This window comes from Chelmon rostratus, chromosome 14 (genome assembly GCF_017976325.1).
Source record: "Chelmon rostratus isolate fCheRos1 chromosome 14, fCheRos1.pri, whole genome shotgun sequence".
NCBI lineage: Eukaryota > Metazoa > Chordata > Actinopteri > Chaetodontiformes > Chaetodontidae > Chelmon > Chelmon rostratus.
In genome coordinates this window covers 3,508,906-3,611,192 of record NC_055671.1, presented here as the reverse complement: position 1 = coordinate 3,611,192, position 102,287 = coordinate 3,508,906, and the positions used below count along the sequence as shown (strand labels likewise).

At 41.5% G+C, this 102,287-nt stretch overlaps 1 protein-coding gene and 1 long non-coding RNA gene across 4 annotated transcripts; both read left to right on the top strand.

Annotated features, from left to right (window-relative positions):
* Positions 1 to 4,954: 4,954 nt before the first annotated feature.
* Positions 4,955 to 39,437, top strand: usp25 (ubiquitin specific peptidase 25). Of its 3 annotated transcripts, XM_041951900.1 has the most exons (26): positions 4,955 to 5,150; positions 9,802 to 9,879; positions 11,632 to 11,776; positions 12,104 to 12,227; positions 14,008 to 14,170; positions 15,515 to 15,601; positions 17,320 to 17,457; positions 19,319 to 19,395; positions 19,540 to 19,613; positions 21,011 to 21,162; positions 24,143 to 24,270; positions 24,381 to 24,476; positions 24,657 to 24,821; positions 25,108 to 25,346; positions 25,487 to 25,557; positions 25,655 to 25,883; positions 26,667 to 26,927; positions 27,590 to 27,729; positions 30,436 to 30,609; positions 31,438 to 31,533; positions 33,506 to 33,684; positions 34,398 to 34,476; positions 34,658 to 34,737; positions 35,074 to 35,197; positions 37,305 to 37,497; positions 38,875 to 39,437. In XM_041951900.1, exons 1-26 carry the CDS (start codon positions 5,109 to 5,111, stop codon positions 39,045 to 39,047), a joined length of 3,507 nt encoding a protein of 1,168 aa, XP_041807834.1. In that variant the 5' UTR covers positions 4,955 to 5,108; the 3' UTR covers positions 39,048 to 39,437. The 3 variants fall into 3 exon arrangements, with proteins under 3 accessions (XP_041807834.1, XP_041807833.1, XP_041807832.1); XM_041951899.1 differs by lacking the exons at positions 30,436 to 30,609; positions 31,438 to 31,533 and having other exon boundaries at positions 19,322 to 19,395; XM_041951898.1 differs by lacking the exons at positions 30,436 to 30,609; positions 31,438 to 31,533.
* A 14,717-nt stretch (positions 39,438 to 54,154) lies between these two features.
* Positions 54,155 to 101,434, top strand: LOC121617466. The gene is made up of 3 exons (XR_006007404.1): positions 54,155 to 54,546; positions 84,816 to 84,878; positions 99,189 to 101,434. It is a non-coding gene; the product is annotated as an uncharacterized LOC121617466 (long non-coding RNA).
* The last annotated feature ends 853 nt before the right edge of the window (positions 101,435 to 102,287 follow it).

Sequence of the window (102,287 nt, the reverse complement as noted above, 5' to 3'; positions counted from 1 at the left end):
TGCCATGAAATGTAGTTCAGACATTCACATTCCCCATATTACTTTATACACTTTCAGACCAAATACCTGCAGCACTAATGGCATTCCCAGCTTTGTGTTTAACTAGCAAATGTTAGTCTGCTAACACTCTCAATAAAGATGGTGATCATGCCAAATATGATACCCGCTGAACATCAGAATGTTCTTTTGTCATATTGTGAGCTTGCTGTCTGGCTTTCGATCGCATTTAGCTCAAACCACTGATGTGCCAAAGTACTCTCAGAGCCACTGACATGACTATAGGCTCTTAGTCATGACCTAAAAATTAGATTTTGATGTATTTTATACTTGAATTTATTGTATGTGTGATTCTAGAGCCCTTTAAATGACACAGGATCTGCATTTTGAGTGACCGTGTCGCAGATATTGCATTTCAACCTCATTTGCACTCAGCATACAGTAGGTGAGTGCATGAAAAACATCATAATTAACAGATAAGGTATGGAATCCTAAAGGAAACGTTTTCTCCCTTTCTCTTCAACCCTTAGACTCGTGTGAATAAATTCTGGTTTGGGACATTGACTTGGCTTTAAAAAAAAAGTCATAATAAATATTAAATGTATTTTATTGCTGAATGGGAATGACTAGTGGAAGTGGTGAAAGTCTATCATAATAAGAATTAGAAATCTAGAAAACGGCTGAAATCCTGAGAAACAAATATCTTGTCAGGATGTGCTACATTCAGCCACGACAGGGCTTAACTACTTCATTCTTTACGCTGTCATAAAATCAATGCTCATATTGCACTCTGGGGAAAAGAACAGCAAAGGGAAAGGACACAATCAGTGTTGTTTACAATTAAATGAACTATGTATTATTGCTGCTGTGTCTGTTTCCAACAGAAGACACTGATACTGAGTCCTGACTATAATCCTTGTTGTGCTGTGATGGCTCTCAGGCACACCGTGTCCATAGTTTCTGTATCACATATTAATATCTATGATAGACGTCCCTGTCTGTATTTGATATTAAATGTGAAGATCAGTCACTAAAATCTCTTTGTGGCGCTGTAATTTCCCCTGACCACAAAACACACCGTAGCTTATCTTGCTTATATGAAGACCAAGACCTCATATATGGTCCCATACTTTAACCTGACAAAACTTTGCTTTCAGATGACACATCAGTTTTCATGGTTTCATATTTTATGACAGATAAATATCCTGTTGGGAAACTATAAGTCAGCAGTGTTGAAAATTATTTCTGGGATTTGCTGCAAGAAAGAGTCTGAATTTGATTGATATATAGATTGTCTGGCTCCTTTTCCAGGAAAGCTACTTCTACAGATGCAATGGTTATAATCAGTGTGTGCTGTATTTGCTTTTCCTGTACAAACTAACCTCATGTTAGACAGTATGTCATTGAAATTATGTTTTCATAACTAGTATTAAGATTTACCAATTAAGCAGCCTCTCTCTCCGTGCCTTTAAAAATGATGAAAGATAATGAGTTTCAGCATGCTTGGAGAAACTGGACTCTTCAACAAGAGATCCTAACAATTATATCAAATTTCATAGTGACTGTGCCAACTCATTTGGACTTAAAGCCATTATGTGATAGACTACACTCATAAAAATTATCACAACTCAATTTCTTATAGTGAACGGCACAATGGTCTGTTCTAGAGCGTGTGGATGAAAATGGATGATGCTTTGTCAGCCATATTCAGAGACATGTAATTGCCGCAAGCCCTTAGTTAATAAAAAAAATAGCTTCAGTCACAATAACTCTACAGTATCCATCTGCAGCCTTGGAGCCTGGCCTGTCTCTAAAGCCCTTGAGTAAAACATGGACAGTGAGTAAAACCTGGCAAGTGCACAAACAGACTCAAGAGGGCAGCACAGAGGAGGTGACCATGGATGCATTTCAAGATTGTGTTTCCAAAACATTGTTGCAATGTAATGTGTATACAGAGTATCTGCACGGAGCCAACTCAACCTAGGCTGTTCAGAAAAATGTCTTATTTTAGTGACAGACTTGGTGCCACGGTTGGTGACATCGTCTAAAAACTGAGAATCCAGGGGTGAAAAACATGTTCTCAGAATAGTTTCATCCATTCATTTTCCACACCTGCGTATTCTTTTTCTGATCGCAGGAATGTGGACGTCTGTACAAAGCATGCATCGAGTGAAAAAGTAAAGTAAGTAAAGTAAAGCAATAGTCAAATGACAAGTAATAACTGAAAGGCCAAAGACATGGTAGGTTTTCCCTGTCGATGTCCTGGGGCACCAGATCATCAGGGATCTCGGAAAGCTATGCATCTGAAATTTAACATTAAATTTGAATCACATATATTACACCCCAGTTCAAGAAACATGTCGGACCTGCATGAAGTGAGTTTCATGTATACAGCAGGTTATCATCTTGGTTATCATATTAACAATGGTATTATTTTTCTCTTCCCCATAAAATTGCATGAAGTGTGCATGCTCAGAACAGTATTTTTGAAATGAATATGGTTTATTTCACTGATTTTATACATTTACATGAAAGCATATTTGTAATAAACTTGCATGTATTTGTGATGGATTACTGAATGGGGGGGACTGAATGTCCTGGTGTAAGTGAAGCTATTATCATACAGCCCTCGGGCTCACTTTCAGGTTTCGTTTTGATCTTCAACAAACAAGTCTGAGCTCTTTATAGCAGCTTGTCAGCCAAGGATCTATTCAGACTGCAGAGGCCACAGTTTGACTTTGCCAATTGATTCATCAACTTATTTTCTGATTGGTTTCCTGACAGCTTCCCAGATTCTCTGACTGATAGCTCTGTGTCCTGCCTTGAGCTCCACTGTATGATGTGTCTGCTCAGACAAGAAGGCTGTTTTAAGAGGTGTTCTGGGTGCTTAACTTAACCTTCATGCACTCTGGTGGTCGGTCAATATTTCAGCATGCTGCACATAGAAGTATAAAATATTGATTAAGGTGCAGTGCTGAAAATTGGAAACAGACTTTGTGATTTATAATGCTACTTGATTTACCAAGTGGAATCATTTTCATGATTCATCTCCTTTTGCACAGTCCTGCTGCTACTATGTGGGTCTGTCATTATGCAAGTTTGTGCTCTGAAGGAGGATGTTGCCATCTGCTGGAAGAAGGCTGAACGACAGTGTTTAACAGCTAATGTTAATGTGTACTGAATAAAGCATTAAGGCTGTGGCAAAAGATGTGCTGATATATACTATATGTTTGTGTGTCAAATGGTACTCAGCATCATTTTAATAACAATTCTTCTTGTGCATATATGTAATGTGTATATATGTAATATAACCTGCTGGAATCTCCCTTCATAATATCCCTGTTATTGTTGTTGCTAAATCCTTTCCCCAACAACACAACAAAGTTCTGACTGTTCCTATTAATATTTATATGTACTAGTTAGATGACACAGTTCATGTTAACAAAGCATGCTGACTGCTTCAGTTATAACTATTACAACAATGCTATTCCTGAACATCTAAAGGATGACCCAGTTCTGCGTGGAGGGCTGTTCTCTTCCAACTTGCACTGAATTAATCACAGCTGACAGATTTGAATGCCCAGTGTTTGGATGTTGGTGCTATTTTATCTGTCTGAATAATTAGGCAGGAAATTGGACAACTGAATTTAGTCCCTCGCTCCACAAATGACAAAACCTGTGCTGCTTAACCAATGAACCCTAATGCTGGACTCCAGCACTTGTCAGCAGAATAAACAGCCACTGTGATGATTCTGAGTTCACACACTGTGAACCTGGTAGGGGTCAAGTGTTGTGAGAAATTACAGATGAATGATCAAAGCTGTCCCTAAAATAGACACAGTTGGAATTTGGTATACTTTGTTCAATCAGGGGTTCAGATGCTGCAAATTTCAAAGTGAAGGTGCTTTTAAACTCATGATTGCAAATATCACATTATATTCAGTGTAGATATTCAAACATTTAGTGGAGTAAAAGGTACAGCATTTCACTCTGAAACAGAAATGGAAACTGCAAGTAAGTAAAGTACAAGTACCTAAAAAGTGTACATGAGTGAAGTACCTGAGCATGTGTTCAATTACTTTCAAACAATGATAAACAGTAGCCTGAAATGATCAACAGTTGTGTTGTGGAAGCTGTGGAGGTGATCTGCATCTTAATCTAAATACTTACTATGCATTTCCACGTCAAATTAAATGTATTTAAATCAGAAACCTGTTCTATAATAATGGAGTGGAAGTTCCTTAAGTTTGTGCTGTTGTTAGCAGATAGCACCTCCTGGAGGCCAAATGATTGTTCTACCCTTAAAAGAACTGAAGATAAGGAGCATTTGGTGTAGGTGCACTGAGGGGCATATGCTGTAGGGTTGTTGAAGCCTTTATCTGGCTCTAGAAAAAAACTATGTTGAACAAACAACACAAAATAAAAGATAACTGCAAGAGGGCAGAATGAAGAATTTCTAAGGCAACCAAGCATTGAAGTTTTTCACATGTGAAATTTAATGAAATGGAACTATCAACCCTGAAGCAGACACCTTTTCATGAAATGTTTTTGTACAAGAACAGGGGTCCTCAATACAGCACCATTCCCTCTGTTTTCTACCCACTGTCTACTCGCTGCCATATCGCTTATCATCATGGCTACAACTAAGTACGGACAACACCTGTCTCAGTATCACTCAGTAAGACTTATTTTCTTATGTTAAATAAAATCATCTGTCATTCTATAAATTGTGAAAGCAAAATGTAGCAAGAATCGGTTGCAACCTAACACATAACACAAATCCAGAAGGATGTGGTCATTAATAAAATCATAAATATCTCGCCAAATTTTAGTTGTCATTATTTTTTGGCCATGATTTCCTCAAGTCTGCGCCGTGACGTAAACGAGGTCCAGACAGACGTGAGTAATCGATCCCAGATCTCAGGCAAGCCAGAGCAATGTTTTCATGCCTGCTGACGACCTGTGCTAGTCACTCTGCCATGGCGCCCGTAATGTCACTGATTAAGGAGGGGACATCGTAGCATTGTGTTTTAATACGCTTCACTCAAAATTATCACGTGCGCTTTGCTTATCCTGGTTTGAATTTAATAACATTTATTTCTAAACCCGCCATGACCGTGGAGCAGAATGTCCTCCAGCAGCATTCTCAGAAGGTAAGCTTACAGAAGCTAACTTGGTGGCTAGCTAACTTTAGCCTAACTGTATAGCTACATACTTTCAGGGCTCAAAGTACTTGCACAGACGGCTAGCCAACTGCGTGGTTAGTTACGTTGACTGTTATTTGTCGTTTTATTTGGATTACGGGTCACCCGTTGGCAATAGACACAAGCGCAAGTAAATTTGTTTAAGGCCGACCGTTATGCTAGCGCAAAGCGTTATCCAGTATCTGTGTTGCTAGCTGTTAGCCAACGTTGGCTAGCAATACCACGCAAAGTTAAGTAAAACCTTGGCCTTGTGTGTGCAATATGTATACCATTAACGATAGTTTGCCGTTTATACGTGCTAATACGGACGATGTTTCCCTTGGTAACGCTAGCATCCTGGGCTAACTGTGTCGTCTATTGAAATAAACAAGGCCAAGTGACAGTGTCAGATTTAACGCTATCGTACGTGTTGTCAACTTCGTAGTAAAGAGTAAACACATTTTTTTTATATGAATAGACTGCTGAAGACATTTAATAATGTAGGTGACCACCAACGATATTGTTTAGTTATTAGTGGATACTGTGTGCTTGTGTGTGCAAATGATTCCTCGGTTAGTCATCACATAACTTATCTGATATCTTTGTTTACAAAGTATGACCAGCGGCGAAGGTAGAATCACTGCCGAGCCCTGATGCTCGGCGGGGGCTGAGTAGCCAGATAGCAAGCCAAGTGTTTGATGGTTCATAACCGAGAAGGCAGATTAGTTAGTTAGGTTATATTTGATCATGCTCGGTTCTCGGTTCATGAAAGTGTAAATTAACAAGGGTCGATTCTGTTGCTTCGGCTCCTGTATGGGATTTATTCCGTTACCATCATACCCAGCAATTACATAGCTCTGGTTAGTTATGTAACCATTTGACCGATGTTGCTAAAACGTAGGTTAGATGTTTTCTCTGCTAGTCTAAATGAAAAGAAATAATAATTTAGCATAACGGTTATGTAATCCCAGTCATGTTTCACCACGCTGCATTCAATTCAGTATCTTTGTTCTGCAGCATATACCTACTGTGGTAAACCACATCGGACATAGCTCACTTACCTAAAAAAAAAAAAAACCCACAAGCTAGTAGTGTGAGGTGACTATCTGATGCAGTTATGACAGTCTGGAGCTTAGGCTAAAATAAATACTTAGCCTCCCCTTGATGACTCAAACTTAAAAGTAGCAGTGTAACACAAACCCTATTATGCAGTCTGACCTTTTTTAGGCACTGAAATGAAACCATGATTAACAACAATGACAGTAAAGACGTGCTAAAATTCTCAAATACTTTTCGAAGCCATTTTAGTCCACTATATAGGACTTAATGTTTGTAAATGGATATGAACCTTTTCTTAGCTTTTATACTGTTTTTACAATAGTCCGTATACATAGCTGTTCAGATTTGGTTTGTTTTGACAGCACACAAGTGTGTGGTAGGATTTAGTTGTAGTCATTACAGTTATGCTCCATCATTAGAGTGCTTCATAAGAGCAGGATGTGGTGAAGTTTCCATGTAATGACCTGTACCAGTGAGATGAGGTCATGTTGAAGGACTTCTACTCCTGTCTGTGCAATTTGTTTTTGTTTTCAGCCCCTTTACATGCACTTAAAAAGCAGCAGTGAGAACCTGGTAGCAGATCCACTGGGAATGCCCTTGTCTAGAGCTTACAGTAAAGCCCCAATGTTGTTCCCTCTGTCATGCACAGAATTATGTGGTGTTATTCACAAGTTGCCTCTGAATGGCTGATGACCAGTTTGACAAGCACCCATGCCAGACATGTCACATGGAAATGAGAAGGGTGGCGTGTGTGTGTGTGTGTGTGTCTGAGTAACCGCTCTTGTGGTTGACTTGGCCCAAATCTGTCACAGGTGTAACTTCCCTCATACTTCACTGACGCTGCCATCCTCCATGCCAACAAACCTGCACCCATCATTCTCAGACAGTGACCAAAGCACACTGTCATCTTCATGTTTACCTGTCTCTGGTGATTGAAACATGGTGAAAGCCGTTGTAAGTGAATACAATTCTGTGAATGTCGTTGTAATAGAGCTCTTTAGGATCTCCACACTGCAAATACAGGAGGCCATCAGAGCAGTACTGACCTGCTCAGATTGAAGGCTGTGGGAAAAAGCTGTATTTTTCTTTGTGTCAATACATTGTTACAATTACTGATCAAAACTGTTTGAAGACCATAAAGAAAAGTGAAAATGAAGCCCTGTATTAATGTAGTCTGGTAGTTTCTCTCATACAATACATTTCCTGTAAATTAGCCCTCATCATCAAGGCTTCCACTGGAATATTTGTCATTCTCTGCCATGGAATATCAGATAAGTCATAGTAGAACCTCCTCTGTGAGGTTCATAGAGAGCAGTGTCATATTGTCAGTTACCAGCTTATTGTTGTGACCTAACATGCTACATACGTGTTAAGGTCACTGCTGAGCTGTGTATCCTTGTCTTTTAAACCATGAATGTGGTCACAGACAAATAGTGGGTTTAGTGCATTAGTTATATGCTGTTACTCCAACAAAAGCATGAACTTTCTTTTCACTGTCTCCAGTGACTCTGTGAAAACAGTTGCCCCTGGGATTTAATAAAGCACTTTTGCTTTTGAAAGCTCACAGAAAATCATGTAGCTGATAGCAGGATGGAGTCATGTCTCAAACTAGGTACAGAACATCTTCCTCAGGGCTGGAAGAATTGAGTGCCTACCCTCAGGAGTCAGACGCTACAGTAGGACAGATGCCATTCTGATGTTTTTAACTGACCTGTCAGTGCTCAGTTGTAAATTCAGGTTTTTCCATCAGTTAGTTGTGATGATGTTAAATGTTCTTCAGGAAGTTCAGTTGTTTTTTTTTTTAATTCACATTTGTGAGAGACCAGTGGGATAGTAGCCCCTCTGAGCTAGCATCTTTAATAATTAAAGGAAAATCATTGGTTTTTTTTTGGTTTTTTTTGTCCACAGTCTGTGACTATTATATTTATAATGAAGTAAGCTATGTATTTAGTCTTGTGGCATTGCACACACATTTTTAATCACAGTCAAATAGAGTGCTATTTATTTCTTAGGCACACAACGATCTGAAAGTTCCTGCCGTGCACATTGTTTTGGGTGCGTGTCTGACAACCCTGCTCTGTATAACTTCATTTTATTTACCCTTTACTGTGTTTCTGATGTGTTGTGCTGGGTGTGCCAACCTGAAACTACATGCAGTTTACTTTCTTGTCTGCTTGTATGATATAATTATGCACATGGCTTTGGTCTTCTAAAGATTGTTATTTGCTGTGACTACTGTTTTCACATCAAAACTGTAAAAACTTTATTTAAATGCTTGGTATCAAAACTTATGAGCACCAGCTGTGACTGCTCACTTTCCCAATCTGCTAGCCAGCTGGCATTTTAGTGGTTGAACCAAGAGTGTAATTTCCAAGTCACAACTCTGTTATTTTGTAATCCTGACACAAGTAATGTGTTGGACCCCTGCAGAATGTAGTTGGAGGTTATGAAGGGGATTCATTTGACATCAGTGTCAACAAAATCTTGTGTATGTGTCAATATGGTGTCAGGCCATGTTCACACTGGAGTTGACTAGAGAGTTCTTTTTTCCAGATCTGAGGCCATTTCCTTTGAGAGTTCAGTGCTTTTCTTGAATTTCAGTATCTGATGTTTAATTAAACTTCAGTCCAGATTTGTTCACCTTCGTCGTTTCACATTCGTAGTGCAGGTCCATACACAGCTGGATGAAAGCCTGCATTATTTGTGTGGTGGTGCGTTTGCTTTATGACATGGCATGCTCTCAAGCATGACTGGTTTTCTTTGCCTGTTGTAGCAACTCCATTAAAAGTGTTTAAAAATGTCTGTGACATAGATGGTCACGCAGCGTTGCCATGGATGTTTGGTGTTCAGTGTATGGTGCGTGAAAGCAATCTACAAGAGTGAGTCCTAAACCAACAAAGGCTCCTTTGAACTGATACTCTTATCTGTTGCCTGCTGCACCTGTAAACAGTCTGAAGACTTCTGTCTTGGACGCTGACATTAAGTGGACTCCCCCGTTATTTATAGTGCATTTATTGAAGCCATGCATTGCAGCTTAAGTGTGTGTGGTAAGGCCATGCAGTCCAGCTGGGTGTGACATCACCAAGCCATCAGACTTCAGCAAAGTCGTTAAAAGGGATGACAGCTGACAAGTCCGATTTGATCTAGTATCAGTTCTTTATTTAATAAATTTTAATATTGGTCATGTTCAAGTTAAAATTTATAGTGTTGTTTTTTGACATTAGGATTGTTTTGTGATTAATAAAGCAGTTGATGCTGATGCTTGATTCATGTCAGGAGTTTCCAGAGTCTGTTAAAGCAGCTTTTTTGCCTTCTTGTTTACTCTCTCAGCTCTTACCTCCAGATAATGTTGAGCCAGATGCAGTGGTGGTTCGACAGAATGTGACTTTCCTGTGACTCAGTGTTCAGTTGAACACTGTTAAGAATTTTAGGTGAACAAGAATACATCAACTGACCATTATGGTGCATTGTTTTTGAGCCTGTTCTTAATGACTTGCCCTTTCTCTTCCATCATGCTCTGCTTTGAAGTGTCTTATATCCTCCTTTCTTTTCCCTTCATTAGCACCAGCAGACGCTACTAAACCAGTTGAGAGAGGTCACGGGCACCACAGACGTTCAACTGCTTCAGCAGGCACTGCAGGTACGTCATAAAATGCGTGCTTTTACCAACCATTATTGGAGCTGATATATATACTGTTCTCTTGTTGTTGTTCTGTCTCTTTCACACTTGCACACACGTTCTAATATTGATGCAGAGACAGTTTCTCTGTTTACATGCTGTATTTACTAAATTCATCCAAGCATACATGGACAGCCCTTGCTCTCACAAAAGCATCATCACATGAGACACATGTCATGTAAAAGACAAGTGGGAGGATTTTCTACCCCAAACCCATATATGAAACTGCTGGCACAGGTTAATCTCTGGTTGTCAACAAGAGTTTACAGTTTACATATTTAAGTTTATGTTCCACACAGTCAATACGGGTTCAGATCAAACAGTTCAACTGGCATTAATTGAATCATTTGAGTAAATTACTAACACCATAGATCACAAACAGTTTGCAACTGGAATATTGATAGATCTTAAAAAAGCTTTTGATACAATTAATCATAACATATTGATCAATGAACTGGAACGGTATGGGATCAGGGGGGTGGTATTGCACTGGGTGAGGAGTTCCTTAAGAAACAGAAAACTATTTGTGAAGTTGGGACAATATTCTTCGTCATGCTTGGACATTGTCTGCGGTGTTCCCCAAGGGTTGGTACTTGGTCCAAAACTGTTTATTCTTTATATAAATGATATTTGTAAAGTGTCAAAAATACTAAGGCTGGTTTTGTTTGCAGGTGACACAAGCATTTTTGTTTGCTGCAGATTAACACTACAGAAATGTGTAAACTAAAGGGGTGGTTTGACAGAAGCAAATTATTGTTAAACTAAAACAAAAATTATGTTATTTGACTATTGCTATAGTACAGATACAGGTAGATGGTGTGGACATCGAAAGAGTTCATCAAAACAAATTTCTTGGTGTAATAATAGATGACAAAGTAAGATGGAAATCTCATGTACAACATGTACAACACAAACTGTCAAGACACATTTCAGCATTGGGTGAGGCAAAATACTTTCTGGACCACAAATCACTCCACATTCTCTACTGTTCATTGGTTCCACCATATTTAACTCACTGTTGAGAGGTTTGGGGCAACACATATAAATGTAGAACTCAATCATTGTCCGTACTGCAAAAAAGAGCCATCAGGATAATTCATAATTCAGGTTACAGACACAAATTCACTATCCCTAAAATCAAATGCATTAAAATTCACTGACCTGGTTCATTTTCAAACTGCACAAATAATTTACAAAGCAATAAACAACTTACTTCCTGGTAACATTCAGAAATTGTTTTTTTAATAGAGATGGTGGTTATAATTTGAGGGGGGGGTTGAAATGAAAGCAGAAAGCAGAAGAAGGACTTTGACAGCCACAGGGTGCTCTCACAGATTTTCCTTTGGCTTGTTTATTTACAAGTATTTAACTTGTTTGTAAATATGTACTTGTGTAAATAAGTAAGTTTATGGGTGTACAGGTATATTATATATATATATGTATGTGTATATATATATATATATATATATCCCTTTTTTGCACACACTTTGACAATCTTGCTGTCTTCTTTTTTTAATGAGCAGTTGTGTTGCTCAACTATAGTTATCTTACAGTAAATTATCCTAAACAGCAGCAAAGTCTTAGCAAGAAAATAGATTTGAAAATTGGATAGCCTGAAACTGGCGTTGAGGTCTAGTTGAGTGTTCCTGCTAATCATTTTCCTGTGTTCATACCCAACTGACAAAAGCCTGAACAAATGCATTGTTGCTTCAGGTGAGCAATGGAGACCTGGCTGAGGCTGTGGCGTTTCTGACAGAGAAGAATGCCAAGGTCCCTCAGCAAGATGAGACAACCTACTACCAGACATCGCAGGTGGCCAGTGACAGATACATCAGCGTGGGCAGCCAGGCAGACACAAGTGAGCAGCTTACTTCAACTTTTGGCAAAGAAATTCTAGAGACCTCACAGGGACAGGGATAACAAGAAAACGGACAAATATCAGCTCAGTTTCATAACAGAGGGCCTCAATCTGTGTTTCTGTATTTTTACTTTAATTTATATGAAAACAATTCTATAACCATGTTTTAGCTTTGTCAATATGGATTATTGTAGTCACCGTGATAGCACAAACATCATGCATAAACACAGTAATTCCTTGTTAGCTGAATATAAGCCTTGAAGGTAAATTCAGTGTTCATGATTGCTGTATTTCTGTGTTTGTGTGTGCATTGTTTTCTTAATGCAGATGTTATTGACCTGACTGGCGATGATAAAGATGACCTGCAGAGGGCTATCGCCCTCAGCCTCGAGGAGTCCAATCGGGCGTTCAGGGAGACAGGCATCACTGATGAGGAGCAGGCCATCAGCAGGTGGGCTCAAGATTAGTCAGCATTGCTCACTAATAGCAGATATGCTAAGAAATTCTGGACCCAACATCCGACCAAGCAGTTAAAAAACATTTTGCAACAAGACTTGGATGAATATCCACTCTTACCACCTACATTCTGTTTATTTTTGCCCAGGGTGTGATGAAAATATATCTTGCAATCATTTGTGTTGTGCAATGCTGAATTTTTGATCCGCAATGAAAAATCAGGGATGCCCCTGAGCTGATCCTGAGCATCACTCTTGAAGCAAACCCAGACATATTTTAATGAGTTGGTATCGGGTAACTCTACCGTGTTTTTTCCACCTCAGCCTGCTAGTGCTGCAGCACTGCTCTCTGTAATCATGCCCATGTTCTACACTCTGCACTCAACTTGCTCCATATGGAAGTGAAAATAAGGGTGTGTAAATGTGGAAAATGCTTTGATAGCACCAATAGTTGGCTATTCTGACACATGAGTTAAGCTCAAGAGCTGAGGAATCTGTTATTGTTCCTCTCTCTTATCAGCACAGAGCCTTGTACACAACATTCAACAGATCATATCAGCTGACGCTACTTGACATTAATTCTGTGAGGCCAACATTAAACTTGTCTGTTGTAGGCTTTGAGGGCTCTCTTCAGCCGCTGTCTGTACTCTGTGAGAAGTGTAGTTTTGAATTAGGACCTTCAGTATTATGCTGAAGTAGTCTGTGGACAATAAGGTTTGTCATATTTAGTAGCTACAGTTGTTATTTCATTGTACCAGATACATATTTAATCAACATGAAGGTGAACGTTAGTATCGGATTGGACTCGGCCAAAATTTAAGGAGTCAGACTGGGATGTTGGCCAAAAACATCCCTAATTATATTAATTACAAGTTACATAATAGTTACATGTAACAGCAAATCCTTTTTGTCAGATAAGTAAACTGTTCAACAACCTTTCTAACAGTCTTGAAAGACTTTTGGGAAATTGTGTCTTGACTATTTCCAGACTATGTTTGAGGTTTAATGTCTTTTGAACAAGGGCACATTTCAGAAGAGTAATGGTAGAATGAGTATTCGGACAAATCCCCACTTTAACTCCTATTAAAAGTCAAATCTTTTCCTTTCACCCACCACCCAAGGTATTGCTAATGGTCACCTACCTTGTAATACATATGATTAATTTATTATGCCCTGATAAGAGAGAATAAAAGCCTTATGAACATTACATTTTAACTCACAACCCTTAATATCAAGTACAATATGACCTGACTGAAGCACATTACTAAGGATCCACTATCTTGTAGTTTAATTAAGGCCCATTCTGACTGAACTGATGTGGACTGTTGAGATAAGCCCCTCTAATGGCTAACTATGTTGAAGGACATGTTGCTTTGGAGGTATGGTTTTGAGCTCTGTGTATTGAAATAGAAAGATGCAACTTCAATCAGATGAGCATTAACATGATTTTTTTTATTTTAGCACTTCAGTTTTCTGAGCTATAGAGCGGGATAAACTGCTACAGGGGAGCCAGTGAGTGAGAAGGCATCCAGGAAGACCAATCTGCAACCCCTACTGTGAAATGAAAAAATAAAACAATTTTACATAACTGTACATATGTAAAATATGTAAAATTATACAACTGTATAATATAAAGCAGATAATCCCTCTGCCCACAGTGGGTTCAGCCGGACCATTAAAATGTGGCGGTGAGATAGGTCTGGCAATGCTGAGATCATTTGGTGGAAATTATTGAAAAAAAAAAATGTTTTTCTCTCACTCTTTTTTTTTGTATAGAGTTTTGGAGGCCAGCATAGCGGAGAACAAGGCAAGTCTGAAGCGCACCCACACAGAAGTGTGGAGCGATTCACCCAACCCGCATGACAGGAAGAGAATAGACAACTGCCCTGTGGGGCTGAAAAATGTTGGCAATACCTGCTGGTTCAGTGCTGTCATACAGGTGGGCACACACACACACACACACACACACACACACACACACACACACACACACACACACACACACACTCACTTATACTAAAGGCATTGTATGAAAAAATCCAATTAAACCCATGTCTAATGAGTTTTTGGTCACACCTTTTCTGATTGTGCTCTAAAGCCCCTCTTGCTTGTCAGCTTGTTTTTTCTTTTTGTCATTTCCTTTAGTACTTTGCTCTTGCACCTACTTTGTTTTGGCAGTGGGAAACTTGTGAAAGCACTTGACTTTTGCATCTCTTCATGTGTTACTATTTCATTGCATGTAATTGTTATGATGCAGGAGTAAATGCTTTAATCTGCTGCAGTCATCCTTAGAAGTTGTAGATAAGAGAGTCATCAAATGTTTACATGCTGGAAAATACTGGAAATGCTGGAAAATGTTGCTGCAGCTGTCAGAGACTTTTTTCTCGTGTGCTGGTGGAGTCCGTGGTAGAATGTGACCTGAGCTGAAATATGCCACATGAACACTGGATACACCATCACATGGTGCCTGGCTCCTGTGTGTGCTGTAATGTAAACCCACCCTTGAGAAGAAGGCGCTGCTTGAACTTGATCCAGCTGCACTTGGTATTAGATCAGGAGTAAACAACTTTCCCTTTACTAACAGGATATCCACATCTTGACAACTTTCAAGTTCACTTTCACAAACAAAACAGACTGAAAAGTTGGATTTGTGCAGTTTTTGTTCCATGTAACAAAATCAATCCAAACTTAGTTGAATATTCTGGCACTTAAATGTAATTTTACTTGTTATGTAGTAAAATATTCCCGTGACTTTTTGCTAATTTCCTTACTCTCCTACATCACCTCCTACATCAGGTTGTTTTTCATTACTTTTATCACATGATGCAACAAGACCGTCTACATATTATTCCAAGTAATAAAGAAATGGGTTAGGCTGATGTCATGTTTGTGTATAATCTATTTTTAATTTCTGTTTAATGAAGTAGAAGCATGTGATAGATAGTCTTGCAGGGCTTTGAATTGCCAGAAGGGTGGTTGTAATGTAATTGCAGAGAACATAAGCTTTTGATTTGAAAACCTATTTTAATTTTCAGCAAAATGTAGACAATTGACACAAAGTGACAGAAAAGCAGTGTCTTGCACATATAGTTATTGCAGCTTGCTTGCTCTACAGAGTGGAACACCACACTTTTAAAAGGTCTCAAGGCATGCTATGCACTAAACAGTACATTTTTCAGTGCAATTAATCATGGGTGTTATCTTACATGAAAAATATATGTGTGCCAAGGCTTTCCTATCATTGAATGCTACTAACATGTCTTTATCCCTCATCAACCTCAAGTCTCTGTTCAACCTGCTGGAGTTCCAGAGGCTGGTGCTCAACTACTCACCACCAGCCAGAGTCCACGACCTGCCGCGCAACCAGAAGGTAAGGCACCGACCGTCCTTCCCAGCCTCTCAACAGAGGAAAATGAGGCAGCAATAACAAAATGAGTATGACGTCTTTATCATGTGTGTGCAGCCTCACATCAACTCTGTTCATGCCACAGCAGCCCTTCTATAGGTTGTCACAGCAGCTAGCAGAGCTTAAGCTCTGAGGGTTTGACCCTCTTGGAGCTGTGAGCCACCATTCAGCATGTGATCTTGCCCTTATGTCACAGCAGCTTAGCGTTTTGCCCCTTGTGCTTCACTGCTAGCAAGCTACTAGGAGTGCCAGCAGTTGTGAAATGTTTGATCTGTCTTTCTCCACCAGGGCAGAAATGAACATGTGTGTGTTTTTGGACCTGGAGCTTTTCAAATTTGACATACTTAAATTTGTCTAGCCACAGTCACCGCGACATTGGCGGAATAGTTCTCAGCATTTTTTTTTTTTTTTTTTTTAATTGGTCCATCTTTTTCCTACCGAGTGCTCACCCTAGGGTCAGCAGTCTGTCGCTAATCTGCACTAAGCCTCTGCTGTGGAAGTGTGGCTTGGGGCAGTCATCTCTTCATATCAGTTCCTCGGTCCTAATCACTGACCTTTTGCTTAGGTAGTACCAGACTGCAAGATCTTAGAATCTGACTTTTAAAACAGCATCCCTGACTCACTAGCACAGACAAATAAATATGTTGTTGTCATGTTGCCTCTGTAGCTCACTGTGATGATGTCACTATGATGACATTGCACAATTTAAAGATGGAAACTACAGAAGGAGGAGATGACAGAATGTGACATGTTTCAGTCTCTGGCCTTTACCATGGTCCTCAAATGATGCTCGAGGACCTCACTATTGTTTACTGTCAAAGACCAATGTTGAAAACATGCAGGTCATGTTAGCAGGCTTCTCATTTATATCTGGAGCTGACTGGTTCTTTTGCCATGTTAAAATGTCCACTGCCACCGGCAGTACATGAGACCAGCTGTCGCTAATTCATTTTACCTCAATAACAGCTACACAGAAACTCGTGTCTGTTGGTTAATGTGCTCTCTCCAAGCTGCTGAATGTACTCTGCCAAATATTGTTTGTGAGTGAAAAGACACGTCACTCTGTAACATCAGTCTACAGCTGTGAGTCAACAGACTGAGGACTTCTCTGGAGAAGTGATCTAGCTGATCGTGGCATGTTAAATACAGGAGAGTGCCACTTAGAATTTCCTCTGAATCAGAACCTCTATTATATGGATCAAGTAGTTAGTGAAAATCATCTATAAATGTCACTATATGACAACTGTTACTTCAGTATCAATCAACATTTCATATCCTCTGCTGCTCATCTCATTTTCAGGTTGTAGCTGATGATGGTGAAATTTAATTAGGCTTGCTTAATTAATGTTAATGTTGATTCATTCAGTATCCACCACTAAGAACTGTAGTATTTCTGACTTCGCACCAAATAGCAGGTGATCAACGTTTCAATTAAACATTAAAACAAAACACAAAAAACATTTTTTTTCTGAAATAAACTGACATTACTCCCCCCTAGCTGTTGTCTTAAAGTATAAGGCTGGTGGTATTCTGTATTTTTGTTAATATAAATTCCATGAGAAGACCTAAATCTTCAATGTGCTAGTGCATCTCTCAGTATTTTCAGTTTCCCACTGAGATGAGGAACACTCATTTGCCAGAAGTTTGATTCACTAAATTGTTGTTTGTGTTACTCTGAACAGGAACACAGGAACCTGCCCTTCATGCAGGAGCTGAGGAACCTCTTCTCCCTCATGGTGGGGTCCAAGAGGAAATATGTGGACCCGTCACGAGCTGTAGAAATTCTCAAGGACGCCTTCAAGTCCAGTGAGTCGCAGCAGGTAAGCCTCTTTCTGCCGTAACCTGCTCAGCATAATATCATTCGCCTGGCACAGACCGCGTTCAATGAAGAAGATGAGAGGAGAGAGTTTTTGTTCTTGTTACTGATGAAAGCAAAGAGATGGCAAACATTTTGCAACAGATAGCATCTGTAATGTGCAGTGGGAAACACATGGCTTCACATTACAGTTTTGACCTGGCAGATGCTGAGATGCTCAGGGAAGTAGGAACAACATTGAAGTCTTCTAATTATGTTAATTTATCACTCTGTGCAGCTGGGTGTTTTCCCGCCAGCTTTTAAGACTATGTTAGTTATGTTCGCTAGCCTCGATCTAGCAACACCCAGTTATTAAAGACCAAACTCTAATTTTCCAATTTTAAGGAGAAGTTTAGAGAAATTGTACCAATATTATGCCAGTTTTGGTTTATTTATTTATTTATTTACTTGTGCACCAAATTCTTTTTTTCTTTTTTAAAGACATATTCATATTTTTCATGTTCCCTGTTCGGTTGCTTTTCGGTGTATACTGTAATTGTACTGTCCTGTTATCAGCTTGTCAGTCATCTGTAAAGCAAAGAATAAGTCCACTATCCAGTATGAAAGGTGCTGTACAAATCCGGTTTGGTAGATATAGTGATAAGCACTACATGCTAGTAGGTGGATTTAACTTTTCTTACACGTTTGACCAGGTGAGGATTTCGGTCAGTATGCACAGGTATCTGATGTTAGCTGCTTTCCAAACCACAAAACAACTTTAAAACATACTGCAGCTTTACAGATGGAGCTTGTCAGCCTTCTCCTCTTTTCATTGTTTTTATCTGCAGGTTTTATTTGTTGTTCCATGTTGTATGTTTTTTGGTTTAATTTGCCAGTTGAATAGTTTTTTTGATTCCTTATTGCTTTGTCTTCATCTGTTTTATAAAGATTTCAAGCTCTTTTTTTTAAACAGTTTTTTTTAAATGTTGCACATAGTCTATCATACTTACTGAGAATTATGGGTTACAAACTGATTATAAAACATGTTTTGTTTTGTTTTTTTTCTTTTTGTTTTTTTTTTTTTTTTACATTTTTTCATTACTACAAGAGTGTTTTGCTCCATTTGGCAGTGTCACACTTAAGAAATGTGAATAATTCCTGTAGAAATTCATTCTTCTTTTTTCCTTAAAAACATAAGCACTTCTTTGCTGTTTGCATATAACGGAAATATTTAATATCCTTCATCCCTTTTTTGTTCCTCGTCCTTTCAATCGATGTCTTGACTGCTCAATTTCATTGTTCTACTGACTCGGCTGTACTGAACCTGAGACACTTGACCCCTCTTATCTATAGCTATTAATCCTCAAACCCACATCACACCCTCTGAACTTTGCAGAAAGTAGTATTGACTAGGAACTAGCTGGTTTGTGCATACATCCTATAATGTGACATGCACGGTTTTGTCAAATGTACAAAACTGTTGTGCTGTTGTCCTTACGTAAGCATTCGTATTAAGCCTGTGACTCTCCGGAGGTTAACTGAGGTCAGCCCTCTAGCCTCTGCACTCATCAGTCATGTCACTACTCTGTGTATTAGTCAGGTTGGAAAGGCATTGACCTGAAATATCGGCCGGCATTGATGTCTGGCAGAGTGGCCTCGTGGCATGCAGCTTACCTTTGAAGTTCACTTCCTCCACTAAGACAAGTCATCTTTTATCCAAAGCTCAGTGTATATCAGAGATGACAGTCATGGCATTGATTTGACTGATTGGAATTTCTTGCTTATAGGTGCTGTTAAGTGCTGTAGTTTGACTCTGTGACCCAAAGTGTCCCAAAGGCAGTCCGTAATTGGTCACTTTGCATGTACATCTGTGCTTTGCTCAACAGCAGGATGTGAGCGAGTTCACCCACAAGCTGCTGGACTGGCTGGAGGACGCCTTCCAGATGAAGGCTGAAGAAGACAGGTAACTACAGCTCTTTTTTATACAGAGGTTGCTGTTGAAGGTAGGTACATGCAGTATACAAATGCTTGTTGGTGTTACTGGGCAGCAAATCAGAGATAAACAATGTTGACCTGTGTTTTTGAACACCACTTCTTTTGCTTTCAGGGAGGGGGAGAAGCCAAAGAACCCCATGGTGGAGCTTTTCTATGGTCGTTTCCTTGCTGTGGGTGTCCTGGAAGGTGAGATGAGGTGTTAAATTAAACCTAATAAAGAGAAAAAGAAAAGGAGCAGCTAGAGAATCACAGAGAGATAAAGCATCACCATGGTCTGATTGCTGCAGCCAGAAATCAAGCAAGTCCTTGCCCCTAGTAATGAAAGGTGACCTTGTCTTAATGAGATGTGGTCCATGTAAAAGTGGAGAGCGGTTGCATTGATCGTGGAAGACCTTGATGGCTGATTGACATTGTGCTTATTATGCATGACAATACTGGCCCAGAGCCACCAAAAGCTGGGCCAGTGGACTCTGTAGCTCACAAAATGACCTTAATGCCTCATCTGCATGTCCGCCAGCTACTCCTCTCTTTCTCTTTTTTGGGCTTCTCATCAGTAGTTGATGCGGGGAGGTCTGTGCAGCTGTTTAATGATGAGTGAGTGACTGCTGAACAAGTGAAGATCAGCTTGAATGCAAACGAGCGTGAGATGGCTCATTATTGCTTATTCTTTCACGCTCTTTGCCTTTCCAACTCTTCTGTCCCACCTGGCACACCTCTGACCTGTGTGTGTGAAATGATGTATAAGGACACACAACTGCCTTTTAGGGTTAACCCTCACCCTGGTATTTTGTTATGCCTCTGCACCTGTGATAGCCATGACCGGAGGTACGTGTCCATCCGTCCCATTCTCTCCTGCTCTCAGGAAGACCTGGAGGGAATTTCATTACATCTGGCACAAACATTCATTTGAACTCAAGATGAGCTGATTAGAATTTTGGAATCAAAGTTTAAGGTCAGTGTGACCTGAAAAAACATGTTTTTGGTTGTAACGTTAAAGGACAAAATGAAAAAATTATGGCATTTTATAACCAAAAGGTCAAAGGTCAGCTTCACTGTGACGTTTTAATGTTTTGCAACAGTTTTCTGGCCATTATTCAACACCATAACTCAGGAGCAGACGGGGAGACTGGGACCATATTTCACATTTGGTCAGATGCTGAATTGGTGACACTAATCTTGGCAGCCACCTTGAAACTGAGCTGATTGTACAGATTTTCTATGCTGCCGGGTTGAAGATGTGTGTGAATCATCCACATTTACAGTGCTCATTGGTTCTGCTGACATTGAGCTTCAGGTGATTGTTGCTGCACCAGCTCTCTATCAGTCCTCTGCACTCTGTAAAAATAGTGTCTAGCTCTCTCTCTAACTCACTGAAATCATACATGTCAGTGTCATGATAACTTTCATTTAGCCAAAAAAATACACTCAATACCCTTTATGAAATTCCTCCACTGTCTTCAGTCTGGACTGAATGGATGTAAATGCAGATTGAGTAGTTGAGGGAGGCATACAACCATGTGCTGTTTATTGTAGTCAATAATTGATGAACAGTTTATGTCAATTGTATTTGTTGAAATCCACAGGTAAAAAATTTGAAAACACAGAGATGTTTGGACAGTACCCACTGCAGGTGAACGGCTTCAAGGATCTTCACGAGTGTCTTGAGGCAGCAATGATCGAGGGCGAGATCGAGTCCCTGCACTCAGCAGAGAACTCTGCCAGGTCTGGACAAGAGGTCGGTGCCAAACAACCATTTTGGAAATTTTGTAGTAAAGAGAAGTAAAGCCCCTGTGATTTCTGCAATGCAGAAAACACTGATGGAATAAGAAAGATGGAATAAACTGCAAAATGCGGAATATTGGTGAGATTGCCAAAATTTGTATGTAATGTGTATAAATCAGGGTTTTCCCTACCATTACATTTAGGATTTGTTTTTCCCAATTCCTGATATTTCACCCTAGTAAACAGTCTCTTTCTTAGGCCACTAAGATCGCCACTTTAAAAAAAAAAAAATCTGAAATTTCAGAATAATATTAGTGAGAAATATTTATTTACTTATTTACTTTACTTTATTTTTTTCATCACATTCCCAGTGGGTGAGACGTTTGCATGCACTTAGTATTTGGTAGCACTGCCTTTAAATTGGTGACCTTGAGTCAAACATCTTGTGCAGCCTTCCACAAGCTTCCTGCAGTAAGTAGCTGGAATTTTGTCCCGTTCCTCAGAACAGAACTTGTGTACCAGTCAGGTTTGGTGGCCTCCTTGCTCGCACACACTGATGTCCACTTCCATACATTGACTTTGTTGCTCTTACCCGTTTGGAAGACCATTTTTTGACCAAGCTTTGACTTCCTGGTTGATGTTTTGAGATGTTGCGTCAGTATATCCGGATAATTTTCCTTCCCCCTGATGCAGTCTATTTTGTGAAGTGTGCCAGTCCCTCTTGCAGTAAAGCAGCCATGCCATGATGCTGCCTCCCTGATGCTTCACAGTTGGGATGGTGTTCCTCGGCTTGCAAGCCGCTCACTTTTTCCTCCAAACAAAGCTATGGTCATTACGGCCAAATGGTCCTATTTTTGTTTTATCAGACCAGAAGACAATTCTCCAAAAAGAATTTTGTCCCCATGTGCATTTGCAAACCATAGTTTGGCTTATGGTGTTTTTGGAGCAGTGGCTTCTGCCTTCTTGCTGAGTGACGTTTCAGGTTTTGTCGATATAGGACCATTTCTTCCAGCATCTGCACAAGGTCCCTTACTGTTGTTCTGGGATTGATTTGCTCTTTTGAGCCAAAACACATTTATCTCTGGAAGACGGTTGTGCGGTCCCATGATGTTTATGCTTGCATACTATTGTTTGTACAGAAGAACAAGGTGCCTTCAGGTGTTTGGAAAATTCTCCTAAGGATGAACCAGACTTGTGGAGGTGCACATTTTTTATTTCTGAGGCTGATTTCTTTTAGATTTTGGCACTGAGTTTGAATTTAGACCTGAAAATGAGAGAAACTGCTGATACTGTGACATCATTTTCTGGAATATTCCCAACTGTTTAAAGGCACAGCCAACTTAGTGTATGGAAACTTCTGACCCACTAGAACAGTGATATAGTGAATAGTAAGTGACAGATAATCTGACTGTAAACAATAGTTGGAGTACAAGTACACGTCCTAACCGACTTAACAAAACTGCAGTTTGTTTACATGACTGTTGACTGGTTAAAAAATGAATTTTAATGACTTAAACTGAAGTGTATGTAAACTTCTGACTTAAACTGTACATTTTATTGTGGCACAGCACCAAGTCACTCTTTCACAAAACAATCAGTCATCACCCACTGGTGGCATTCTTCAAAAGAGAAGACAGTCAGGCTTAATCATTTGGGTTTATCTGGTGGATCATCTCCAAAGGGTTGACCTCCTTGCTCTTATGTGACATGTATGCTATTCTGAGTTTGACCTCTGCTTAGCTGTAGCCTTGCCTTCGCTGTCCCACAGCAGCTGGGAGCAGCTAATTATCAGGCCAGTGCACAGATGAGTATGGCACGAAGCCCTCTGGAAAAGCCCCAGCCATCAGCACAAGTGAGCACTGGAGACAGAGCAGGAGTGATGCTCCGTTCACATCACACAGGAATTCAGGCTCTCCCTTGAGAAAATGGTTAGCAGGGGTCATAAGCGTGAAATCACAAAAAGAGTTAGGTGATGATTATTATATACAGGACTCTACAGTGTGAATATTTTGCTTTGAAAATTGGAGTGTGCGAATGTGAAAAGTTATTTGGGCGCACTGGCTCCTGGAACACAGTTTTGAATTGGAACTGTTCTAAATTTGTAATAAGCCGAAAGCTTTTTATTATTACTTGGAAGAAACCAGTCCGTGGGATTAATCAATCAAGAAATGGTTTTGTTGTCACACAAGCAGCCTCTCCTGTCAGTCTTTGTCTCCTTCTGTCTGTCTGTGTTTGACTGAGGCTGAGCTCCACCACTCACACACATAAACAGAGCAGACAGCAGAGCAGAGAGACTGCAGAGGAGACAATGAATCCAGCCACAAGTAAAGAATATTACTTGTGTTAACGACCACTATGCTTGTTACTGTAAGCGCAAGTGAAAAGCCAGGCATGAAAGCTGACTGGAGCAGTTTAAACAAATTTGCCACACATCTTAAAATTAAGCAAATTCTTGCCCACTAGCAATACCTGCCGGGCAGTGAATCCACATCAGCGGTAAGAGAGAGGATGATAGAGGACAGCATGAATGACTGATGGTCACAGATTTCAGATTAGCTCTGGCCTGAGGCATTATATGTTTGTGTTATCTGTCTGTCTGATAAAATGATAAAGTGATGATGTTTTATATCCAAAAGATCAAAGGTCATGAAAGGCAGGTCAAATCTAAATCAGCAACCAAAAACAACTTCTCACATGGGATTATTACGAAGTAGATGTTATCAGGATGTGTGTCAGGTGAACAATTAAGCAACACTAGTCTAAAGGGAAAATTTCTACCAAACTGTATATTCAAGGTAAGATAAGATCAGCTTTATTAAGCCCAGCTGAGGAAACAGTGTTACAGGCAGCATCAATAAAAATAGCAAATAGCAAAGGCAATGGAAAATACAAAATAAGAAGTTGACTATGTATATGTACATTTATACAAAAGACTATAGAAAATATATTGTCGATATGATAAGAGAATTAATCAACATCCAATTTTGTTCCAGCACTGGTTCACAGAACTCCCTCCTGTGTTGACCTTTGAACTGTCAAGATTTGAATTCAACCAAGCACTGGGACGACCTGAGAAGATCCACAACAAGCTTGAGTTCCCCTCTATGCTCTACATGGACAGGTAATAGAAATATTAGCACTGGCCTTTATTGTAGAATCTACAGTGTCTCTGCAGTAAATAAGATATTTTTCCTTCAAGACTGAAGCCTCTACTGTGGTCTTCGTTGTTAGGTACATGGACAGGAACAGGGAAATAACCAGGATCAAGAGGGAAGAGATCAGGAGGCTCAAAGAGCATCTGACGCTGCTTCAACAGCGACTGGAGAGGTATTACTTGTCCACCTACACCTGTTTATTTAGCCAAGCTCAACAGAGCTCTCTAGACAGCCATCACTCTGACGGAGTGCTCTCTTCATCTGTCTTTATGTGCTCTTCTTGCTTTTTTACTCGCTCCCCGGCTTCCCTGCATCTCTTTGACACCCCCGCTTTCTCTCTGTTCTCTCTCAGGTATCTGAGTTATGGCTCAGGCCCCAAGAGGTTTCCTCTGGCAGATGTCCTCCAGTATGCCATGGAGTTTGCCTCCAGTAAGCCAGTGTGCACCTCCCCAGTGGAAGACATTGACTCATCAGCGCCCCCCGGTGGCACAACAGGACAACAGCTGCCCCAACAAAGGTAGGTTTCATAACAGATGGCCTGCTGTTTGTTGTCACTGCTTTTCTTCTTTTCCATCATTTGCTCTTAGTTTCAGGAGCAGGAAGAAGGTGGAGGTGACTGAGATGAATAAAGGGAGGGTGCAAACAGGGAAACAATGGGCCCATAAAAATGTTCTCGCATTATCTGAACCTTTATTTGAAACCCTCTTACTTTTTTGGAGGCTTCCAAGTCATATTCAGCAAGTTTTCATTATTTTAAGCTGCATTTTAAGCTTATTTTATATGCTGTCTCTCCCACCCTGCAGCATAGCCGAGCAAGATTCCTTGCCTCCCCTAGAGAGCTCAGGCCCTGCCTCAGGTCCCACTGCAGCTCCCGCTGCAGCCCAGCAGCAGAGAGTACCCATTCATAAGCCCTTTACCCAGTCCCGGCTACCTCCCGATCTCCCCATGCACCCTGCCCCGCGCCACATCACTGAAGAAGAGCTGAGGGTGCTCGAGGGCTGCTTGCATCGCTGGAGGAGTGAAGTGGAAAACGACACCCGTGGTAGGTCTACCTGTCTCCAGATGCTGGCCTTTATGATATTCATTGCTGTGGTTCCTTCAGCATGAAGGCATGTGATATTGCAGAAGTTCAGTTTAGATTGATACATACTAATGGATTGTTTGTGATGTTCTTCCCACCAGATCTGCAGGGCAGTATAACCAGAATCCACAGAACCATTGAGCTAATGTATTCTGACAAATCTATGATGCAAGTGAGCAGCACTTTTCTGTCGTCAGTCATATTTGCAATACAAAAAGCCACATCAACTGCTCCAATCAGGATTTGAAATCCTCTTTGTGTTGTTTCAGGTTCCATACCGGCTTCATGCAGTCCTGGTTCATGAAGGCCAGGCTAATGCAGGCCACTACTGGGCTTACATCTATGACCCACATCAGCGTTGCTGGATGAAGTACAACGACATCTCTGTCACCAAGTCGTCCTGGGAGGAGCTGGTCAGGGACTCGTTTGGAGGCTACCGCAATGCCAGTGCCTACTGTCTCATGTATATCAATGAGAAGAAGCCCTTTCTCATAGAAGGTACACATGGACCAAGGTGTAGGCTTCAAATATATCTTTGATGCACAATTGAAGGAACTGTCAGGATTTCATATCTTTATTAAATCAGACATTTTTTTTTTCAAAAACACATACTGTTACGTTCCGCTTACATTATCTCTTACCATCAAATGTGGCGGTAACCACAAGGAATGTAAATGACTACCAATACATTATTCAGAGATGAACTGATAGTACCCTCTGAGGAGATGTGATCAACATACAAATTATTTGTATGACATTTGTCAAATACAAATCATGCTTTTTTTATTTTAAAAATGTAAGTACATGATTCAAATATTAAGTTATTTTGTACATTGTGTGAGCAGTCTGGACAATTTCTAACTACTTCCTTTATAACCCTTCCCCTATTCTTCTATATAACGAATACAATTGTTTATGACATAAGCAGATACTGATAGTAGCTTTGTGTTGCACCCCCACTAACTAACTTCTTGTTCATGTTGGCTCAGTTGAATCAAAGAAATGAAGCTAATTCCACTCAGACTTTATATTCGCCATTTACCCTGCTGAATAGTTTGCAGTGGTTCACTCAACACAGACCTACTGTTGAATGAGAAAGGACAAAAGTATAGCTTTGAATCTTCTCAATTCATGTCGTCGGGGTGATAGCAAAAGCATTTTTCTTTTAAAATAAATAGTAATTACTGTCTGTTGAAAGAGTTTAAACACAACATACAGTAAGCTGTCATGGTTTTTAGCAGACCAGATTATGTTAATTGTCTCTTTCTGTTGTCTGTGCAGAGGAGTTTGATAAAGAAACGGGACAGATACTCAGCGGCATGGACAAACTGCCTCCAGACCTCAAGCAGTATGTGAAGGAGGACAACGAGCTGTTTGACAAGGAAATTGAGGAGTGGGACACCCTGCAGGCCCGCAAGGCCCAGCAGGAGAAGCTGGCCCTGGCCACAGCAGCTGCAGCTGCCTCAGGAGCATCCAGCACCTCCACTTCTTCCTCTTCCCCACAGCCCATGAGTATTGAATCCAGCCCTCCAGACAACGCAGGTCAGGGTCATGGCACTCAGAATACAGAGTAGAATATTTAATTGAGAATCAATACTTGGTAGGAAGATAAATGCAGAAAACCTCTTGTTCCCTAGAGAGCTATAAAGGATGAGGAAATGACCTTGAGATGTCGGCATGCAGCGTTAGAACTCTTAACTCCTATTGACATGTTGTTGTGTATAATATTGTATGCAATGTACAGAGTATATTAGAGAAAAGGTCTGGACTGTAAAGTGCTGGCTATATGAAAGTGAGCTAACATCATTCAGCTCAAAGCACTCAAATGTACTTCTGTTGAACTATGGTGGACACAAAGTATGATGATAAATTAGGCAATGAAAGGTATTTCATATTAAGTTGTTATTCAACCAACCATGCATTTATAGTTTAATATGACACACTGTAGTTACATATACTACTTTTTAATTTAGACACCTGTCAAAAATTCTTTGCTTTCTCCATGTAATGTTGGATATTGGTAAATGCTTTGGATAATTTCTGCAATCATGGCCACAATAATGCAGATACATTTGCACCCAGTCTACTGCTGTTTTGAATTTGTGTGGATGTAGAAAAACATTTGAAAGTGCTTGTGTGAAAAGAAAACGTAAATAACCATGCATTATGTGCATTTCTCTGATGGTGCCGTGGCCCTCCTGCAGTACCCCAGCAGGATCCAGAGTACATGGAGCAGCCATCACCCACGAATGACTCCAAGCACCTGCAGGAGGCCACCGAGCGCGCCATCTCCAGGGCTGCAGCTGAGCAGGACGAGAGAAGCCCTGAGACACTGTTAAATGCTGTATGTAAAACACACAGTACACCACACTCACACTGAGCCATTGTCACCCATCATGTGCTCATTTGTCTTTTTTAAATGGCCGGCAGTTTGTTAAAATTAATCAACAAACTGAGGTGTATGCATCTCTATTTTTATTTTGTCTTATTTTATTTCATCCACATTCATCTCCCCTTCAGCAACTCAAGTCAGACAACTCCATTAAGACTAATTGTTTGCATCAGGATCCTGTTTCATATATTATTATATTATGATGCTGTTCAGGGTTTCCACACATCCTGGAAAACCTGGAAAACAGTTGACCAATTTTCCAGTGATGGAGAACACTTTCTCCTGTTTTTCTTTTGCTGAGAATGAACCACAGTGTTATCTATCAGAGCTCCCCAAAACAGATAACTTTGCCATCTGAAAGGCTAAATTATGTTCAGGGTCATATTAATGTTCAAATGTTTATGGAGTATTTTGAATAGGCTACCATGTAGTGGAAACGCTGTGAACACATGCTCGAGTCATGTAATGGGGTAGCACGCACAGGTTGGATGGCATTACAACTTCAATGGTTGCAACTTCAAATACTGTTACTTACATTATCCTTGAGATTTAAATAGTAGTCACTGCTGGCTAGTAATTCTGGTTGTTTTAATCAGGATTTTAGGTCAACATAGCTTTCTTCCCAACTTGTTTATTCAATATATTGGTGTGTATAGATCCCTGTCAGTCATACCAGCGAGATCATCACCTGTGCTGGGTATCATTGAGTATTAGTTAAATACTAGTTAGATACACGTAAGCATTAAAATTTGGTAGTGAATAAATGTCAAGGCATTTTTTGACGTTGATAGTATTTAAGCCAGTCAAAGTTTAGTACCCAGCCCTAATCATCTCTGAAAATGTCCGGAGAAGTCCTGGAAAATGATTCAGCAGGAGTGGGAAGCCCGTTCAGGAGCACCTTTAGGGAATTTCTTCAAGTTTGGCACAAGCCTTCACTTGGACTCAAGGATGAGCTGATCAGACTTTGGTGATCAAAGCTCAGTGTGAACTCAAAAAACACATTTTTGACTAGAACTCAAATATTCATATGCTAAATATGACCACATTTCACACATCTCATAGGATGAAATGACATTTTGTATCCAAAAGGTCCAAGGTCAGCTTCATTGTGACATCATAATGTTCTGCAAAAACACTTTTCTGGCCATTATTCAAAACCATAAGTCAGGAGCAGAAGGGGAGATTGGGACCATATTTCACATTTGGTCAGATACTGAATCGCTGACCACCTTGAAACTGTGCTGATTGTAAAGATCTTCTGTGCTGCTGGCTTGAAGATGTGTGTGAAGCATCCAAGTTTTACAGTTTGTAGCTTCTTTGCAGTAACTTCCATATCTGAAGCGTTGTAGTCACCACAAGCTCATTGGTTCTGCTGATTCTGAGCTCCAGGTGATTGTTGTTGCACCATGTGATCAAGCTCATTATCAGTCCTTCTCTAAGAGAAGACAACATGTTTCTCACTGGAAATTATTCACTGAAATCATACATGTCAATATAGTGATAACTTCCATTTCACCAAAAAACTTCATACATTTTATTAAATTCTTTCTAAGTCTTCACTGCATGTACTATATGACAGACATGGATATAAAACTACAACTTGATCAGTTGGATGAGGCATTGAACTGCAAAGAATCCTAATTATTTTAACAGTGGATCACTTGTATGTGAAAGATGTCACTCTGTGATGATTTCACAGATAAAGCTCACTCAGCTGTGCAGTCCCCCCTTTTCTCTGCAGAGCTTAATGGGGACTTTTAGCTCTTTGTTTTGGTTTTCTGACCTGCATCTTCACTGTTTTTCCTCTCTCTCTCACCACAGTCATAGCTTTGCTATGACCACACCAGAGCTGAAAGGAAGAGAATATTGGACTTACATTTGCCAGCTGGTCAGAAACACATCTTAAAATCAGTGATGATGATAATACAGTATGTTTGTGTTTGGTTCCATTCAGCTTGTTTCCACTGCCCCCAAGTGGTTGAAAACCCCTTGAATGTGGGTCAGAGGATGGGTTCAGCATTTTTCAAAACTGCACAGAGTTTCCTCGCTGAGCTGCCATGAAGGATGGAAACATATATAAGAGGGAATTTCTTACTGAGAATACAAAACAATAGCTGCTTGGCTAACTCAGCCTGCTGAAGCCTCACATTAGCTGAATGCTTTTTTGCACAGAAGGAGAACTATGGATTTTTTTCCCCCATTGTTAGATTTGAAGTGGGTTAAGAAATTGAACTTTTCACAGCTAATATAGAGAGGGGGAGTACCCACAGCAACAAAAAAAGTATAATTATACTGTCCATATTGCCATGTGAGTGTTTTTTTAAGACATGCTGGAACAAATATGAAACTATCTTTTTAATCCCTATTTCTTGCTCATTCAGGTTTCCAACTTCATGTCCAAAATTGTTCACAGTGAGTCTGACTAAGGATTAAGAGTTGATCTGTCAATCCCAGTTTTGAAAAGGCAGTGTCAGCTGACAGTTTGTCAGTCTTTTGGAGAGACTGCATGAAATCCTGCAGTATTCAGAGGAGTTTGTTTGATGAGTGCTGTTTTTTTTCTAATATTTCACTGTATTCTTTCCCTCTACATTTAATGTTCCTAGCCTTTCCATCTGTACTCTTATCCTTCCTGTTTCATCTGTTCCATTGTCTCTACAGTCTCTTCCCCCTCCCACCTCCCCTCAGCCTGAGGTCCAGGTGAACACCCCCTCCACCCCTCCTCCTGACCTGGTCACGGAGGATGAGTCCCCTGGCCAGCGCACGGTTGAGGTGGCCATTCCTAATGTGGGGACCTTTGTCATTGAATCAGAGGAGGGGGGGTATGATGACGAGGTAGCTCTCGCCCAGACAAACCTCATCTCCGTTGTTGTGCTGAGAAGTCTGTGCCTGTTTGATATCTGGAGTGAGAGCATCATTGCCCATTCACGTGGCTCTGAATACGGTTTTTCACACCCGAGAAACTCTTGACACTTGATGCCAGCTGATTTCAGGATTGGCTTGAGGCTGAAAATGCTGAGCAATACGACTGACCTCTCAGTTGGCCTTCCTGCATTACTCTTGTGTGAAAAGTCTCTTCTTGAGCCAGTCTGCATCTTGGCACAAACGCAGGTTGACCTTTTGCAGAAAGTCTGCTTCATCACACAAGTCACACCTAAGTAAACAAAACAAACAAGAAAATCCACTGAATTTAATTAGCTGCTGTATGTTGTCCATTTGATACCTAACTTTTGCCTGTATATAAAACAGAAGCTATTGTTCGGGGATGTTAGTTATCGTGGAAGCATAGCTTGTCTTTCTTTTGGGTTGGCTTGAGAGTAGCTGTAGGTCAGTATGTCCTGAGTATAGAGTTGCTGCTGTCAGTATTCCAGCCTGTCCCCTGCACTGTTGGCTATCTCTCACACACAGCTGTCACATGGCTGCCTTGGTTTTCACACATTATCCTTGTGAGACTTGCACATTGTGCAATGGAACTGACTGGCTGTGTCCTTCACAATTGTGTCACTCTAACCAATGCATGGACTGCTGAGTGATGTCTAGCATGCCCAGACTGCGGTATGCTCTACTGTAGTGCCTCAGGGCGCATAACATAGTGGTCGACCTTGCTTGGTTCGTCACAAGTACCTGTTGTTGTGTTTAACGTGGTTCCTGATTCCTGGGCAGGCAATGATGACCCCCAACATGCAGAGTATAATTATGGCCATTGGCAAATCCAGCAGCATATATGAAAAGAATGGGCCTGAGGCAGCCTTTTTTAAGGTACACACCTTGATCTTTTCTCATTCCACTACTCACCCACTCAACCTTCATCCACCTCTTTTATCTGTATCTGTTTCTTCATCTTCTCCTGTGTGCTTTTTAACTTAACACAATTACAGTATTTAGTAACTATTACAGTAACTACATCTCAACAGAAGGAGGGGGGGGTCTGTATTTAGACTTGTGCTGCATAGATCAGATTCTCAGCTCTAAACTGCTAAAAGAGAAACTTTGCAGATGTTTAAACAGCTTTGTATCATTATAATGTGGGTAGTACATGCAAATAATTACTACTGAACTTTCCTCCATGTTGCCTGCACCCAGAGATCCCACGCTCATTTGTTGGCAACTGTCATCCAGCAGACGATTGCTGCCTGTAGGGCTGCTGTTCGAAATACAGATGGTACTTCACATTATTTTGGGCATGAAGTGCATAGGAGTTGGACCGTGAGAGAGAGCTGGCCCCCACTCTCTCTCGGATTGAGAGAGGGGTGGCTCACAGAAAGGAAATTCAAATATGAATCAAGATTCTGTAACTGCACTGTAATCTAGCCTCAGATGTTTTCAGAAACATATTTTAGAGCATCATTTAGCTGTAATATGGGAAAGTTTGTGACCAGGCCAACGTTACTTGGAATCAGTCAAAACCAAGCACCACCCAACTCGCAGTACATCACCCACCAGTGACGTATTCAGTGGTCGGGTGCAGCGTAGTACATTCTGGTCACTGTAGTTTTCTACCTTTTGTGTAATAATGGAATCCCAGATCCCCTTTTCTCTGTTTTCCGGTCATGTAGTACCAATTTAGAAAATATTTGCATCACTCTACTGCATAGACAGCCCAGTTGTGTGTAAAGAACATATTTCCAGTGATGAAATACTTCTTCAAGTTTCCAATATTTGTTGCCTTTCCCTTTAAATTGAGCTCATATCGCTCAAATCTCAGAGTTCACATGACAGTCACTTCTCAATAGGACTGTAGCAAACCAAGAACATCTTGGTCAACTGAAATCCTACCTGTTCTTTAATTGATTCAATTTGGAATGATCAATGGGGATAAAAATCTACTTAAAAAGAATCTGATTGCAGATAGAATACATTAATCCAAAAATGATCTACTCCAAAGCTGCTGCCTCTCTCTGCCTGTAGTCACCACTCTGAAGTCTTGGTCAATGTCTTATCTGATTGCTTACATGTCATGGGTAACAGCCAAGCAACATTGAAGGCTCCTGTGCCACACAATCAAATGGGAACGCATACAAAGACTGGAACAGCTCCAGTGATCAGGACACAGTTTGGTCCAGTGGATTAAACTGTGTCCTGATCACTGGATTAAAAAGCATGTTTCTCCTAAAGAAAGTGACACCAGTGATTGTACAGCCAATGAGAATTTGGCTGAACAAGAGCACATTGACCAACCAACTGACCAACCGACCAGAAGCTCGTGTCAGTCCTCGTGTATAGTGAAGCAAAAGAGAGAGATACATTTTTAATCTAACAGATTAGATTAGATAAGGCTTTATTGATCTCACAGTGGAGAAATTCACTGAAGCCAGCTGAGAAAGATTTCCACAAATACAATATTTCAATAATAATAATTCCATGTGTAACAGTTTTCCAGTTCAGAGAGAGGAGATCATAAGAGAGAGCGAGTGAATGTGGTTTCCCACCTGGAAATATTAGAATATTTAGATCCATGTGTCGGTCCTATGGAGACACATTTAGCCCACTGTAGAAGTTCTGTAGTGAGTTTGCATCTCACTCTGAGTGGATTGTTGCTTGGTAAATCAACTCAAAGTTTTCTGTCCAGACGTTTGTAAATTGAAGACGTTTAAAATACCTTCACAGGTTACCCTTAACTCTAACTCAACTCGAGAGAGCCTGAATACCTAGTAGTATCCATGTCCACACCACCGCAGCCGTAGAGGTTTTAAGCATGACTTTACTTTTCTGTCTCTGTCTCTCTGGTCAGGCCATAAAGCTGGAGTATGCTCGTCTTTTGAGATTCGCCCAAGAGGACACATCTCCTGAGAATGACTATCGACTACAGCACATCATCGTCTACTTCATCCAAAACCAGGCACCCAAGAAGATCCTGGAGAGGACTCTGCTCACGCAGTTTGCTGACAGGAACCTGGCCTTCGATGAGCGGTAGGTAGACTGTACACTCAGCCCACAGCTTTGCATTTTTAAAGAAATCTGGTATATAATTCAGTCTGTTCCGCTCTTTTATTCTGGTTGTCTGAAATTTGCTCACTTAAAAGAATCACATTAAACCATTTACATCAAATCAACTCCTCAAAATAACCAGCAGAGGGTAGCAGAGAGCTTGACTCTGACATATAGGACATACAGGTTTACTGTCAGCACTGTCTGACAGTGTCTCATCAACGCTTTTCTGCCGTAAAACCAATCTGATGGTATTCCCTGTCTTTTGTTCAAACACAACTCTTAGGAGACGAATGTCCATTAATTAATTTTTTAATACTGCCGACAAATATCAAGATTCTCTCACTAATAACCTTGTGATGCTGCTGTCTTTAAGGTCTGTAATGCCCCTTACTATCTCTTAAAACTTTTCAACTACGCTTGTTGGCCTCAATCCATATTCATGAGTGAAAAACTGATTTCTCCCTTCTCCTCTATTTTGAGCAAGATAATTAGATTTATGTGTGCATGTGGCCTCAATAGGAGCCTCCGGAGGAGTGTTTCACTTCTCCTCTCAGCACTAAAGAGTGATTCATTAGGCCATGTTCAGGCCTAGGGGCAGGGTGGACTCTTTCATCTCCTGGAGTACCTCACAATGACTCACCATCTCATCACTAACGCCGGTTCCTCTTCCTGTCGCCCCACCTCTCCCACAGATGTAAGAGCATTATGAATGTGGCACGTGCCAAACTGGACCTAATTAAGCCAGAGGAGGTCAACATGGATGAATATGAGGTCAGCAGCGGCGTCTTCTGGGTGTTCTTTATCTAAAATAGTAGAGTTGATTCCTTTTATACTGCCTTTAATGCAGTATTGTACATATTCTTTATAGCCTTGGCTGTAACACAGTTATTCATTTGCCAGTCGATGTGACTTTTTGGACTTGAATTTGGTAACTTCTGTCTCTCTTCATCAGATGTGGCATCAGGCCTACCGGAATTTCCGCGAGACGACCATCTTCATGGTGACCGGCCTGGAGCTCTTTCAGAAGACAAAGTATGATGACGCCTTCGCAGTGCTCGTACTAATATCTGATATTGGAAAAATTGAACTCGGTCTCCAGCTACCTTGTTAGAGCTTTAACTCATATGAGTTTATTGTGGCACGTTACATTTATTTTCGATCGATTTCCCGTCTGCAGCAGCTGATAAATGTTGAAATGTCACCTGCAGAGGGCAGCAACTTACAGTCTGTGCAACTCCTAGCTTTCTAGTTGTGCAGTGAGTTCATCAAGTTTATTTCTTCTTTGAAATGGTTCACTCTGCAAGTTCGTAGTGCAACTTTGATACAGTTTTTCCTGATTGTAACATCTGTTCGTCTCTCCCTTTCCAGCTACGTGGAGGCTCTGATGTATCTGATTTACTCATACCAGTACAACAAGGAGCTTTTGTCAAAAGGGCTCTACAGAGGGCATGATGAGGAACTTCTAGGTCATTACCGTCGAGAGTGTTTGCTGGTGAGACATTCCAGCTCTGGGATTTATTTCAAACAAATGGTCAAATGTTTTATTGAAATTCGTGGATTACAGAGTGATAACAAGCGTTCGCTCCTTACAGGGTGTGTTTTGGAATGGACACCTTTGTGTCCAGCTGTTTCTTCCCTGTGATCCCTGCCTCTTCTTTGTCACTCCCTTCCTTCTGTATCAGACTTCCTCTGTTAAAGTGACTCAGCAAAACTAACACGGGCAGACGTTTCTCCTTCGGTACTGAGCTGTGGTACTATAATCAAATTCCTCTTACTGAGATATTGCGTTGGCTTGCTTGCAGCCCACAAAAGATTCCGCTGAAGGTTTTTCATCTGATACTGACGGATGAAAATCCTTTCAGCGTTGTGATGTGAGCCCCTTTTCATTTCTCCCCACCGTGCTCCAGGCTGTGCTCTAGTATTATTGGTTAGGGCTGAGGGTATTTTGGTCTGATCAGCCTCATACTGGTCTTTAGCAGCCCTCTTGCTGCTGCACTCAGTAACCTTACACCAGCATTGTGCTCATAATGTAATCATTGGAGTGGGAATAGGAAGCAGGAGGGCCAGTGAGTGTAAACACATTACCATGAGACACAAGCGTGTCCTCAGCTAACCTCAAACCTCAGCTCTGCACGGCCCGATCGGTCATCTCAGATCTCTGGCCAGAACCTCTGGCTGCGTCCGCTCAGCTGTTTACCTTCAGCTCTTGTTTTAATTGAAAACACTGCTAACATTGACACAGTTAATGTACTTGGATGTTTCACAAGTCCAGCCTCGCAGTCCCCGATTCCGAGCTGGCTGCAAAAAAAACGGGTCTTTTCCTCAGAGAGGAGGTCAGGGAGTTTGTCTGTGACAGCAAGGTGGTTTTGGCCAAGAACAGGAAGAAAAGCTTGTATCCACATGCATGCAGGAACTTAACGACCCACTTCAGTTCCAGTAGCTGTAGGATATTATGTGATTATTAATGATGTCTGTGGGATTACTGTTGGTACTTTAGCTGTCCAGTTCTTACAGGATCCATTAGAACAAATGGAAAACTTCACTCGAAAGAACAAGAACAGTGAATGACAATTCAAAGAATTGTTTACATACGCTAACACAAAATGAATACATTGCATTGTATAATCAGGAAAGTGTGTTCTTTGACAAAGCTTTTTAAAAAAGAAAATTAGTAATCTTCATTTGAATCTAGAGCAGAGGTTTTCAAACTGTGAGGCGCCTCCCCAGGGGAGGGTTGAAGAGGGAATGTGGAGCGAGAGATATGAGGCAAAGATACTGTATGAGGTGAAAGAGACAGGTGCATGCCAGTGTTCTAAAAACAGCTGCAAGTTAGTTATTGTTGTTCGGCTGCTGGTTTGGCCGTCTGTGAACACAGTCAGCGGTGGCTGTGACACAGCTCATGGAGGCGTTCATGCTACTTTAAACCCGTTGGTGCCCAATTGCTGCAATATGCGGTAAAATTAATACTCCCTCGTAGAGTTGTAGCACAAATGTGAACACACAGACATGATACACATATTTTTAAATTCAATGTGACTAACAGTTTCCAAAGAAATCACTATCTCTGAGAATAACCATCCATGAATCTGCTCAGAACTCACAGAGAAAAGTGTGGAACTTGCCTGAGAATCATCAGGTTTTCTTCAGTATCAGAGTAATCCAGTGATTATGTCATGGGTACAGTGCAAACAGGAACTGCTAATAGCCAATTGTGCATATTTTCAGTGCTGCCAGTTTGGCAAAACAAATATAGGCTTAAAAACGCTCTCAAGCTGCAGCCCACAGCAAGATAATTGACTGTTTGGCAACATTATAGCTCCGGTTTACATCCTCGTAAACCCACTTAAATAGTAGTTTCAAAAATTAGAGCATTGATAATCATCCCTCAAATCCCCCCAATGTCATAAGACAAAGAATAATAATATCAGTTTCAAATATTAACTTTCACATTTCAGCCAGGTGAGTCTCTCGGTGCAGTTCTTGCTCTGCCTTGGACAAATGTTAAAGCTGTGTATCATGAATGTCCATGAATGAGTGTATTACACAGTTGATTTAGTAAAGCGTATAAATATTCAGGAGTGTCTCTCCCTCCCCAATAGAAATTAAATGAGCAAGCAGCTGCCATGTTCGAGTCAGGAGAAGAGCCCGAGGTGACCACAGGCCTCGGCATCATGAACGAGCTGGTCGTCCCCTGCATCCCCCTGCTGCTGGTCCACGACACAGAGAGGGACCTGCTGGCAGTGGAGGACATGAGGAACCGCTGGTGCTCCTACCTGGGCCAAGAGATGGAATGTGAGTCCCTGGGAGAGGAGAGGCTCGGCCTATTAGATATTTCTGGAGAGTTGAAGTCTTAGGTTACTAGTGCATTCCCCGTACCCCTGCCAAAGATCAGCAGAATCAGGCCACTGTTGAGTTCACACGTTAGAAAGGCTTCAAGGTTGTGCAGCATTTCCATTCCACTGCGTTGCTCTGGAAAATCAGAGAGTGTTTTATCTCGAAAAAACAGCTGGAGACACATCTTAGAAATGATTTCCATGATTTCAGAGCTCCTCTTCAGTGAAAGCCATAGCCTGAGAACGTCATACAACATATGAAGAGACAGTAACGCTTAACTTTCAGTCCCTCTATCTAGCATTAAGAAGCAGTATACAAACACTCAATCCATGCTGATGCATCGATGATGGATGGATGGATGTGGTTGTCAGCAGGAACATGGACATATTAAGTATTTGTTAATGTACAGTATTTGTCATTTTATGATCAGAAGTGTGGATTAAAGTCCTTCATTATCTGTTTCCAGCAGCCTATATTTTCAGTTGTTGTACATTATATAGACTTCTAAACATGTATCTGCTTACAACTACCGTATATTATATTGTGTTAATTGGACAGATTAGTCAATACTGTAAATAATCACTAGTTGCAGCCCTGTTATAAAACATTTCTTCTATGTTTTCACACTGCTTATAAATGCTGAATAGCGGCCTTGAAGTAGAATGTTGCCGACGTCTTCTGTTTGACTTGAAGTTAAGTTGGCTCCTTTGGCTCTCTGTCAGTATATCACCACATCAGCATACATCTGTCTTCTTTACACATGGCGTCAATAGATTTAAAGCACATTTAAAGATTAGTCAGAATCTGCTTTGAGTCCCTTTTTAAATCAGAAGGCCCTGTTTCATATCATCGTTAGATTTTGGACTGTTGGTTGAGTTTAGAAATAAAACAATTCATTTATTAATCAAGAAACTAAGATGCAGATTAACAAAGAATGAGGTTATTTGCAGCCGACATGATTGTTAAGATAGTTTGTCAGATGGCGCTAAGAAATGATCAGAGAATGTTCCTGAAAACAAGTTCTTGGTAGAAAAATAGGAGTGAAGAGGATTCAGCATTTATCTCTCTGTTCCAGTGTCAGTACAGAGGGAGCCTGTTCTCTGACTGCTGGCCTTTGTTCAGGAAAAGCTGAGCTTATCACCCAGAACCCTATTCACTGGAGTTTTACAATCTGTTTCTGTTGTGGATCATGCTTTCAAACTACTTGTGATATCACATTGAAAATATTTACAGTGTGATTTCTGTGTTTGGGAATCAGATTTTCACGACATTGCGATGCATGGCCCACACACTTAATCACTCACTATCTTTCTGTCTGTCCTCCTCCCGCTGCAGCCAACCTCCAGGAAAAGCTGACCGACTTCCTCCCCAAGTTACTGGACTGCTCGACGGAGATCAAAAGCTTCCACGACCCTCCCAAGCTGCCCACCTACACTACCCTGGAGCTGTGCGAACGATTCAGCCGCATCATGGCCGCCGTCTGCAGGGTGCCCACCGAGGGGAGATGAGCTCGGAGGGACGGCCCGACACTTCTCCCTCATCACAGGCCCGACCCCGGGCAGAAATCCATGGACCTCTCTTAACCCATGCCTTCCTTATAAATCCAGGGGTCACTTGCTTCTAGCTGTTATTCCTCTGTTACTCTTTTGCTGCTATAGGTTTTATCATTATAAATATTAGTTTACTTTTATTTTAAACAAAACACAACGGAGGGAGGAGGCGAGGACAGACTGTTGGGAGGGAGTAAAGGAATGAGAGAGAAGGCGATGAAACATCAGTGGCAATCCGGCGGCGGTTGAAAGCCAAGCACATTCTGCTTCAGCTTTGCAGACAAACAAAAAAAAAAAAAAGAGTTTGAGTTTTTCATAGTTTATTATTGTTGTTGTTGCTGTTTGATTCCAGCTTCCCCGACCACGCTCATAGCCCTTTCTAAAGCACCCCTCTCTGCGTGAAAAGGATCACCCTGCTGCTCTGCCTCCAGTTTGGTACAGTATTACCACGTTTTGTTTTATTTTTCTAAGGAAGTAAGGAAGAGAGCCTTCAGATTTATCAGCGGCTCAGAGTATCTCAAATGGGTCTCATGTCTTTGTGGACTGCGCCAGAATGAGATGTTTTAAGTGCTGTGGTAGACAGCCATGGACTTCCTGTGGCTTGTTAATAAATCGAGAGAATAAAATTTTATTTATGGCCCTTTTAGGCCAAATAAACAAACCTTTTGCCTGATGTTGATTTTTACTTTGCTCGCACAACAGCAATTTCTGACATTATTATTAACATTGCACATTGTTGTTAGAAGTGACACATTCCCTTTCATCTGAGACATTGAGGTGATTGACAGAGCGGCTGACGGCGCGGAAAGCAGAGGTTCATTGTCCTGTATGAATCAAATTTGAGATCTGCGGTCTCAAGATCTCCTGCTGTGCTAATGCAGCTGGTATTATGCAGCTTATTGGAAACAGATTTTCATTACGTGGGGATACAAACTCCAAAGCATACAGCATGTGGCCAAAATAATAAAAAATACAAAACAGAGATTCAATTCTAGCTGCTTTGAATTTATTTTTTATTTATAATGCAATTTTGGACTAATTTCCTGGAGTAATGCTAATTTCCGGGAACACTGATCACTATAAACAACCCATGTGATGAAGGCAGGAAGCATTTTGCAAACCTTTTACAAAACGTTGCTACCAGCATTATACAGGTCATCTATTAAAATTGCTCTACTATAATTCAGAACCATGAAGACGAATCAACCTGGAAGAATTAACCTTAATTCCTTCTTCAGTATTTGCTTGATATGTACGTGTACACATGTGCTCTGTACCTAGCTATTTGTCATCACACTAGTTCAGTATGCTCAATCTTGGAGTTATTTTAAGATACTGACAGTTATACAAAAGTAATTCGGGAGAGGAAATCTGCGGATTTAGAGATTCAAAGATTTCACAACTACCAAATCACAAAGTGCGTAGAGGTCGTAATCTTAAACGTCACAAGAAAGGGCTGTTACAGTAAAAAAAAAAAAAAAAAAAAAAAAAAACTTCAATGGTGATTTTTTCCTTAGACATAATAAAATTATATCTGAACCCTGCACTCACATGTAGAAAAGGCTTTTCGCAGCGCGAAGGTATTTAGACGTGTAATTATTAAAGACATTGAGTGACCTCTTGGTTAAATAAGATGTCTGTCTCTCCACATAGAAAACAAGGCCTGGACCATACAATGCATGCATGGCTCGCCTGTATTGATTGAAGACAGTTATTAACTGGAGCTTGAAAGAACAGCTGTCATTAGATCGCAAAATATTAACCGAAATGTTTGCACACACTGAAATAACTTTGGCTTAGGCTAACAAGCTTCCTGACAAACAGCCTCTGATGGTTGGTAGCATTTACACTGTCTGTCGTTAACTATTGACAAGTTACAATTCTTTGTGCATCCCTTCATGTCTCTCTGTACCAGTGTTGTTCTGTCAACTGACAGCTTGTCTCCTACAATTGTGTCTGCCTTCTATGGCCTTTTTATCAACCAGCCATATTTTCAGCCACGGGCCTGTCATGTCAGTGGCTGGATGTTGTTTGAGTGGTGAGCCCATATTGCTACAAACAGGCTGTTCTGGATCAGAAACAGCTCTCGACACACTTAGCCTGTCAACCCCGGCACGTATTGACTTGTTTGAGTTAATCTTGCACAAGAGCTCAAGCTTTTTTAAGTAAGCTGTATCCATTTAACAGTGGTTATGCAAGTATTTACATCCTTCACTCAGGTAAAAGTACCTGTACAGCAGTATATACTCCATTACAAGTAAAAGTGCTGCATGAAAAATAGAGGTACTACCATCAGCAGAATGTACTCGTTCCATCGCTGTGAGCAATATGTTATTCTTATATATGATATTATTAGGTTGTTAATGCTGATGCATCAGTGTGTAAGTAGCATAGCCACTGATGTAGCTGGCTGAGATGGAGCTAGTTTGAACTACTTTATATACAATTAGGTAGTTTAGTCTGGCTGCCAACCCAGGGGTCAGGCCCCCTCCAAAGGGTCACCAGGTGAACCTGAGGGGTCCTGAGATGATTAGTAGGAGAGGACAGAAGTTCATGAATCTGTTTTTTACATTTGACCTCTGTGGGCACTGAACGGATATTTAAATGAAACCCTGTGAGAAGTTTAGGGTGGGCATCACTATTTGGGGAACTGTTGATAATGAATCTGAAATGTCATAAGGAGCCAAAAATCTAAACTGCTTCTTCGTAAGGCGTCACAAGCTAAAAATGTAGGATACCACAAGTCAGTTTTATTCCAGTATCACAAATTTGCCTCATGGGGCTATGCACTCTGTATACAACACCATCCTTAGATCATCTAAACTGGAAGAAACCTGAGGAAGAGCCAGAGAGCGATCCCTCGCTCCTCAGACATGTAATATATGTTGTGTGTATTAAAGGGTGCCAAAGAGACACTTACTGATGCAAAATGGTCCTAGGATCCTAAGCTCCCTTAGTCGACTGACCTCCATCACAAAGTGTAGCTCGCCATGCACAGATTCTGAAAAATAATAATTCGGGATCCTACACATGTCACAAAAATAAAACAGGACTTATGGCAGCCAAGCTTGGCCTGCAGACCCCGCTTTGAGCAGCAGGAATCGACCAATGTTCTGGAGAGTCAGGATGACAGAATCACACACAGACACAGACTGTATGCAACACGAAGAACAAGATCCACGATGGAGATCTGGAAAGAAGAAGACTAAACGATCAGGCTGGAGGGAAAGGAGGAGAGGCTGAACCTCCTGAAGGATGGAGATTCAGATCCAAACATCTGGAGTATTTAACACCTGTCACCCAGCAAGTGACCTGAGGTTGGAGATAGACTGTATGTGAGTCCGTACGTTGTCCTTGTTTTACCCTCCTTTTAAAAATACCAGCGCAGCAGTTGTCTGCATTGCTCTGGGTGTGTGTGGTTTGTGTGGAACCACCTTTGAGTTGGCCTTTTGATAGAACTATGTAAGTCGACCTCGTTGGGCTGAAAATGTTTATGGGGCATTAATTATCATTATTGGCAGCGGCATCCCCTAATTTTGCTCATTATTTCTATTGAGCTGAAGTGGGGCATGAGGCCAAGTTCTGTGATGATTACAGAGTGGAAACAGTGGCAGTGTTTACAGTCCATGATACTGATGGACAGGCTTAATGAGTGGTTTGAACCGGTTTTCCAACAGCATCCAAATTTAAACCCCATGGACACATTTCATGACCTGCAGTTGTTAGAGGGGAAAAACAGCTGCGACTATACGCTCACCTCGAGTCCGTCTGATCAAACGTATTCAGTGAAATTCCCGTGTGTGCATAACATCCTACATATATACACACACATATGTGCACATGAATGACAATAAATGCTCTCATTTTAAGGCTGATAATTGGACATTTCTGATCCAAACTGGACATTTCTCCGAGCAATAATGAAATTTTTTCAATTAAAATGTTTCCCTCTTGACATCATCCTCTGAATCATCTTTAGGTGCAGTACATCCTCTGGCCACCAGTCTCAGCACTGCTGCTGAGCAGCACTCTCCTTGGATGGAGAGAAGAAGATCTCTTTGCCATCTTTGATTTTTAAGATTAACATTTTCATTCCATGCAGCGTCCGAGCTAAAACAATAAGTCAAGAGACAGAAAAATACTCATTCAGGTAGTTTCCATGCAAAAAGGCCACACATTGTCTAGTTCTAGGTTCTAAATTATAAGGATTTGCTGCTTTTCTTCGTTGCTTGTGATCGTAAACTGAATCTTTTCACCTGGAGTCTTGCGTATGACATCCAGAGACACTGCTAGCAACTGAAAACCATTTCCATTTTCAGTGTAGCCAAATTTCAACCATCAATAGCCCAGTCAATGTGTTGAATCATACATTTTTTTGTAGAAGTCTGACCAGCGTTGGTTTCATAGGTCTAATCCACAATGCCAAAACACTGTAAGAATTCTAATGGGTCTATGGAGCAGAGAGGAATGCGAGTTTAATGCGAGATGCTCTCCTTTGGTGCACCACACAGCTAGAAGATTGTGCTTCTGGATCATAATGGATTGTGGCATGTGGTTTCTACAACAAGCCCATCGCCTCTGCCCCTGCTGTCCTCACCGGCCAGCTCAGGCATTGCACCGATGAGGGAGGGTGAGGGTCTTTGTCTTGGTCATGAGTGCTTGCCAGCACATATGAAGGACACCATCGACAACCTGCCTGATCAGGGCTGGAAACTGCTGCTGGAATGGCTGAGAGTCTGACAAGCTGAGGCTCTGGGCACACAGACGTGGGCGTCACTGTGGATGTTATTATCGCCTCAGCTGTGAACAATCACTGTGAGAGCATCTGCCCATTTAGGTAAACATTCATCCTCAATTAATAATTTGCTATTTTATTCCATGCAATTCTAATTTCCCGATCCAAGTTTCAATGTACGTTTCACACTTTACTTTCCGCTCCCCTCCCCCGCCCCCGGCTGCGCAGCGACAGCGGCTGAAGCATCTGAAGCTGACGGCAGAAAAAAAAAAAAAAACATGGCAGCATGGCTTCAACTCTGCAGCTAAATAAATGTTACGCAACAGTTCTTCCCCTCCCAACTTAAATGACTGCACCTTTCAGCTGAGTCAGCATTTTGCGTCCGTCAAAGAATTGCTTCTTTAGAAATGTGCAGAAAACGAGCGTGCGGCTGGAGCTCGGCCTCGCGCAGCTGCAGGGGCTGATTCAGGCGAAAGCCTCTGAGGGCGCGGGCGGCTCCGGGCTCACGGTGCAGCCGTCGCGTGAATAGAAAGCAGCGGAGGGCATTCTTCACATAGCCATTCTGAACACATATTTAACATCTTTGTTCATGTGGGTCTTTAATCCCCCTTCAACTGAATATCAATTAACAGGCACCTCTTTGTAGTCAGCTCTGAGAATAGCTGATGGTAAATTGCTGCCCGTTCACTGAGCACTTCATGGTGCTTTCTGAGAGTCCTGCCCTTGTTGGGCTGTGTTTTATGGTCAGATAAAAGTTGCGCAGGGAGAAAAATGCCATCTGGGCTCGGTGCCAGGGGCTGGTGTTTCACAGCAGCTCCCGCCTCGCACCGGGATGTCATGTGAAACTTGGTGGGAGAAGAGGTCTGAGGTGAGGAGGGGGAGCCTCTCAAGGTGCCACTTCCATGGAGACGCGGTTGGGCCAAACAAGACTTCCGTCGGCGGACAAACAAAAGGTGAGGTCGCTGCCGAGCTGCCTCATTACTGGAAGCCCAGCAGCCGCCACCGAACTGCTGAGATCTGCTGCTTCGGGCCATCAGCGAGGGCAACGCTAATCAACATCTCGTGGTAATGAGTGATGTTGAGCACAAATCTTTTCTCATGGGATTGGCTGGGTTGTTGCTGTTGGCTCTGTTGCCTAGGAAATAAGCATCTCACTGTAGGCAGCAGGCTGCAGGCTGTGTGTGCTTTTCCTCAAATCTTTTTTATTTGATTTTTGAGTTAACTCTGACCTAAAAACTGGGCAAGCTTTCTGTCACTTGCTTGGGTTTTGTTTAAACTCATTTTCTAGCCTTGTTGACTTTCATGAGTCTGTGAAGTCAGCTTTGTCAGAGAGCTCTGTTTTCACCACTCCTTCTTTTGGCAAGTTTGAAGACAAGGGGGGTGAAAAGTCAGGCAGTGGGGTCACGTCATGCTTGACCATCCCTCTCACCACTCCGTGTTCGGTCTAATCATAGACGCTGGGGCTCTTGGAGAGATGGCTGAAAAAGTAAAAAAAAATGCCACCAGGCTCCTTTCTAAACACGCAGTGTGGCACCGTGTTCACGATCTGCATTCAATCAGCACATGTGGAAAGAACACAACATGTGTTTGCCCTGATAAGACTGCAACAGGATGAAGCGCTGACATCACAAGATGGTCACAGGGGATTATGGGATTGTAGCAGTGGCAGACCAACAGTAGCCTGTTGTGGCTCTTCATTTCACCACTGATGAGCATGCTGTGATATTTTTAACGAATCAGCAATGAGACACAAATCATTTCTGTCTGATCTAAATATAGTGACGCTATGGACAAACATGCCGAAGAAAGAGGAAGACAGCTTTGACATTGACGGAGCAGCGACCACTTTGTCCTCCAGCCAAAAGAGGCCTGTTTAAAAATAGCTCTGCAAATGAGGTGTTTGATTAGAGTGGCAGAGTCACCGCTCATATACTGCTACAACCCCGATTCCACAAGAGGTGGGATGTTGTACAAACATAAACAATATAGAAAAGACCAAATATTTCATGTTTGATCTGCTTATTCTGAATTTGATGCAGCAACAGGTTTCAAACTAGTTGGGACAGGAGCAACAAAAGACTGGGAAAGATGTGGAACGCTCCAAAAACACCTGTTTGGATCATTCCACAGGTAAACAGGTTGATTGGTAACAGGTGATAGTATCATGATTGGGTATGAAAGGAGCATCCTGGAAAGACTCAGTGGTTCACAAGCAAGGATGGAGGAGGTTCACCTCTTTGTGGACACATGATTGTATAAAGGACGTTACTACATGGACTCAGGAACACTTTGTGAAACCGTCATCTTTAAACACAGCTTGTTTGTCAAAACCTTTCCAACTTTTTTGGAATCAGGATTGTAAAACCAATGGTAAGACATGGGGGTTGGGGAGTAAACTGCAAATATACGTTGTTATGTTTCCTAAAATGTTATTTTATGAAAGACCTTTGCAGAAAATTGCCTTCAAAGCCTTTTAAAATAATGGCAGGTTTTGCACACATGTCTGTAATGACAGTAATTTAAAACTTTTTCAGTGCTGTTTTAGATCAGCAATGAAATGCATAACTCTGCATGGTTAATCCTTAGTAATAAGCTCTAAACTAGTGTTGATGAGGTAACTCTTAAGTGCTATTGAATACTTTTCTTTCAGAAGCAGCCAATAATAAATGAAGTCATGAACACAGAGTGAAGGAAACGAAGCAGGAGCACTAAGCAGTCCCGTGGAAAGCACTCCAGACATTCAGCATTCAATTTCCCATTTAGGCAAAGTCACAATCAGCAAAAAGAGTGTCTTGGCTTCCAGTCAATGAAGAAAAGGACTGATGCATTTAATATATGAAGAAGCATTCACTGAAACCCAAGGCCATGAATCATTACCTTAAGCCCTTTCAGCCTGCAGTTTTCTTCTTTAATTTACCCTCCCTCCCCCACCTCATGGCCAAGATCACTGAGGAACATTGTTCCTCCTGCCAGCTCTCTTGGCATATCTAGTTTTATTTAGAACCCGCCGGCTGTTTGGCAGGAGGAGGGAATAAGCGGTGTTAAAAGTATTTATGAGGTTGTCCTCAGAGAACCTTTCTTTATATCAACAGTTTGACTAATGCATGTGACAGTAAACTTGATGTTGGCAGCAACTATGAAGAAGTTGTCTTGTATGACTGATGTTGGTTGTGGGAGCTGCCAAGCCAACATGTATTAATTATAGCAGCTTTTAAACAGGCTGATTTTTAATGAAAGACAATGTTTGGGCACTACCTAAATGACCAGGCTGTTAATGATTGCAATTAACCAAAAGGTATCGCTCCAAACCCATACTCTTAACATGGTTTACCATCAGCACCATGTAGTAAAACCAAGCCTCAGATGGGAGCAGGACTAAAGTTGGAGGAGAGTCCTGCTGGACCAGCACTGTGGGACACATTCCTGCAGTGTCCCTGTAGGTGGTCTTTGAGGCACGTTGTTTCCCCTTTTCAAATAGTATGCAATAATTGATTTGTGCATTTTTGTTGCATCTCTTTTCTCAATGCACAAAATATAACAACGGCATCTGCCATTGTTAGTTCCATCCATGTTCCTGTTCATGATGTAAATATGATAGTGAGGAGCATCCTTTCTGGAATCCATTCTGTGGAAATTAGACATATTTTATTTTACATATTCCCATCCATGAAAAGTCAGTGTAGCCAGTGATGACAAACTTCAAACTGAAACTGGAACTCACTTTGACTCACTAAAGCGTGCCTAGAGCCCAATTTCAGGCTTGTATACAAATGTCATGCAAAGGAATAAGAAGCTGAGAACATCCCGCTGCCACAGGCCCCAGTGCAGTCTGACCTGTGTGCAGTCCGGCATGTCTGCATCACTGCGAGATGGAGCCACGAAAGACCACAGAATTAAAAAAAATCACAACACTCAGTAAAGCCTCGTCTCAAAATATCAGAATAATAACTAGCAGGTTTACACGAGACATGCTTGTTTTTAATTTTGAGCTCCCACAATCCATTGCGTTTTCACGCAGTTATAACTCGATGCTGCTCGTTCCAACATGACAGAAAGTTTTCCTCATTCTCTTCCATACATCTGTGACAGGCCTGTCAGCTGTTCATGTACCTTACGTTTGTTTTATCTTCGGTGTATTTAACTATAATTATGCATATTATTATCTGTATGGTATATGTTATATATTTATGTGGCGTTGTAGCGACAGTTTTCTTTAAACCGCCACATTTGTTTCTAATTAGCTAGCTAGTAAGATAGCTAACGCTACTTGTTATCGTTATCTGGCTTGTTAACATTGAAAATGAAGACACTCACGCTTCTCTTATTGGGTTGAAATTGTTCTAAACTACCATGAAATGGGATGTGTTACGTTAGAGGAGGGTGTGAAGAAGTTCAGGTCGGATGTCAATGTCAGTAACGTGTTAGTCTACACTGTGCAGGTGCTAATGACTATAAGTCACGGTCACTTGTGCACTGTTATCGCTGCAGGGATGAGACAAACGTTTTCTACAGACAAACGCAAGTTGCCAGGAAAATGTCCGCCGTAGCCAAAGCAGTCTGGGATCCTTCTTCTCCCTCCTTTGGAGCTGACATCCCGCTACAGCAGCAGAGGAAGCCGCTGGGTGAGTCCAGTCAAGCAGCCGCTGGCAGTCCAGCCTCTTTTTCTTCAGAGGACTTACATTCATCCATCTTTCATTTTTCTGCCTTTCCCTGCCTTACTTTGAGCTTTTCAGCAGATTTCTCTTCACCTAAAGCGACATTTTTATTTATTTTTTTCTTCTCAAACAAGAAAAGCAGGGGCTTCCTCTCTCCTGCTGATGAAGTTTGTCATATAAATGTTCTTTTCTGTACTAATGTCAGTTTCTCTTGAGGCCACGGCAGCTGTTAGCGTCTTTAATTTACTGAATGACAGATTGGAGAAGTGGATGGAGTATTAGTTGTAGGCTACAACTCTGAGACACTGGAAAACGGTGTTTTCTATGACTGACTGTATTAGCTGTGTAAGCCTGCTGTGGATTGTTTAGAAGATAAATTCCCTTGTGTTTTTGGCATTAATAGAGTACTAATAAACGTGTGTCCCTGTAGAGGTTTTACAGGTTCCCCTAGTGTGTGTGTGTGTGTTTGGGTTTTGCTTCAGGAGCTCTCAACGACTACTCTTCTTGGTCCACAGAAATCAATGCATTAATATTTCAATTATGTAAATGCATTTTGGACAAAGAGTGATGAGAGCATGTGATGTAGAAGTTCTTGTTATACATTACATACTGGGAATGAAGTCTTGGTATTAACTTGGAATGGGAATCCCCACTGAACACACCTGTGGCTATTTTGTTTCCTCCAGTGAAATTTAATATGTTCAGAAGTGCTATATTATCATTGCTAACATTGCTGCACAGTGTAAGATGCACATAATGAAATGAGAATTAATTTCTTATCTCACGTTATTACTTGTCAATCAGCAAGATGACCAGTGACCTAGTCCAGGACAGGATGCCTCTTCTCTGCTGTACACACTCTAGACACTGCTCTGAGTCTAGCTTTGCAGTGCATGTAGAAAAAACTAAAACATGCAATTATCCCAGAAAGAGGAGGAAGGCTATCAAAGGTTTGAAGATCTGTCATCTGCTGTGAAATCTAGCAGTGGTTGCGTCACACATTGAGCATCAAGTAAACAGATGCTGTGATACCTTTCCTGTACGTTTTAGGACAGGAAATATTTTCTTTCATAAAAGCATAATGATAAAAAATAGAAATCTGCCTCCCTCTCTCTCAAAAATAAGCACCTAATTTATTTTTAATATAATGAATCTCATTAAGGCAAGCATGAATCCAGCTTATCCTAAATTTCTTGCAAATTCTTATTCTGCTAATGTAATATCACATATGTCTAATGGTGAGCCCAAACAAAAATTCTTGTAAGCACGTAAAGAGCATTGGAGTTGTTTGTTGCTGCTTTTGATAACAACTAGACTTAGATACTCGAATGCTTTGAATTTTCACTCTCTGACTTCCACTGACTAGTAACTGAATAGGTATGTCTCTTTATTACCTGTGGAGGGCAGCAGCAGGCTTGAGATACATTTAGGCTGCTTGTAGCGTTAGAAGAAGAATAAGACTAGGAAGGAGGTCAGCAAGACACCAGACCATTTGTTTGGTCTGAAGCTGAAAACTTCATGGCACATCTACTGTACCTCCAGCTCAGTCCTTACTGGCCAGATCTTTTAAAGCCATATTGACCAGTTTCCAGGTTACAGAGCTGAAGCAGATCTATCTTCAGCTGACTCAGCAGTGCGATCTGAGATTTAACACCAAGCTTTGAAAACCGGCTTGATATAAATGCGATTTGAAAGGTGTGGCAGAGAGGTAAACACATTTTTACCAGCACCCAGTAAGAAACAATATAAAAGTAAGTGTTAAAGTAACTAATACTTAGTTTAACTGTGGAGCTGGATCTGGTCATGTTCTGTTATTATGCGTTATGATAAATTTAGTACTGGCGGAAAAATATTCATATTATAACTCCCAACCCAGTTCAGCTCATAAACCTATTTCTCCTACATCTAATAGTTGTCACAGCCTTGTATGATATGGTCACTGACTTGAAGCTGAAGTTGTGACTGATGCTGTATATTGTAGGAACAGCAAAAAAAAAAAAGCATATTTGTACAGAGGCTAATGAGAAAGACTTGTTACAGTCCAACAATGTAGGCTATTTTTTAAGCCTCCCTAATCTGTTAACATTAGGCTAGGTTGAACTCACTTTGCCACTGGACAAATAAGACTTTTTAAATTACAGACCATTTTAAGTTAAAGCATAACATATAAATAAGACTAAACTTATCATTGATGAAATGTTTGTAGGAGCTATAGCCCGACTGAATTTTTGAGCCAATACTGATATCAGTAGTTGGGAGTAATTCATTTTTGCATTAATACATAACATAAACAGCAATCTAATTTGGGTCGATATATTGGCCTGGGCGATTTATCCATCCAGCTGTTGTATGATCACTTTCTTCCACTTATGGTGTGACAGATGTTGTTAATCACTCCTGAGCTTTCCTGTGACGACATGTCAACATTTTGCCTGTAAAAAAGCTGACAGGAGGTAAACTTAGAATTGAGCTGCTTCCTAGCAAAGCAGTTCCAGTGAAATCTACCAGATATTGTATAAAGATATGGTCAAGTTTATCTGTGAAGGTAATAGAGTGTTAAACAAATGGCGTGAAGTGCACTGTTGTGGTCAGTGACTACTGCAGTTTTGTTGTTTTGTTGTTGAGAAAGGGGATTTGCCCACATTGTTTGCAAGCCAAGTAGTGAAATATTTACATGTTGAGAAGTCAATAATACTGAAGGTGTTGTTAGGGCTTTGATGAATAAGCCAGACTGTGTGTTTCAAATTCAAAGAAGCTAGTAGCTTTCATTAATAATAGTTTTTTCCCATTGAATTTCCGACAAGAAAATTTGTGCTGTAACAAGCAAACATATTTCCAAAGAAGTTTCCATCTGTAGTGAATGTTCCAAAGCCTTTTACTAGAAAAGATTGGACGGCTTTGTTTGTGTTTAAGTATTAGAATCTGACCATTCATTCAGTGTCTGTGGTTCATGGCTGTCAGTTTGGCTTATAGGTGAAAAGAACTGGCTGTCAGCAGAACAATACTGGAAAGGAACATGCTTTTTGTGAATCAAATAACCCAGAGGAAGCAGCTAAAGTCAGGACAAAATGAGGCCTAGGATGGAACCCTGAGGCATTCCACTCTTCCCTTGTGCCAACTTGGGTACAAACATGGTTTCTTATTGAATTTGTAAAAGCGAGTCTGGGAGATTCACCAACTGGGACATGTGATCCAAAATATCACAGTTAATCTTTGTTAGAATGTATTAACCACTGTTAGATATCAATGTTTTGATAAGAATGGAATTTTAAATAAAGATGGCAGGTATTACAGCTCTCAACAGAGTAGCAACCCGCAACAGTTTTTAAGATTCATCAGGAGCAAGTCTTATAAAATGAAAGATGTGGGTGGTTCTTCTATCACTAATAGTGTTGTTTCCATTCATTCATTAAGTGACTCTGTGTCTATGCTTTATAAATCATGTTTTCCTTCTTTAGCCCTGTTAGAATTTTTGCAGTGTGTTTAGTATCTGTTATAAACGCTATACATGAGCAGATAACTACTTATGGACAAAGACTTACAGGCAGACAGGTCATTAGGACTAAAGAAGTCATGCAGATTCTAATGGGATATTATAAATGGTACTTAGCACCAGTAGCATGGCTCTTAAAATCAATTAGTTTATTATAATAACAAGAACAGTCATTCATTTACTTACAAGCAGCCGCCTGTCTTTTTTTAACATTTAAAGTCAAATTGAAAGTAGTCATTATTGTTCTGGGAGGAGTAAAAAACATTTTTACAAACTCTGAATCAACATATATATCAAATCACAACATATGAGGTGCACACTCAAGTGAAATGATTGTGTTTTGTATTTTTTAAATACCAAGAATATAAATTTAAACTGTTATTTTCGATCCTCCGTCACCTTTTATGTGGCCTCAAAAACCTCATCATACCTCACTTTATGATATAAGAACAACTGGGTCCTGGAAGTGGATGCATAATGTGTATTATTTTTTTTAACAGGATCTTACTGTCAGGACTGCCCTGATACAACAGCATAACTATGAACTTCTAGCTGGTAAGTGATCTGGTCTGTTTGTTTGTTTTACAGTCATATTATTGAGCTGTTGAAGTGTATGTGAGAAGGTGCTTTTGTTGTGCTAATGTTGTTTTTTGTTACAGAATGCATGTCATTAATGTTAAGAAGCTTGTTTGTGGTTATATTTCAGATTTATAATGGAAAAATGTATATGCAGTTCAAACTTGCAATAGATACTGATATCATATGTGTAGTCATTTCCATCTATATTTCAAATACTGGTAAGAGAAAAACTGTCTGTTTGTCAGAGTGAAATGTTTTTACCTCCGTTAAACTATTGGTGAACATTTGCTGAAAGGTATGTAGTGATGGGGCGTTTGTGTGTGTGAGGGAGAGAGACAGACAGAGAGACAGACAGACAGAGAGAGTGAGGGCAGGAGGGACCCGTATTAGCCGGGACACTTGAATGAATTTGAAGAATAGGTTTTTACATGCAGAACAGCCACAATACTGGGCCCTGACTGGCAGACAGTACCAGCTTCTCTGATTCAAATGACGCAAACCTGCCTGATTGGAGGGATTCAAAAACTTGTTTTAGCAGCATCGTCCAAACAAAACCAAGTCCAGTTGTGTAACTTTTACTGCCACTAATCTGAAATCTGAAAAAAAGACATGGATGAATATTGAAAAGCTCTGTAACTTCAGTTCCAGCTTTGTCTGAGAGAATGTGTGAATTGCTAAAATTGGTTAGGTGATGGTAGCAGTTTCTTCCTTCCATCCATTTATGTGTTTTAATTTCCTGTAAAGAATTCATTCAAACTTTTCCAAAACATATATGCAAGTAATATAAACCTATACATATGACAGCTTCTTAAAATGCAGTCAATTCATCTGATTCAGCAAGCCACACAAAATGATTTAAACCACTGAAAACCGAGAAAGCACATTTAAAAAGTGAAGAAAAAGGGTCAGTAATGTAATATTCTTCCGCCATATAAAGCAGCTTAACACAGCCACTCTCACAGGGTGAAGGCAGCTATTGTGTGTGTGTAACACCAGTCAGCGATACATTGATTGTGACTTGCTACAGCGGCATAAATGTCCGACAGTATTATCTCTGTCAAGTGGCTGTCCGGGTATGGTTATGTGATCTCGTGAGGCAAAGCTGGCCCCACAAATTTAAGCATACACAGACACAGCTAAAGCTCCACACCCCTCCTGCACACACACACACACACACACACACACACACACACACACACACACACACACACACACACACACACTGCGTCTGACCCGGGGGTCAAGGTGCAGTGACTCTGAGGGTTGTCTAACTGGGCCTCTTGAAACTCTTGCCTTGGATTCCAGCGCCCGGAGGAGGGGGTTGTTGCAGCCAGGATTATTACCAGAGAGAGAGAAAGAGTGATAGAGAGTGAGAGAAAAGAGAGAGAGAGAGAGGGAGGGAGAAGTGGGGGTAGAAAGAAGCTGGAAGGTATTATGCACTATTTCCTCGGCTTCCTAGAAGCTCCTGCTTATTCCCTCCCACTCGGCCGGCAGAGTTCTACGACACAGTAAAGGAAACGCTGAAAACTTGAACCTGCTAATCTCCAGCTGCCTCGGCCTTCTAACTAGCTCACTTGTTTTCGTTCACTGCCGTTCCCTCTCTCCGTTCCTCTCTCTCTCTGTGTCTTTCTCCCTCCCTCGCCCTCTCCCTGTTTGTCTCTCTCTCTTTCTCCGGGCTGTGTAAGAGGATCACTTTGTGTCCGTTGCCTTTTTCCGCGGTGCCGCAGACACACATGGAAGAGAGGATTGGATTTGAGGAGATACTGACGGGGGTGCACAGCTGCAACAATCCCCTCCATCTCCACACCGGGACTAATGCCCCCCACCCCACCTCTCTCCCTGTGTGTTAGACTCTCCCTCTGTCGCACTCTCTCTGCTTTCTGCCTCTCGGAGGGGTGGGGGTGCCATATGGGAGCTCAGAAAAATGGAAGTGGATCCGGAGATAGACAAGAGAGGAATCTGTCATTCTTGGGCTCGGATCTCGGGATCTATGTGGTAAGTGCTTCTCTCTTTCTCTGTCTTAGCACTTTGTAGAAGTTCTGCACTCCCCAAGAATTCTCTGCAATGTGTTTGAATCCTCGTTGCTTTTGATTCATATGTTGCCAACAGTTACCTATTTTGAGTTTTTATTGTTGGACTCACAGTTGTGTTTGAGCACAGAAACTGAGCCTCATTTTTCTTTCTATGAGTCCAAGTTCACGTTTCATTGTTACAATTAATTTGTGAGCTTTAGTGATAAGACAGGCTTTGTGCATTTGAAGTTTTGAGGGTCAAGGTAGAGTGAGAAGGGAGGTGGACTGAAGGCCGACTGGGGGAAGGGAATTTGGAGGGGTCAAAGAGAATGGCACTTGGCCCAGGCAACACAATGGCTCTGAAAACTTTTTTAGTATGCCATTGTCACTGTGAAACATGTGCCTGCCTCAAAACCTGGAAACTGCTGCATGTTTCAGCTGGCTTGTAGGAGATTTTTTGCACAGGCCATTTATTTAGCTGATAAAATTGAGGGGTTGCTCAGTGGTTTTGCTTTTTCATGAGCTTGGAATTTTTAAGTCTGGGTTGAGTGCAGTTTTGAGACAATGAGCATGAAGGTTTTGACACACTCTCACCATCTGACTAAACTGTTGCGTACTTTCTTTGTCTCATTATACAGTCCATGTTAAACTCATTACTTTTGCAGAAATGATACCATGGAAACATAAAATGGCATTCAGAGATGACAAGTACATAGCTGACTGATTTTTTGAGAGAAACTTAACAGTTTCTCTCAAAAAGTTCACACTGTCTCTTGTAGACAAAGGGACGTTACAGATTCGAACAGCCCAGGATACAATGCAGTGCGTCGTGAATACAGATTTTGTGGATGTTGAAAGGGTGCTTGTTGCACATTATTTGCAGTTGGTTCACCTCCGTAGAATTTTGAGACAGGTCATCGAAGATATTGCTGCCAGTGCAAACTAATGCATTACTGCAGGCCAACTGAATAACTCCATTATATTATAAATGGAAGTGACTTTCATAGAGCTTTTAAAATTGCACTTTGACATTTATTTCTATTTTATCATTTATTGTTGTTGATGAGCAATTATTGCAAGTATCATTCCCCATAAATCAGGTAATTAATAATATAGAATTAATAATATTACCTGATACCATTTGAACCATTTTTTTCACTAGTCTGTTTTGAGATAAAACTGGGCAATAGAAAACAACATGTTGAAGTAACCAACCAGTCTAACCCCCCAACAAACTTTTTCTTTACTGAATCTCATAAAAACCTTTAAACATAAATACAATTTTCTTACATTCAAATACATTTGTACATCTTTTCACCAAATCACAATTTTCTGTTCACTCCAAAGTATAAAAAGTAACAAAACATTAGCACCCTAAAAGAAGTGGTGTCTAGGAAACAAGCTGAGTCGAGGCGAGTGAGCTCCTTTTAGAAAGCTATTGAACTTGAGAGCTGCGATTTATGTGTCTCACCTTGATGGTTCATTGGCAGTTTGGGGTTTTGACCTCACTCCCTTCATTCCCGTCTCTTTGAGGAAATCAGAACCTCTGACTGACTCTCTCTGACTGCATCGTTCTGTGCCTCCCTCGCTCCCTCCGTTCGTTAGACATCTTAGTAACGTGGGAAAGAAGTGTCTCGACCGGCACCTCTGAGAGGTGCTATTAAAGCAAGATTTTAAAGGGATGATGAAATTGTTGAGTGTTTGAATTGTTGCGTGTGTATGAATTTATTTTTGCTCTCTGTGCAGCATAATGTCTGTTTAACTTGGAGTATTCTGGGAAGCTTTGCAGCGTTTCAGTCACTACTACTTCTCTATTATAAATACACACAAACTGGTTCTGCTGCAGAATCTAGTTCTCCTTTTCTGGCATTTTTGGGTCAAAATCTAATGAAGATGCACTGCGCACCTCCTTAATGAGGACTCACAGAGTTACTTTCAAAAAGTTGTATTCTTGTTTTGCTTCAGTTCCAGCCATGTAATATGACAAAGTATACAAACATAAATCGCCTGCTCAGCACTGGGAAATAGAAATGAATTTGTTGTTACCTTTCTTGTTCATCAATAGCTTTTTGTAGAGATTCGGATCTTTTCTCTCATTGGCACAGCACTTGAACAAATCTAATCTAAAGATTTAAAATGAGCGGAACATATTTGTGTGGTCTGCCATCCCAAAACTTTCTGTCTTTTGATCAGGAAAAAGACGTTTTTCAATTTTAAATGCTTTATCTAAGGGACTATTTGAAACTTATAGGAGTTTTTTCTGTTTAGTAATTTTGTAGGTTTTTGGAGAATCAGAATTTGCTGTGTATATATATCAGTTGGAGTGAAATTCATCCACTGCATTTCTATCAGTCATCGACTGTTAACTGATAAAGCAATCTGCGAGCCTTTGTGAAAACACACTTTAGGTGAGTTAAAACATTTCTAAATTCATAAGAGTTCAGGTACTTGAAAGAAAAAAGGCTTCTGTTTTGTGGGTTACTATTAAATCAGTAGTTGTGGTCCACTTCATCTTCTCACCAAGGAGCAGGGATCATTTGAATCTGGGAGGTATTTGGCGCTTAATTTATTAATAGTCTCATTTGGTGTACAGATGATCTTAGTTGTTTGTTGTCCTTTATTACAGGTGAAGACATGTTGTCAAATAACCTGTCTGACCTCCACAGCCAATTTTAGCCTCTCCCTCATGCCTCCTCTGGTTATAAATTAGCCCGGTTGTTTGCAAGCAGTGAAAGGAAAAGCTCACTTAGTAGAAGTGATTTATTAGTTGTTAGCCTGCTGCTGCCATGTGAATGACAGAGGTGCCATTCAGGATGAAAACAGAAACTCAGAAAGCAGGCAGTATCTGACTGCTTCAGGAAATAGGAGGTGGTTTCCTTTTCTGCCACTCAAGCAAAAGAGAATTTGCATGATTTACCTCTTAGCATTCCTCCCAAGGAAATTTTTAGTCTGTCAGCGAGCATGTTAATAGTCCCACAATGTTATTCATGTAATATTTACCACGATTTTAATAGAGATACATCTGTACCACTCCCTACTCTACATGAGTTGTTTGATAGTTAACATCCATAAGGATCTGAAGGCCTACAAGGAAATAGGAAATAGGATGTAAAAGTAAAAATGTTAAATGCACTTCTGTATTGATCCATATATGGACCAATTTAACACAAACTCTGTTACGTGCAGGGGTATTTTCTGTTACCCCAAAAAGCATGTTTTGTTTTTCCATGATTTGTGTCTCTTTCCTCAAAGACACTGCTTTGCATCTGTGCATTCTGTGGCTTTTGTGGCATATGTGCTAAATCAAAGCACTGAGAGATACCAGGCTAAAGTATAGTGTATACCGTGCATGTCGAGAGTCATTTGAAAGATCGATGAGCAATCTATCTCTGTAAATCGAGTTGTGCTTACTCCGATTACGACCTTAATGCAAGTAAGATAACTTTGTTAAGATGTTTGTATGGCAGTGGCAATATTCTCAGTATTACCTTACTCGGGTTGTGATGAAATTACTAAAGTGCATGTAAACGCAATGAGTGACAACCCTGTTGACCTCTCCTGTTCTGTCCACAACACGTTCTGTCCCACATGCACTGTAATATTCAGGCAGAAAACCCCAGTTTTTCCCTTTTGAACAAGAACCCACCTCTGAATCCTGTCGGGGAGGCTACTTCTGTGAATGTGAAAAAAATTTGAGATACCTCAGGTCCTCACTGACAGTGGACCAGTGGCAGACACAAGACACAGACACTCTTGAGACTGGACGAATGGATATGTTTCTAGTTGAGCATTGCTGGCTAATGTGGGCACGCAGTGTGTGAATGTGAATCCATGCCATTCCAGGAAGGAATATGATGTGAGTAGTTACTGCTCCAACAATGCAGCTGTTCATGCAGTCTAGGAAGTTCATAACCCCGGAGGCCAAGATAACAGGAGCCCGACTGACTACATCTTGTCCCAGTAGCCTTGTCCCTTTTCAGTGCTTCAACAGATCTGACTGGCTCAACCATTTCCGAGACAGACCTCTTCAGGTTGTTGATCAAGCTTAGATAGTTGCTCCTTCATTATTTTAACATCAGTTTCCTGCACAAAGCTGAGTGTTCCCAACATGATCACCCATATGATTTGGAGTCCTGCCCAAATTTGGATGACAAACTTTATTAAAACGAATGGCCAACTTTGTCCTTCATGAAGCAGGAGTGTGTTGAAAGAGAAGTGCCATGCTGTACATGCAACTGTTAGTGTCACAGCTTATCACATGATGTGCCATTACAGGGTGGCTTGTAATGGCAACCTAAACTATGTTGTCTTCTATGTGGTTAATTAGGTGGAAAATTGGTTGGTCTTGTCTGGATTCCTTGTTTTTCCAAAAGAAAGAAAAGAAATAGTGAGTTTGAAAATACTTTTGCTCATCTCAGTTTTGCCTCATCAGAACTTTCTGGGCCTGTAACATGTACCCAAACTCTGGGATGTCTTTGCCATTGGTAACTCCTTTAGCTTGCTATATGTTGTCTAGACCCTCCATCTCTGAGCAGCACTGTTGCTCACTTAACCAGGATGGAAGCGTCTTTGTGAACTGAGGGGATCCTCGGTAGATGTAATGTATTTGCATAAATCACCAGGTTAACACAGTTAATGTGGCACCATCATTGAGCTTCTGCAGTTTGAATTTAGACAACAAGTAATAGGACAAAGGCATACATTTTCACTCATCACCCTGTGGGCAGTGATTTTTTAAAGACCCTAGTGATACCTGGAGTGACACTAACATGGACATTAAAGCTGTGCATTAAGCTTTAGACCTCAGACCGACATTGTCACTGAATGTGTTATATAGGTATTTTCCACGGAAACCATGGAGGCAAATTAAACTTTATTCACATGGTGAAGACAGGCATGCCATTACGGGCCATTAACATGACTTACTTTGATTAATAGTATCAAGGACAGATGGATGCAAGATGTCATTCAACACTAAGATAATGATGACAGATGATATGCATCATAAGTCAGATTCTTATTGAATTATTAATGACTTGAGCCAAGTCTTGGGCCTTGCCAGTGGAAAATAACACAGATGTTTAGTGTTTATTGTTTTCTGTAATAAATCAATACCCATGACTACATTTTCAGTTAAACCTATTATTGCCATATGAATGAGAAAAGTAGAACAACATGTTGGTCTTTGAACAAAAACTGATATACTGTAAAAATGATATTGCAAAGACAACTAATTCACAGCTTGCATGCATGCACACACACACAGCAACACTCACGCACACAGCATTGAATTCTAGCACAAATGGCCCCCAATGGGTTGGTTATAAAGGGGGTGATGTCATGTCTGTGATGGAGACTGTGTGTCCCTTTACCAGTGATCCATTTCTTATCCAGCTGTCCTTTCTGACGCAAAACAGAAAGAAAGAGGGAAAGAACAAAAGAAAGTCAGAAAGAAAAAAGTGTATGAGTGGATGTTTATCTTTTGTCCCCTTCCCCACCCATAGCCAACTTCATATCTGCCATTTAAATATCCGGATGATAAGGGAAAATAGTAAGATCAGATTTGCCATTGGATATTGGCTATTTAAACACCTTAGTTCAAAAAGCGCTGATCTTTCTTTGTGCTTTGATGCATCCAATTTAAATATTATTGCATATAGGTGTGGTTTTTATCTTATTTTGTGTGCCATCAATTTTAGAGTAATTTATTTTGAATAGTTGCCTGTTTCTCGGGTCAAGAGATCAGAGCCAATTTGTCTGCTCGTCTTTGAGCTGACAGCAGCTCATCCTCCTTGTTTGCAATCGAAGGGGGTGCAGGACCTCTTTGTGGGATCAGTTGTATGCATGTGTGTGTTCATGCGTGCATGTCGGGCCCAGTGTTTCTAGCCTCATGCCTCTCGACACCATTTTAAACAGCTTGGCTTCTTTAGCCATCCCAGCCTCGCGGTGGTCACACAGACATGGCGTGGGGTGGGGAGGGGGTGTCCACGGGGGAGGGGAGCCCATACAGAGCTTTGGGGCACACTAGGAAATGGCTTCCATACATTTAGTATTTCCTCTTTGACAGCAGTCCGGTGTGGTGCAGTGGGGTAGTTGCGTCAAAGCTGTGCTGCAAGGAGGGGTGGAGGTGCTGGATAATGCAGACACAATGGGCTAAGGCAAACATTAGCAGTGAGACAAAGGACCCTCCACTCAGGTCACGGGGGGGCAACTCTTCCCATTATCTGAGGGAAGTGATCTTAACTGAGGGACTTTTTAAACCCATCAGCAAATTAGGGGCTGTGCTGAGTTGCTGTGTGCGCTAGGTCATGATCAAAGCCTTGAGTGTGTGTCTGTTTATAGAGGAAGGCTGTAAAGCATAGGACAGCAGTCACAACACAACACAACATGGGGCTGGGTTAGAGCTGAGCATGCTATCATGACCATGTTATCATTGTCACAGCCAGGGTATTTACTCATGGGAAGCAGAGGATAAGTTCTTTCTCATCTACACTAAAAACACCACAAGCACCATATGTCATAGGGTCAGCTGAGGGTTCCCACACCATATGCATCCACTTCTGCTTTCAAATTAGCCAAAATACAGTCAATCTATCCATTCACAATTGGGGTCAAGCTTAGTTTTGGAGCAATCAGTTATCGCTTTTCTCCTGCACAGTAATATTGTGGAATGATTTTTGATTAGTAACCAACTTTCATTTCATTTCCATTTTGTAAAATGGTCATCGATGTTGTTGGAATCATGTTTGAAACGATATCCGGTTTTACTAATTACACGTGGCATTTTAAAATTTGCTTTCTGAAAGTACTAACCACAAGCACTGCAGTTAACCATTATTTTTCTTACTGATTAATCTGCAAATATTTTTTTTTCAATGTACAGATTAATCATTTGGATCATACAATGTCCATAACTATCACGTGTCTGACCTCCCGAGACATTGTCGTCAGATAGTCCAAAACTCAGATACTCAGTTAACAGTGACGATAACAATGTGACTTGAGAAGCAGGAAACAGAAAGTTCTGTGTTTTTGTTGAGAAGTAACTTAAATAATTACTGTAATTGATTATCTCAGTAGCTGCGGCTGATTTTCTATTAACCAATTAATTGATTAATTGAGAACTCCTTTCAGCTCCAGTAACCACTTTAGTACTCAGATGTCGGTCAGCTTTTAACATTTTTTATTAGCTAAACAGCCTGTCAAGTCGTGCTCTAATTTATTACTTGAAAACAAGGCGTCAATTACATGGTAATTACATGCTCTTAAAGCTGCTGCTTAACTGCCAGACATTATGAACATTTATGTTGTTGTCGCTCAGTAAACATGCAATTTTCATTTTTATAATGTTTAGTCTTGAGGAAACAATATGTTCTTAACAATTCATCGTTTTGCATCAAAGTAAGAAATTTCACAAGAAACCAAAAAAGAGGACAACTGGCAAATAAATATAGGCAGACAGAACTCTATTTTGGGAATCTGCAAAATGACTCAAGTGAGTGTCTATATATTCACATGTGGTTGTCCAACTGTGTGTGCTTTTTTTGTATGAAACCCTATGCGTGTTTGTGTGACTGAAGGGCCATTATGGGACAGGCTTTTAAGGGAGATCTGGGAAGTGGAAACCTAATACTGCCTGACTGCTGCTCTTGTGTACATGAACCCCACAGCTGCTGGAGAGTGAGGGAGGAATGAGGGAGAGAAAAGGGGAGGAAGAAGGGAGGAGGGTGTAGAGGAGAGTGTGGAGCGCTCAGTAATTAGTTGTCTGGTTTTGTATTGACCAGTCTGGTGCTTAGGCCTTGGGGACTGTTAAATTTGCTATTGAAACTGAAAGGATTATGCACCCAAAAGAAATTAAACGGGGGCAATGAATAGATTGTGGGCCACATGGAGGACTACTTTTTTTCTTTCTCTTGATCCTTCTTCTTCCACCGGCCTTTTACTCTGCTTCAGTTAGACAAGGTTGTATTTTCCCTGTCAGAAACTGCCGTTTTTCATATTATAGGTAAATTGAATAATGCAGGACAGGGTCATGACAGTTTTATGTCGCAATAATGACACCTCATTTTGAGACTGACCCATTAAAAAAACAATACACTTGTTTGCTCTTTGCCAACTGTCAAGCCTAGAGTCTTTGTTGAGGGACAAAATCTGAAATCATTTCCGCATATTACCTGTTGAAGGGTGTGATGTTGCGAGGGTGTGATGAAATCTGTTTGAATGCAGACGAGGTGATTGCAAGGGGGAATTGATGTCTCCTGCCTGCGCCGCCCAGAGGGAAGAGAGATTTGCGTCTCTGTTTACTCCTGCTGAGGCTGGTCGTACTTATTACAGCGGGCACGGTCTGTAGGGAACATCCTCCACGTGCCTGCAGAGACATATGGCCTAGAGAGACTGTATACCCTTTCCATCAGCATCCAGCATGGTCAAACTGTCGTCTGTCCCCTCTGTCATCAGTGTCGTAAAAGAAATAAGAAAAAAAATCTGCTTTAGACCGAATAGTAACACCATCCCCTTGTAATGACTTCCAGTGTCTGTGAAGCAGGGCAGCACTTTTGGGGAAAGTGATTGCAGGATAATACTAAAAGGACTGCATTTACATCACAGAGCTTTTCTACTGTAACGGGCAAAGCTATGCACAATTTTTATTCTCATTCACCCATTCACACACACTCACACATACCCGCAGATCACTGTCTTGCTCAAGGACATTTCAACATGCGAACAGGAGGAGCCGGGGATCGAACCATCAACGATGACTGCTCTACCTCTTTAGCCACAGCTGCTCTGAACCAAGGATCTCTTGCTTCAGTGGCTTAACGTTAGCCTCCATCTGCGACGAGCATTTGAACCTGCTGAACTGTGAGCCTCGAGTGTATCTAGTGGATGATAGAGGGGTGATGTCATGTTCTCTCTCACTGTTTGTGTAGCTGGCAGAGGCCGGCGTGCTGCTGGAGAAGGTCACACACTATGACTCAGTCAAGACCAGAGCAGCCCAGTAGGACATTGTCCAAGAAGTAGGATAAAATCAAGTCTCCTTTTTTTTGTCCCTGCTGCCACAAAAACCCATCGTCTTTTTTGCGCCTCTCTGGTTTTCTGTTTGATTCTGTTTTGACAAGATGATGTGAAATCTTGCACCAACATTCCATGTTTTTAATCTGTTTGGGTCTCTTGTAACTTTCTGATCTGGCCGGGAGTGAACGCTCTTTGTAGATAAGACACACAATCTGGTCGAGATTCCCCTTTGTGATTAACGCAACATAAATACAAGCGGGCCTGTGCACAGGTGGCTGGCGCTAGGCTGATGGTAACCAGACCAGACTGATGTCTGCATGCAGAAAATAAATCACTGCTGTACTATTACAGAAAGCACAAGTCTATTTTTTAAACTATGTCAGGGTCACTGAAACATCATACAACGGAAGTTTTTCATGGTAGATATCACAGTGCAAACAGAGAGCCAACTCCAACAAAGCAGCACAGTCAAACTTTGTTAAATATCATCAGGTTGTGGACAGCGTAAATGGTGGGGAGGTCTCACAGTGACTGGTCCTAACACATATCAGCTGTGTCTTTCAAGGGGCGACCGGGGAAGGCAAAATCCCTGTTGTCTGATTGGCTCTTTCGAAATAAAAACATGTACGTACACATCTGTCCGTACCCCAGTGATTAGCAGTGACAGATATTTCTGAGAAGTGTGATTCACCATGCTTGGGACCCCAACAATTGTGAAATGGAGCCCAGTATTAGTCCCCACAAGAGGACAAAGTCTGGGGAGAATAATCACTTTGCCAGCGACTGAATCTCACTGACTGCATTTACATTAATGCAGTTACTTGCACATGGGATGGTTATAATTAAATTACTCTGCAATGTTGTTGCAAAATAGCGGGTTTGCCTTTCTCTGTGTTGCAGAGTTAGAGTTAGTTTGTTTGTGGGGCTGTGTTTATGATCGCTGCACTGCTGCCAGCGAAGCATGAGGCGCAGGTTTAGACTATTTGTTTTACGAAGCCTGCATTAATAGTAATTTTACGTACATAGTACTGTTTATAGGTATGGACTGAAACACAATTTTCTTCATGTTTTGTAACAGTTTTATGAACATTGCTGTGACTCCTTTAAATAGTGCATCATTGCATCCCACTGGATATAAAGCATAAATCTGCATATCCTCTGAAATGTTTTAGTTTTTGTCCAGCTATTGCTTCAAAGCCTGAAATTCAAAAATCAGCAAATCAGACTTGCGGTGAAATGAGTAATGCTGAACTCGTCTGCCAAGAAGCATGGGAAAAAAACCTAAATCAACATAAACTAAATTGGTCGATGTTTTTTTCATTAGGATTGCTGTTGTAAAAAGTGGAAGGTGCCTTTGATCATTAAACAAATGAAGGACATATGTCATTTCAATACCTTGTCAGATATGTAGGGTTTTTATTTTTTGTATTGAATTTTTTAAATACAAATATTTGATAATATCTGCTAGATTATCTTTTTTATGAGTTACATTGATTTGATGCTCCTCACCACGTTGTACGTCTCCACATTCTTAGTTTACCTCAAGAATGTTTCTGATAGCTTTAAACGTGTTGTAATGTTCTTTGTGTCTGTGTGTAGGTGAGGATGCTCTGGTCCCCAGAACGCGGCATCAGCCTTTGAGCTCCTGGTGCTCACCGGCAGTTATAAACCTAGCTGACTGAGCTTTCCCCCTATTTAGGGGTCTCTGTCTCCCCTCCCCTCATCCCTCCTGGTAATAGTGGGCCTCATTGGTCTGGGTTTGAGCCCACCTTTAAACAGCGAGACAGGACTGGGGTTTGTCTCCGGCCAAACGATGGCCTGGAACAATAGGAGCGTGTGACATTGTCTGTGTGTATTAGGAGGCCCACGTCTGTCCGGAACACATGCATAAGCACGTGACGGCGTGGTGTTGATGCTGCCCGGCTTCAGCCTGGGCCTGCCAGGTAGCAGAGGGAGGATACAGGACATCCAGGGTATGCATATCTGTGCTATTTGTTCATTTTTACTCTAATGTCATGTTTTCGATCCACTGCTGTTTTTCCAACAAGGCTTCATACTTCTGGGGGTTGCTTGATGCGTACGTCTCTGCATCACGTTCATTGCCGTTTCCATGCTTCCTGCTGTTTGTCTTTCAGGACAAACCCTTTGTCTGGCTAAACCTTTTGTAAAGTGTGGCTGTGATGCAGCCTGCATGGAGATGTTCTTGTGCATGTGTGTGCGTTCATATTTGTCCATTCACGATAAAGCATTTCTAAATATGTGTATGCAATTGTGTTTTGATTCCTAAGCTGCTAGACTGACAGCAGCATTGACCTTGGCTGGGTTTGAATGTGTGTGGAGAAGAGATAGAGGGAAAGAGTTTCTGTGTGTGTGCATGAAAACTGTTTTCCCCTTTTTATTATTCTATCTAAATATGCTTATGATGCCAATATTTCTGCTATTTGCCATGGGGGAGGATGTAGAGTCCTCCCTGCAAATGTGTGTTTTCTCACCCCGTGGTGGCTCCGTGGGACAAGGATCTTACTTGTTTTTTTTCTTTAGCATATTCCACATTCATATGGAAATGGGGGGCAGAGGAGGGACAGAATCTCACATCAACTTGATCTGGTCATGAATAGCTGCCAGTGTTTGCGCTGACCCAGAGCCGGCTTAAAGGCACTGCCCAGCCTCTGCCCTCAGACCGCAGAGCTGTGAGCCGAGCACATTTTCAGCTGCAGCACACACGCGTGTGTGCTCATATACATTCGCTTACACGAAAGATGAAAAAAGCAGATGCTCATAATTGCACTCACACAATTAGATACACTTGAGCACTTGGGAACACTGAGCGCTGTCTCGTTCTCTGTCACTGTCTCTGTCTCACACATACACAGACAGCCATGCTAAATCCCAGGGAGACGCCAGTGTTGCAATACACTCTTTTTTTCCTCTCTCCAATCCTTTCTTTATTATATTAACCCTAACATCACTCTTTTGCCCACCCAAACCACCCCCAAACCCAAGTTCATTTCTTGTTTTTTTAATGCATTTATATTGTTGAACTGGCCAGAAGGTGATGTAATACCTAAACAGTGAAGCACTTAAAATTTAAAGAGCAATTAGATAATTTCATTTCATTTAACAATTTTAATTTGACTATTATATATTTATCTGCATTTGGGCTAAAAGTGAAATGACATGAAATAATGATACGTTTTATTAGAACAGCTGCAGTTAAAACAGAGATTTAAATTACATTGGTAAACATTAAAAATGTTGATAATAATAGTAATGTTAATGATAGAAAGATGAAAGAAAAACATTTACCAAGCTTTAAGCTTTTTTTTAAATTTGTGCAAGTAGACAAATACTGAAACAAGAATACTGAAATTGTACAAAACTGCATGGCCCTCGGTTGGATTCAGATAATTTGCTTTTATAATGCTGTCTCTGAATTAATATTGTATTTGAGGAGTCCCGTTTCTAATAAATTTTGAGTGTGTTTCCTTCTCGAGCATCTCTGATACAATGGGCCTCCCAGACCGGACTGCTGCGGTTGGATCTAGCAGCAGGGATCCATCAAACAAGATTTGTCTCGGTGGATATGCTGGCTTTGTCCTTCAGGATTAGAGCCCACCACCCATATTCAGCCTGAGTCTGAATTACTTTGTCTTTTATACATCTAGACAGTTGTCAAAAGTGTGCCGGTAGAGTTTTAATTGATTTAGTAACAAATGAGCCTTTTTTTTTCATTTCCATCCATCTCTAAAATTTGGCTTATTTCACTGATCCAAACATTTTACAAAATAACAAATACATAATATAATGAAGTAAGTAAAAAGGGCAAAATTGTTTTTCTTGTTTAATTTAATTAAATACCAACTTTTTGGTAGACAGACCTTTATTTATTTCATGAAGGTGGCAGGACCTGCTTTGACATTTAACATTTATGTGATGCAATTTATTTAATATTGAATATATTGAATAACATTAAATGTAGAATTCAACACTATTTTTTTCTGGCAAATTTGCCTTCATAGAATTGTTACAGATATTATTTTCATTTTATTTAAAAGTTTATACTTGCTATTTTTCTGGTGGCTCTTTAAGTCCATCTTCAGAGTTCATGATTATCTTTATTCGAAACGTAATACCTGACAGGCTGAAGCATGGTGTGTCTTCCCTCAACTTATAGACACACGTGTTCAGTCTCTATAAAAAGAGCAGCACGTTGCAGGAGGGCCTCAGTGTGTGTGTGTGTGTGTGTGTGTGTGTGTGTGTGTGTGTGTGTGTGTGTGTGTGTGTGTGTGTGTGTGCGTGTGTGTGCGTGTGTGTGTGCGTGCTGTTTTGTCTCTCCATTAGCACCCATTCAAGAGACAATGAGTTAGAGAAGCAGACGAAGGGCTTGTTAACACACAGGCATTAGTGAATCAGTGTGTGTCTTTGTGAGGGAGGGGACACTCCTCTAGTGTTATGACGGGAGTCTTTCACCATCGATACACTCCACTCCAACACGACAAGTGTCCGGCCACTGAATAGGGAGGATTTGTTGCTCTACACCTAATTAAACCGTGCTTTGAGTAGTAGTTATGGTGAGGGGCCCTTTGTTCCAATTCACCTTCTAAAGCACCTTTGAAAGCTTAATGTTTGACTTGTGACAGTGATGGTGTGCGCCTGAACCCCGGCCTCGCTGTCACAAATACAGGAACAGCCTTTCATACTCAGTGATCATAGCTCGTCGCACTGTTTGTCATCTACAGAGGTGTCCAACATTGTATTTCATCTCACAAATTAGTGCAAGTTTTCATGTAGAGAGTGTTTGGTTTTCTTAAGATGGTCCCTCGCGTCCACAGCCATTATCAAAACTCACCTATTTAATTATGTCTTCATATTCTTAAACAACATTTTGAGGAGTAGTCATAATTCAAACGTGAGGCAAATGTATTGAAATAGTATGAGCCGGATAATATAGTGGAGATGTTTGGGATGTGCTGAGCACTGGATTTTGAGCAGGGTAGACTCCGGGGGGGTTAAGAGATTATGATGCCCTCTGTGTTTTGTGCAGCAGCGTGGGCTTGACCTGAGGGAGGGAGACACATGCCTTTGTGGCCCTGAGAAGGGACAACAGATCATCAGTAATGGTGTGTGAGTTAGTTTGACTCAGAGTTTTTTTGGCTGCAGTGTGACACTGATCTGTTGGTGTGAGGGTAGACTGGCTTGACTTTTGCCTTTTAAAAAAGATTACATTTCAGCCTGTCTGTCTTATGCAGAGGCTGCTCCTTGACCACAAGTGCTATTCGTAAAGACTGCTATAAAATGGGATTTTCCTCACACACTTTATTGTTTTATTTAATATTTCATTTTGTAAATTAGTTCTTTATTTAAAGGCATAAAGTCTCCCAGGATTTTCACACCTTTGAATTGATGTAGTTCGTCACCCTGACAACCCTAAAAGAATTTCATTAGCTTGGATTTCGGGGAGGGGGGTTTAGTGTCTCATGAAGGTCTAAATGCTGTTTGAGAGGCTTTTAACATTTTAAAGACCCTGTCACTAATAGACTTCTGGGGTATAGAGGACTACATCTATTGTATAGGTATATGTATATTTTTTTTACATGTAAGGGATATAGAACATGTCCAGAATTGCAACTACTGACTTCAATGAATTTTTGTAATCATATCAGCCAATCTGTAATTACCAGTAGCAGTAATCGGCATTGTCTGTGTCTTCTCCTAAGTACAGATAATATTAAATTGAATTGCAGCTGTGCAGATATGTCACATGTAAGCTGTGGTCACATCGCTGTTTGCCCAAACTGCTTTCAGGAAACTGGGACAGGATCAGTTCAGAGAGAGAAAATGTGAAATCAGAGAGTGGGAGCTGTAACTTCTCATCCATTGCAAGGGCCCGCTTGTATTTGGTTATCTTCGCTGCCTGGTAATGATGCGTGCGTGCTGCTGACACCGGGTCGTGTCTTTGCGGCAGTGCGAGCAGACGTGGTGGAGCTGCACTTGGCATTCGGCTGCCACTGTTTCCAGGCAGGAAGATGGTGATGATGGGATGCTGGTTTACTTGTATGTCCTAGGGAACATCTGCCAAAGCTGCTGTTTGTGTGTGTGTGTGTGTGTGTGTGTGTGTGTGTGTGTGTGTGTGTGTGTGTGTGTGAGGTGCAGAGAAATCTAACACTGTTCTTTGTTATCTTCTAATAGATTTATGCTCTGCTTGTCATTTAGTTGCAACCAAAATGCAACTGATAGTATGAACGATACCAGATCCCCTTTGTAGTACTCGGGGATAATTTGAGAAGATGCAAAACAGACAAACTTCACCAAAAACCATTAGAATTATTGTATTTATTTAAGCATGTTCACGAGTTCAAGAAATAGCCACGGTTCTGAATTGGTTTAGCTGAAGGGAGCATAATAATGCTTTTAGCCAGAACCTTTTGTATTTTATTCCCTGTTGTCTACCAAGCGGACCATTTTATTTTGTTTATTGTGTGTCTGTAAAGTACGGGCTCGTGCTGGTGTGTAATATAAGACAGGAAGGTTGAGCGTGTCTTTGTGGCAGATTTGGCCGGCCTGTCCCTGTCAGTGTGTTGTATGTTGGTTCAGTCGAGACATCCCCTACCCCCCACCCCCCCCCCATCCCCATCTCCGCCATTGTTCCTGCTCAAATCAGCCAGCTCTATTTTCAACATGCCACATCTGTTGCTAGTATATCACACGTCTGTTTTTTAACCAAAAGGATAAATAATGTTCTGTATTATTCTGGGGACTTTATTTTCTATTTGTTCACTTTTAGAAAGCTATTCCCTTTTCAGTAGAAGAGACTGCAAAAAATCTATTTTACATTTTCTCTGTTTTACTCCTTAAATTTTTACTCTTTTTATTAGTGTTATTATCATTTTGTTCAAATTATGGGTGTAAAATGGTAAAAATCATCATTGCAATTTCATGAACTTTTCAGTTTTATTACACTGTGTATATATGTGTTACATAATGGTGCCGATACAGAATTACAGAAACAGTATTAAGCAGACATTATTATTATTAGGGTCAATATTTATCAGAATTGTTTATGTTTATGAAGATTTTGTTTGTCTGATTAGAATCTTACTACATTTAATCACATAAAGCTCAAAGTAATTAAATCCTGTTGTTGGATTGTTGCTGTTTGTTCCGACATTGCCTTTCTGTCTCTTTAATTACATCATTTATTCACATAAAGCCACATTTTCTTAAACCAGTAGCAGACCTCCTGCCGTAGCCCTTTGGTTTTGTGCTGTTTAGATGTGGCTTGTGGTAGTAGCAATATTTTCGGAGGCAGGCCTGGTACTCACTGTGGGAGCAGCCTTGATTGTTGTGCGAACACAATGCCTTTGCCTTCTTACTTCACTGGTTCCTTTGCTTTCCTTCCTCTGCCTTTGAATTTGCTCATTTTCTGCCCTGTTTTGTTCCCCCTTCTGCCCCCTTTGATTGGCCCCTGCGTAGCAACTTGTCACATGGAGCATGGAAGCTATAACTGCTCCTTTGCTTTGCAGCATTTGCTTTCTGAATTTCTTTCTAAGTAGCATTTTTAAAATAATGTTTAAATTTCTTTTCATCACACTTGATGATCTGCTGTATTTTTAACTCTCATTACACATCTAAGCATCGTTGAAATATATTTATTACTTCAGGCTGTTGGAATGCATTAGCTCTATTAATAAGATATTCAGCCAAAATATTAAAACGATGTTATCATGAAGCTAAATTCATACATTTAACTGGCTTTGTGAGCATTTATAAATAAGCTTATGTGAATTTCTTTTACAAAAAGAACAGGAATGGATTTTACCATTTTCTTTCCACATCAATTTTGACGTTAAAGAGAATCAAAATCATAAAATCATATGTCAGTTAAACAACAAAATGAGAAATGAGATTTAACGAATAGCCTCCTTTTCCGGGGCCTCGTCCCTGACTTAAAAATATTGATATGTTGACATTGATCGTCTCACCTTTTACTGAAGCTGTCATCGAAGCTCTCGCCTGCCTTGTCTCCCACTATCGTCCTGTCAAATGCACGTACACTTACCCATAACTGTGTACTGCTAGAGGTCAATATATAAACACGCACACTTTGTGTTTATATAATCAAATGGAATTTTAGCAGCTTTGAATAATGATTAGATTTAAGTAATTGTTGTTGATTGCCACAGCTTGACAAATTAAGTGTACAGTATTTTGCCTTTAAATGATAATTTTGGTTATTTATATGTCGTTTTGTCTAGATTTAAAATGTTTAGTTTAGGCCTGGTAATGCAATAATATATGCATTCATCTTATTTTTATCTGTTTTAAAAAAGATGAAATGTTGTCAAGAAAAATATGAAAATGCATAACCACTTCCTAATTTCAACCACAAAACAGCAGCTTTTAGAAATCAAGCTTCACTTTAAAGTTTTTATTCATTTTGACTTTTTTGTCTCCCCATAACATTCAAGCCTTTAATACAAAGGGACAGATTTATTTTTGGAGTGTAGTGAATGCATTAAAAATGGAATATATAATTACTGTCCACCTCTGATTGCACATAATGACTGCTGATCGTTTCTTGATTCATTATAACTTAAAAATGATGTTGATATTTTTTTGTTTTCACGACTGTATAATTTTAGTTTTATTGCTCACAAACAGAAATTTGTTTAATCAATAAATTCCATTCCTAAAATATATACTCATAATCAAAAAACTGATCAGTGAAGAATGATAAAATCCACCAGACTTCATTTCTGCGTTAGTCATAGCTGCAGATATTTGCCCACAGAAGAATTAAACTTAGCAGGAATTATCAAAGAGAGAAAAAAGGTTTTAAATGAAAATGACATTCTTACAATTAGTGAGAACATAAATCACAGCTCTGGGCCCACAACACAGACCTGAGAAGACAGAGGGAAAAAAATGCTTGCTAAGCTATCCGTTTCACACACGCAGGGACAGAAGGTTCGATATTCATTCGATCGATGAATGAAAAGGCACAATGGCAAAATCGGACGGGCTCCTTTTCAAATCCACGTCTCCAATGTCCCCCCCGCCACCCCTCCACAGTCTGCAGTCGCTGGGCGGCTGGTGTGGCAGGCAGAGAGAGAAAGAGAGAGAGAGGAGAGCAAGGGTTACATCAAGGCTGCTCCCTGGACCGTGCAAACAAGTCTAGACCAGTGACCTGTTCAATGGCTCCTTTTGAGGAGTGGGGCAAGTTCGGTCAGAGCGAGGAGAAAGGCAGGCATAGCCTCTTTTCACTGCCGAAGCAGCTCACAGCCTGCGATCGACAGGAGGTAAGGAGGGCCGGGAGGGCAGGCATCTGCTTCCATGGTTACGGGCCGGGTATGGGGACCTACTATTGAGGAAGCTCCGTTCTCATGCTCCCACAGAGGCAATGTCACGCATTTTAAAAATGCGTCAGGCCGGGGCGAGGACCATATCCACCAGCGGCAGAGTCGCTCTTTGAGAGGGAAAATAGAATGATAGCACGTCAGTTTGAGGAGGGAGAAAAGAGAAGGGGCAACGCTTTGGGATGGGGGCGGCAGCATGTGCTCGAGAAAGAAAGAAATGCGTCACATGATCGCGGCAAATCCTAATTCAAAGTAAGATGTTTTCTCGGCGAGCCGCAATCATGCTCTCAAATTTGCGGGTTCTAAATTTTGAGCTGCTTTTGTGGTGAAATTGTATTGTTCTGTGGAAGTCAGCGTCACAGATGATTTATCCTCGGAGAGAGCAAAGGTCAAGGTTTATGTGGTGAACTCCTTTGTTGAGAGCCGGAGATATCATCTTAATGAGGATTCTCTCCAACAGCAACTTTGATGCTTTAAAGGAGGAAGGAGAGAAAGGAAATGATCTGTTTTTACTTTTTTTTACATTTGTTTTTAAATTAGCAGGAAACTGTAACCTGGTAAAAATGTCAGTATTTATAGGCAGATTTAACAGATCAGTTGGAGCAAACTGTGCACAATTGTTGCAATAACAGATTGAGTGAGCGCTTTGGATCGCAAATCTGTCGAATGCGAGGAGTCACATCTGACTGTTTGTGTGTTGATTTGTTTGTGTTTGGGCACAAGCTGTGTGTGTGCGTTGAGTTGAATGGATGCTTTGGGCTTTTCTTCATGAAGGAGGGGTGTGTTGGAACGTTGAATTTGGTCATGCAGCTGACGCTTTACCCCCTAACACACTCCAAACAGAACGGACAGATGGCCGGCCCTCAGGAAGGGCTCGGGGCGTTGGATTTGCTCTCAGACCGTGGGAAAGTCTTTGGCTGACTTCACCTGCTTAGGGAGCTGATGTGACTGGATTAAACAGCAATGAAAGAAGTGAGAAAGGAAAACTAACATGGACAACAGTGCACAAGGCTTTGTGCAAGTGCGAGCATTTTCTTCTACCTTGCTTAAGAGAGAAAAATTGAACAAATGCAGACCCACTGAAAAAGATTCACTGTTTGAATTTAGATTTTTTTAAAGAGCTGCAAACATGTCAAAAAAAAAATTTTTTGTGTGTGTTTGTGTGTGTGCAAAGAGAGATAGGGTGGATGGGTTCATTCTATTTTTTGCATGTGTCTTTGTAATCCTAATTGGAAACAGTTGATCCTCAGTTTGTTGGGACATTAGACATGATGTTTGGCCATCTCCCTCTCTGCTTTTGATTATCTCTGTCTCAGAGAGACAGCAACGTGCACGCTTTGATTTATTGTTATTAAAAAAGAATGGGGCCCTTTCTCAGGCTTTCATGTGATTGATGCTAAGCTGCATGCACACTTCAAATTCATACTCATAAGAAACCCCAGGAAGTGCATTTAATGGGTCATTAATTACCTGTTTGAATGTGCAATAAAGTTCGAATAATTTGTTGCACCGTTGTGTTTTGCTCATTTCATTTAGTGTGTGAATGCTGGAATTTATGAAGATGCCACTTAAAGGTGTGCTGACAAGTGTGAAACTCCGTTTTAAACCACACAAATGAATGATCAAAAACAAAAATCACTGTCATAACTGGACTAATGGTCAGTGTAGCATGAAGTCCAGGCAGGTAGCTCTTTATTCACCACTCAAGGATTTCCCTCTGTGATCTGAGTGCAGATTTCAGGAAAAGGAAAAGAAAAACAAAGATCCTCTCGTTCAAACACCATCACCTGTACTGCCCATACATCAGCTCATATTCTGCTGAATTACATTATTATTTTTGAAGGCTTTAAGTTGCTGTAGCTATGTTAGTATGTGTGTGTGTGTGTGTGTGTGTGTGTGTGTGTGTGTGTGTTCTCTGTGTGTTCTCTGTGTGTTAGTTGCTGACCACATTTTCCAGTTTATTTTCACTCACTCTATGATCTGATGCACATTTTAGAAAGAAATAAAAGCGTTATATTTTCATTTCTTTTAAATGATTCTTTCTCATTTAACTCTGGTTGTTACTTTGTGGAAAATGCATAAAATAAATGTACCTATTATCTATGTGCACTGGCAAATAATTGCTTCGTTGTCATGTATATGACACCAGCCCAGGCGTCTCCAAATGTTGATTCATAACCACAAGAATCCCTGATTGCTGCTACTTTGAGTGCCATGCTCTCAGTGAAATACCCCATTGCAGTTTGGCTGCAAAAAGGCATTATCTTTCATACAAGTAGAGTGCATAAGAGTTCAATTTGGGTACGAGTCAAGTGCTCTCCATCCGAGAAGGGTGTGTGTGTGTTGTTGGGTGGAGGGGCTGTGGAGAACTAATCAAATGTGGTTATGCGCAGAGCAGTGTAGTCAGTGTTTGACAAGAAATGTGAACTTGACTCTGCAGTGCTCAAGAGACCCTTTAGGAATTTTGCATGGAGCAGTTTAGCTGTAGGTTTATTGTGCTCTTCTCTCTTCGAATCTTTAGCCCAACCTGCCTTATTTCTAGGCACTGGTTTGTGTCATAAGGATCCGGTCATACAGTTTACATTTGATATTCATTTGCAGAAAATTCACGACTAGAGCAGTGATGATGGGACAGTGTCAACAAGAATTTAGACTAAGTTGTTGTTTCTTCTTCCCTCAGCGCTCAAGGCATTACTTAGACTAGTTAAGCACTTCATTCAAAAACATGTGACGTTCCAACTTTGTCTTTTTTTCTCTTCTGGTTGTGTGAGTGTGAGCTCATCTCACAAATGTCTTCATGCAAACACTAGCAAAACATGCTTTTTGGTCTGACTCCAGAGCGGCGTAACATTGATGTAGATGGAACTGGTCTCTGACAGTGGACGGACACTAATTGGGTTACTGGAGCTCGTTCCCCATTCGCTCATACACTGTATATATATACACACTAAGAGACATTTCGTGCTCTGGCCTCGCTGACCTGTTCACATCATGGTTTATTTTTATAGTGGTAATTTGCCATTGGCCCGATGGTTTGGTTTCAGAGGCCCACATCATTAATCATGGAGGGCATTACTGCAGTATAATTACACTTTCTCTAAGTGAACCCGCAACATTTCCCGTGTGTGCGCTCTCTATCTCTGTCTATAACACAAATACACACTCAGTCAGGATGTAGTCAGCTACGAAGTATGCTCAACACAACAGCACAGGAGAGAGAAGAGCCTGGTCTACACTGCTGGATACTGCATATCAGTGTGCGTCCAAAGAGTAATAAGAGGTGGAATATCCTCATATGAAATGCAAAAGTCCTTTTCAGCCACGTCTGTGAAGAATGACTGAAAGAGTCGTTATAACCACGACTACACTGGGACATCCTCGTTTGAAGGTGTTTCCAAGAACTTAAGACAACAGTTGACAATAATTGAAATTGCAAACACCCCAGGAAACAAATGAACGTGTGTGTCGGGAGTTGATGGGGTGGGGGGGTGGAATCAGTGGCAATGCTGTGTAACCCCTTTAAGATCATTATTCCACACAAAATGCCCCCCCGGGGTGTGTGACACATTTCTGAATGGGCTCTTCCACGGGATTTAACGGGTTAACAGCAGACAAAGGGAGCTGGGACCATGTAGCCCAGCAGGGGAGACCCCAGTGGAAACACCAGGCTGCCTTATAATCCCTGCTCTGTCCCATCCCGTTTGCTCTGCCTGCAATCACAGCTGACTGACATGTGCTTGGTAAGGCTACAGGGCTTTGGGGTGAGAGGAGCCACATGTTTTCAACTGGAGTGCATCTCTGCAGAATTCCCGACACCACCTCTCTCACACCTATACACTCGCACACACACAAACACCCCTCCAGGCCATGTGAGGATATTTCATGCTTTTTGTATGAGCTGACTAGAGAAATGATAATTAAAGACAAATGGTTTAATTACGAATGGATGGACATGAACTTCGGGCAGATGCCTGACTTTATTGTCCCGACCAGCTGCATGCGAAAGCCCTGATCTGTCGTACATATCTAGAAGCATCCCACAGTTTTTGGATGTAGGTGTTGCTGGAGATCATAGAGGGGGGCCGAGCAGAATAAATCCAGTGCACGACACAGTGTTGAACACTTGTCAGTTCCACTCATGTTTGCAGGATGTCTTTTGTCTGAGTCTTATTTTGTTATGAGAGTCTGAAGCAGTTAAGGTCTAACTTTAATTCCACATTTCTCTGAAAATTTGGTCTGTTAATCATGAAATCCATATGAGCTTTTGCTTATTTCCTGCAGACATTTCTTTTATTTCGGGCAAATTTTTATTGAAAACTCAGTACATAAAATATAACTTGATATTCGCAGGAAAGCTGGCTTAGCGTCAGCATGCACAGACGTTTTGAAGGCACAGATACAAATCTTCTACTTCATTACAACTTCAGTGCTTGGAAATAATAATCTTCTTCCTGGGTAAAGTAGAGTTTTTGCGTATCAAACATTAACCAAAACAAATGTGTATAATATCTTCTAAACAACAGTAGTGATTATTATTCTAAATAACCAGACACTATAAATCATCATTACCCTTCCAAGCCTCCTCGTCATATAAAGCTTGATAGTTAGATTTGCATGAACACTGCCAGCTCGGGCTGTTGATTTCCACTTTGGCAAGCCTTGGTTCAAACCTTTGCTAATACATACATACATAAAAAGGTAATAAAACTAATTAGGGCAATATTTTTGATGACATAAAGTCATTTCCTCAATGGCACTTTGCACATATGTGTCCTTAAGATGAAGAAATGCATAAATAATCCTACCAACTATCCAACTAATAATAGTAATGTTAGCTCATTTTAGAATTAGCCCAGCCTGTCAAGTAAATGGACAGTAATGTTTACTTTAGTCTTACCAGGTTTTGGCATTACTTAAAACAGTTCGCTTATATGAAAAGTTGAAACTTGTTGTCTGACCTTGCTGAAATCTGTATGTTTCTTTGTGGACATCTTAAGAATTCAGAGCATGTTTCTGGACCTGCTGAGACGGTGCTTAGGAAGTCAATTCTAAGCTAATGGCCATTTTCATTGGAAGGCAGTGCTGATTCACCTGCTGATTTACCTGCAAGTCACCTGCTTTATTAGCCACAATAAGAGCTGTGGACAATTTCTACTATCTAGAGCCTAACTGTGAGTGAAAAGCACCTGAGCTCAAATAGCCATTTAAAAATCATCAAATATTAATTCATGTCCTCTTGCTTATGAGTTTTTGCTTATTGACTGGTACCTCCTAATTTTGTCAGATTGTTTTGCAAGAGCCTAATTAAACTCTTGAATCGGCAATCATTTTTCCATAGTCCTACACTAATTCATGTAATTTCCAGTGTTCTTCTTCCCATTGTCAGGAGATTGCTTTGATAATGAGAGGTTGTGCAGGGGGATTATCTTTGGGAAAGCATTTGGTAAGGACACGCACAGAAAAGGTATCATTATCATAACTACCTTCGCTGCCTCCTAAATGAGAAGTCATCCTCAATGCAGTTGATTACGGTCCGCTCCTCTGGTGATAGCATGTGGAAAATTATTTGTGCCATATAATGTTCTGACTTTCTGTGAAATTTTCACACCTGTCGCTAAGATGGCAGAAATAAATAGAAAACTGCTGTTTAGTTTGCTCTAGTGATGTGAGGTCTACCTAGAACACACCATTGGATGTGAACCTTTAGAGATATACCAGATTCAAGCTGGAGGACTCTTTCTGAGCCTTTTTCCTCTGATATTTGTGTAAGACTTCTTAAGAATATTTGAGTGTACACTCTCAGTCACAGTAAAATAAATCAGATTTTTTATGAGGAATAATGGCATAAGTTTTTGTGTCTCTTTCAGTGTTGAGTGGTTTGAATGAGTTGTGCCCGTGATCTCACCTTCACTAATGTGCTGTTTATCCTCTCCTGATTCTTTTTTTTTGTATTATACATCTAAAATGAACTAATAGTTGAAATACACTGCTCAGTATCAACCTCCAGATTAAATGCTGTTTTGCTTTTTGTCAGTCACGATAATGTCAAGAGCATTTGTCAGTTATCTCCACAAGCATCTCTTCTAATGGGAGACCACATGAATAACAGCAAATGTTAAAATCAAACCCATGCACCTATCTCCTCATGTGACTTCTAATGAGCATAACATAGTCAGAGAATTAATCTAAATACCACAAAGGAATGTTTTCAAAGCTGTTCCCTCTGTTAATGTAGGTGTTAACATTGCAATTAATCGTTCTAAAGTACCTTAAAAAAACAGCTGTGTACTTCTAAGAGCCTAACCATGTCGATGAAGGGACAGTTTGCCATCCATATTTTTAACACTGATCTGGGATATCTCATTTTCAGCCATGAAAATACAGCACGTAAACAGTGGTAACTGTATCTCATGTTACGTTGGCTGAGATTTATCACTGCTTTCTTTAGCCTTTTTAGTTCTTTAACATTTTGTACAACAACTGCATATTTTTTAATTACATTTGATTTGAGGACAATGCTAACCTTATCTCTGTATAGTGGTAATTCTATCGCTATGGAAATGCTAAACTCAGCCTTTCATTTCTCCATTGTTTTTGTCATATTGCCTGAGCTGCCTGATAGGAGACAGCAGTAATTAAAGCACAAGGCCAGGTCATGAGGTGAGCCGAACACACAATAAAAAGCTCCCAGAGATTCCAGGACGGAGGTGCCACACAGTCCAATCCATTTTAATTGTTGTTTGAATTAATTTGAAAACGCTCAGGTCAATTAAGAAGATGCATTCCTCTGGCTGTGTGTAATGTCATATTCATCGATCCGCACAGGCTACTTCATGCACTCATGTGTAGGATACATTTATGTTTCTGAAACTCTGCCGTTTGGAATTCATTAGGTATTGATCCCCTCTAGCGACGGTAAAGGCACGGTCCAATAGCAGCCTTGTCTGAAGCCAGGTTATCAATTCAGTGCCATTCAGAAACAGATGCCCTTTTACTTTGTTATTGTTATGGATCAGCATTTGATACCCCAGCAAAAAACGCTTACATCTCTATCAGCAAGTGTCTGTAAATGAAGATGCAGCACGTTTGTGTATTTACTGCACTGTGGTAGAAAATATTAAGATTTTTCTGTGAAAAAAGCATCGAGAAGAATTTGTCGTGTCCCGTCGGTGCAGATTTTGTCTGCTTTCTTGTTTGGGGTTTGTATGAGGTTTGGTTGTCTCTGCACAACCTCTTCCTCCCCCTTCTACTCTCACAGTCTGATTCTTGCCCTCCATCCATCCCTCCCTGTGTACTGATTGGCTGTCGGTTAGTCAGCTGCAGCCAATGAGCCCTGGTAAAAATCTCAGTGTTTAGTCTGGTGCTAGGCAGCAGGATCAACAGACAGGTGGGTCAGGCAAAGTCATAGCCCCGGCTGGCTGCACGGCAAAGCTCTGCTAGCTTTTAAAGCGACATTACTCGCTGGGTTAGCAGTCGCAAACATTACTGCTGTCATCCTAAACAGTTAAGTCAATTTTGCATCAACAACTCTGTTAGAACTTAGCATCGCTCTGATTTTGTAAAGAGCTGCTCTCATGACTGAATTTTCGATTTAGCTTTCCTTTTGCTATTTTATTGTGCTGTTTACACACAGATGCCTGTGATCTGCTTGCTGTGCATCACAGGGCTCCGATGTAGATTTTCAAAATTAATGTTAATGGTGCAACAAAATTTATCTCATGCAACATCTGTTCATGTCCTGACTCTCCTGGTTCTAGTTTTTGCACCTACCTGTTCATGTACACAAATCATATTCATTCTAATATTGAAGTTATATTTTTTCTTTGAGAATCCAGTTTGCAAGTGGCTGAATACAGCGAGAGGGCACAGTAAGGTTAGGCCTCTCTACAGGGGAAACGGAGTCAATGCTGTGTGCAGCCTCAGCCCTCTCTGTCATTGCCAATCATAGTCTGCAGTTTCTTTTTCTCCAATATGCAAAATAACTCAGGAAACAGAGTTATCCAGAATATTCTTTGCAGAATGTCAAATGTCAGCATTTGAGGTTATTATTGTGTTATTCTATCCTTGGCAAGTCACATGCTCAAACACTATGAAATGGCTGGACGGGTTTGTCTCTCATTAAACTGAACTGTATAAACTTCTGTCTGGATTAACCTGTTGACTGTTTTTCTGTCACGGCTTGAGGCAACATTAAATTAATGGAGATAAGAGATTTGAGCCAAAAATAACACCCTGTCTCTGGTGTGCCTGTGGAGAATAAAATAGCACAAATTATCTTCCTTCAGAGTTTTGGCTGCCAGTATGCAGGGTTTTGGTAAAGATAAAAAAAATGTGTAATGTGTTAGACTTTCCGAAATGCCAATTGTAAAGTGAACAACTCCTGCTTTGCATTTATTTTCATTTAAAAATGTGCCTACAAAGAAATACTGTGCATAGTTTTTTTTCTTTGACACGCAGTACATCTGCAAAAATTTATATGGCAGATTTGTTGGTTTTCTCCATTAATGATATAATGTTTCTGTTACTAGGCAGATGCATGTTGCTGTTTGGGTATATTAACAGGGCAGTCTTTAAAAACCACAGCAGGCTTGTATGATATATCTTCTCATCTGTGCACATTCAATGTGTTTCTGTATTCACCTCTATCTCTCCTTCCCCCACTTACTATAGATTTTTCACATCTTATGCATTACCAGGTTGAGTAGTCCGTCTGATTTTTCCACCCCTGTCTGGTGTGCAATGGTATATCCCCAAGGGAAGTCCTTCACCACCCCCCATTCTCATTTGAACTCTGACCCTGGCCTCCGTTCTTTCAGGATATGAAATGACCCTCTCAGTGGGAGAATGTTTTGGAACTGTTTTAGCTGAGTCTGTTTAATGTAGGCTGGAGCAGAGGAGCAGCTCAGAGGGCTGTGTAGCCATTTTGTTGACAGATCTAAGGGCTCTTTTTTAACTATGCAATCACAATGACAATCATGTGTTTTTAGACAATGAGGATGTGACTAAGTGGACTTTGTTTTCCTTTATATAGTGTGCTATGCATTAAAGCATTATGTGACACGGAATATGGATAGAGCGTGGTGGTTAATCGTCATCTTCTCAGCCAGTCGTAGCACTCGCCTCATGTTTAATAAACAGATGTGCCCATCATGGAGTATGATGAAAATGGTTCATCAGTGGAGAGTACAGTGCAGTTTGTCAAAGTAAAAAAATCGTTTTGTTGTTCGAGAGGTGCAGAGTGTCACTGTGTCCCCAGGATGTCACTATTTCCTGCGCCCACTGGTTCGCAAGCAAAACAGACGAGTTTGTTCAGAGAAGTTTGGGAGAGGTGCACAAGATACGATCAACGTAACGTGCATGCATCTCCCAGCCTTTCATGCCTCTGTGCTAATGGTGTTGTGCATGGCATGAAAAAACATTTAGACGACCAAGATGCAGTAATGCTGTTTGCAGCAGTCCTTTCACCGCTGTGAAAGAGAGATCTCCCTCTGCTCGTCCTGGCCACCACACCAGCCTGTGGTCGGCACCACTAAGACAGATGGCTTTTGGATGAATATCCTATGGTTTATGCACTTGATTGCTTTTATTTTATTGTCTTGTCTGATCATAATAACTCATGCTTGCTGTTTTTTTAATTATTCAGTGCCAGTACACACACAGCAATCTGTTTTGAATTAGCATTTCTAGCAGCAGCTAAAAGTCTTACCTCACTTTATTGACTACCTTACTTACTGAAATCAGACAATAACCCCTATATAACAGTATATTATTGTAAATATGATCTATTTGTGGGGTCTTCAGTGCTTCCTTCCTCTGGGTGCTGGTTTTTCACTCAACAGCTCTAATTTGCTCATACGTGATGGAAGTGTTTGATATGTATGATAACTATTTATAATGTTACGGGATCAAGATCAAGATATGACTTGGATATGTGTGACCATAAACATTTCTACATACTATGTATACACAAAGCATACATAGTTCTGCAGTCTCAAGCTGAGCGTTCTCTTATTTAAGCATGACCAGAGCTGAGTATGGCAGAGACTCAACAGTTAAGTTGAGTGAGAGCGCAGGTGTATAAGAGGCTCTCCGGGCAGAACTTTAATCTTGTCTTCGGCGGATACCTTGCTCTTTAGTGAGTCACAGGTCCATGACATATGCTTGTGTTATTGTAACAAACCGCCTGATTATGTTTGGCTACTGTTCTGGCTAAACTGTAAAAGTATGCAGCATGGGAGAGCACGTTCGCCTGCTGCTGATACGTGAGACTCGTACTCAGATTCTGCTTTGTGAATCAGAGCTTGTCTGCTTCAAAATAATCTCTCTTCAATATGTATTCACTCTGAAGAAGACAGGAATTCAACAGGAATTGAAATGTAGTGCCTGGGGAAACAGCAAGTGGATTATAGCACATACAATCCTTAGGTCCTTACGTATATCTAATAGCTTCCAACAAAGCCACGTTAATAAACTGACTTGATTCTTATATAATAAACTGATCTGTTTGTGTTGCTGATCAAGCTCACGTGGTTTAGACAAAATGCATTTTAAAGCAGAAGCATGTCAGCTTTATTTTAGTCATCTTCAGATATATTTGAGTCAGGAGGAACAGTGCGAGCTTGTCATTAGGTTGTTGTGCGTCCAGTCTTTTGTATTTACTCTGTCAAAAAAATTCTGGCGTCAGAGCTGAAATCTTAAGCAACCAGCACGCCCATAGAGTTGACTTTGGAAGGCACTAAGCATTCCTGCTCGACACCATATTAGCCCCTACTTCTCCCCACCTCGGGGTGCTGGGCAGCCTGCCAGGTAGAGGTTGCCATGACTCCTAACACCACCCTTTACACTGCCTCCCCCCCTAGAAGGTGCCAGATTTTGGGAGGAGGCAGGCTGGGCTAACGTTTTGATTTAGACAAAAGATGTCTTCACAATGTCAGCAGAATACTTACTGGGAATGCTGTGGCTTTCTGGTAGGAAATCATGTGATCTTTCCAGCCAAGGTTTTGTAATGGTTCCAGGCGAGCGAGAGAGAGAAAGACACATAGAGGGAGAAAAGGGGGAAACTTTGAATAATGATGCCAGCTAATCGTTTTTGTCCAGTTTTTTCTTCTCTTGTTCTTATTTGTTTCGGAGAAAATGGCGGACAGCACATCGCTGAACTGAACCCGCATTGTCAGTGAGCTCAGTTTGGAAGTGCCCCTCGGTCTTTTCATCATTCCTCTCATTACCAAAAAAAAAAAAACGGTTGCATCGCTCGCTGCTCACACCCAGGTAGAAAGTGGGGAAAGAGAAAAATAGAGATGATAAATCAGACAGGATAGTAGAAACCTGGGTAAGTGGCATTTTCACTCTCTTCTCACTTCAGACTTTCCTTTGTCGCACTGCGGCCGTAGGAATATTCCGTTGTTTGTGGCTCTCTGGCACTGGCACAGTTAATGGTAGCTGACCGTGGCATGCTTGATTACACTGGCATCCCTCTCAGGCTCTGCACTCTGCTATCTGCGGTCTTGGCTAAGTTGAGCTAACCTCTCACCACAGCCACATTACTGCTGGCCAGGAAGAGGACTGCTATGGCAATTCTGCGGGTTAGTTTGGGATAGCAGTCCACAACAGAGTTATGATTGTTATTATTATGGACTTAATTTCATATTTGGTAACTGCTGAGGCATGTGACGCTCCCAAACGGAGGCACAACAGCTTAAGAATATACAGTAATTTGTGTTTAAATGTTTTTTCCCCTCCTCGCTGGTTTCTTATGCAGTTTACTGATAGTGTTGCTTGTATTTCATAAAGCACTCTAGTTGTTCAAGTAACTGGCCTTAAATTACAGCAGTTACTTAGCATTGTGTGGTATTTAAAACAACTTTCTTTTTCCTGTTTTTAGAGAGACGAACTAAAAATTGACCCCAGGCGGCATAACCCCCTGAGCAAGACACTTCCATGAAGGGTAAGTTATCACGATCCTTTCACCATCTGTCTGATGAACTTTTATTTTTGGGGGGATGAATGTCAACAAAGGCTCATGCTGCGATTCCTCTAAATGACAGCTGAACTCAAAACCCTTTTGCTCCAGACTTCAGCTCGCTGTCTCGCGCTGTATGAACGCTGAAGTACGCCTACGTTTGCTGATGTTCAGTACACAAGGCAAGAATTTTTGAGGTCAAGTCCCGTTGTTTGATTGGCATCTCTCTCTAAATGACATCGTCCGAGACACGTCACACACATTCATTTTCACACTTCTTTGTCACATTATCAGAGACTACAGTGTTCAGATTTTATGCTACATTTTTAGTCCTTTATTCAGTTATTTTGATACTTTGGCCATAACCATTTGGCACAAACCCGTAGATCCGATCTTGTGGCAAATCTGACAACACAAGCTCGCCTCTGTGGGTCTTTGTCATCGTGGTGTGAACGTCGTCTTTTAACCTTTTTTTTTCCTTTTTGTTCTGATAACTTATATTTGGTTACTTGTATAGGTGATATGAATGGGTGTGTGTGTGTGTGTGTATATATATATATGGAGAGAGAGAGAGAGAGAGAGATTTAGATAGACAGACATATAGAAATCCCATGGCAGTACACATTAACAAATGATCTTGCTCTGACATCCCAGCAATGCCCAACATCTCTGTTAGTTCTAAAACATTGCTTACAGGAACTTAAACCTGAAATATGGCTTTGGTGATGATGCTTTATGTTAGACAAGCAGGACTAATAGTAGTTTTGGCTTGAGGATGATACACCTGGTGTAGTAAATAGAGAAGAGGAACCCTAGTTGAAAATGTGTGCATCCGGGTTGAGGTAGTAGGTTGTATGGTTTAGAATTACACCCTGGGAGTTAACTGTACAACCTTCTAGCTTTCCTTGGAGTACACGTATGACATCAGTCTGTATAGAAAATCGTTTTGCTTGCAATACAACCTGCAGTGTGAAATTTTCCAATGGCATTGCTTCATATAATGCCTCTACGTGTGCTGTGTTAATGGCCTTTGTATCAATGTAATGTTTGCCCATCTCAGGTTCTCATCTCATAGCTGACCTTTAGCTTTGGTCAACCAGACTGCGGCTCAAAAACTTCAGTTAACGTTAGCTTGACATACGCTGCATTTTTAGAAGTAATGCATTGTGGTTAGTTGGAGTAACCGCACCTCATCGATTGCATTATGGTGTCCCTTTAACTGCAAAACACGCAGAACAGCTAAATGAGCAGTCCCTTGTTTTCTCCTATCCGCCTCTAAGTATCAAGTCCTGATGATGAGAAATGATAGGAATAAGTGCAGTTTTATGCTAAATAGGCCAAATGACATGTTATATTATTGAACCAACACTGTGGTATTTTAATCTACAAAGACTTTCTTGAACTGCAGTTATAACTATTACTGTGAAATTCAGTATGTGAAAAAAATAGAGTGTTAAAGTGTTCTAAGTGTGCTTTATTTATTGTCCTATTTGGAATTGCCATTTTCTCACTAAGGTGTAATTGTGTGGTGGAACCTATTTCACACAGTGATGGCTTCGCTTTTCAAACTGTTGCTCCATCTTTGCGGCCTGGTATTACACCTCAGCCTGTTTAGTCAGCGTGGGGCCGTGGCGTCTTCCGAATCAGTCGCATGTGAGCTGTGTGCCAAACATTATGATGCACAGATGGTTCGATATAAACACAAAGTATGAAATGAAATAATCAAAATAAATCTGACTTGTTCTGTTTAACAGATGCATCCCGGTGACTGCCATGCCGTGTGGTTTAACAACAATGCCATGTGCACATTACATTTTAATATTTTTGGCGGCTGACTCTGGTTGGATACATTTCTCAGGGACTCAGAAGTTTGATTATCATACCTTACAGTATTTAAAGCTGTTTGCAACAGTCTGCCTCAGTATTCCAGGTTTTCCAGCATGGGAAAAACTGAATGTTTATACATTGTCTCTTGGTCTTGTGATATATTGTCCACAGTTCCATACAATGATGCATTTGTGATACGAGGTCTAGTTTCAGGTCGAAGCTTGCCTCGGCGACACTGAAGTCTCTGTTTACTGTAGACTTGTCCACCAGGCTGAATGCATCTGACTTCATCTCTGTCTGGCGCTGAGCCACAGCTTGTAAAATGACTCCAAAGCACTGCACAGGAGAAAAATGGCCCAGCAGATCAGCTCAAGATTTACCACAGTTTGTTACTCTTCAGGATGACTTGATTTGAAATGCAGCTTGAGTATGGAGCCTTGTAATTTCTAATATAGTTCTTTACCACTGTGACAGTGTTTGTTCGGTTTGATGGATGGTCACTGCTTTTTGCTATGTTTAGGGCCAGGGCTGAGTGGACCACCTGTCTGCAACATTTGCTGTTTATCCAATTAGTGCTTTTGTTTCAAGTTGTTGAGAGTACATCTTTTTTTCATGGTGTTTAATGGTCAGTTTCCTGTTGCTATACTTCCAAATTTTTAAAATCAAATGTAAAATCATTTACAATAATCTCTAAAAATATTTTAGGTCTTTAGATTTTTTTTAGATTTCCATTAGCTAAATGATTCTGTACACATTTGAAGACCAAATGAGGCTATTCATTTTACATTATTAGTGAGGAATGTAACTCACACTACCAAAGCTGTATGGCAAGGGATTACCTTAACAGACCAGTCTTTTTTTTTAGTATTTGCAAAGGATCACTTCCTGAAATCATCTTGGACAACCCTGGAAAACCCCTTACTTGCTTCCTATCAGTGCAGTTATTGAATGGGATTAATTGGAAGCAGCTATTTATAGATCATCGGTAATTAAATCTGGAGTGATACTAACACCTCCATTGAAGCCCAGTGATCCTGCTCAGCCTCGTATCACCAACAGAGTCATTGTCATCAAACAGGTTTCTGTGAGGGAATATGATCCTGGTAAATCCCTGGAAACCCAAGAACTCCTTTTATCTCCTATTGTGCAACCCCAATGCCAGGAAGATCACGCCTCCTCATTCAACCAAGCATCACCAGGGTTCACATCACCGCTGCTCGGACCCCCTCACATGAAAAACAGAATAACTGCTGAAAAGAAGACAGTGTGCAGAGCAACACGGAGGGAATTCATTTTGGCAGGAAATCAAAGCAAATGTAGCTGCTTTATTAAATCAGAAATATATACTTTATTTTACAGTTTAGATAAAATGAAGGTTATTTCCTCTTCCTTAGCTCTCACAAATGAAACCGAGCATGGAGAGTCAAGATGTGCCTTGCTAGAGTTTATTTTAAGAACTGTGATTTTCTCATCTTTCCTCACCTCTGAACCCCAATCGTTCCTCCAGATGTGTAGAGGAAAGCGTCGCTGCTGAGATTCATGCTGCCTCAGCACTCCCCTGTCCAGCTGCCCCAGCAGCACAGCTAAAAGTCATTGGTTCCAGCTGGGCCTTCATTTATGGGATGGTTGAACAAATAAATTATGGGATTAGATAGGGGCGGTCCAAGCCGCTGATTTAGAAAAAAAAAAAAATCAGTCTCCACTGCTGTAACAGCCCCTTAAAAGTCAGTTGGCCAGGAGTCTCAAGGTTCTTCCGCTGACTTTAAGAATTAATGAAATAAAGGTTGTCTTTATTGAATTTGGTATGCTGCAGTCCAAATTATGAATAGCAGGAAGTGCTGGCCATGCCATGAAGCTCAGCATTGACTCAGTGTCACCTTAACACCAAATTCTATTAACGAGAGACAACAAAGGCAGTCAACCATACACCCAAACTTCTACCCAAACTGCGTTTTTTGGACAAGCAACAATGATATTATCTGTTGCACTGAATATATATCCCACCTGCTTCATTTCAACACTTTTTTACATTACTTACTTGTTTTAGATAACTACTCTTAAATATGCAAGCCTGTGAATTCAGCCTTTCAGATGTGTTTTTTTCATCCTTGGTCAGTTCAATATGCATTATCAGCCTTGAAATTCATTGACTTTCTGTGGCTACCAAAGCCAGAAAAACTGATTGTTTCCTATCATGTCTACAGCTAAACTGAAAAAGACACGATAAAGATTCTGTGCTCTCCCGTTGAAGATAAACCTCACAGAGTTAGAAAAGCAAAGACACACAGTCCCCAATTACATTTATTTCATTTCCAGTGGAGTGGATCTAGTGTATACATGGTGCAGACTACACTTCTGCTTCTTTCTTTTTTTTTTTGTTAGAGATGTGGGAAACCGTATATACACAGGAATTAATCCAGCACACAAGGGTAATACACTGTGATACTTTCTCCTCCTCAGGTGTTCAAGAGCCATCTGAATCTATGACAGGGTGACACTCAGGCACAAAATACTTGTAAAATGAGCCAATTGCCGCTTGTGTCTGTAACCGTCTATGAGCACTGATTGGCTTCTTGCTCTTGACGTCACAGACGGGTGGAGACCTTAGTAACAAATCGTCTGAGACCAGAACACTGTCAGTTCTGGCCAGACCGGTACTTTAGCTCCCCAACTCATAAAATCTCACTTCCCTATAAAAGCGAGCAGCCTCGAGCACTATTTCTTCCCAAGGAAACATATTCCCTTAATGTGGTCGAGTTAATGGCAAATGAATAATCATAACACACCGATGGCAGACGGGGGGTGTCATTGATCTGTCTGGAGTCAGCCCCTCTCCGCCTGCTGCATCAGCCACTCTCCCCCTATTGATACGCTCTTGCCCCTTGACCCCTGGGACAGATCAATGGCATTGATTGGAGAAGGGCAGGGACAAGGGCAGGATCTGCTGACTGGCCCGACAGCTAGTGTGACAAGACATGATCGTCATTAATGTCCCGCTGGCTGGCTGGCTGGCTGGCAAGGCGCTGTGCATCACATATTCCCTGCCTCCCGCTCCCCTCCCCCCACACCCCCATCCTCCTCCTCCGCTCTCCTCCTTCACCCCTCCTACTTCTGCTGCTCCATGTTCCCGTTCTGTGCTGCTCGCACTGACTGAGATAAGTCCATTGTTTGGATACCTGTCTGATGCTTGCCTGGCATCTGTGGCACAGATATGCATCTCCAGGCTGCGTGGAGATATTTTGAGCTTATTGTAGAAAAACGAACAGTGTCATTGCAAGTGTCTGCTGCATAATGAGCCACAATGCTGGCTCATTGTGCACGCTACTTACCAATCACAATGAAGCACGTCCTATTTTTGGGTGCTTTGAAAAGCTCTGTCTTGGTCCAATTCAAAGCAAGTGAAATAGAATCTTCTTCAACTCTGTCACAACAACTTGATTCTGTATTCTCTGATCAATGGCAAATCCCACCCTAATAAGATACCTACGTGCCCCGATTCCCAGCGCTTCTCTGAAAATGTGTCATTGGTATCTAATAGCGGCTGAATTATGTATCTGCTATTGTACGCTGTTTGCTCCTGTGGACCGATTTCATAACACCAATGGGCTATATTTCCAGTCTAGACTGGAAACGAAGCGAGCAGTGTTTGTGTGTGTATGTGGAGGGGTGATGGGTGGGATGCAGCGACAGCTCCAGACTCTGCAGTGACACGGCTGTAATGGAGCTGATTGATCACCTATACGGCCGCCTGCTGGCCCCGCTGGCTTCAGCATACAGCAAACTCCCAACCCCCCGTCTCTGCGTCACCACCGCCATCGCCGAGCCAATCTACGAAGACCCACCATCCCCCATAGACTTCAACCTGGCCACGGTTTTGACTTTGGCTGCGGGATTTACTTCTACACCTCTTCGGCGTTTGGCTCGCCTTTCTGTATGTTCCTGTAGCATCGAAAAGTACTGGCGCGCTTGCCGTCTTTGATGAAGTGACATTTTCCAGTTCAGCCTTTCCTGTGTTGCAGCTGAGTTAAAAAGCTGCTGTTTTCCATTTGAATTAAAGGGCATAATCAATCAATGATAACATTTGCAGATCTCTCTCCCTGCCCCCTCTATGTCACACAGGGTCATAACCCTAATTTATCCAGGGTGTTGAAGGTGATTAAGCTCTGAGATTAGAACAAGCTGTCAAGGGCAGAACTCATGCAGAGGGAGAGACGGAGAATGACAAAAACGTCTCCTTATTGTTCATAACATTTATGATATAAATATACTATAATAGAAAATCCCATACTACAAAAATACAATTATTTAGCACGTTTGAAAGAGAATTTTTTGCTGTCCATTAGTGAAGCGGCTGTTAAACATTAAAACAACCGAACAATATTCCTGCCGGGGATGTCCATCCATCTTTGGAATGTTTAGTCGACAGGAAAAGAAAAGATACCCTTGAAAAATTAATTAACTTTGAAATAAAATTCAATTACCTTTTGGTATTTGTGAGCCTGCAAGATTGTTTAGAAGTCTTCAGATACAAGGTTAGTTTGATAGAAAATTGTGATTGCAGAGCTCAAATCGTATTATTTCTGATAGCTGTAGGTAGAAGTATATATGTGCACTCAGCTGGCAGTCCACAGAACGGCGACATGGTTTCTGTATGTGAAGGCCCCGGTGTGTTACGGTGCTAAGCTGGCCGACAGACAAATGTTTACATGTCCATAGTTTCGAGGAGAGTCTTTATACGTATGTACATATGCAAAATTTGGCGCCATTATATCATAATTAGAAATGCAATTCTTGACAAGCAGAAAATATAATTTCCAGTGATGGAGGAATTCTTTAACACAATATTAACCATTGATTTCCTCTCTGACTCCTCGTGTGCCTCACGCTGCTGCTTGCTGCTTTCAAGCCTTGGTCACAATATTGTGACAGTGACTGTTTGCGTTCATGCTCGCACTGACCACATCGCTGTCTGTGTGACAGTCTGTGTGTGTGTGTGTGTGTGTGTTAGCTGAGCATAGCCGCTGCAGTGTCACTCTGAGTCTTGTGTCTTGCTTTTCCATTCGAGCCGTGTTGGGTATCGCTGTCTTTTTTGAGGGGACGTGTTAGTTTGTTTGCTGTCGCCTGTGCATGTGCTGCCAGTTCTGTCTGTGCGTGCGTCCCTGTTTGTGTGTCATCTGTCTCAGATGACTGTTTGCGCTCAATTTTGTGTCACAGGCTATATCTGTTGATTAGTGTTTGTGTATGTGAGAGTGCAAGCTGCATTTATGTTACAGTCCGTGTTACAAGACAGTTGGATCGCGACGGTGCATCCTCCTCCATGGCCAACCAGTTTGCTGCAGTGTGTGTGTGTGTGTGTGTGTGTGTGTGTGTGTGTGCCGCTGGAAAAGAGAAGAAATTGATCAGCACAGGGAGGAACGTGTTCACCAGCAAAGGCTGGATGGAGGGTGTGAGAGAGAGAGAGAGGGAGAGAAAGAGCGAGGGCTGTCGCTGCAGACTCCTGCTGCAGTATCTCACTTTGGGCAAGCAGCTGCAGACAGGGAGTAACAGACAAGCGAGACAAGCAGACAGGTACAGACCTGGTGTGATGGGAGGGGATGGGTGGAGGTTGGGGGTGTGGAGATAGTGGTAGGGGGCAGTAGATGCTGGAGAGGCAGGGCTTGGGGTTGGAAGGGTCAAATGGGGGAGGGGGGTTGGTGAGTGAAAGGTAGCGAGTCGCGGCGGCGGTGGCGGCGGCAGCTGGAGGAAGCAAATGTTTTTGGCTCTTTTTTTTTCGGTGATCGCAGCCCATCGCGTCGGACCTGTGACGATAGAGGAAGGAGAGAGAGTTGGAAAAATAAAAGTAGAGGGTGTAGATGACAGTGTCACGACATGGCTGGTGTCCCAGTGTCTGGAGCAGGGAGGAGGAAGAGGAGGAGGAGTGGTGGTGATGGTGGTGGGGGTTAAGATGCTGAGATGGAGCTGACAATGCATGCGCTGGGATGGAGCAATGCTCTGTGCTTGGGGGGGGGCAGGGGGGGGGTGAGGGGGTGCGTCCCACCTCACTGACCTGCGTCTGGCTGCAGCTTCCCGCGGACACCTCGGCTTCACCCCCCCCTCCCCTCCATCTCTTTCTTTCACCCCCTTTTTTCCCTTCTTCTACCGCTGCCCTTTTTTCCCTCTGTTCTTCCTCATCCTCAGCTCTGAGGCGGATAACAAAAGGCGTAGTTGGTGGCAGACAGAAGAGTGAGCGTGTGAGGCAACGCGTCGGGTGGCGCGGAGCGTTCATTTCCGGAAGCCTCCACTTTGCCTGGCGTTCCCCAGAGAGAAGGAGACAGTCAGAGACATCTATCCAATTCTTTTTTTCTTTTCTTTTTTTTTTTTTTTTAGTCTGAGGGGGAGGAGTTGTGAGGTGGGTGGCGGATGGGGGGACGGGGTGGAGGGGGTGGGGGCAGTCAGTGGTGTGTTTGGGTACATGACAGGCAAAAATGGCATGGGAATGTTTTCAATATTACTTTTTTAATATTGATTGCAGTTTAGTATTTTATGGCGATTAATGTGTGGATTCTCTGGTCTCAGCTCTGCCTGAAGCTTTTTTTAGCTCAACAGAAGCTGTTTTATGTCTGACTGAAGCTTGTTGCTTTTGACACTGACAACTTAGTGCGTGCCAAGCTTGCTGCCATGGCGGCAGAGTTCGGCGGGTAGGTGGTAGGGTCTGGCGTCGGGGGTGTTGCAGTCAGTGTGGAGTTTTACCTGTGTTTTCGTCAGTGCTGAGCAGACACAGAGCAGAGCCTCGAAGCTCTGTGTTTTTTTTACGTGATGTCTGAGCGAACACTATCCTGCTTGCCCCTGTGGTAGAAAGCCAGAGGCTGAGGCTGCTAGGTGGCTCTCCGCGTCCGTCCGTCCCCGCGAACGGACGGACGGACGGCCCAACGGACGGGTGCGGGTCCAGCCATCCTGGAAGAGAGAAATGTAGACTGATGATAAGTCGACGCTCTTTAGGACAAAGAGGCGAGTCTGGCTGCTTGGCTGGGGGGCTTTTCCTTTTCCAGCACAAAGGCTAGTTAGCACAGAGCAGGCAGTGCAGGCTTGTCTGTTTGTCTGAGCCTCTGCTTCTGCTTCTGTCTGGGTCCTGCGATGAAGATCATTTGTAAACAAATTTACCTCTTTGTCTTCCTTTGTCATCGCTGCTGTCTTTTGCTGCCGCTGCTGTTGTCTGATGTCTCGTGGTATTTAATGTGTGTAAGCATTTGTCTGAAAATGTTTCTGTCTTTGCATGTCTTTGTGTGCACAGGAATCAAGCTGAACCTTCTGAACAAAATAAGTTATCTGCAGTGGAGGAAAGGAGGGACGTGGAAACCTTTTTCTCTGTCCAGGGCACAGAGCCGTCTCGTTTCGATTGCAGCCCATGCCTCGTGAAAGACAGACACTTTGTGTAGGTGCCTTTGGGCAGAAATAGTGCACTTTTAAGTGGCATTGGCTGAGGAAGAGACTGTGTGTGTGTGTGTGTGTGCGTGCACGTGTGTGTGTGCGTGCACGTGTGTGTGTGTGTGTGTGTGTGAAGGAGAGAGAGAGGGAAAGGTGTCAGTGCCCTGCAGCTGACTGCGGCTCCTCAGTAGACTCTGTCGTACTTCACCTGCTCCCTGAGACCCTAACTTGTGAGCTCTCTTGATAAAAAATCACGGGTTAGGCTCTTGGGACGCGGGCGGAGGGCACAATCGACTTTTCTGCCGAATGTTCCAAGGGTGGAGTCGGAATGAAGCACCAACCGATTTACTGTTAAAAATATATATATATGGTAGGGACATCATAGAGAACGAAAGAGGAGATGCAACGTGAAAAGAAGTAGATGAGTACAATTAAGAGCAAATGTTGGATTTCAGTTCGATCAGCTCCTCCGTTTAGAAAATGTAAAGTGAACTGTAGCCCTGATGAAGCTCTACATGTAGGAATGTGCATGTTTGTTAAAGCAGAAGTCTTCTGTTTTTCCGAAAATGTGATCAAAAACGGCTTTCATGATCGCAGCAGCGTTATCGCTGTAAAACCAAAACACACGTCTGCGCTGCACCGTGTTGTCAGCCGACATTGTAATCTCTCTTTGTGTCAACATCGTTGCTTGAATGCCATTCGACTAACACATGATCTGATTAGAAATGGCAGGACACCAACCACTCCAAGCTACCATACCCCAGACTTGTGCTGATTAACCCCTGTCACCGCCACAGCAAAGTATCGCAGAGACCCAGCCAATCTATGTATCCATTACCAGGCAATCGCTCCGAAGTCGATCAGTCCAGCTTCACTGAGACGCTACAGGAGCAGACTGAGACTAATGCCACATCTGCCGCTGCTGCTTCTCACGTTGTCAAACATTCTAGCACACACCTTTTAGAGTTCACGGTAGTTTACACGCCGCCAACTTAATCCTTTGTCAGCAGCTAACTCATTTATTTCCTCTTCTTCTTCTTCTTTTTTTTAACACACATACACGTTCTGTAATTTCAGTTGTACTGCTTCACAATTTCCAACATTTGTCACCCAGCTGCCAGTAAGTGTTCAAATATTTGACAGTTATAAAAAATCCAAAATCAGTATCAGAATATCACTTTTATAGCAATTCCCAAAGACGTAGAGTTATTTGAAAAAGCAAGTTCCACAGTTTTTTCCCATTAATTTACAAATTTATGAAATGCCCAGGCACAAAAGCCAAGTGTGTCATTTAAAAAATATATTATCACAATTAGCAGAGCAGTTAATTCTTCCCCGTTTCTATTTTTAATAGTAACTAAAATGGCGAAAAATTGTCACATGCATCATGTTTCTGGTTTTAAAAAAGAGAGAGACAGTGTTGCTGTCTGTGTTAAAGCCAACAGAAGACAAACATCTTACGGTTTGTTAAATAAAAATCAATGAACAGACTTTTTAAAAGTTCAATCAGTTCCACGGAAATTCGGTCGCTTCCTTAATTTGATCATTTCTGTCAAAATTTGCCATTGTCATGAGATCTCACAACCAAATTGGTTAATGGTCTAAATCGATGTTTAAACTGGAGGCGCTGGACTCACGCAGACATTGTAATTCTGCAAGACAGGCTGGCAAAAAGACAAGATTGAACATTGAATAGAAAGTGAAAATATTGGACTGGTCTATTATAAACACGACTGTAGAAGTGCAATTACAATAAATTAGGCCTGCTAAAAAAAAATAGTTTTTTTCCTTTCTGCTATTCAAAGGTGTGCCTTCATTCACAATTACAGCTTGACCTGGTTTTTAAACTTTCAATTTTTCCCAAGGCAGCATGCTTTTCTGAAAACCTAATTTCTGCTAAATTACCCATATTAGGAATGCAGTTCAAAACAATTGATTTTCTCTCTAATACCCTCCTCTCCATCTCTCTCCCAGTCTCCAGTCTCCCTCTCTCCCTAATTATGTTTTTTTTCTTCCCATCTCCCCATTTGGTTTCATAGTGAACAATGCCGATGCCAACTAATCAGTCTGTGCCTATGCCACAGAGCCCCCAGCAACAGCTGAAGGAGTGCCATGCCCCATGAATACCAAACAGCTAGGCACAGTGCGACAAGTGCTGAGCAGTCAGACGCAGCACAGCCAGAGCGGAGCTGGTGCCCACAAAACAGCCAGACAGTTTTATTAGGGTCTGTCTGACACGCAGCAAAGTCTGGCAGCACCCGAGCCCACTGATGAAATCCTCACCGCTCCCCCAACAGTAACAAAGCAGCATGCTCAGAGCAATCTGCCAAGGATCCAATAAATATCACCCCGTAAAAATCAGCTCCCGGCTAGTTTGTAACTCCACTGAATGGGGAATACAAACTTTGTTCAAAGTCAAACTAGTTCACAGTCAGCAACCGCTAAGTAGATCTTTTTTGTGCCATCTGAACGTTACACTGCATCTGACACGACGGGGAAAAAGGGAAATCTCCTTCAGGGACATTCTGCAAAAGCTTTTTCTGTAAAAGCTGCTGTAATTGACTTGGGAAAAAAAGGCAAATGAATTTACTTTTGCGTGTTTGACCTTTTGAGCGTAATGCTCACGAAACATGTTAAAGCTGTGGTTAACTTTTATGTTTGCTTTCCTACGAAGTCGATCTATTCTTATTTTCAGAAGAAATGCAGTATAGGAAACCTTCATTTTATGAATTCCACTCAGCTATGAATGTGTATGAAGTGTGAATATATTTAATATAAGAACGGATTTCTTTAAAGTAAGCTGCGCTTGGATTTTTTCTCAATCCTAGAAATTGCTCATTTCATGAAATCTTTTAATTTGGATATAATGAGATGCTGTCACAGTAAATCTGGAAATGGTTGTCAAGGTCAAATTATTGCACAGCATGGTGCAATACTAGCTTTTTTTGTCCTTCAAGGGCAGGGTTTATGTACTGTGTTTATACAGAACCAATCAAAGTATTTTACTGAAATGAAAATTAGAAATCAGCTGCAGTTTAGATTAAAGAACGTTAGAAAATTAAGCAAGTGAGATGTCAAAATCTGCAGGAACCGAATTCGTGAAACTGATCAACAAGCAGAAATTCAGCTTCTGCCTCATTTAGTGCACAAATAACTAACGCGGTGCCAGCAAAATGTATATTATATAATATCATCACTCGTCCCTGATAAACAACAGTCACTGCGTGGTTCCTACACTCAGCTGGTCTTCAAGTTCCTGCAGGAAAGATTGATTCAGACTTGAATAGGTGCAGATAAACCAAAGGCTCCAGCTGATGGACCGAGTGTGTTCGAGAGATTACACTCCATTGTTCAGAGGTGGTCGTGTAACACACTGCGCCACCACATCGCCCCCCGATAAAAGTAATAAGGACAGATTAACATTTATCCGCCACATTTGGATTTCGGCTCGAGCTGACATGGAAATCAGGTGGATTTAGTGAATTAGAGGGTTTATTTATTTATTTATTTTGCACTGATTGTCAGGTCGTGTTGTCCAGTGAAGCGGCTTAGTGTTCAGCGGGTCTCTTATCGCAGCGGGGTGGGGGAGGACGTGCGGGGGGGGGGCGTCAGGTATGCCTGATAGGGGAGCAGCGTTGAATGGAAGGGTGCAGGGGTGGGGGACGTCTGAGTTTCCAGACACTGCGGCAGGAGGCCAGACAGTCACCTGAACACACACACACACACACACACAGAGGGAGAAGTGTGCCTATGACACCACACACATGCGCCCGTGCAAAAAAAATGCAGACACACATTTTATACGCAGAGCCCCCCCCTCTGAAAGTCTGCACTACAGCCAATTCAATTTTGTTTTTAATTCAATCAAGGGTATAAATTGTAGTGCCACTCGTAATGTAATTATCCCTGTGCATCGAAAGCACAAAAGTTTCTCTAAAATTCTCTGGGCGACAGGGATGAGAGATAAACTCCATTAACTTTTTCAGATTACAGTAAGTGCTGTGGGAGGTGGGGGTGTCTGCTGAAAGGACAGTCGGGCTGCGCTGAGACTCGAGGATTTTCACGGTGGGCCTGTGGGCACAGTGCAGGAGTCTGGAAAGTGGGCTGATGATTGAAAACCAAACAACAAAGCTCAAAGGGAGCAGACTGACGGCCTGGCAGGCCAGAGGTCTCAGCACGGCCAACTGGAAGACCTGGTTTATTGTGTGTGTGTGTGTGTGTGTGTGTGTGTGTGTGTGTGTGTGTGTGAGCATGTGTGCGTTGCACATGTGTGTTTGTATTGTCCAAGAGTCCCCAGTATTTGAGGGTGTATTCCCCCTCCACCCCCCTTGCCTGGCTCCCTCCCCGGGTCCGGTCTTATCTCCCCTTCTCTCTCTGATCTGTGATTCACTTCGGAGGCGTTGCCAGGGAAACCTGGTATCTGGCTAGCAGCTTGATGGAGTTATTGAACTGTAACTGGCTGGGATAATTATGCTCTGTCTTGCAGGGTGGCTATCCAGTGGCTGGGACTTGAATGTGACCTATAGCTGGCCTAGCGTTGTCGCCACAGGCAAAAGCTTTAACCCCTTGGCCACCAGACAGATGAACTGTTGTAACTGTAGCAGAGATGCCCAGTCCGAGTCTATATGCTGCTTTTTGTGTGCCAGTGCTGCATTAGTGCTGCAGTGATTTTGTTAAATAAAGATTCAAATGAGTTGACTTGTGGTTTGAAATAAAACTCACTGTAACTGTAGCAGACACGCACACACATGCTTGTACGCATACACACATGTTCAGCTAGCCTAGTCACATTCTGGTGGTTTGCTTTGTGTCGCAGCCACAAATTCCTACTGTGTCCTGAAGTGCATCCGCTCAGCTCCTGTGCAGGTGGACACTTGGATAATCACAGCGTGTTTGCTCTGATATTCCACCACAAAAGAAAAAGTCTGCTACATTTTCCTCACAGTTTCAAGTTTTCCTGAGGGTTTTCCCATCGCTGCAAAGGCAGCGAACACCTTCACCCTCCTGCATCTTCTATTCTGTCACACTCATTCTAAGCTGCTGTCATTATCTCTTCTTGTCTAGGAGTCCCGGCAACCGTCTGTCTTTCTCCGCACTCGAAGGTAAGACGAATCACAGCAAAACAACAACGTCCGAAAAAGTCTTTTTCTGTTTGTCTGTCTGTTTTATTAGCGCGCCGGAGAGGAGGGTGGTGTTTGGGTGTATGACTGGCTTGTTTTGCTTGCACTTGCGGTAGCAGAGTGAGTCAGTAAAAGTGTCAGACTGCCGTAACAGACGGCCTGCACGAGATAATTAGCCTGGAGTCTTTTGGAAGCTGCTCAGCTCGGCCCAGGTGCCCACTGTGCTCAGAAAGAGACCAGACGACCTTTTACTCAGCTCTGTCCCACTGCAGTCACTTAAAACAGTGATGGATGTTTCCCTTAACACCCCGCTCCCTACCAGGCCTCGTTCTGCTTTTCTCTCCACCCTCCCTCCCCCTCCTCTCCTCTCCTCAGCTCCAACATCGCTCTCGCCTTATTTGTCCCCTCTCCTCTCCTTGTTTTCCAACCATCCTTCGCCTTTTACAGCCCCCCGTTCCCTCTGTTCCTCCAGAGTGATGAGAAGGAAGGGGAAGAAGAAAGGTGGTGGTGGTGGTGGTGGGCGGGGGTTGAATTGAAGTGGAGGGGGCGTTTCTTGCCAGCGCAGAGCAGAGCAGAGTCAAGCGCCCCCTCCCCTCAGCTCCTCATTAGTATGCAGCGGCTGTTGCTCAGGTGACATGGCTGCTAGACTCGGTCCCGACTGCAGGAACATCAGCAGCGCGGCGGCGAGCGGGATAGCAGGTAAGGACAATGAGAACAGGCGGAAGAAAGGGAGGAGAGAGACGGGGAGGGGGGAGCAGGACAGAGACACACAAGGCGAGGGATGGACGCCTTTTAAGGACTTAACGCCCCCACAAATACACACACCTTACACCGCTGTAATGCACACACATATATATTCAGGTTCAAGTCTAAAGCCATGACTACAGCGAAGGACAGGACAAGTGTGTGTTTTCTTCAGTTCAAGGAGCTGTCGCTGTCTGCTGTTATTCTAGTGGAGGTACTGTAGTATTAAGTGTCTGGGATCATGCAGTTTTGTTTGTCTTAATAAAGTATTCTTGACGTTATTCTTCACATTTGTTCACAAATATTTTTTCTTGTATTTTGACAGAAATTATAATAATTGTAGATGTTACAGTTTCTTTTTTTCATATTGTAAATGGAGTGATTTCAATAAACGTCAATGAATAATATCTTCTGTGTTTGGTTATTTAGAAATATAATGTTTTATTCCATGCAAGCAAACATTGAAGGAATCCTGCAGTTTCCCCTCAAAACACTTTCATTGTTTTCACTTGTGAGGTTTTCATTCCCCTTGATATGTAGGATATTGGTTTTGTTGCCAAAGGCAACAAAGAGAGTGGTGTATTAGACAAATACTCATACACTGTGTGTGTGTATGTGTGTGTGTGTGTGAGAGAGACTGAGAGAGAGACAGTGTGTGTGTGTGTGTGTGAGGAAAAGAGAAAACGAGGGTAAGAAAGGGAGGAAAAAGAGTGTGTAGGTGTGTTTTTGTTTGCTCGATTTGTGTGTGTGTGTGTGTCCTTGTGTCTGTGTTTGTGTGTGTTGGGGGAGCAGTGCGGCCAGGCTGCAGATATCATCCATCTCCCTGTCACCGGCCCAGGGGCTGCTGGGAAAGTGGCAGACAGCTCCCCGGCTCTGACAACAGAGGCTGCATCCTAATTTTCTGACACAGAATGCTTGAGAAACCTGCGCCGGTCCTCCCTCACCACCCAGTACGGAAAACCATTAACCCCGCGATCCAGGAACAAAGCACGGAGCTCAGCCCGGGCCGCCGCTGGCTGCGACACGTATCAGCAGCTCCCATCATGCACCAGGCTACGAGCAGCAACTCTGTGCATTAACTCCACTTAATAAAACATTCATTCACCTCCAACACTGCTGCGTTAAAGCTCCACATACTGAGCAAAGCCATGAAATGAGTTCATGTCTTAAGACACATCTAACCAGGAGGTCGTATAACTGATGCAGTGCTTGATGAAACTGCAGTGATTTCATTTGTGACGTGCATTTTCAAAATAAAAGTCTTGGCAATAGCTCTTGTAAGTGGATTACATGCTTTCTGGTTAGCCACGACTAATTGCATTATAAAGCTGTTGTCAGACATTCTATAGCTTTTGTTACGTGTGCCAGCACTTTTCATTTCCCATCTTTCCCAGTGTTTCAGTTTCTCTGGTCTGTGGTCCAAGACAACAAATAAACGCTGGTATGATTTCATTAGTGCTCATTAATGTGTCATGTGTGGAGCTGTTAACGAGTTTTGTCCTGCTTGTTAAAGTTATTAGAGGTTTCTAGTTTGCACACATTTAAACAACTGAGGTAAATGTTCCCAGCAGAGGGAACAGGAATATTCATGGTGTTAAATGGTATATTTTGGTATAAAGTCACTTGTAAACAATAAATGAATATACATTTTTAGCATAGTCCAGAAATAGAAATAAATATGCTTTAAATGTTTTATAGCTATAGATGTGAATAAAGCTTTTTATATCAGTGTCAGCTATTTCAATTCACTCATTGATCTTAGAATCAATAGAATATTACGTTCCACTGAGCTGATATTTTACTTCAGAGGCTTTTCTGGCAGACAGTTGCATCTGAACTGTGCAATACAAACATTTGTTTCTTGGAAGTTTTGACAAATCAGATGAAGGATCGATTTCCCCGATTTGTCTTCGGAATAAAACTGTTACTAGCAAAGGCCTCGATTTGTGTTCGCTTTTATATATTTTGTATAAATGTTGTTGAATGTTGTTTTCTTCCTACAGTGATGAAGCTGAGTAGCTCATGCTCGCATTTAGCAGTCAGAGGTATCATCTTTTCAATAAAACAGATTAGACTGTGTGCTTCGTTGTGAATAATGCTTCTTCTTACGCTGCCAAAATATCAAAATATTTGAGCTTCATAATAGGATAATGAGAGAAGACAGAATCTCAGATGGACGATAATAAACAATGATGATAAACAGTGTAAGATTAGAGACAATTCAACACTTTCCATTCAAGCTGTCATGACAGGGAGTTTCATTGTGTCCCAGATTAGGGCTGATATGGGAATGGCTGCT

Coding starts and splice junctions, on each gene's coding strand:
- usp25 (XM_041951900.1), top strand. CDS start 5,109: ATGACCGTGGAGCAGAATGTCCTCCAGCAGCATTCTCAGAAG. Junction 12,228..14,007: donor GAGGAGCAGGCCATCAGCAG/GTGGGCTCAAGA, acceptor TTTTTTGTATAG/AGTTTTGGAGGCCAGCATAG. Junction 34,738..35,073: donor GAGCTCTTTCAGAAGACAAA/GTATGATGACGC, acceptor CTCCCTTTCCAG/CTACGTGGAGGCTCTGATGT.